At 36.3% G+C, this 144,179-nt stretch overlaps 2 protein-coding genes and 1 long non-coding RNA gene across 9 annotated transcripts in view; 1 reads left to right on the plus strand and 2 right to left on the minus strand.

Moving 5' to 3' along the window:
* Positions 1–7,185: 7,185 nt before the first annotated feature.
* Positions 7,186–12,917, minus strand: LOC147394229 (uncharacterized). 2 transcript variants are annotated; one of them, XR_015181566.1, is made up of 6 exons: positions 12,620–12,917; positions 12,436–12,529; positions 11,105–11,188; positions 9,335–9,471; positions 8,567–8,614; positions 7,186–7,541 (listed from the first exon to the last, which is right to left on the minus strand). It is a non-coding gene; the product is annotated as an uncharacterized LOC147394229 (long non-coding RNA). The 2 variants fall into 2 exon arrangements; XR_015181565.1 differs by lacking the exon at positions 7,186–7,541 and having other exon boundaries at positions 7,709–8,614; positions 12,620–12,916.
* Positions 12,918–29,675: 16,758 nt separating this feature from the next.
* Positions 29,676–111,933, plus strand: LOC147394230 (DEAD/DEAH box RNA helicase family protein). 6 transcript variants are annotated; one of them, XM_086454431.1, is made up of 20 exons: positions 29,676–29,810; positions 29,911–29,985; positions 31,964–32,068; positions 35,426–35,508; positions 35,988–36,123; positions 50,643–51,194; positions 51,296–51,408; positions 54,106–54,340; positions 59,785–59,948; positions 62,346–62,427; positions 65,339–65,428; positions 85,893–86,126; positions 92,421–92,492; positions 92,847–92,996; positions 93,076–93,219; positions 99,997–100,155; positions 101,725–101,808; positions 108,948–109,520; positions 110,884–110,994; positions 111,873–111,933. In XM_086454431.1, the coding sequence occupies exons 3-19, from the start codon at positions 32,030–32,032 to the stop codon at positions 110,974–110,976; spliced, it is 3,003 nt and encodes a 1,000-aa protein (XP_086310557.1). In that variant the 5' UTR covers positions 29,676–29,810; positions 29,911–29,985; positions 31,964–32,029; the 3' UTR covers positions 110,977–110,994; positions 111,873–111,933. The 6 variants fall into 6 exon arrangements, with proteins under 6 accessions (XP_086310557.1, XP_086310555.1, XP_086310558.1 ...); XM_086454429.1 differs by lacking the exon at positions 111,873–111,933 and having other exon boundaries at positions 110,884–111,204; XM_086454432.1 differs by lacking the exon at positions 111,873–111,933 and having other exon boundaries at positions 31,964–32,050; positions 110,884–111,204.
* Positions 111,934–140,916: 28,983 nt separating this feature from the next.
* Positions 140,917–144,179, minus strand: part of LOC147394231 (uncharacterized) — a 4,609-nt gene continuing 1,346 nt past the window's right edge. The window contains exon 2 of the mRNA XM_086453709.1: positions 140,917–142,706. Coding sequence (XP_086309835.1) covers positions 140,921–142,696 — 1,776 coding nt within the window. The 5' untranslated portion in view covers positions 142,697–142,706 and the 3' untranslated portion in view covers positions 140,917–140,920. The remainder of the gene's footprint in view (positions 142,707–144,179) is intronic.

Here is a 144,179-nt window from a genome sequence, read left to right on the forward strand (position 1 = left end):
TTAAGTTCCTTTAAATCTAAGCCCGAGAAACGTGACTTAGTAAGTTTGAGTCTGAGAAACGAGACTCCAACTTTTTGAATCATAGAATGAATAGGCTTTTTGAAGTGCCTACAAACCTAAGTTCGAGTCCGAGAAATGAGACTCCAACTTTTTGAATCATAAAATGAATAGGCTTTTTGAAGTGCCTATGAACCTAAGTTCAAGTCCGAGAAACGAGACTCCAACTTTTTGAATCATAGAATGAATAGTCTTTTTGAAATACCTACAAACCTAAGTTCGAGTCCGAGAAACGAGACTCCAACTTTTGGAATCATAGAATGAATAGGCTTTTTGAAGTGCCTACAAACCTAAGTTCGGTTTCGAGTAACGAGACTCCAACTTTTTGAATCATAGAATGAATAGGCTTTTTGAAGTACCTACAAACTTAAATTCGAGTCCGAGAAACGAGACTCCAACTTTTTAAATCATATAATGAATAGGCTTTTTGAAGTGCCCAAAAACCTAAGTTCGAGTCCGAGAAACGAGACTCCAACATTTTGAATCATAGGCTTTTTGAAGTGCCTACAAACCTTAGTTCGAGTCCGAGAAACAAGACTCCATGTTTAATAGGATTGTTTAAGTTCCTCTAAACCTTAGTCAGAGTCCAAGAAACAAGACTCCAGCTTTGTTTGAATCATATTGAATTAACAAGATTGTTTAAGTTATTTAGCCCGAGAAGCGTGACTACAATAGGTTCGAGTCCGATAAATGAGACTCAAACTTTTTCGAACTCTAAAAAGAATTTTAAATAGGATTTAACGAAGTTCTTTCATTGTTATGACTCCAATTACTTCATTGTTCAACCTTGCCATGATTGCTTTCGTTGCATAAGCACATTTCAATTTTGAATCATTATTGTCAGTGAGAGAAGATCTCTAGGACCTGACACATTTTTACTCAATTTCACACAACATCATACCATTTCACACAGTGCACTTTTGCATTAGTCAAGGAGAATTTTCTAAAATTCAATGATCTGACACTATTAGTGAGAGCTCACGCTCGAGGACCTGACAATATTATTTCAGAGAGAGTTTTACCCTCAAGGATCCAAACACCTCGACGAATTGCTAAATCAGACTGCAAAATGAACTTTCACTAGCTGTGGCATTCAGATATTGCACTATCTACCAAAATAGATTTGCTATCTAGTTTGCTTCAACCCTCTGCCAAAGAGAGGCATCTGTAGACACCCCATTTTTGCATCCGCCTGATTAATCAACTTGTCAACCCGATCGCAACGATTCCCAATGATGGATGTTATTTCCATTGCTTTATTTTGTTACCAGAAATGTTTCAGAAATCCGGATGAGGTATCTCGAACTACAAAACATTAAAAATCACGCTACGCTAGGAAAATACGATCCCAGAAACATAGAAATCATCATCTTGCAAACAAAAAAAAAGCTTCACGATAAAAATCACTAAAAATTGACTAAATTATCAAAATACCCCTAACATCAAAACAACCCTAGAGCCTACATTACGCTTAGGAAAACTCTTTCGAACACATAAAATAATAAATTGGAATCAAATAAATTATTTCACCAATTTTCACAAAATTTGACAAAATTACGAAAATGCCCCTCATAAAGTTCACAACCACTTCACACAAAAAATTTCATAAATGACACAAACTAATATGTCCATTGAATTCCTTTCGAAAAATCGATTCTAAAACATCCTAAAACATTAAAAAACCGACTTAAAATGTGAAAAGTCCTCTCCGGGGGCAAAACGGTAATTTCATAATTTTCATAATTAAAAATTTTGAAATTAATAAATAAAAAATTAAATAATTAAAGTGAAACATTAATGAAACTAATTTAAAATTTTGAACTAAAAAAATCGATCAATCGGGCTCTCATGAAAAATTGTTGAGAGTTCGTGAGATATTTCTTTAAGGACCCCTCCATTCGGGGGTCCAAAGAATTAAAGATAAATAAAGGGGGATTTTCCAAAAATTTAAAGTCAATCAAGCAAGACTAAAGTCAAGGTATTAAAGTCAATCAAGTAAGACTGAAGTCAAAATTAAAGTCAATTAAGCAAGACTGAAGTCAAGATATTAAAAGTCAATCAATTAAGACTAAAGTCAAAATATTAAAAGTCAATCAAATAAGACCATAAGTCAAAACCCTAATAGAGTTCTAATTAAATAATAACTCTATTTAATAGAGTTCTAACTAAAATACAACTCTACCTAAAATAATTCTAATTAAAACACAACTCTACATAAAATAATTCTAATTAAAAGAACTCTAATTAAATACTAACTCTATCTAAATCAACCCCTAAAAAAATCTATAAATAGAGGTCCTCACACCCTATTTTCGGATCAGATCATAAATCCTAAGAGAAGTAGGTCTAAAAGCCCCCTAGCCTCCCACAAACCCTAGTTTTGGAGCCCCAACTCCTTACCTAACATCCCTTCTTTGATTTTAGCCTAAAAAAATACCTAAAAGCCCTTCAAAAATATCCCAAAATCGATATCAAAATTCGAAGAATCCAGATCTAAGGAAGAGATACCTTGCCTCGGAGATCCGAAATCAGATCCGGAGACAGAACGAAGTAAGGAGAACGGTACAAGGAGCAGTTTTATTGAATCTGAGGGAATAGAACCGTTGCGTTCAAAAGTAAAGCCTCTTTTATTTTATTTTATTTTTTTTCCTTTCTTTTTCAATCTAGGTTTTTGTTAGCAATGTAGACTTATTTGGGTTAAGTAGAGACCGGCATTGGCTGGGCGGGGTTGGTGCCTAACACCTTCCAACCTCGTAATGTAATCCCCGGATTCAATTTTTCTTCGTAGATTAGTATATTTGCCTTTTAGAGTCAAAATTTGGTTCCTAGACCATAATAACTAGGTGGCGACTCCCAAACCTCAAAGGTCAAAAGTGGATCCACGTACCCCGCGGATCGAGAGCGCTTTCAGTAGTGAAAGTCAAGAAGAGAGAATTGGTAGTGAGAGTTGGTGAGAATTTTTTAGTGAGAATTGGAAAAAGAGAATTGGTAGTGAAAGTTGGTGAGAATTTTTAGTGGGAGTTGGAAAGAGAGAATTAGTAGTGAGAGTTGGGAACCATTTTTGGGAAGAGGCGGGTTTTTATAAATGTTGGGAGGGTATTTTAGGGGTATAATAGGGTGAAGTGTGGAAGAGTAGATAATGGCATATATTTTAAAGGTGGGGGATGAAATTAGGAGTTCAGAGAGAGGTAATTATGTAATGGAGGTAAAAGGGTTTACTTTTGATCCAAATGGTTCGGATCTTACCCAAACCATTTGGGTGAAGTGTTTGCTAAGATGAGATGATGAGTGTTTAAGAGGGTAGTTGATTGATTGAGTGGTGTTTGGTTTAAGAGAATGGAGGGTGTAAGAGGGTAGTTGGGAGGGTGAGAAAGAGGGTGACATGTGACAAGATGTGTGGAGGTTAGAGGTTCATATTTAATTGATGGGAGAGATTGAGTGTTTAGATTTGAGATGGTAAATTAGGGAGAGGTATGATGATGGTATTTAATTTGAAAGAATAGGGGTTAGGAAATTATGAGGGTAGGTTAGGGAAGGGTGTGGGTTGGGGGTATTTGATTTGAGAGAATGGAGTTATGAGTGTAGATTAGGGGAGGTGATCGGTTTGCTATGATTTTTTTAGAGAAAAGGTGATGGGTTGATGTGTGGGTAGCTGAGGTTTAAAGAAAATTCATGGGGGTAGGTCGTTGGATGAGGGACGTGCGCTGGGGTGCTGACATATGTCATAATTGATTATCAAGATGGTGATTAGTTGATGTGGGTAGTGGTTTGTGGGTTAGGATTATGGGTTGGATGTGAATTGGATATGGATAAGGGTTTGTGGGCTTTTTAGTGTATTGGGCTTGGGTTATGGAATGGTTTTGAATTATTAGATTGGGTAAGGTTTGTTTTGGATTGTATTTTTTAGGGTGGGTATATTTTAGGTTTTAGGTGGTGTGGGATTGGATTTAGGTTAGGAGATAAGGTGATAAATGTATTTTATGAGTGTTGAGGGTTTATGAGCCTTAAACGGGCTTATGATTTTTTGGGATTCGGAGCGGAGAGATGATTGGTAAGGAAGGTGGAGATGGTCCTAAGTCTCATTTTACATTTTTTATCGTTTTATGAATTTTTGGAATTATTGGATTGATCGAAACGCCACATGTTGGCAAATTAGGCTTTTTGGGCCCGTCGGTAAATTTTATTGAGAATTCGTCATTTTCGATTTTGGGAGTGGAGCGACGAATATTGGGAAAGCATAAAGTAGGTCGAGTCCTTTTGGTGGGCCCCCTAAACCATTAAGAGGTCTTAGGGGCCTTGGTTTGATCATAATGTCACTTTTTAATGACTTGGGCCCTTAAGATCCGTTAACCCATTTATTTGGAAAATCGGTATTTTTGGACCCTTTCAAGTAGGGGCCCGTTCAAATTTGGGTGTCTACAGCTGCCCTTCTTTACAGGAATTACGGGCAAAGAACTGCAAAGAATAGACTAAACCCCTATTTGTATGGGACAAAATACTTTGTCGAAATACGACTTCGAATTATCGTTTGAATTAATGACTTTTGTAGAAAATGGCTACTCAAGCACGGGGTCTGATAGAGTTTTGCCTTATTAATTCCTTAATCTTGACGGCGCAGAGTTCGTGTGAGATTTCAGATTTGATAAAAGTTTGATGAGTTTTGAAATTTGGATATTTTTTATCGTGTTTTAACAAATCGGAGTTGAGTGCAACTCGAAAGAATTTTTGAAATTCTTTTGATTTTTTTTTTTTTTTTTTTTTAATCCACTCTTCATTGCCCTTTTTTTATTTTTATTTTTTTGATCTTACTCTATTTCGACCATAAGTTAGCCCTCTCAATTCATGCATTGTCCCTTGTAATGATGTCTTTGATCTTTTCAATGGTGCAAGCAATATGGTTGTTAACAGTTGCGGCAAATCCAAGAGAGAGTTTTGTTGTTGGGTCACAAGTTAGTCTTCTCAATTCATTTATTGTCACTTGTAATGGTGTCTTTGATCTTTTCAATGGTGCAAGCAATATGGTTATTAACAGTTACCACAGATCCAAGAGAGAATTTTGTTGTTAGAGTCGAATCAACCAAGATCTGAAGGCAGGAGGGCTACATAGTCTGAGTTGTCCCCATTTAGAGTCACATTCATTGCAACAATATCAACAGGAGCATAGACTACGAACAAGTATGTTGCATCGGTGCTACTCTTTTGCAATATAAACATACTTTTTCGCACTTCTTAATTCCTTATCACACCAATATCTCTAGCTGACATATCACTAGCCATAACACTTGCAAGGCGTTTGCTCTGTTGATCTAAGGTAGCAACCCACGCTTTGCTCCAAATCCAAGGTCAGAGTTAACCAGTGTTCTATATATACTGTGAATTGCTTTATCATCCACTTCTACATATTCGACCCATATGACTTTGGAGTAACCGTTTGGCATTTCTTGGATTAAACAGCCTGATGGCCTTCTTTGACATCTCAACACTATGTGAAAAAAGCTCATATTTGACGATCACAGCCCGTTAAATTTTGAGAAATTTGACGGACCATCCCGTCAAATATGCCTGTCAAATATTTTCTTGTAGAATTTTTTTTTTGACGGCCCAGCCCTGAACTATCAAATTATTGGAGAATGAGCTTTAAAAAAAATAAAAAACAAAAATCCATAGAGTATGGCTGTCAAATATGGAGGTTTAACAAACAATAGGACGGTCCTCTAATTCACCAATCACAATAAATGAAATAGTAATAAAAAAAATCAGAAAAATATATAAAACAAAACAAAAATCATAAAACAAGTTCCAAATTAAATTAAACTCAAAATTCATATTATATATTAAAATTTCATTACTAAACAAGCTCTAATTGAAGCAATTGGGCACTTACAAATGAAATTGAGTCACATAATTACTTAGAAATAAATCACGATCAGAAGCAAATGGTTGTGATACCTTTGATTTCTTCTAGCTCTCTCCGCTCTTTCATCCTCTTATTTTCATAAGGTTTGGATTTCCCCTACATTGCCACTGTTCTAGTCTCCCACATTTTCAATATCACAAGACTCTTTAAAAGTCTCAACATCTTCACAAACAGTCGTTTGTCTTCTTCCCGTTGCCTTTTCCTTGCTGCCACATACATCCGCTTCTTTTTTCTTCTTTTTTTTTTTCCTTTTTTCCTCTTCTTTCTTTTTTCACTGCAACTCCAACTGTTTAATTTTTTCTTGCTCGAGTCTTGCTCATTCCATTTTTGTCACCTCTTTCTTCATTTTGATATCATTATTCTTCTCTTCAATACATTTTGTAGCCTTAGCAGCCTCCAAGACTTTCACTTTAACATCTATTTTCCCTATTAGACACGACAAGAAGTGACAAAGCAAAAATATCATACTAACATTAAGGCTTTATCATTTCATTCTATAATGACGGGCCGGGCCAAATTTTGATCTATTGACAACTTTTATACAAAGTAATTACAAATCATTCAATAAACTGTTTATGCTCCTACAACTACAATTTGTGATTCAAAAATAACAATACCCATATGTTGAAGTTTCAGGCGATATATAAAACAACAAAAAAGTCTAACCTGAAAAAGGAGATTTAGAATATATGCTGTATTGGTGATTATAAAATTTTACCTCATCATCTCGCTCAATTATGATCAGACTTATATAAAAAAATAAACGAGTCGTGATAATCTGACCACCCCACATAGCACTCTCAATCAACTCTCCTGATGTAACTAATCTGGGAATTATAGATCTAAATGCCTTGAGATACACATTTTTTTGTATCTCGAGGCATCACGTCAGGAGAGTCGATTGAGTGTGCGACATTAGATAGTCAAATTATCACGATTCAAAATAAATAAAAGGGAGCTTCTATTTGCACCCGCAACTTTTACTTATTCATTTATCTTTAATTTTAAAAATATCTTGCTAAGGCCACAAATTCTATTTTCTGGTTTAGTGAATCCAACACTCCATACCCATTTTGGGAATTTGGTTTATGGGATGTAGAACCCATCTCTTGCCTTCCTATGATTTTAGATTGACTCAAAGATCGTAATGAACGAAAAGGCCCAGAACAAGTACAAAAAATTATGGGGTTGGAAAAATTACCTTAAGACCTAGAACCTAAAAGAAGAAAGCCTCGGGTGATTGTGACTGATAAAGCCCACCATGGCCTACAACTCCATAATGAGTCTGTATCGTTAAACCTAAGAAGATACAAACAGTAACAAGATGAGTAGCAAAAAAATCAACTATGGTGTTGTAGAGCATAAAGAAACAATACGTCCACAATTGAATTGATTCCCACTCCGGTATCTAAACTTCGCGGCTTCATTGACAATCTACAGAGTAGAAATTATATCAACAAGATGCAAAAATATGTGGGCATGAGAAAATTTAGTTTCAGAGAGCATGCCTGATCAAAAGTTGGAAAATATAATCTGCAAACTGAATTTCAGCAATAGCTTGATTCCCCTATCATGTTAAATAAAACTCAAAACTTAAAACCAATACAAGAAAGAAATAAAAATGTAGTATGAAAGTTTTATAGAAAAATCTAATATAACATATAAGCAACATGCACAAACACACCATTGCCGCAAAACTGATACCAAATCCAACAATACCCTACATACAGAGAGAAGTCAATTTGTAATTTATCAAATGCATCAACCAAAAGATAAACACATTACCACAAAATTATAAAAATAAAAAGAAAGAAAAGTTAATATAGCATGAGAAATAGCCAAGTTCATATTCCCACATAAATATTGAATTTATCCAAATAAATGGATAAGTTCCAAGTTTTTGGTAACACTTATGGTGTCTTTGAGTTATTGATAATGATACCATTACAAGTCACCTTTCAAGCTATATATTTTATCTAATCGTCTTCTCATAGCCAAGATTCAAAGTGTCGTCTTGAGGCAATGTCTCTGTTAGGAGAAAAACCAAGACTGTCTCGAAAAAGATACTTTGAGACAATACAAAACTTCAAAGCATGACTAGAATTACTGCAAAAGTGCACTTCTTTCAACAACTAAAGCTAATGCGGTCATACAATACCTGTTCGCAAAGAAGTGTATTAACAACCCTATTTTTACCAAATCGATCGGTCAACCATGTTTTTAATGCACATCAAAATCTTATAAAGTATATAAAATAATGGAATCATATAAAGTGTATAAAATAATAGATGGAATCAAACGCACAACTTGTGAATCATATAAATTGTGAATAGTTGCACCTCTTCCTAAACTTCCTTATTTTCTAAAACACCCTTATTGGAGGGATTGCTGGGATCAAATGCACAACTTCACAGTTTTGGTGTCGTATGGGAACCCAATTAGGCTATGGGCTCAATGGTCTTAGGGTAAGGCCAATGGTCATATGGGCCATATGTAGGTTTCATTCAAAATAATGCTAGCTAAGCATGTTTCATAAAAAAAATGCATAGAGGGAAAACAGGCATTAAAGGTTAACACTGGAGGGGTATGTACCTTTGTTCTTTGAGGTAAACTTAACCAAAAATCCAAGTTTGGAATAACCTGAAACGCAAGAAAAGAGAGCAAAATATGTAAATACTTTCCTATAACTATTAAACTTCACAATACAACCGATGAAAACAAGAAAGTAATAAATTTGCCATCTACGGAGACCATAACAAAGAGCAACCAAATTCTTATTTAAATTGTTTAACATAGGAATAAATTATAGAAAGAAAAAAAAATCTAGGACGGACATAGCCAGAAAAGAAGACTATTGACGAGATGAGATGTTGAGATGGCAGAATGTGTGGGTTCCTTTGGGCTTGTCGCAACAGATGCCACATATAAAAGGAAACCCACCAACCCTGAGAAGAGTTCTGCAGTGTAGCTCCACAAAATCTCTCCCTTAAGCATATCCCATGCTACAAAGCAAAATCTTAACCTAGAATAAATGCACAAGTTACATGTTTATCTGATCAATTACCTTCGAAAATAGGCATAAAGAATAGCAACACCATAAAAATAAAAGAACCTATTATAAATAACAATACACGTTGGGTACTCTGGGTTGACTCTGTGTCTCACCTTTTGAATTAATATGGCCAATAGAAAATGCAGCTAAAACTTGCTTGATTGTAGGATCACACACAAAATCAAGGATTGGCAATTTTTTGCGATTAAGAAAATTCAAAATGAATCCAATGGAAGAATATTTCTGAACACCCACCGCCCCCAAACACATGCATGCCCACACCCAAGAGAGAGAAAAAGACATATTACCTTTTATTTTAACCGAGGTGCATAAGGAGCAAGGCAAGGAGATATAGTGTGATTAGGTAATTGATTTATTAATTCAACTGTCATCTGAAGGCATGCATTTAGCATCTTCTTTTCTAACTTGACAAGCTGGGTAGCAACTGATTCATGACATAAATAGGAAATATCTCGTTAAGACTCAATACTAAAGTAGACATCATAGTCATCGAAGGAAAAAAAGAAAAGAAATGTGACAAAAGAACCACAAGTTGAGACCCTCTCACAAGTCGACCACATTCATAGGACCTAAGCTTTTGAAACTTCCTATATTGAAGACAATCTCATCCAAAGAAAGGAGTAAAGATAAATTAGGGATACTTGTGATATGCTAGCATTTTGTTGAGATGATATCATACAACATTAAATAACTAAGTTCATCCATAAAATAGAAATATTACCACAAAAAGAAAATAAGAACTTGAGAACAAACTTGTATCACTCACTCTTGAGATTGCTCAACTAAGTGTGCTTGTGTGATCCAAAATTTCATATAGTTAAATTCTATAAGGATTCAACTCCAAGCTCACGAAAGTGAAGACAATATCTTCATTTGGTAAAGAAATGTAACAAAAGAACCACAATATGTTCATATAATTTCCAAAATAATTCTACTATGCATGCAATAAATTCTGATAATGATCTTTTATTTCGGAAAAGAATTAAATCAACAATCGTGGGTTGAGATTATAAAAGTCCTTTAAGAAAAGGTGCAATTAAAAATAAATCTACTGAGGAAAAGCCTTGCTATCATGACTCAAAACAACACTCAACCTTTGATTGTCCTCAAGTGTATAACATATGCATCTTGAGAAAAAGCATATATAGATTTTTGCATACTAAATTGCTACTTCAAGTGTTATTTCAAGTTTAGCATTTTTCATACAGGAAATGCTAGCCTCAATTGACATTTGAGGCATGATATGAAAAACATGGATATTCCTAGCATTTCTTAAAACAAATTTCTAGGAAATTAGTACAAATCCTTAGAAAATCTCTAATCTTAACTCCCATTAATGCTCTGCCTCAAGCCTCCAACAATAAATAAGGTTGAAAGACTAATGATAAACATTAGCCTCAAGCCTCTTTAGAAGATTTCTGTCAAATGAATTACTTAGATGGAAGGATATTCCTTAGGATGCCCCTAATGAAACAAATACCTAGGATAATTATCAATCCCTAAGAAAGCTCTGCTTTTACTCCCATCTCAGTTGTATATATGTTGTTGTGCATCAAATTCTTTTGTAAAAGAATTTCTATTTCAATTGTTTTTTTAGTATATATTTGGCTATTCTTCCAAATAGGTCCATATATTTGCAAAATGCACCATACCCAATATGACTATAGCTGCTCTAATTCCTCCCTAGATTTCCCACAAAATACCTACTTTTTTTCCCAACAATAATAATTCAAAGATTAAAATGTAAACAATAGACCTATGCCTGGTCTGGATTTTCAGCTTAGTAGATATGAACAAATCACTGATGGTTCTCAAAAGAAAATTCAAAAGTTCTAAAGCAGGACTTGGTAATTGTAATATTCATCAAATAAGAAAAAATAGGAATTCCATTTCTACCAACCAAATTAGAAACTAAAGGATAATAAATGTAAAAAACAAATAAACTCAATTTTCCTAAGAATTCACACAATAAAAACTTCAATTTCAACAAATAAACAAACCCCATAAAAATGCATATTCAACCAAAAATAATGAAAATCAATTTGAGGGGAGCAAACCTGCTTGTTGTAATCAAAGTAGAGGGCTTGTTGGGGATCAATCTTCTCATCCTTCTTGAACAAATGACAGATAACAAAGGTGCACTGCACAAGGTGGAGGAAAGAATCAAATAAGTTCGAGTAATTAACAGGGCACACCACCTAGTATTTTAAAATCTAAGGGGTGAATTGAGATGTTTTACTACGTAAAGTCTTAAGGCGTAAGCCCAATGCGTTTTGGAGAGCCTTTCACTGAAGTGAGTCTCAAGGTGTAAGCCTCCAACACCTTTGAAAACATTGCTTGGACATGAATAAGAATAAGTAGAACACTAATAAAAAATAAAAAATAAAAAATAAAAAAAGATATGAAAATTGATAAAACTATCCAGAAAGTAGAAGATATATGTACATAAAAACTTGCTTGAGCATGTAAAGATCTTTTCAAAAGTTGCTAGCAGATAGGATGTTGATGAGCAAGTTTATATTTATAGAACCAAACACTGATTATACTTTTTGTTTGTTCAAACAAACTTGCTAACAGAGAAGATGTTGATGAGCAAGTTTATATTGATGGAACCAAACGTTGATTATACTTTTTGTTCATAAAGAAAGACTTGTTAAACAAATTATCTCATGACTTAGATGATTCAAACATACTAACATTTACAAGTGTAGGTTTAGCACATGCGAGAAATGGGAAATCTCAGCATTTAGGAGTTGTTTTGTAGTTGCAAATTCTATTGATGCATTGTAATCTACTTTGGTAATCAAGATTGCCCATGGCTTGGAATACTCCATCTTATATTTCAAGCGAGCGTAGTACAAGCTATGTCCATATTGAAAATTGCTAAATTTGTATTTTCTTAAATAATTAATTGTGATTAAATGTCTGGTTCATGGGAGCAAATAGTATCAATAGAAGTCTAGTTCTAGCTAATTGGATGTTTAAGATTTAATTAAGCCGTCAAGGTGAAAATATTCAACAAAATTGGACAAGGTACACACAGTCTGCACATTCTACCCATTAACTTACATTGATTGGGATTCCTCTAGTAAGTTATTTCACAATTAGATGCTCTAGGCACTCTAATTTCCTAAATATGTCAAACTAAAATTACATATCTGAGAAAACTTGGGCTCACATCTGTCATCTAGTGTAAGGGAATTCCTATTAAAAGCCTCCCCCTATCATATAATCTGAGTTGAGAGAATAACTGGGCACTTCAGAACAACATTTTTCCTTGTGAAAAACACAGTACCAATACATGTTATGAATTAGATGATGATGATCGATTGATGAGATGAACTGGATATAAATTAGAAAACATATCTAGGGTTTAAGGGAATTATACCTCATTCGACAAAGCACCAAATAAAGCTCAAAGTTATGAAATCTTCAATTTGAGTTCTAAGAACTTCAAAGACCCTTCAAACTCCATTTTCAACCTAAAGAGATTGTGAGAGAGATGTGAGATCGATGCATAGAGACCATTAAAACTCTACCATTTTCAACTTTGAGAGAGAGAGAGATATTACCAGTGAAACAATCAAGAGATGTGAGATCGAGATATTGCAAGATCGCAAGAGATCAGGAGATTGATTTGAGATCGAAAGATTACGAGATCGCAAGGGATCAGAAGATTGTGAGATCGCAAGAGATCGTGACAGATGTGAGATCGCAAGAGATCGCGATAGATGTGAGATTGGGCCATCATGGGAGATCAAGAGATGTGAGATCTCCAAAGTTTGAGAGATGTCAGATGGAGATTGAGAAGAGAGTAGACAAAGCAAATGAGAGACTATATACTATTGTTCTTTCTCCCTCTTCTATTTTGTTAAAACAGACTTCATTTTTTTTAATAAAAAAAAATTCTAATTGGACGGGTTGAAGCACACAAATTAAACTTTCCAAAATTCTTCGGCTTATGCTACACGACTTTTTTCATCAAGTTTTAAGTTTTTCACATAGTACAATATCGGGCTAGGACGCAAATGATACAAGAAAACATCGACCACCACCCAAATTTCCTCGGCATGTTGTTTACAATACCTTACAAAGAAACTCTTTCGAGTCGGAACCAGAGGTAAAAAAAACTTGAATTCTATTGTCATCACTTGAAGGGCTCCATCTACTATGCCTAGTGAGTCATGATGCTTTGGATGCTGAGGTGGTGACGAGCCAGGCTACCCAGATTCGTGCTTTGGAAGAACACCTTGACTCATTTTTCATTTCTTACAATGATGCTTGATCGACTGCGTTGTATTCCCATTTTTTGTATTTCTTTTCATTATCTGAATATATACAAAATGTTGAAAGATTAATGCGAAGAAAATATGTTTTGTACTTACTTGACCTCAGGTATCTATTGTTCTTGGAAACACGAATTTTTGTTGAATGAGACCTAGATTTGTCGTCATTGGCCAAAATAGTAGTTTTTTGAAATTTAAGGAAATGTCTTTATCAAATGAGTACGATATCTTCAAAGTTCGTAAAATCTTTGGTTGTGACGATTTTGGTACTTTTATCAAATATAGAGGATATAAACGTCAATTGCTCTTTTTGTTCCTTTAGAGTCATCCCTAGTACCCTGGTATTAGAAGACTATTACCTGTTTAGGTATTAGAATTTTGGAAAGATTTCACCGTTCACAGTTTATACTATTGCGGACCAGGAGTTGTTTTTTTTTTTTTTACCCTTATTGCCCTTGATTCCAATTACGATTTTCACCAGACCCGATTTCCACGTTTTTACGCATCGACGTCCTTTTTGGGATTTTTACCATGTTGGTGGCTTTGATCTTGTCATTGTCTGATTCTTTTACTCATAGCGCCCTTTCGAATTTTCACTATGCCCTTTTGTTGGGATGAAACATTGGCTTAGGCTTATGGTAGTGGAAGAGATACAAAATGGTTAAGGTTTGGGTTTATATAGAATGGATTAGACATGGGGTTCGTCTATTTTTACTTTGAAAAGATGATCTATGTCTCCTCCTAACGTCTCTTGAACTTGTTTAAGCTGGAGATTTGGGTCGAGCTTATATCAAATATCCGAGTTTTTGATTTTTTGAATTTTTTTGTATTTTTAGTCGTCACAGTTTATCCTCATGCGGGCCAGGAGTACTTTTGATGCTTTTGACTTGATTTTCTGATTGTCCCTTTTTTTTTTCTTTTTTGTATCGTTTTGTAGTTGTTGACTTGCCCCAGTCTTAAGTTAAGAAATGAATGTGATGGCTAAAAAGGATTGACTAAGGTAGATAGTTTGTTTATGATATTAAGGAGGGCCTTTCGTCATCTCAGGATCAGTTCTTAGGCGTAGTATTTCTTGACAGTGTCAGCATTGATCGGTTACGGGAAGACTTGTCTATCCATCTCCGTAAGAATCAGAGCTCCTCCTGTCATTACCTTTTTCACGATAAATGGCCCTTCATAGTTCTGTCTGAATTTTCCTCTAGTAACTTCTTGGATTGACAAAATCTTCTTCAAAACAAGATCTCCTGGTGAGAAATCTCTAGGCTTGACTTTTTTGTTGTAGGCTTGAGCTATTCGTCGTGATATGTTTATCTATGGAAAATGGCAGCAAGACACTTTTCTTCAATCAGATTCAATTGATCAAATCGAGCTTGAACCCATTCCACTTGATCAAGCTCTACTTCTTTTAAGATCCAGAGTGAGGGAATCACAACCTCTATGGGTAAGACTGCTTCCATTCCATATACCAGTGAGTATGGAGTTGCCCTAGTCGAGGTTATAAACGAGGTTCGATAAGTATAGAATGTAAAAGGTAGCATGTCGTGCCAATTTTTATCTTTAACTGTCATCTTCTCGATAATTTTCTTGATATTCTTGTTGGCTGCCTCGACTGCTCCATTCATCTTAGGTCTGTAAGGCACAGAATTATGATAAGTGATTTGGAAGTCTTCGCACATCTTAATCATGTATTTGTTCTTGAAGTTCTTGGCATTGTCAGTCACTAGTCCGCTAAGAAGCCCATATCTGCAGATAATATTGTTCTTGACAAACTTCAGGACATTATTTTTTGTGATATTGGCGTATGAGGTAGCTTCTACCGAATTGGTAAAATAGTCGATAGCAACGAGAATGAAGCGGTGCCCATTGGCAACTTTTGGCGAGATATGACCGATGACGTCCATGTCCCAAAGTGATAAAGACCAAGGGTGGTCATATTATGTAGTTCTGAAGGTGGAACATTGATCTTGTTAGCGTAGATCTGACATATGGTATTTGCGGATGTGCTGATAGAAGTCACTTTCCATTGTCGACCAATAGTATCCCATCCTTATAATCTTCTTCGCAAGCATGTGACCATTCATATGGGGTCCATAGACTCTACCGTGTACGGTCTCGATTAGTCGTTTTGCTTCGACTTCTACCACGCATCAGAGTAAGACTTCATGATGCGACTTCTTGTATAGAATACCGTTGCTTAAGAAGAATTGCCCTGTTAGCTTCTGAATGGTCCTTCGATCATTTGGCGTTGCATCTGAGGGGAGGGTTCGATCTTCGAGATATGCCTTGATGTCTGAGTACCATGGTTTTTCTTCAGATTCCTCTACTTCGACGGGTAGACAGTAAGTCGGTTCATCTTGAATTCCAATCTCAATGGGGTCGATGACTAAATCTTCTGAAATGTTAATCATAGAAGCGAGCGTAGTTAGTGCATCTGTGAATTGATTCTTAGCTTTTGACATGTATGTGAATGAAATCCTATCAAAGCACGAGCTTAGTTCATCCAGATACTCGTGGTAAGGGACCAGTCTCTATTATCGAGTCTTCCATTCTCCAGCTGTCTAAGCTTGAATTTCCGAAAACATCGATCTCATCTACCTCAAGATCCAGTGTTGCTTTCAACCCTGCTATGCATGCTTCGTATTCAGCATTGTTGTTGGAATATTGGAACTTCAGTTTGATTGTAATTGGCACATGAGACCCGTCTGGTTTAACCAAGACTACCCCTATTCCGTTCTCCTTTTGATTTGTTACTCTGTCAAAATACATTTTCCAACCTGGTTCCTCATTATCGTCCTCAACCTCAGTAAATAGTATGGCTTCATCCGGGAAGTTCGTTTTTAATGGCTTGTAGTCAGGCAACGGGTGCTCGACGAGGTGGTCGGTGATGGCTTGCCCTTTGATGGCCTTTTGAGTGACATAGATGATGTCAAACTCAGATAATAATAACTGCCACTTCGATGTACGACCTGTTAATGTTGATTTCTCGAAAAGATACTTCAGAGGGTCCAATCTGACAATAAGCATAGTTGAGTAACTAAGTAAATAGTGACATAGTCGTTGAGATGCCCAGACTAATGCACAGTAAGTATTCTCAAGTATCGAATATTTTGCTTCGTACTCAGTAACTTCTTGCTGAGATAATAGATAGCATGTTCCTTCCATCCAGATTCATCATGTTGTCCTAGTACACATCCCATTGACATTTCTTGTATTGAGATGTACATCAGTAGAGGTCGCCCGGGAGTAGGAGGGACTAAGACTGGTGGATTGAGCAGGTATTGTTTGATTTTATCGAGTGCTTCCTGACAGTCCTTGTTTCACTTATTTGGGGTGTCTTTTCTGAGTAGCTTGAAAACTGACTCACAAATAGGTGTAAGCTGAGCAATGAAACGGCTAATATACTGTTTTCTCCCTAGAAATGTCCGAACGTCTCTCTCTGAAGCAGGTGCTTTCATCTTGAGGATATACTTGATTTTTGCCGGATCTATCTCAATACCTCTTCTACTGACAGTGAACCTCAATAGCTTGTCCGATGTTGCCCCGAATAAACATTTTGCTGGATTGAGCCTTAAACTGTACTTCATCAGCCTGTCAATCAATTTCTTGAGATTTACCAGATGGTCTTCTTCAATGCCAGATTTAACGATCATGTTGTCTACGTAGACCTTTATTTCCTTATGAATCATATCGTGGAATAATGCGGTCATTGCCCGTTGGTAAGTTGCCCCTATGTTCTTCAACCTGAACGACATGACTTTATAGTGAAACGTGCCCCATGGTGTGATGAATGCTATTTTTTCCTAGTCTTCTTCTGACATTTTTATCTGATTATAGCCTGAGAAGCCATCCATGAATGAGAACATGTCGTGCCCTGCTGTACTATTGACTAGAGTATCGATGTGTGGAAGTGAAAAATCATCCTTAGGACTGGCCTTGTTCAAGTCTCGATAGTCAACACACATACGTACCTTCCCATCTTTCTTAGGTATTAGGACGACGTTAGCCAACCACTCGAGGTATGTAGAAACTGTAAGAAATCCTACTTCGAATTGCTTCATGACCTAATCTTTGACCTTGAGGGTCCATTCTGACTTCAGTTTTCTCAGTTTTTACTTGATCGACTTACTTTCGGAAGTAATTGGTAGCTTGTGTACAACAACATTTGTATCTAACCCCGACATATCTCTATATGACTATACAAAGACGTCCTGATACTTTCGTAAGAGTTCAACCATTTCTGCTTTCTGTTGCGACGTTAATAAGGCTCCAATTTTGACAATTCGTAGATCATCTTCGGTATCAAGATTGATTGAATCTGTATCCTCAATGTTTGACTGAACTCATTTCTTGTGACGTTCTATCAAGTCTTTGATTTCTTTGGGTGGGTACTCCATTTCGTCCTCATACTCTTCTTCGATCCCCATGAGGTCAAAGTCGAGTTCAAGATCGAAATCATACTCGTCCCTTTCTAACTCTGTTTATTTAGATACTCATTTGATTGACATAGATCCCTTAAAAAAAAAATTTTGATTTTTGGAAAATATATATATTTTTTTAATTTTAAAAGCTTTTTGTTTTTTTTTATTTTTGAGAAATATTTGTTTTTTTGTGATTTTCTAGATACCTGAAATAAGAATAACAATCATGCAAATTCATTAATAAATATAGGGAGCCCTCAAAACAGTCTTTACCCGAGGACGAGGGCTCGTTATGATCCTCGGGCAAACTAGATTCGATTAACGGCATTTTTTTAGGCCTCAACAGTCTCGAGGGTTAAAGGGAATTCCCCCCAGTTATTCAGAACTTCGCCTTCTCTGAGGGGGCGAATGAGATGTGCAAGTGATTTGGTTGGTGGTTCGGAGATAACCATGATTTCCAGTTGATTGTTGTCGGGTTGGGACACAGTCCCTCCTAAGTTTGGTGGGATGATGATTGATGCCCAGTTGATGCCAGTGGGAAAAGGTGATTATTTTCCCTTACTCTTAGTTGCTTCCTTGCTCGTAGGTTCTCGAGTTTTTTCTGATAGACTTTCGTCGGAATCCCCATTGAATAAAACATCAATGCCTTCTATGAAGGATGATTGGGACTCAACAACTGAGTTTTCTTGAATGTGCATAGGTTTGAAATTTACCGTTTTTGGCGTTCTTACTGGTTTTGTCGGCAATAGTTCTGATAAGCTGTCGGGTCTGGTTTGAGACTTCGGGTAGCTGACACTGATGTGAGGAACTTTGCCCAGATTCTAGACATTCGGCTCACAGTTTTGTTTTCTCGCTAGTCGAAATACTTTTTTCTTGTCGTTCATTTCTGCTATATTCTTTTTCGTAGGCCTAAACCCCAGACTGAAATAAGAAGTGTGCTTTTTTACTTCGACCGGTGTAACTTTCCCTTTTCCTCCTGGTCCTAACCTTTGTCTGGGTCGGTAACCTGCTCTCTTCAAAACCTGATCAATCATCAAATTTGTTCTTGATAACTCTGCCTTTACCTTTTCCTTCTCTTTTTCCACATGGTTAACAACAGTAAATTGATATGAATGGTAGAGTGCTTTATCTTTTGTCAGCTCAATATCGATGAATGGCACATCCGGGACTGTTCTAGTTGGAATAAGATTCTCTACCAATACTGATATCATATTTTGCCCCATGATGAATTTGACTCTTTGGTGCAATGAAAAAAGTACAGCTCCTGCTATGTGGATCCATGGTCTACCCAATAACAAGTTGAATGTCGTTGGTATCTCCATGACTTCAAACGTTACCTCAAAGGTGCAAGGACCTATGATAATCGGTAGGTCTACCTCTCCCAAAGAATCCCTTCTCGAGCTATCGAAACCTCGAACAACCTTGTTGTTAGGTTTAACGTGTGATCAGTCGGCATTGAGTTTTTGAAAGGTTTCAATAGGACAAACATTGAGGGCTGAGCCATTATCAATCAGTACTCTAGCAACCATCATGCCCTTGCACATGACCATGATGTTTAAGGGTTCCACGTGCCCCCGCCCTTCTGGCACGAATTCATTCTCTATGCACGCCTTCTGGCACGAAATCATTCTCTATGAAGATAATAGGATTAGGGGGCCATGATATGACCTATTGTTTCTTCCAATTGTGTTGGTGACGTGGTTGAAGGTACGTGTGACTTTCTCAAAATTCTCAACAGTACTTCTTGATGTTCTTCTGACTTTTGTAGCTGACCCAAAATACTGATCTGAGCTGGCTGTTTGTTCAATTGGTCCACGACATTATGCTCACTCTTGCAAATAAGCTTAATAAAATCTGCAGCCTCTTTATTTGACACCTTCACCTTATCTTCTTTCTGGTCATTCTCACTCATTTTGTCATTTTCTTTTACCTTTCTCTTCTCTTCATCTATCATCCCTTTTGTTGTTTCTTTAGCATCTTCTCTAGTGTTTACCCCATTTTTTGATAATCTCTAGCATCTTCCTGTCCTTGTCATATGGCCGATATCCGCCACCATTGCTTTCTCTATGGTCTCAACCCCCGTGGTTGTGGTGATAGTGGTCTCGTAACTCCACGAAACTTCCTGGTTGGAGGTATAGGGGAATGGTTTGGCTGAGCGTATGGTCATTGGAGGTGGATCGGGTTTTACATTGAGAATGAGGGGTGGTGGTGATGATTTAGATATACTGGCGGTAGGAGGAGTTATGTGAGAAGTCGATAGAGTGTATGGAATACTAAGCGGTGGGCGTGAAGATGAAGTGTATGGTATATGAAGGAGGGTCGGGTTGATCCTTGAAAAATTGGCAGTATGTAAGGTATAACCAGAGGAGGTCAGGTAGCAGTGTTTTGATGGTTTGGTGATCCGTAAGGTACAACTAAAGGTGACCGGGTAGTAGTATTTTGATAAGTGGGATGGATGGTGAAGTCGGCCAATCTGAGAGGCAATTATGAATTTTGAGATGGATTTGTTGTGTAGTGGTTGACTGTGTTAACCGTTGACATCCTTGATTCCTTTGTTAAGTGGACCTTGATTTTTGTCCCGATAAGCGTTATCAAATCCGAGGGATTGAAGTCGAGTCTCCGTAAACGACATTTACCCTGTGTCCACTCCCCTCTCTATTGTGAGTAGGTAGGGGGTTTTGATTAATGTTCTATTGCTGGGGTGGGTTGGCAGGTCCATCTAAGATGAGAGCCTTCTTATTGATCAAATTCTGTACCTGATGTTTGAGTTGCCAGCATTGATCTGTAGAATGCCCTGGTGCACCCATGTGAAATTCCTAGAACAAATTGGGATTGTACCCTGGCCATTTGGCAGCCTCAGGGTTTGGTGGACATTTTATCAGATATTCACCCCTGAGTAAGATTGGCAGTAATTCTGATAATGTCATAGGTAACCTAGTGAACACTCTATTTAATATGTTAGGTCGAGCCTGCTGGTTCTGCCCATATAGTGGTGCCTGCTGTGCAACTGGTGGAGGATTTGCCCTGAATTGGTTTTGAGGTGCAGGGTTCCATGCTGGCGATGCTGGTGCCTATGAAGTTGATGGTGCTTGTGGTCTTGGTGCTGGTGAAAGGATGAAGAGGTGACTGTTTGGTTGTATGTTGTTAACAACGGATTCCTGTTGTTGCCCATAAACTTGTGAAATCAAAGATCAAACCGGTTCGGATCCCGTCCTCGATCCGATTTGCTACTTGCATCAGATTTTAGAATGTGCCTGTGGTGTGTCTCAGCAGATGAGTATAGAAGGCGTGCCCTAGTGTTGAGATAAACGTGGTATTCATCTCTTACTCGGTCATTGTAGGCCTTACTTGTAAGGCTGACTCTCGCCATCTCTGTGCATACTCTTTCACCGTTTCCTGTTGCTTTCTTGTCATCTTAGCCATGTCATTTCGATCTAGACCAACATCTGTATTGAATCGGTAATTTTGCCAAAACATCTCAGCTAAGTCCTACCAGTTTTTGATGAGCGTGTGGTCCAATCTAGAAAACCATTTAAGCGCTGACCCGTCAAACTCCTCTGAAATAATTGTACCAACAGCCTGTTATCTTCGCCATATTGGCACATAAATCCACAGTATAACTTTAGATGCGATAGAGGACACCCTACTCCGTTATATGTCTCGAACTCCAGACATTTGAACTTGGCCGGTAATTGAGCATTGGGATAGAAACAGAGGTCCTTGAATCGAGTCCCTTTCATCGTGTTGAGGCCTTTAATTCTTCTCATCTCTTCTTGCAGAGACTCGATTTGTTGAGCCAATTTTTCATCAGTCGCACTTTTGGCCTCTGTGGCCCTGTACTCACATTCGTCATCAAGAATGACCACAGGAGGTAATCGATTCTGTGGAATATAGAGCGGGGGGCCCTGGTATTCCGGCACTACGGGAGGCATGGTGGTCTGTGGTCCTTGCGAAGGTTGTTCGGATAAATCCTAATTTGACCTTGATGTAGGCTGTTGTATTGTTTGGGCTTGTATGATGCTGGCATTGGCTAACACGACACTCAGCATCTTTTTTTGCCTCTCAATTATTTTTAATAGTGCTGCTATTTGTGGATCGATACCTGACGTTTTGACCGCTGGGGGCTATACCGATTCGGAAGAACTCATGGTAACGGTGGAAGATCTAAGAAAATACGGAGGTACCTCTGACTGCTTATATTTCTTTCGTTTGGCCACTTGTCGGTATAGAAGATCAAGCGTTACTATCTTATTTATAAAAATGAAAATGCATGATGTTTTATTAAGTCGGGTAAAGTTGTTTATTATGAGTTTTAACGAAAAAGTAATTTCTCGGCACGGAGTCAGCATCAACACGGAGTTGGTGAAGTGTTTTTTAAAAAAAAATTACATCAACGTGGAGCTGGCATCGACATGGAGTCGGCATCAACACGGAGTTGGCATCAGCACGAAGCTGGCATCGACGCGGAGTCAGGAAAATATTTTGAAAATTAATTTCATCAACACGGAGCTGGCATCGACACAGAATATGTAAAATATTGTTGAAAAAGTAATTTCATCAGCACGGAGCTGGCATCGACACGGAGTCGGGAAAATATTTTGACAAGGTAATTTCATCAGCACGGAGCTAGCATCGACACGGAGTTGAGAAAATATTTTGACAAGATAATTTCATCAACACGGAGCTGGTATCAACATGGAGTCGGCATCAACATGGAGTTGGCATCAACACGGAGCTGGCATCGACATGGAGTTGGTAAAATATTTTTGAAAATAGTGTTATCTCAGCACGGAACTGACATCGACAAGGAGTCAAAAAAATATTTTGAAAAAGTAATTTCGTCAGCACGGAGCTGGCATTAACACGAAGTCAGAAGACATTTTAAAAAAGTAGTTTCATCGGCACAAAGTCGGTATCGATACGGAATCGGGAAAATATTTCAAAAAAATAATTTCATCAGCACGGAGCTGGCATCGACACGGAGTCAGCAAAATATTTTGAAAAAGTAATTTCGTCAGCATGGAGCTGGCATCGACACGGAGTCGACAAAAATATTTTGAAAAAGTAATTTCATCGACGTGGAGTTGGCATCGACACGGAGTCGATAGAATATCTTGAAAATGTAATTACATCAGTACGGAGTCGGTAAAATATTTTAAAATTTGAATTATCTCAGCGCGAAGCTGGCATCGATATGGAGTCAGCATCAACATGGAGTTGGCATCAGCACGGAGCTAGCATCGACACGGAGTCGATAAAATATTTTTTGAAAAAGTCGTGTCATCAGCACGGAGCTGGCATCGACACGGAGTCAGAAAAAAATTTTGATTAGGTAATTTCATCAGCACAAAGCTGGTATCGACACGGAGTCGACATCTACACGGAGTTGGCATTAGCACGGAGCTGGCATCGACATGGAGTCGGTAAAATTTTTTTGAAAATAGAATTATCTCAGTATGGAGCTAGCATCGACACGGAGTCGGGAAAACATTTTGGAAAAGTCATTTCATCAGCATGAAGCTGGCATCGACACGGAGTCGGGGACATTTGAAAAGTACCTTCTGAGATAAATCGGTTTGGAATAGCCTATGTTTTTGTTAGCCTCAAATTCAATTCTATGAAATCAACGCCGGCCAGTCAGATCTCCAAGGAAGAGACGGCGCACAATGGCACTCTTAAATCACCTCATTTCCTTGAATAGACGTAATCTATCCCCCTCGTATCAACAGGACAAGATCTTTCTAGTCACCGATTTTGATCAAGGATTGCAATTGGCGCTTTTAAAATCTTTTTTTTGTTGAAAATATTGAATTCACTTGAGTTGATTGAGCGGTTGTTATCTTTGTTAGATCATGGACTTGGTTCAAAATTGGATATGGGTCCGATTTGTAGTGGATCTGGGTCTTAGACCCAGTTGAAATGGATCTGGGTTGTGAAATAGATATGGGCCATGGACCCAGTTGATATGGGTTCGGGTCGTGGACCCAGTTGAGGTGGATCTAGGTCTGGGTCGTGAACCCAGTTGGACTAGATTTGGGTCATAAACCCAGTTGAAAATGGATTTAGGTCGTGGACCCAATGGAAATGGATATGGATTTGGGTTGTGGACCTAGTTGGAAACAATTTGGGTCGTGGAGCCAGGCGTAGTGGATCTAGGTCGTGGACCTAGTTGAAATAGATCTGGGTCGTAGACCCAGTTGGAACGAATCTAGGTCGTGGACCCAATTGAAATGGATCTAGATCGTGGACCCAGTTGGAATGGATCTGGGTCATGGACCCAGTAGTAACGGATCTGGGTCGTGGACCCAATTGAAATGGATCTGGGTCGTGGACCCAGTTGGAATGAATCTGGGTCATGGACCCAGTTAAACTGGATATGGACCTGGGTCATGGACCCAGTTGAAATAGATATGGATCGGTTCACATAATGGGTTTGATTTGGGAAAATTCGTAAACTCTTTTTCCTTTTCTTTTCCTTTTTATTATTTTTATCATTTTTTTTGTGCTTTGTTGAAAACATTGATTTCCAAAAATCCGTTTCACTTAATTTTTTTAAAATTTGGGATTTTTCTAAAAAGGTGCCTTCAATGTTTGATAAATGGTAAGTGGTTTCTTTTAAAAACGGACTGTCGAGTTCATTCTGTGGGGTCGAGTTCATTCTGATCCGTATTAATGGCACGGATGTAATTATCCTTCTGTTATCCGTGTTTTGGGCACAGATGAGACATTCACTATTTCAACCGTGCTTAAAACACGGATAAAGTATTCACTACTTCAACCGTGCTCCCAACACGGATGAAGTATTCACTGCTTCAACCGTGCTCCCAACACGGATGGGGCACATTTTTGTCTATCCGTGTCATGGACACGGACCAGAAAGAAATCCAGTTTCTGAAATTTCACAAAACTGGTTATTTGGTTTACTACTTTCAATGTTCCCTCACTGTTTTTGCTTTTCACTCATTATTATTTTTTTGTACATGTATGATGCAACATACTTCCCCCTCTTACCTAAGGGAAGGAAAATAAGAAAAAAAATAAAAAGCATCCTATGATCTATACAACCATGCCTTTTTGGGCTTACAATATGGGTTTCCAGGCCCGACAACAATTTCAAGTAAGTACAACCTTGCTTGGGGGTCGATGTGGATTTGAAACTTGTGTCCTAGTATTGTCTAATCGGGCACATGCATGCAGCTAGTAGGTGGTTTCACGGCTACCCGATCTTCAAACCTTGATGCATACCGAAGTACACAAATCGTTGGTTGGTGATCGGATTTGATGTGTTCATCCTCGACACTTGAAATAACAATCTTAAGCCGTAGAACTACTAAGCATCGGGGCTAAATTTATTGAGGGTGGCGTGACTTGTGAAGTGGGCTATGCTCACAAGTGCACGTGCAACAAGATTTTTCAATTTTTTTCTCATCAACCCCCTTACAAACATGTAATACAAATAGCGAAAGTAAATAAATATTACAATGTGGACATGTTAAGCAAAATAAAAAGGAACATAGGAAACAACAAATGAACAATGTTAGTAAATAAAAATCTATTTTTTTTTTCAAAATGATCGAGTTGTCACGAGGGATGAACCATATCCCTAGTGGAGTCACCAGCTATAGATACGTGGATTTCGTCATTACGATGACCACATCTACTAAGAATTAGAGTCACCACTATTCATTTTGTAAGTGGGTGTGAATGGTCACTCGATGTACATTTTTTGCACGTAGTGACTCACGGTGGATAAGGGGTAATCAAACCTTGAGATTTGGGATAAGCGGCTTGATTGGAGAAAATGGAAGGTGTTAGGCACCTTTTTTCCCCCGTCAAGTGGCGGTAACCTCAAAGAACTTGGTCATTTTGATAAAAAAAAATGAAAAATAAGGTGCCATGTGTGTGCATTTGTACCCTAAATAAGGGCTTACTTTCGGTTCGATTATATGATCATTCCATTGATGGAAATGATCCTTATAAACTTTTTCCTTGAGGACCATTCACCCAAAGTCCATCTAAAAACAAAATGAAGAGAAGAAGGGGTAATAGAAGAGGGAAGATGTAAAGGGTAGAGAATAAGGGAGGAGGGGGGTATTCTTTGAACCCACCTTTATGCTTCACCCTTTTCTTCTTCTTCTCCTTTAATGTCTTCTTGAGTTGAGTACTTAATGAGTCATGAGAATGTAACTCTTTTTAAATTAGTATGAGAGAGTAGAGAATAGATGAGTAGAGAATTGAGAGTAGAGAGTAGAGAATACAGTGATTTTTGTGAGACTTGGTAAGAGATTTTTTTAGTGAGAGTTGGGAAGAGAGAATTGGTAGTGAGAGTTGGTGAGAATTTTTTAGTGAGAGTTGGGAAGAGAGAATTGGTAGTGAGAGTCGGGAAGAGAGAATTGGTAGTGAGAATTGGTGAGAATTTTTTAGTGAGAGTTGGGAACCATTTTTGGGAAGAAGAGGGGGTTTTTATAGATGTTGGGAGGGTATTTTAGGGGTATAATGGGGTGAAGTGTGGGAAAGTAGAGAATAACATATGTTTTAAAGGTGGGGGTATGAAATTAGGAGTTGGGAAATGGGTAATTATATAATGGAGGTAAACGGGTTATGTTTTGATCCAAATGGTTCGGATCTTACCCAAACCATTTGGGTGAAGTATTTGGTGAGGTGAGATGATGAGTGTTTAAAATGGTGGTTGATTGATTGAGTGGCGTTTGATTTAAGAGATGGAGGGTGGTTGGGAGGGTGAGGGAGATGGTGGCATGTGACAAGATGTGTGGAGGTTAGAGGTTTATATTTAATTGATGGGAGAGATTGAGTATTTGATTTGAAAGAATGGGTGTATGTTTCGGTTGTAGAGATGGGTTTATAGGAAATGATGATGGTAGATTAGGGAGATGTATGATGATAGTGTTTGATTTGAGAGAATAGGGGTTAGGGAATTATGAGGGTAGGTTAGGGAAGGGTGTGGGTTGGGGGTGTTTGATTTGAGAGAATGGAGTTATGAGGGTAGGTTAGGGGAAGGTGATAGGTTTGATTTGATTTTTTTAAAGAAAAGGTGATAGGTTGATGTGTGGGTAGATGAGGTTTAAAGAAAATTAATGGGGGTATGTAGTTGGATGAGGGAGGTGAGATGAGATGATGACATGTGTCATATTTGATTATCAAGATGGTGATTGATTGATGTGGGTAGTGGTTTGTGAGTTAGGATTATGGGTTGGATGTGAATTGGATATGGATAAGGGTTTGTGGGCTTTTTAGTGTATTGGACTTGGGTTATGGAATGGTTTTGGATTATTGGATTAGGTAGGATTTGTTTTAGATTGGATTTTTGAGGGTGGGTACATTTTAGGTTTTAGGTGGTGTGGGATTGGATTTAGGTTAGGGGATAAGGTGATAAATGTATTTTGTGAGTGTTGAGAGTTTATGGGTCTTAGGTAGGCTTATGATTTTTTTGGATTCGGAGCGGAGCGGTAAGGGGTAAGGAAAGTGGAGATGGTCCCAAGTCTCATTTTGGATTTTTTATCATTTTTGGAAATTTTGGAATTATTGGATTGATCGAAACGCCACATGTTGGCAAATTGGGCTTTTTGGGCCCGTTGAAAAATTTTATTGAGAATTTGTCATTTTCAATTTTGGGAGTGGAGCGACGAATATTGGGAAAGCGTAAAGTAGGTCGAGTCCTTTTGGTGGGCCCCTTAAACCATTAAGAGGTCTTAGGGGCCTTGGTTTGATCATAATGTCACTTTTCAATGACTTGGGCCCTTAAGATCCGTTGACTCATTTATTTGGAAAATCGATATTTTTGGGTCCTTTCAAGTAGGGGTCCGCTCAAATTGGGGTGTCTATATTTTTTTTACCATTGCCCTAGCCATTCATTTAGTTTGCTTGTCTGAGTCGTATCTGCCGATGATCGTGTGCATTACCATTCGCGCTTCAAACTCCTGGTGCCTCTTTCCCCTACGGGGTTAGGGAGGTGGTACCCACTTTTTACCTCTCCGATCCCTTTGCTTTTCCTTGGTAGTTGTTGCTATGAACCTTCTGAGTTTCTCATCCTCAATCATATCTTGGATGATATGCCGTAACCTATAATAGTTTTCGGTCAGATGATTTTCTGCTATGTGATATTCACAATACGGCCTCCCCAATTTTCCTCGATAATCCTGAGGTGGCTACACAAAACTCGGGTCATTGTGAATATGCCTCAATATCTCGGATATCTTCTCATTGAGCAGCGTGTACACCTTGCCATCCACATTCATTGGTTCACCCGATGCTTTGGGGGCTTCGGGATTTGTCGTATTGACAATGATAGTCTGCGCTACTTGCCTTCTACTTTTCAGTGATTCCTCTACTAGGATGTATTTTCCACCTTCATGTAAAGGTCTTCAAGTCGTGATGGATCAGATTTGATTAATGATTCATGCAATTGAGTTCTAGGGATAATTGTCTCTATGTAAGCTGCACATGCGGTCGCCTTACCTAGATTTTTCACGCATAGTGTCTTTTTCCGGAAAGGAGTCATGAATGATCGAATACTCTTCCCAACTTCTTGTTGCAGATAGAAGAATGTGTTTACTCCAACCCTCCTTTTCTACAAGTGTACAAATTGTTTGATGAAGAATTCTTTGAGCTTGAAAAACACAATCAATCCTGTAGGCAACCCCTGAAACCATACTTAGCTCCATGCCTTATAGTTACTAGAAAGAGCTTGTAGAGTAATGAATCGTCGTTCTAGTATAGCACCATTTGACTCTTGTAGTGGAGGATATAATCCATATGGTCCTTTGTTCCATCGCATGCTTTGAATTTTGGGGGTAGAATGCCTTCGGAGGGTCGGATCCCATTATTGCTGGTGATAATGGTGTCTTTCTAAGTTTTCGAATTACATTCCGAGCTCGTTGTCCCGGATCTCTTCCTCAAATGATTTTCTTATCTCTCCTTCGTAACATTTCTTCCACCTCTCCCCTTGTCATAAGGTTATAAAGTTTTGAGCTTCCCTATTGCATTTTGATAGCTTACGATTTCACAGTGTGCTCACCCTTAGTTCGCTTTATTGCAGGGGGTGGAGATCCTTGTTTGCTTTCCCCTACCAGATAATCTCCTATTTTAGTCCCCTCACCCAGTCTTTGTTTGAGCTCTTCATTTTCCCTCCTTATTACTGTGATCTCGTCGTTTTGCTCTTCCAGTCCCTGACGCATTTCTTCCATCATCTCCTTTAATAAAAGTTGCAATGCTAGTATTGGGTCTTGCGATGTTGGTGGTGGGTCTATTGGTAAGAGATTTGTCGGCTCTCCACGTTCTTCATGTCTTGTTCTCACCATGTTAGTCGTTTTTCTCCTTGTAATGATTATCATGGATGACACCAAATTGTAGATGCAAAAAACTTGTTCTACCTCATGATTCTCACTAATAAAAGAATTCTCCTTTCCTTATACTCCTGGGTATGCCTGCAATAACACCACTCCGATGCCCAAGTCAAGATTTTTAATATAAGTATTTTTAGAGAGAAAATTGCATATCTTTCAGTATCTTGCACCTATGTATTTATAGAGGTTCACTCTCTTAGATCTTCCTAGATTTTCTCTTTGATTTCTATTTGAATGGTTGCACCTGTTTAGAGTTTTGTCTTGATTTCCGTGGATATAATTATACTCCTTATTTTATGTGATTCGTGACTCTATACTTCAAGTACTTTCCCTTGGAACTTGGTTACAGACGAATTCGACCTTTCTTATCCTTCTCTGTTATTTCAGGCATTCGACTAATATGGCTATGTTGTCCTATAATTTGATCGTTCGGCAAAATTTTCTCGAGATTGTCACGTGTTAGTTTTTTTCGAAAAATATCCTTCACACCCCTGCAAAGTGAAGTAGATGCACCTTTATGTTTTGCCACGTGGATTGAAGAAAGAAATTGCTTCCTCAAGTACATTTTAGTAATGTTTTAAACCACACATGTCACTTGTGTAAGGATGCTCGGATAACATCCCAGTTCCTACCGAGAAGCCACACACCCAACCACTAGTAGTGTGTAGCGAAGAACATGTGACGCTCTTCCGACTTGTACGTCTCTCTCGCTCTTAAGTTTAACTCCCAACTCTACTTTTATCTGTGTACTGTGTTAGTCGGGATAAATCACGAAGCTCTTGTTCTACTATCGCAGATTTCTAGGGCTCCATTTCAAGTTCAGCTGCATTTCTGAATCACCCCCACAGACTCCAGCGTCATTCCGAAGACCGTATCTCTCTTTCTATCTATATTTCTATGTTCCTCTGATACATTAATTAATCATCTTGAATACGGAGTTGATACTAGGGTTCTGCTTGAAATTCCTTTGGACTAGGGTTTGTTTATTTACAAACAATTTGGAAGATTGTTTTATTATCTAGATTTCTGCACGATTAATATTCCTCCTCATATTCTTATGATTTGAATCACTTTTTTTCTTCAATTTAGCAATCACTTTTTGAATCGTTAATTGCGTTATTTATTCCCCTCTCATCTTAGTTTCTGGTTAGGGAGGTTGATAATTGTGGGGTATGAATAGAATGGAAATTGTGTTTAATGTTTTTTTAAATAAAATTTGAATCAAGATTGTGTCGGTTTGATTTATTAGCAATGATTAATGATGTATTCTTTGGTGTTATTCTCACTTCCATCCCACACATTAGCTTGTGCCCCCTTTTATGAGTTATATCTTTCATATGGATGCATGTGAACATTTGCAAATTTGATAAAATGCTTTTCCAAATATAGGTATGACATATCCTCAGGGGGTTGGCTTAATGGTAAAACTGGTGACCATAGTAGCCAAATTCTGCGACTTACGGACAAAGTTGCGACTAAATTGTGAAGTTTTTCCTGCACCAATTTAACCACTATTTTAGTCACGATTTCTTCAATAAGTCTTGACTTTTACAATCTTTGCAATTAAATCATGAACATCATATGATTAAATCACGAAAGTTTTGATTAACTCGAGAAAAATGAAAGTTGACCTTGATGAACTAGTAAGAGAAAATGACCTTGGTGAAAATGATTGTGACCATTTTACTGATGTAGTGGTAAATAGTGAGGATGACATTGATTTTGATCGGTTGATGAATCTTATCTTGCGCTCATGATTGTAACATTTTTATATTTTAAATAATATAAACATTGAATGCGTTGTAGACCAATGTTACCTTGTTCGTTGCCTTGCTTGGTTTGAATTCGGGTTCGCGGTATTTGGTTTGCCACTATTGAACAAACCCAGTTCGTAGAGGATATTTAAGTCATTTATGTTAATCTCATAGAAGAAGACTCAAGTCAAGGGAGCATATCATTAGTTTGAAAACAAAGGGGTATCTTTAATATTGACCAAATCATAATAAGGGTTATTTCTAGAATTGACCCAAGTGCGGGGGCATCTCTAAAATCCACCAAAACAAGGGATTTGTTAGGTTCACTTTTTTGACGAACCCACTATGAACCGAACCTTGAACTGGTTCAGTTTTTATGGGTTCGTGGTTTGGCACTATATTAGTGTACTCGGTAACACAGTTGTGGACCTTTCATTATGTGTTGTGGATGCATGGATGATACGAATGTAGGGTTTGGTGATTTATTATGGTAGTTTAGCATGGGGTTTGATTATATAATATGAAAAGGCCACCTATTGGGCAATTACATGGTCCTAACCCTAGCTTGATTTTTCACGGTTTTTTTCTCTGATTTTACTGAATTTTCTCATTGCCAACTTATTCTTGAACCCCGACTCGTTGACCATGCTAGCGACAGGCGGCGTCCGACCGTAAGGAATAGTCCCATCCTAGAAGGGCATGGGGAAACCCTGCATTACCGAGAAAAAGATGTGGGTATGAAATCCCAACCAGCCAACTCTTAGTACTGCATTGTAAAACACTCAGTAGTACTGTGAAGGAGATGGAGAACTTTAGTGGTTATAAGAATTGCATTGTAGTTGATGCATTAACTTGTTACCATACAGAAAAGGCCAAGACTCAAGAAGTACAAGGACAGTCTGTTTGTTGTTCAAACTTTGGGTTTCTGATTTTTTTAGTAGATGCGCTTTTCCCTATTGGCAATACATAGACACTATAATTGCTATATCGTTCTCATCTTTGTGGAATGTAAATTCTCAACTTTTGATTTTATTTATTCTGCTTATTGATTTATTTATTGATGAAGCAAATATTGACAAAACGTAGTTTCTGCAGGTTAGATGCTTCCATTATCTATGCATTTTCTGTTCATTCAGTGAGCTCTATAGACATGCCTTATAAATGGCATATGCAAGCTCAATTGTGCGATCATGTAACTTGGTATATTGACATATATTTTTACTATTTAATTTTCACACATGGTATATATTTTAAGCATTCTTGTTGTTTACCCTGGTTATTTGCTTGGGAATAATAGAGTTAGCCTTGTTTTGGATGTTAACATACATGGAGAAATTTGATGGTGAAGCTGGATCTTACTGTCCAACATGTTCATGGAATGTGTAGGAAAGTTAAGGATGTTGAGATGGATGAGTAGTATGACATGGAAACCAAGAGGAATAAAGAGGGAGGGGGTTGAAATTCCTTGTCTATGATACTAAGAGGAATTTGAGAAGAATCAAGTCAAGTCTCAATCTAAGATCTTAGCAGGAATTTATAATATTAATAAAAAGAGTAAAAAGACAAAATTGCCCTTACATATAAGAAATAAATAAAAAAAGCTATTACTAGAAAACTACTAGATTATTTCCAATAACAAAGCTTCCAGACTTTGTTGTTTTTGTTAGGAAGCTCTAAATGTTGTTTAGAGCTTTTGATAGTTCATGGTTGCCAAAGCTAGTGTTTTTGTTAGTATCCTATGCAACTAGTTAGATTTTCATGCTACTAGTCTTGCCTAGTGAGGAACATTACTTTAGCTAGAGTTTGCCTGTGCTTATGGCATGGTCATCCGCTTCGGTGTTTAGGGGGTAAATGAGGAAATATAATAAAAGTTGTAGGGCTATTGTTGGAAGAAAAGGCTAGAAGAGTAAAGGCAATAAGGTTGGAAGGGTATTATTGGAAAAAGAGAGGAGAGAAGAGAAAAGAGAAAAGAGAAAAGAGAAAAGAGAAAAGAGAAAAGACAACAGAGTTAGAGGGGTTTATTTGAGGATTTTGTTGGGAGGTGGGATTGGGTGTGTTGTATTGCAAGAGATTAATTCCTTTGTACCTGTTTTAGCATGGGTAGGCCCTTTTGGTCAACCTTGCGTTCTTTTATTAATGAAATTCTGCTGAAAAAAAAAGACAATAAAGTTGGAGGGATATTATTGGAAACGGGGTAAAAGAGAAAAGACAATAAAATTGAAGAAGCATTCTTAGAAATGGGAGGCGAGAAAATGGAATAAATTTCTTAAGAAGCGTGCGAGATTGAATCTCAACCACTCTTTATGGGGATAAACATTGGGGGAAGACAACCATTGTGTTTTATTATATAGATTTGGACAAGTTATATTTACCAATAAAATAAAGGTAATTGATATTTTAGTCATTCTTGAACACAAAATCCTCTAATAAAATCTCTTAACATATTTATGGATCTTGGACCAAGGGAACATGTTTACTTTCACCTCATGATAGAGTTATGTAGGTTCTCTTTCTTTCATTCAAAAGTTCTACCATTTCTCCCTTTCCAAATACTTTAGAAAACTACAAACGGTAGCTATTTCCAGAGGATACCGACTATTGCAGTAAATGCTTGCAAGGACCAGCTACTAAAGGAGTATATGAAAGTAAAGGGTCCAATAGACATGGAATAAGGAGACAAAGTGGTGGGTGAACGATCTTACCACTTTTTTGTATGACACAAAAAGCCAACAATGATTTTCTTTAATATGAGGGTCAATAGCTTCATTTTCATCAACACCAACACACCAAAAAAAGAAAAAAGAAAAAATTGTAGATAGAATTTCTGACCCCTAGATAATGGAATCTTCAAAAGTTACATTAATAGGATGCGCTAACATTGAATAAACTATTTAAGTAAGGATGCTCCAGTACACCTCCTTTTGTTTTCTTGATTTTCAAGAAATCTTGACTTCTTGAAGGCTTGGATTCTTGAATCTTGAAACCCTTTTCTTGATTCTTGATTCTTGAAACCATTTCTTGATTATTGATTCTTGAAACCTACAAACCTTTAAGCTTTTTCTCTATCCTACAATAATTGAAATACAATTTTCATTTTACGATTTGGGTTAGGATAGGGTAAACCCAAAAGGTAAGATGAAAATTTTATTTCAATTATTGTAAGATAGAGAAAATGGTTAAAGGTTTATACGTTTCAAGAATCAAGAATCAAGAATTAAGAAAGTGATTTCAAGAATCAAGAAAGGAGTTTCAAGATTCAAGAATCAAGAAAGGAGTTTCAAGATTCAAGAATCCAAGACTTGAAGAAGTTAATAATCAAGAATTCAAGATTTCTTGAAAAATCAAGAAAACAAAAGTTTTTGGGTGGGGTTTTAGAAAGGATTAGACACAAATAAAAAAAGAAGATAGATGATAAGAGGATTAAAGAAAAGAAAAAAAAAATGATATTTACCTTGGAATCATCCCAATTATTTCAATGGCATCAACCATTTTGAATGCACCATTTCAACGAAAATATAAACTTCTTGTTTATTCCATTCATTCTTTGTAAATAAATCCTAATACAATCTATAAATAAAGCAAATCAACCAAGAGTCCTAATAGAACTAAAATATCTAATTTTCGTAACTTTCTCTCTTCTAAATTTTCAACCCTAATAAACTTAAATAAAACACATCCTAAAGTTACCAAACTGTCTCTAAATATTATACTAAAACCATGGGCCAATAAAACATAAAAATAAGGCCCTAGAACAAAAATCTAAATAACAATTAAAATCTACTCTTTAAGATTTGATCTCCCCATCAATTTTCCTCGACTGGGAAGATTTCACCACTGACGAAATAAAATTGTAGTAATTCTCATCATCGGTTGAGTTCCGCGTTAATAATTTTTTAGTCAATATAGAGAATAAATGAATGCACCACCAGTCTCTCAGAATTGATGTCTATTTCCCTCCCACCCTTGAAGCCTATACCTTTTAAAAATCTTATTGGGTTCGTAGTATCGATCCTTTGTAAATCCTTGCTGCTTTTTTACCTTTCTTGTTGGTCACCTTGACCACATTAATATATTATGCATTTATCTATCCAACTCCCCACTCCAATAAAAAAAAAAAAAAAAATTCTGTGCCATAAGAGTTACTTCCAAACTTTTCGGTATCCCATTCAAATTAATGATTTGCCCATAACAGCCAAATCATTAATTTTATTCGTCAAAATTCTGAGCCTATGGTGTCGTATTCTGCAAAATTCCGAGCCTACAGTGTTGTTTGAGGATACAAATATTTTCTCAGTTAACCAGATAATGAAGTTTACAATCTCATAATCCTTGGTAAAATAAAGGTAAGGCAGCGTAATCGGTACTGTTTTCAGTTAACAATTGCCAATACTACAAAGAATCAATCAATTTGAAGTTATAGCGTAATCGGTACTGTTTTCAGTTACCAATGATCTTAGACATTGGCATTTTTGTTTTCCATATGTCATGTGGTCTGTTATACCTTAAGTGAACTATTCTTTTTAAACTTTTATTTCTTTTTTTTGTTTTCCTTTGCAGTGTTTTAATGAGAAGAACTTGAAAAGTGCAATATATTTTGAAGCCAAAAGAGGCTATCAGAATGCTGTTGGTAGAAATATGAGGTAGAATATTAGACGCTTATTTAAGAAATATTTAAGGAGAAGGATGTCGTATTCAATAATCCTCTTCTACAAAAATGTTAATGGCACACCCTTTCGGTGCACTGACCCCATGAAAATTTGGCCCACACCTTTCTGGATGTGCACACCAAAAGTCAGCATGATTGGTGATTTCTAGCCGTTGGCTTTGAGCAATTTTCATCATGAGATAGGCCCATGGGAAAAATCAGGTTTCAATCCCATGATGAAAAATGCTCACATCAGGATGATTTTTGGCAAGTTGATTCAGGGATTGGTGATTCTAGATGATTTCCATGTGGAACTTTCAGAGTTGGGATCTTTGAACATACAATGATTCCATGGTCTTTACATTAGTAACCTAGTTCTTTTTTTGATAGGTTAGTAACCTAGTTCTCTGTTTTTACGGTTAAGCACAGAAGTGAAAAAGTGGTTCATCTTACCTAATTGATTACTTCTCACAGGTTTAGTAATTTTCTCCACTTCAAGATTTCAAAATTTTCTTCTCTATTAAATCACAAATTTGCTGATAAACTGTTGGAGGAAGTGAATGGTTATGGCACATCTAGCATTTCAGATCGGTCAAAGTTGCTTAATAAGGTATGGTTTTATATTTATTGGGAACCAGATGTAGTTTATGTTGCTTTTACTTATTTAAATGCGTCTTCCCATATAAAAGAAGCCCTCTTTATGTTATTTTTTTAATGGTTATTTATGAATTATGTATAATTTGCTCAAGGTAGGCAGACTAAGGAACAACTTCCTATCCTATTTTCCTTGATTTTCACCTGCACATTTTCTGAACTGTATTGTTTGGTTTTACTCATGAAGGGTTTAATGCTAAGTAGTCATGAAGGGTTTTTAGTAGGACTTAAAAATTAAGGTTTGGATTATGGGATAGTATTTGGAAGGCTGAAGTAAACGTGCTGGCCATAAGTCTGGGCAGCAGCTTTTGTGGTTGGTTCGAATGGATCTTAGAGGAAAAACAGAAAATTAGATAGAGAAGTATATGATTGGGTGACTCACCTAACCTTGTATCGTCAACTGGACAACAAGGATCGATGCCAGACGGATAAAATTTTCAGGTTATGCAAATATTTTAAAACCATATCTGATTTTGTAATTTGACCTAACGTTTGATCTGTTTCTGTATTTTCACAGATTTTTTAGCGAACTAAATTTTAACTGATTGAAGGTGTTATATGGCTAGAAGATTGGGTTAGTGGTGAGAGGGCGTTGAAGAAAAACAGAGAATTAAAGAAACAGAAAAAAGAAAGATAAGGATATAACTAGAGTTATCATTGTAGTACTCTAATTCAACTCGAAACATAGATTAGGAACTCCCCAAAACACCTAGGAATAGACTTTTAGACATCTCAATTCAATTGTCTTTTCCCTCTTAATTCCTTTCTAGCTCTTTGCTTTATTTTCTTTCAAGCTATTGCTTATTTACCTATTGAATCCATTGATTCACATGCTTCTGCTACGTCATAAAAGAAAATGGGGAAAGTAGATATAAACACTCTTTCAATAGCAAAAGAAGTGGATCTTGACAAAGTGAAATGGAGGAAAAAGATTCATTTAGCTGGCTTTGATGATGGTGATGAATAAAACATTTTTTGCTAAAAATTGTGAATGTAGAATATACGAAAATAGTTAAATTATATTTTTTTGCTAAATTAGTTAATCATCTAAACCTAATAGTAGAATTCCTAAACTTCTTATAGTGTTGCATGTGATTTAGTGCTTCTTGGATGCGCCGTACTAGGTTGTTTCATCTTCTTCGTGACCGCGTTAGTTTCCAAAATAAGTTTGCAACTGCTTGATTGTTACCATTTTGTAGATTCAACAACGGAGGGACCATGTGGCACGTTAGTTGCGGCCCCACTAATGCAAGCCTCAAGTTCCTAAATATTCCCACTTCCCAATATGAATCCTTATGCTCCAAACAACATGCACAAATGTTAGCTATGCTTAGGGTTTCCTACAAAATGCTATGTCCTTGGACCCTAGCTCAAGTGTCGAGGCAACATGAGCTTCACATGATGCATATCTACATCTGACATAGTTATTGTGCCATATCGGGTCCATTTCTAGCATGCTAACGCACATCGCCCATACTCTGTTACAATGCCATTTGATAGGGACAACTCAGTCTATGTGCATCGAGCAGTCCTTAGTGAGGCACATGCATTCCACGAGGTCTGTGATAGCCAAATCATCTCGTAGGGACCATATGAGGGAAGCACAACTTTGCATTCATGTTGGTGGTATATCGGGGGGCATAATGAGTACACATGTGACATGCCTATCCTTAGTGCCATAAGGGGTTTCATGGTGTTGATTTCCTAGTTCGACACAGTCATGAGGCCCATCTCCATGTGCCCATGAAAACCCAAGACAACCTTATCTAGCATCCCCCCCAAAACTTGGTTTGAATCGCATTGGGCTTTTATTTATTCCGTAAAACTTTGACTAACGAGTTGTCAGTTGCATTTAACTCCTGTCGACAAAGCTTTCATTCTTGGATCTCATTTTCTCATTGGGCTAGTGGGACCTACTATTGCAAGTTTCTTATGTAATTTGCCCATTTTCTTGAGGACTTGCTAGACAGGCCAATGAACATGTCTTCATCACAATTTGCACATCTCAATGATAATCACCTTTAGGCTTGGGATACTTTGCAAGATGTGGCTATTTTGCCTACCAAAATGGATATGTAGAAATCTATGCACATTTGTGATCATACTAGTGGTGCCCCATCTTCCTCAGGAACATTGAAGCAATTTCTAACAAGAGACACTTCACAAGTTTATTGGATTTTCCTCTAGCTGTACCCCACATCCATAGCGGTATTCGAAGTTTGTGAGCTTATTGTAGGGTTGTAAATTGGGCTAGGCCTTTTTCGAGTTGGGCCAGAAACAAAATCCCAAAGCTTGAGCCCATCCCGATACCTATAGAATTTTGGGTTTCAGACTGGGCTTGAGTTTGGGCTTTGTCACAGGTTTGAGCTTTTAGCTTAAAAAATATCTTTACATGATGTAAAGACTTCATCGTAAAACATCTTGTGAACATAATTTCTCAAATTTAAAATCAAATAAAAACTCAAAATTAAAAAGTGATTTTACTAACATAATGTTAAAAATGTACTCAAATAAATAAAACATCTTTATTTAATAAAAAAAATAGATTCTTCATTAATCATTTCTTTACATTTTAAATTCGTAATAGTTAAACAAAAACCAAAATAGTGGGGTGAGGGTTGCATCACAATAAGTTTAGTATCCCAATTAGGTTGGCACCTACTAACTTATTTATCATTTGCACAATTCTACCAAAAAAAGAAAATACAAAAAAATTATATCTTAACAACTAGAAAATTACGTTAATCTTATTTCAATTTTATCCATTTCATTTTCAGTGTCTTCTTCAACTACTAAAGCTTGTATTCTATCTTCCACCACCAATCCCGAAAGAAAATGCAACATTCTACCATTTGTGGTGTCAATCGATTTTAGTGGTCATCCAATACATGCTTACTTCCGCTAAAAGTTGATTTGGAAGCTATAGCAGACAAGGTTTAAAATCTCGTTTCGATTTGGAGTTTCGTTTTTTCAAAAATCGAAACGATTTCGAAGCATTCAGAACATTATATTAATATTTACAATAGTCTTTCACATGAGACCATGGTCAATGAGCATGTTATCACTTAAAAAAGCAGGGGCTTCTAAAATAGTTAACCAAAATATGGTCTTTCCTTAAATGACTTATTCTTTCATAGAAGACCAAGGTCAATAGATTCTTTGTGCATTAAAAAAAAACCCCAAAATCCTCACTAACATACGAGAAGAAGAAGGAAGAAGGAAGAAGGAAGAAGGAAGAAGGAAGAATAACAAGACGACAAATTGGTGATGACATGCCTTGAGCTTCCGATGCCCTTGCCAGCTAGGTCACTATTTCTCTCCATATCTCCCTTGTAGATCTATAGAGTAAGAAAAATCAGGAAAAAAAACACCGAAACCCTATTGTTTCGTTTTGGATGTTGTTTTGTCTCATTTAACAAAAATTCCGAAATGTTTTGTATGTAACATTATGAAACGGAATGAAATTTTAAGCCATGATAGTAGAAAGTACATTAAACCTTGATTCCCTATGCCTTCCACTAGGCCAAAATATTGAAATCTTCATCTCTATCCATGACCAGTTACTCAAAATAGCGATTCAATCCAGAGGAACCGCTCATTCCAATCGGTTGAGGTGTCATTTACCCTTAAGTATTGCTAATGCTTGAGACTTGTTATTGAATGAAGTTGATGTATTTACACTAATTTGTCCTATGCTACTACCAATTTCAATTATATAATATCTAGAAAGTGATTTTAAATAAGATTTTATTTCATTTGACATTTCTAAACTTACATCATTATCTTTATCACTAAGACTGTTAAATAAGTCTTAATGTCCATTTTAGTCTTTTCTTCTACTTAGATTATGTAATACTTAATTAATAAAAAAATCTTTCTCTCAATTTTAACTTGGTATCAGAGCTTTGTTCTCTCTACCTCTATCGAACTCCAACTTCTTTTTCTACTACAAACTCCATCGACTCATTCTTCCTTAAAACAACACCCTACACCTCCCGTCTTCAACTCATATTACACCTACGGGGGTTCTCTGTCATTGCACACCCTAATCACAATATGCGATAGGGAGTTAAAGTTTGTTCAAAGCTTGCAATCAGGCAGTACTCACAGGAACGATGCTGTTTAGGATCTGCGACACCCAAGGTGGCTGTATCTCAGCCCTGCGACACCCAAGGTGACTATAGTTGGGCCTTGCGACACCCAAGGTAGCACCCTCGACGTTTGCTATCACAGCAGGTGAGTTTTTCTTACTTTTTCGACACAATAGGTGGCTGCTTTGCTTTGTGCGACACAGCAGGTGTCTGTCTGAGTCTTATAATCATAGCAGGTGGTTGAGTTTTGAGCAGGCGACACCAGTAGGTGGCTGCTCTGCCCTGTGCGACATAACATGTGGCTGTTTTTTCGATCTTTTTTGAGCAGACGACACCAATAGGTGACTGCTCTACCTTGCGAGGCACAGTAGGTGGCTATTGTTTGATTTTTTGATCACCGTAGTGGTTATATGAGGGTGCTGATAGTGTTTTTGAACACCTACGAAATTTTTTGATTACAGCAGGGCGTTGTTTGGGGTTGTTCTCACATTAGTCTTGCTCCTTGATTCCCTACACTTGCGGTAATGATTACTTGGGTCACCCACAACAGTGGTTAATCAGTCTTTACATCTCTTTCAATCGTGCATTGTCACCTTTAGGGTGTTGCGATCATTTTATCCTAGGGAGTCGTGCCCTCATCTTACTTGAACTCTCTTCAAACCAAAGTACTCGGATTATTTGATGGCCTCTGAGTCATCTTCTTCCTTGATCACTGGTACTAGTAATGGATCGAGTGGTCTTCCTTCTCATTCAACCGACTTTCCAGGTATTCAAATCACTACCGTGAAATTAGATGGTCCTAACTATCTCCTTTGAGCACAATTGGTTGAAATGTTCATTGGTGAAAAATGGAAGATCGATTACCTCACAGGGGCGAACAAACAACCTGTACAGACTGACAGTTCTTACTCCCATTGGTTTGCTAATGATTTTATGGTCTGTTTTTGGCTGGTTACATCTATGCAACCACACATTGCAGTCGGTTTTATGTTTTCCTCGGCAGGAAAACAGATATGGGATTCCATATAGAGCATTTACTCTTAACGTCAAAATAATGTCCGGATTTTTAACTTAGAGCGTGAGATTTTTTGTTTTTCGCAAGGTGACTCTTTTGTTACTATCTATATATCACAGCTATGTGCTTGGTGGGAAGAGTTGACATTTTATTCCTAGTCCTACGCCTAGAAGGACCCTCTTGATGTGACATTGTATGCGTCAATTCTGGATAAGAACGAGGTTTTTCAGCTTCTAGCGGGTCTCCGGGATGAGTTTGGGTATGTGAAAGTTCATTTATTGGGTATGGATCATTTTCCGTCCCTACAGACTGCATATTCTTATGTCTTGGCTGATGAGAGTCGTCGCGCAGCTGTCCTACCTCTTTTTTCAGGGGGTTACTCCGCTATACTTGCTCGCTTACCTTCTCCACAGCCCCCCAGTGAATTTTTGCCTACCCGTCAACAATATAAGTGTGATCATTGTGGAAAGTTGGGTCATGTGAAGGCTCGTTATGCACTTCATGTTCGTTCTAATCAGAACCGTCAACAGTCCCAACGATCTTCAGCTCATGTAGTCTCTCAGCAGACAACTAATTTAGCACCTTCTTTAACTACTACCTCCTCATCGGATTCGGTATCTTTATCCCAAGCCGAGCTTGACAAGTTTGGGAAAATTTTCAATCAGATGGAGACTTCATCTCAGTCGGTTTCTACTTCGCTCACTCAGGTACCATTGCATCTGCACTCAATGTTTCCACCACTTTCTCACCATGGATCATTGATTCTGGTGCCTGAGATAACATGACCATTACTTCCTCATTTTTTAAAACCTATAGTGTTTGTTCTGGTCATCGCAAGGTTTGTCTGGCCAATGGTTCTTTATCTTCTATAGCTGGTCAAGGTCATTTTCCTGTTACATCTTCATTATCCCTAAATAACACACTACATGTTCCTCAACTTACTACTAACCTTATATCTGTTAGTAGTCTTATAAAAAATTTGAACTGCAGTGTAATCTTTTATCCCTCTCATTGTGTCTTTCAAGATTTGGGGTCGAAGAGGACGATTGGAACTGGACGTGAAGTGAATGGATTGTATCTCTTGGATGTACCCGGTTCACCTAGTACCCATTCTGTTTTTCAACTTACTAGTAGTAGGAGCCAGTCTTATAAGGTTCTTGTAATGCGTTGGCACTTACACTTAGGCCATATTTTCTTTGGTTATTTGAAACACATGTTCCCTGCTTTATTTAATAACAACAAGTTGTTTGATTTTTCTTGTGAAACTTGCCAATTAGCTAAACATGTGCATTCCTCTTATCCTGTTAGTATGAATACTACTGCAATTGCTTTATTTGATCTAATTCATTCAGATGTGTGGGGTCCTTCCTCAGTCACATCTACTCTTGGTTTTCGCTATTTTGTCTTATTCATCGATGACCACAGTTGTACTACTTGGGTCTATCTTATGAAACACAAGAGTGAAGTTTGTGGGATCTTCAAGCAATTTCTTGCTATGGTTCATACTCAATTTGGTTGTACAGTGAAGACCTTCCGTTCTGATCATAGAACTGAGTACACCTATAGTGAGGTCTTAAAACTTTGTTTAGAGTCTGGCATTGAGCATCAATTGTCTAATGTTAAGACCCCTCAGTAAAATGGTTGTTCAGAACGAAAAAATCGTCATGTTCTAGAGTTAGCCCGTGCCATCTCTATTGGTATGAACGTGCCAAAATCCTATTGGGCCGATGTAGTTCTTACTGCTGTATACCATATTAATCGAACCCCTTCCTGGGTTCTTCAGCTTACCATCCCTCTTTCTCAGTTCTATCCGGATTGTCCCGTGTTTTTCCTGTCTTCGCGTGTGTTTGGGTGCGTCTGTTTTGTTCAAATTCTTGACCAAACTCGTACTAAATTTGACCCTAAGACCGTAAAAAGTATTTTTTTGGGTTATTCCTCTACACCGAAAGGTTTTTGTTATTATCGTCATTTTTCTCGACGGCGTTTCATTTCTTGGGACGTTTCATTTTTTGAGTATACCCCATACTACAATGGGTCTGTTGGCATTCAATCTGAGTGGTTTCCCTTAGACTCCCCTGATGATCCCCTCCGTGTCCCCTTTCCTCTTCCTTTATCTGTTTTTCCTTTTCCATCCCCTGTCAGTTTGTCACCTCTTTCCTTGTAGGTTTACTCTCGGCGTCCACGTGATACTACCATCACTTCTATGCCAGACCAGCTCGCTTTCTCGCCTCCAGCTCCGTTTCCTTTAGTTCCCTGTGATGATCGTCCTATTGCCATTTGTAAGGGTAAGCGCACTTGTATTTATCCCATTTCTAATTATGTATCTGATTTTTCACTCTCACCCTCCTATTGGAGTTTTCTTGCTTCTGTTTCCGCTAATTTTCTTCCTATTACTGTTGCAGATGCTATTATCCATCCTGAGTAGCGAGCAACTATGATTGATGAGTTGATTGCTCTTGAAAAGACTCAAACTTGGGAAATTGTTCCTCTCCCACCTGGAAGTAAAGCTGTGGGATGTTGCTGGGTTTTCACCCTTAAACATAATCCAGATGGTTTTATTGCTCGTTATAAGGCCCGTCTGGTGGCCAAGGGTTATGCTCAGACTTATGGGATTGATTATCAAGAGACATTTGCTCTGATTGCCAAGATGATCACCATTTGCGTTCTCCTTTCTGTTGCCGCTACCAGAGGGTGGCATCTTTTTCAGTTCGATGTCAAGAATGCATTTTTCAATGGTGATCTTTAGGAAGAAGTCTATATGGTCCAACCTCCTGGTTTTCTTACATCTGTTTCTCCTGCACATGTCTGTCGTCTTTGCCGTTTTCTCTATGGCTTGAAGCAGTCTCCTCGTGCATGGTCTGAATGTTTTACTAAGGCCATGCATTAGTTTGGGTTCCATTAGAGTTCTGCTGATCACATTCTTTTCTTGCGTCACTCCCAAGGCAAAATTGTTGCTCTGATTGTTTATGTGGATGATATTGTTCTTATTGGAGATGATGATGATGGCATTGCCGAGGGAAAAACTTTGGACGTCAATTTGAGATTAAAGACTGTAGAAAAATTGAATTTATTGAGAATTCTTGGATAATCATTACAAATGCCCCAATAGTGGTATTTATAGACCAACTATCCTATTACAAGAATAATCTATAACTTCAAGAATATTCTAGAATAATAAACCAACTATCCTATTGTAGAGCATTACAAGAATATTCTAGAAAGTTAAGAGTAATCAAGAATAATCAAGAAGAATATCCTATTTTCTTGATTCTATGAGATCAGATTTCCGGATTCTTCTACACTCCCCCTCAAGTTGGTGCATAGATGTCAATCATGCCCAACTTGCTTATCAGATGTTCAAAGTTAGGTCTAGCAAGCCCCTTAGTCAAGATGTCGGCTGTTTGCTGACTAGAAGGCACAAACGGCAAGCAAACAGTTCCAGCTTCAATTTTTTCCTTAATGAAATGTCGATCAATCTCAATGTGCTTCGTCCTATCATGCTGGACAGGATTGTGAGCAATACTTATTGCAGCCTTATTGTCGCAGTACAGCTTCAGAGGAAGTTCCACAGTCATCTTGAGTTCTTCGAGGATTCTGTATATCCACAATACCTCACAGATCCCTTGAGCCATTGCTCTAAACTCAGCCTCTGCGCTACTTCTGGCAAAACATTTTGCTTCTTGCTTCGCCAGGTAACCAAGTTTCCCCACAAAAAGGTGCAATACCCTGAAGTAGATCTCCTGTCATTCACTGAACCTGCCCAATCTGCATCAGTAAATACCTCAACACTCCTTTGATTTGTCTTTTTGAAAAACAGACCTTTTCCAGGAGTAGACTTTAAATATCTCAAAATTCGGTAGACCGCCTCGAGGTGTTCTTCATAAGGTGCGTGCATAAATTGACTAACAACACTGACAGAGAAGGCAATATCCGGTCGAGTATGAGATAAATAGATTAGTTTTCCAACCAATCTCTGGTATCTACCAGTATCAACAGGAACACTTCCCTCTTCCCAAAGCTTTACATTGGGATCCATGGGAGTCTCAGCCGGTCTGCAACCACTTAACCCGGTTTCCTTCAAAAGATCAAGAATATACTTTCGTTGAGAGACAACGATTCCTTTCCTTGAACGAGCAACTTCCATGCCAAGGAAATATCTTAGTGCTCCCAAATCCTTGATTTCGAATTCTAAAGCAAGGCTCTTCTTCAATCTCTCTATTTCGATCACATCATCACCTGTGAGAATAATATCATCAACATAAACTATTAGCACAGCAACCTTTCCTTCATGAGAAAACTTGAAAAACAAGGTATGATCAGCTTGTCCTTGAGAATATCCTTGTTTTTTGACAGACTGTGTGAACTTCTCAAACCAAGCCCTTGGAGACTGTTTGAGACCATACAGGGACTTTTTTAGTTTGCATATTCTTGAGCCAAACTTCTCCTCAAAGCCCGGCGGACTATCCATGTACACTTCTTCCTCCAAGTCACCATTGAGGAAGGCATTCTTCACATCTAGTTGTTGCAAGGGCCAGTCCAGATTAGCAGCAATAGATAAAAGTACTCTCACCGTGTTTAATTTTGCAACAGGAGCAAAAGTCTCAGAATAATCAATGCCATATGTCTGGGTGAATCCCTTTGCCACCAACCTAGCCTTGTATCTTTCCACTGAACCATCAGAGTTGTACTTCACAGTGAAGACCCATTTACAACCCACAGTGGTCTTCCCAGCTGGCAATGCCTCAACACTCCAAGTATTGTTCTTCTCAAGAGCTTTCATCTCTTCAAGTACTGCTTCCTTCCACTTTGGAACCTTTAGAGCCTCCTGTACACTATTAGGAATTTCTACACTGGACAATTGAGAGGTAAAAGCAGCAAGAGATGATGACAATTTCGAGTATGATACAAATTTAGACAGTGGATGACTAGTATAAGATCTAACCCCTTTACGAAGAGCTATAGGAATGTCTAAATCAGAAGGCTTAGACTGACTGTTGGAAAGAGAAAGAGAATTACCTGTAACAGACTCAGATTGTTGATTCGTCCTTGGTTCAGAATCATGGCTGTGCTGTAGAGTCAATTCGTCTTTCCTTTTCTTATGATTCTTCTTCAAGTAAACAATCCCTTTCCAAGTTCGGTCACCATCCTTGAATCTATTATCATGTTGTGACATTATAGTAGGTTGTTCCTTATTTTCGGTTTCCAAAATTTGTTGTTCAGAATTCTGATTTTTAAATTGTTTTTCAAATGTAGGTCTAGACTCAGGGGAAACATCACTCATAATAGGAGGATTTTCAAGGAATGAATCTTGGCCATTTACTGTAGGTGCAGAGATACTAGACTCAGATTCTTGCAAGAGAAACACATCATCTGAGAGAAAAACATTGCCCGAGTTAAATGAATCTTCCTTAAAAATCTCCCCCTGAAGATGAATATCCTTAAAATATGGTTGTTTTTCAAAAAATGTAACATCCATTGTGACAAAACATTTTTTCGATATCGGGTCAAAACATTTATAGCCTTTCTGAGTTGGGGAGTAACCAATGAAGACACATTTTATAGCTCTGGGCTCAAGTTTTCCAATTTTTCGATGTTCATGAACAAAAACCGTACAACCAAATATTTTTAGAGGTAGATCAGCAGAAAGTCTAGTAGTTGGAAAACAATTTGTGAAAACTTGGAAAGGAGTTCGAAATTGTAAAACTTTGGAGGGCATTCTGTTTATTAAGTACGCAGCAGTTAAAACAGCCTCTCCCCATAGATACTTGGGAACTTTAGTTGTAAAAAGTAATGCACGAGCCACCTCCAACAGATGTTTATTTTTTCTTTCTGCAACACCATTCTGTTGGGGTGTATCGATGCAAGAACTGTGATGAATTATTCCTTTTTCAAGAAAAAAATTTCCCAAGGTCGTGTTAAAATACTCTTTCCCATTATCACTCCTGAAAACTTGTATGTTAGTTTGAAATTGAGTCTGCACCATATTGTAAAAATTTTTAAAAACGCGTTCGGCCTCTGATTTTTCTTTCAATAAATACACCCAGCAGAGTCGAGTATGATCATCCGTAAATGTGATGAACCATCTCTTGCTAGAAGGTGTACTTATCTTATTAGGACCCCAAACATCACTGTGAATAATAGTGAAAGGTTTTGATGGTTTATATGGTTGTGAAGGAAAAGATGTACGGTGGTGTTTTGCAAATTCACATATTTCACAATGAAACATAGATGGATCTTTATTGCCAAACAACTTAGGAAATAAATGTTTTAAATATTTGAAACTTGGATGACCTAATCTTAAATGCCATAACATAATATTATTATTGGAAACAGAAATAGATTCAAAGCAGGAACTTATTTGTTGAGATTGTCGCCTCGATTCAGATCCATCATCAAGGAAGTAGAGTCCTCCACTCTGTTTAGCACTGCCAATCATCCTCCCCGAGGTCAAATCCTGGAACACACAATGAGTTGGGAAAAAATTAGTTTGACAATTTTGATCACGGGCTAGCTTGCTGACAGACAAAAGATTACAGGAAAGTTTGGGAACGTGAAGAACATCGTGAAGAGTGAGTGATGGAGATACTATAATAGAACCTTTTCCTGCAATGGCTGAAAGAGAGCCATCTGCAATCTTAATTTTCTGATTACCTGCACAAGGATTATACGAAGAAAAAAGATTTGACAACCCTGTCATATGATCGGTTGCACCTGAATCGATGATCCAGGTGCGATCAGGGTTGACACCAATGAGAGCTGTTTTCAGGTAATTACCTTTTTGAGCCAAAGAACAAGTAGGATTTTTCTGAGACTCGAGAATCTTGTACAGTTGGTCTATCTGCTCCTTGGTGAAAGGAAACGAATTTGAAGAAGACTGCTGCTCTTGATCCGAGACACTGGCCTGAAGTGCACGCCCCGCTCCACCAGACTTCTTCTTCCAGTTTTGAGGCTTGCCATGAATTTTCCAACAGGTTTCCCGTGTGTGCCACGGACGTTTGCAGTGATCGCACCACGGCCGTTCAGAACGCTTACCATCCTTCTTCACCTCCTCCTGAAAATCTCGAGTTACAAGGGCAGAACTTTCTACTTCCGAGTTAGTAGTACTAGGAACCGATTTGTTGTTAAGCATCACACTCTGCCGTGCTTCTTCTCTCCGAACATCTGAGAAGGCCTCACGAATTGTTGGCAGAGGAGTTTTCCCTAAAATTCGGCCCCGCACCTCGTCTAATTCTTTGTTAAGTCCTGCTAAGAACATAAATACACGATCATTCTCCTGTCGTTTCATGAACCGGACACTATCATTCGCACACTCCCAGACATCATCATAACAGAGGTCTAACTCCTGCCACAATGTCATCAACTCGTTGTAGTAGGAGGTTACATCTCGGTCACCCTGTTTCGCGTGCCAAAGTTTGGATTTTAAACCAAAAATCTGCGAAGAATTTTTAGATCGGAATACGTATCCCTGACTGCTTCCCAAACATCTTTGGCCGTCGGCAGGAACATGAAGGGCTTGCCAATTGCGGGTTCCATTGAGTTCACTAACCACGCAATAATCAAAGAATTTTCTGATTTCCAGGTCTTGAGAGTCGAATCTACATCGGCAGGTTTTGTCACTTCTCCTGTCAGATATCCAAGCTTCCCCTTGCCTTCCAAAATCAAACGAACGATTTGCGACCATTCCGTGTAGTTTTTTCCATTTAGACGGTGGATATTTAATTGGAACGAATTCGTGGACCCTTCTGAACCACTAAATGAGATGGAGGAGTTCGGGTTCGGACTTGTGGTGCTTTCCCCTGACACCACTGAGTCCTTACTAGTCGCACCGGTTAAAGCCGTCTTCCACGGATTTTGACCCGCCATAGGTAATCCCTAGATCAGAACCTAGTGCTCTGATACCATGTAGAAAAATTGAATTTATTGAGAATTCTTGGATAATCATTACAAATGCCCCAATAGTGGTATTTATAGACCAACTATCCTATTACAAGAATAATCTAGAACTTCAAGAATATTCTAGAATAATAAACCAACTATCCTATTGTAGAACATTACAAGAATATTCTAGAAAGTTAAGAGTAATCAAGAATAATCAAGAAGAATATCCCATTTTCTTGATTCTATGAGATCAGATTTCCGGATTTTTCTACAAGGACCTTGGGCATCTTCGTTATTTTTTGGGTATTGAGGTTGCGCGGTCCCATTCTGGTATATTTATTTCTCAATGTAAGTATGTCCTCGATTTACTAAGTGACTCTGGTCAGTTTGGTTCTCGTCCAGCTGATACTCCTATTGAGCAGAATCACAGGTTGGCTGATTCTGAGAGAGTGTGTGTTGGATGTTGGATATTGGCCAGTATTAGCGTCTTGTAGGAAAATTGATCTACTTGTCTATGACTCGCCCTGACATTACCTATGCTGTTAGTATTGTAAGTCAATTTATGCACTCGCCTTGAATATCTCATCTTACTGCTGTTTGTCACATTCTTAGATATTTTAAGGGATGTCCTGATTGAGGCATTTTGTTCAGTAATATGGTCATTTTTGTGTTGAGGTATGGACAGATGCAGATTATGCTGGTTCAGTGATTAATAGACGATCTACTTCTGGGTACTGTATTAAAGTTGGTGGCAACTTGGTAACTTGGTGAAGTAAGAAGCAAGATGTGGTCTTTCGATCGAGTACTGAGTCTGAATATAGAGCTATGACATTTGGAGTGTGTGAGTTGTTGTGGCTGAAGATCTTACTAGTGGATTTGTGTCTTCCTGTGCCAGTCCCATTCTCATTTTATTGCGATAATAAATCAGCTATTAACATAACAGCAAATCCGATTCAGCATGACAGAACGAAACATATTGAAGTTGATTGCCATTTTATTAGAGAAAAGATTGTTTCTGGACAGATTTGTACTCCTTTTGTACTTACATTTCAACAACTCGCTGATTTTCTTACTAAAGGTGTTAGCAAAACTGCCTTTGAAGGTGTCTTGTTTAAGTTGGGTGTTGTTGATTTCCACGTACTAACTTGAGGGGGAGTGTTAAATAATTCTGTTATTATTAGGTGTCTTATTTAGTATGTCCTTTTTAGTCTTTTTCTCATCATAGACCTTGTAATGCTTTAAAGCCTAATTAGGGCTAATTAATCAATATAATTTTAATCCTCAAATTTGAACTTCTTGCATAGGTAAACTTTAGTATTTCATTAATGTTTCTTGATAAACGCTCTGATTATATGCTTATTGAATGAACTTAATGGATATTTGTTTCTGTTAAGGGTATTGAAGGGGCTTATTTTTTGTATGTATGAATATCAAATGTTTTTTTTTATAATTAAAATAAGAATTGTATGATTGTATTTTGTTTCCTTGTAGGTCTCAGCTTTGCTGGGTTTTAACAATGTAGAAGACTTACTTGAGAACGAAAGAGCACAACGAGAATCTGGTGCAAATGTGATGGATGAGTTTGATTTCTCATTGGCATATATAAGATTTCCATCTATCATTTTTGGTAGTTCGTCACCTATTTTATTGTATGATGAGATAGCATGGCAATCGGAAGGGAGGGACCTTTTATTAGCTCAAAGTTGTCATGGATATCTCCCTAGTTCTATAGGCAGGGAACTAATTGAACGAGAGAGACTGAGTGAAACATGGCCTTCATGGCATCCTCCCGTTGATGTTAAGTCATCCTCATTGAGGGAAGAAAGTTTAAATGTGTTGCCTTTATACCCGCAATCCAAGGATTTGGATACCGAAGAGAAATCAATTTCTAATGCTATTGCAAATGATTCTTGTATCACTTTGGCTCCCAGTTTGCAACAGAATGCGTCATTGATTGAGTTGATTCTTGACAAACCGCTCATCAGTATACCAGGAATAAGTAACATGCATTGTCATAAGCTTGAAAAATGCGGCTTTCATACGGTGAGATATTGTTACATAGCATGAAACAAGCAAAAACTGGTGATATTTTAATCATTGTCAGGGCGACTTGATATTTCATTATTTTGTTTGTTTCCTTGTAGTTGCGGAAATTGCTACACCATTTTCCTCGATCATATGCTGATCTACACAATGCTCAGGGTGAAGTTGAGGATGGACAATATTTGATCTGTATAGGGGAAGTCTTGTCCTCCAGGTATTCTCATTTTTTTTTTTGAATGTGTGACATTTCATATTGGAATTTAAGATAATGGAATTCCTTTTTTTTTTTTCTCTATATATTTGGGTCATTGTTTTGGAATTTGAGATTTTTTATAAACAAAATAGAATTGTAGCAAAAAACGAAACATAGATTAGACGAAAAACTATAGCTCTGGGGAAAAGACAAAGATACAAAGGGCTAATAATGCAGGCCAAAGTTAATAGGCTTTTTGAAGCCACAACGAACAAATGCGTGAAAAAGAGGTCCATGTCCTCAAATCCCTCTAGGTTTAGATTGTTAATTTCTAATGGACTTAACTTTTATTCACATATCCAATTGGTAGAACTCTTATAAGGTGCACCAAGGGGGAGATCTAGGTAAGAAGATGGGAAAGAGGTCGCCTAGCACCCCAAGGACCCCGCAAGATGGAAGAGGTTAGGGGCAAAGCCCACCCCGAATACCTTGCTCTTGAGTAGATTAATTGATAAGCCTGAGACTTTTTTTTAAAATGCAAAGAAAATTTATTAAAAAATGAAAGAAGATACAAGGTGTTCGAGTTGAACAACCAAGAGAAAAAAAAAAAAGAAAGAAAGGGGAAAAAAGATCTCGAAAACCTCTACTGAGACTGATTACTCTACAACTAAATTACAAGTTCTATCCCATCTTACTAGGAAATCCACAAAGAAAATCCCCTGAACACCTTAAAACTTTTCCCCAAAAAAAGCCAAAGGAGACATGATTGAAAGGACAATGTTTTGATCAGGAGCTCTTTCCCTTCAAAAATGTGATTGTTTTGCGCCTTCCATATACTCCAACAGATGGCAAAAGACGTTAAACTTCACAAAATCCGCTTCACTTGGCTAAAGTAGATGCCCCAAGTCGATAAATCGAACAAGGTGAAAAAATGATCCCAAATCTGTTTCGCCACGCGACATTGTAGAAGGAAATGGCTTGGTGATTCTCCATCTTGTTTACGTATGCAACAGAAGTTGGGGAGCACGAGCCCTCTTTTGCTAAGTTGAGCCAACATAGGTAGTGTCTCCAAAGCCGCTAACCAAATGAAAGACAAGATCTTGGAACGGATTTTAGGTCCCAAAATTTCTGAAGTTGGGAAGACCTCATATATGGGAGAACAAGTGAACAAGTACAATGAACACATAGAAAAAAAAACACCTTCATTATTACCAACACAAGCTCTTATCCTTAGTACCAATCTCAACACTAATCGCATTGATGCACCTCAACAAGCTCCCCAACTCCTCCACCTCCCAATCCTTAAAACTCCTAAACGCAAAATCCCAAGCTTCATTTCTACCTCCTCCCAATTTGAAAGAAGAAATCTCTCTCCCTTTCTTTGCAGACAACTCGTAAAGAAAAGGAAATTTTTCCGAGAAAGGAATATCCCCACACCAATAGTCCTCCCCAAACCAAGTACTATTCCCTCTTCCCACCTTGAATCTCATTCTCATCTGAAAGTTGGGCATCACCATGAGGATTCCCTTCCAAAGCCCATACCCATAAAGATCATTCACAATTATATTCACCCACCCAAACTCCTGTACCCAAACTTACTAGCAATAACCTTTTTCTATAACTATCCTCCTCTTTCCTGAACCTCCACAAACCAAGAAGCGCCAAATTCATCTACCCTAACTTCCCCAAGCCAAGACCACCTTGCTTCTTAGTTATACACATATGATGCCAACTCATCATATGAAACTTCCTTAAACCATCCTTGTCATTCAAGTAAAAATCCCAACAAATTTTTTCTAGCTTCTTTTTCACATCAATATGTTTTTAGAGCGGCCCAATTCATATGAAGCCAATAAAGAATTTACACACAAAGTTGGTGTGGCGGTAAAAGCTCTTTATCCCTCTATCTCTTTTGGAGGTTTTATCCTAGATCTATGGCATTACCACACATTTTCTTACGAAATGCTATTTACCTTGAGGGTTTTTCATTATGCTATTTTATGGATTATTGGGATTGTTTAGATTAGCACCTTGCATGAGGTTTATTCGATATTTCCCTTTAGGAAATGTTGAGTTCAATGTTGGTCGAAGATTTATCTCTTACTTTGCCTGTACCATCTTTTCGATTCCTTGCATTATACTATTATAGAGCCTCGGGTTACCCACCGGTGTTAAGGATATGTTCCCACCATTGTGGGTTTCTTTGGCTTAAATTTAGAGGTTTCATTGTATCACTAGCTTGTAGTAAGTAGTTAATTGTTTCTTTTCACAATGCAAGGAGTTGTCGTGTTTTATGCATGACACATGATATTTGGTTCACATTGTCACCTTATTACATACTAACACAATAAACACTTACGAGTTAGAGTTTTGGACTTTCTATCTTCTATATTTTGCCTTTTTCTCTATGGTGCTCATTCTCAGGCCTTGATAGTGAGTTATAGTTAGCCTTTTTGTTGCTTAGTCTGTGTCTGTTGCCCCCACTTTTGTACAATTGGGCAGCCACTTTGGCCTCCTCCTTTTCAATAAATATTTTACTTAAAAAAAAGTAAATACAATGTGAGATGCTCTATCACTTCCTGTCCGTATTTTCTTGTATATTTATTTGTTGGGCCATGGTCCCATTTCCTTTCTTTCAATATAATTTTCATTTTTCCAATAAAAAAGATGATCCATTTGTATATTGAATTTGGTGACATATTTCCATTGTTTACGCAGGGGAATTAGAGCTAGTTCTTCTTTCTCATTCCTTGAGGTTGTCGTGGGTTGTGAAATTGTAAACAATGTGGAAACTTACGGATTCAAGAGTGATGATCATGATATTGTGATTAAAAAGAAAATTTATTTGCATTTGAAGAAGTTCTTTCGTGGTGCTCGTTTTACAAATCAACATTTTCTTAGAAGTCTTCAATCCAAGCACAAAGAGGGGGATTTTGTGTGTGTTAGCGGCAAGGTGGGTTTTTTCCTTTGTTTGGTAAATCCTTCCATTTCTCTTCAATGTGGTTAAAATGATATATCATTATTTTTTTTCCACTCAATTTATCTTGAATGTTTACATATTCATTATGGGAAACATATATTTTTTTTCTTCTGACTTTGGACAATGCAAAATTGATGCTTTAACATTGTCTCAAGATTTACAGTTAGTGTGTGCTTTCTCAGCGTGGCACTATGTTACCTGGTTTGTTGCTTCGCCTAATCTGAATTCAAGATTGCGGTTCATGGCTCGCCACTCTTGAATGAACCTGGTTTGTAAAGGTAATTGGCGGGTGATAGTTAAGTCATTTATGTTAATCCCATAGAAGAAGACTCAGGTTAGGGGGCATATTATCAATTTAAAAACAAAGGGGTATTTGTAATATTGACCAAACCATGGAGGCATTTCTAAAATTCACCAAGATAAGGGGTTCGTCAGGTTCGCTATTTTTGATGAACCTACCATGAACTGGTTCTGTTTGTACCAGTTTGCGGTTTGCTACTATATTAATGAACCTCAGTTACATAGGTGTGGCAAAGGAAGGAAAATCCATGGGTCGACCCCATTGTTTCCACCCTATAGGACATATGTGATCACCCGAAGGACACCTTTGGCATCTAGGGGTCATAGGCCGTACATAGAACCATGTTTAATAAGTGGAATGCATTAGAAGTTTGCTCTTAGGTTCAATGGTAAGACTCAGATAAGGGCAATCACTCATTTTTATGTAGATAGGCTTGCGGACACTTATCTCAATGCTTATGATTGAGTTAAGATGCATCGAAGAAAGAAATCAGTAGCATTGATTGAGTCAACTCTGTTTGATCGAGTTAACTCTGTTTGACCAAGTCAACTTGACCCAAGCTTTGATTGGTCCACAAGACCTGGTCCAACTTCTCTTAGGACTCTTTCTCTTATTGAATTTCTAATTTTTAAGTTGCTTAAGTAGTACTATTTAGTTACTATTTCAATTTTAGAAAATTTCTTTTCCTAGTTAGTTTCTAATTTGTTTTATGTTTACTTTTCTAAAATTCGTTTTTATTCTTTATGTTATAATTAGAAGTCTTTTTAGATATTCAAATTGAGTTCTGATAAGATTAGAAGGTTAGTAATATGTTATAGATAGATTAGGAAGTTACTTTGTAGCATTTTAGAAGGTTTCTAAGTTGTTATGGAGTTATCTATATAAGGAGCTCCAATAAACAAATTCAGGGAGTTAGTTTTTTTTTATGATTAATTAATAAAAGAAAAAGAAGAGACTTCTTTCCTTTATTTGTTTTTTTATTTTTTATTTTGAGCATAAGAACTTGATATTGGTTTTTAATTTTAGGGTTTGCGATTGATTTCCATCAATCTCAAACCTAGATTTTTGCTCGACTTAGAGATTCTTCATTACTCTTAGTTCTTGGGTTTTCACCCTAGAACCAAATTGTTAACAATTCTAGGTTTGTGTGTTCTATCCTACATCACATTCTTAAAACTAGCATTCTTAAGACTAAATAGTCTATTATATGCAATTGTGAAGGGGAAGATATTAATTCAGTGTTCTCAGAGAATTATGAGCCATGCCTAGTGATAGAAAGAAATCGATTTTTGGAAGAATTGAAAGATGTGGTTAATTATTGAGATTGGCCTTGGTGCTTTGATGAGGATTTCAATGTTATCAAGTTTCATTGGATTGGACAGAGGATGCTATCTCAGAAAACTTGCAGGTTTTGGGGAATTTGTTTACTATATTCAATAGTTATTTCAGAGGTTAATCTTTTTGTGATGACAGAAATATAATTTTGAATCTCGATGAATAAATCATATTCTGTTGTATAAGCAAATATCAAAATTTGATAGAAGCATGTTTTGGTCATTTTAATTTTGCCAAAAAACACTATATAGTCTGTAAGTACGTTTAATTTTGTGATCAAATAGAGAATCAATGATTCTCAAAATTCATGTAAGGGATTGATGAATAATGAAATTTTGATAGATATAATTTCTTGATTATTGGGTTGTACCATTCATTCGTATCGAAAAATTGTGTGATAGTAAGTTAAGCCACTAAAATTGACCTTATAGACATATTGATATGCGTTTAATAAAAGGTTGACCAGGTCAAACAAAGAAAGATGTTTGGAAAGAAAAATATCGGAGACATCTTTGTAGTTAAGTTGGGGAAATGGCTTAAGTATAAGGTTAAGTATAAAAAATGATGTCTTGGTTTAACCAAATATGCAAAACATGAGACAGTTTATTATTTACATTTGAGAAACAAAAGATCTAGAGAAATGATCTTTCTTTCAACTTCGTCAAAGAGCAAGACCTGGAACTCAAATTTGAGGCAACATAGAGTAAGAAATCAAGAAAGTAATAAAAGAGAAATTGATTATCTCGCAACAATCATCAATGAAATGTAGTCGATTTGAAGATTGAAGGAAACTAAAGCAGAATTTTATTTAGACTTGGAAGTTCAGAGAAATTTCAGAAGAGGTAAGCGGTTACTATTCCTAATTTTAGTCATAGATTTCTTTGTTTAAAAAATATCCTTGGTTTTATAGGAGTTCTATTATTTTGAAATATATGCTTAATTAATGATTGAAATAATAATTTTGAGAACTTTTTGAAGATTAGAAATCTTAACGCTTTTCGCGGTTCTTTGGGGCATTTGGTTAGAAGGAAATGCTAGAACTTTTCAAGGAAAGACGAAGACTTCTAATTTGTTGATTAGTTCAATTCTCAGGCTCTTATTCTTTTGGTGCAAATTTTTTAAAGAGTTCAGAGGGGTCTTCTTCGAGGAATTCTTGCTACATTGGGGGGACATAAAAGTTTTAATATATAAATGATATTTTAATAGTTGGAAAATTTTCTCCATGCCGTTTTTTTAAAGCTTGCTAGGGGTTCATAAAGGATGATCTAAAGCAATTTGTTCAAGAGTTTCAGGAGGAAAGCAATTTGGATCATTGCTTTAATAGTAAATTATTTATGTTGATTCCAAAGCATCTAGGAATTGAGGACATCTTGGACTTTGCCCCATTAGTTTGATTGGGTCCACATATGACATCATATCCAACTGATTGCATCGAAACTCAAATCGATAATAGATAGTGTTATCAACACAGAACAAGGCATTGTTAGATTTTGGATGATGTGTTGATAGATTATGAATGCATCAATTCAAGGGCTAAAACAAGAACCCTATGGGTGGTGTAAGGTAGATCTATAAAAAAGCTTTTGACTATGTCAATTGTAAATTTTTGGGGTACATGTTGGTGTATGGGATTTGGGTACTAGTGGATTAGATGGATTTTGAAATCTTCCTTTTCCAACTTGGGGAATGGAAGCCCATTTGGGTATTTCAAGACAAAGGGTTGCAGTAGGGTGATCCCTCTCTTCCTTTTATTTTTCCTTTTGGGGCCTATGATCACACACCCCTAATTTATTGACAATGTATTGGTATTTCTTTCCGTGAGACAGATAGGCTTCTTAGTTGTTTCAATGTTGTGTCTAGGTTGAGAGTCAATTTAGTTGGCAACCAAGTTTTAAATTGGCCTGGTTCCTTCTTAAGCCATTGGTCTGGGTTGAGGTGGGTGTGCTCCCAGCTTTTCTAGTGTTTTCAGAGTTCTGTATATGACTCAAAGGTTATGGGATCCTATGATTGAGAAAGATGGTTGGAAGTTGGATTCTTTGAAGGCTAAATTCTTGACTAGAAGGGGGAAGAGGACTCTTATCAAAAGTTTGCTAGCTAGTATCCAATATACTTCCTCTCTTTGTCTTTTATTCCTAGAAATGTGGAATCGTGAAATTAGAGATGTTTGGGGATGTCTTGTGGCATGATAAGAATTATTGAAAATTCCACCTTATGGGTTGGAAGCTAATATGAAATTAGTGATGTTTGGGTTTTCTTGTTGCATGAAAATCACATTGTGGGGTGGAAGCTCATCTGCTCCTTGAAGAAATAAGAAGGTTTAGGCTTTTGAAAGCAGACATTGATGAACTCGACTCTTCCTGACAAGTGGCTATGGCGACTTGGTGTTGAGGGGGAATCTTGTTGAAGAAAGTGATTGAAGCAAAGTATGGATCTAATGAATTGGCGGGGGAATAATTGTGATGTGAGGTCTATGTACGGATGTGGTGTGGAAAATAATTATAAAAGGTCCATATTTCAAGAAAATTGTATATTTTGGGTAGGGTTAGGTGGCATGGTCAGGTTCTGGGAGGGTGGTTGGTGTGTTACGTCATCCCTCAAATACTAAGTTCCAAGTTTATGTTCAATCCAATTTAAGAAATTGTGTCTGGTCCAGAATTTCATGATTTGGGACAAATTAGGTCTGTCTTGGGACTTCAGATTTATGAGGAACTTTATTGACTTGGAGCTTGGGTCTATCTCTAACCTTATTAATTTCTTTTCCTGTGTGAGTATTGATCAATTTGAGGAGGATTGAAGGGTTTGGGATATTACTTGAGATGGTATGTTCTTTGTCAAATCTTTCCACTAAACAATGTTGCCTTCTAATACTGTTTCTTTTCTTTATATTGCTGCATGGAAAGCTTCTTCAAAACTGGCCTTTTTTTATATTTTATTTGGAGCGTTGTTTTGAACTAACTTCTTACCTTGGACCCCATCATTTCCCGAGGTATTTTTGTTGTGAATTGTTGCTTTCTTTGTAAGGATAGCGGGGAATTCATTTTCCACATCCTTATCCATTATAGTTTTTCATCGTTGATTTGGTCTCAATTTATTTCATTGTTCAAAATAAACTGGTGTCTTGCAATATCTATATCATCATTGTTTCAATCGTAGCAATCCTTGGCTTTCCTCTTGGGGGAAGGATTCTTTGGTCCAAAATGTGTTTGTACGTGTCAGTGCGTTACGGGTTTTCTTTTCTTTTAGTTTAAAGCCTTTGAGGAATTTTTTTGGAATGATCTGTTGTTTAGATGGGATCAGGTTTGTTCCGAGGCGAATTAGGGTGTTGCTTTGAGGTTTTGAGGGGATTTAGTTTTGTTAGTTTTTTTCTGTTATGTTTGGTGTGTTTTTTTATTTTATTTTTGTAGGTATGACTACCATCCTCCTTTTCTTTCATTAATAAATCTCTACTGATAAAAATATAATATTAACTCTAATTAGTTTTTGTCATTCTAAAATTTTTGATGTCATCATTAGTGATGAAGCTACTATTAATTTTTTTGGTAGTAACTGTGGATAGTGGAGAACTTTGTGGGAGAGGAAGAAATAATTGTTTCTTACAAATTGCTTACTCTGGAGAAAGAAGAGTGTAGTTTAGGTTTTTTTACTTCTTATGTTTTTTGATCATCATGATTATGGTTCTGTTTAAGGATGTTATGTTGGCATTACTTGATTTGCTCTATTATTCAAGTATCAATTTCTTCCAATGTTTGTAAGTAAAAATCTCTTAACTTTGTAATTATAGGTCAAGACAATGAGTAAGGAATATCACTATGAAATGAGAGAATACAATATCGATGTTGTTGAAGATAAGAAAGATTCATGTGTTCATGGTGAAGGGAGGCCGTATCCTCTATACCCATCTAAAGGAGGCTTGAATTCAAATTTCCTCAAGGAAATAATTTCAAGGTTTGTGCCTTTAAATTTGCTGTTGTATGTACTTTGATTACATCATTCTTTATCTCAAACTTACTGTTCTCCAAGAATGTGTATATCTTTACAAGTATAATAAGAGAAGGTGGAGTAGAAGTGGTTGGACACCAAATCTTGGATCCACAAATGTCCCCACCTTTACATTTAAACTTAATATAATGTGTCATTTTGGTCAAAAATCAAGAAAATTGCAACCCACGACCTATAATTTGGTTGCTTAGTTTTGAAAATTATAAAAATACCCTTTTTACTATGTAATGTTAAAAAACCCTTTAATATAAATTTTAAATTACAAATAAGCCCTTTTGATAAATGTGCGTTTGCACATTCCACCTTCATGTTTTTTTTTTTGATAAGCAGAGATTCATTAATAAAAGCCAGCTCGGCTGAGATGACCAACCAAGTGAGAACCAATACAAAATAGCCTACTCAACAGCAATACGACAAGCACTTTCCCAATTACTGACAACATCCTGCAAGAAAATCCCTCTAAACTCCTTGAACACTTTGGACCAAAAATATACACGACTCAAAATACCAAAGTCGTTTCCTTACAATCCTTCCTTCTTCCAATAACCGTGTGGCTAATGGAGTGTTGCTCTACAACAACCTCTTCGCACCTGAGAAATAGTAACCAAGAGTAGACCACAACACAAAGAGCTCTCTAACCGTTTGATGCATGCAAATGGTTTCTTGTTATAAACTAATAAAACTAGTTGTATCAGTCTTGTTGCATACTGTTTGATATTTCCTTTAACTTTTTCTTTACTATTTTCTTATGACATCCTTTAGTATTATTCAAAAGTTCTCTCTTTAAGTAAGTTCTGCATTAAAATGTTTGGGTCATATTGTGGAATTTTAGGTTTTTTAGGTTCCTATAGCTGTCTGTTTCAACACCTTGGGAACTTTCAACTTTTAGCATTGCTGATGGCCATATTGTTCCTGGTTGTCATGGTTATATAAATTTCTGACAAATCCTTTTGTTAAGTGGCTAAATTCACCAAAGCAGTTTTTTGCATTGAGTCATAAATGAATCCGACGATCCGCTTTTAACTAATTGTTGTTAAAGCCTCAGTTCGCTTGCTTTTTGACCTATTTTAGTGCCTAACCTTGATGCTTCACAGAGTGAACTTGTGATTTTTCTTTTCTTTTTTCTTCTTTTTTCTGATTAAGTATAACTTTTATTAAGAACTAGTGGTCCCTGCACATGCGATGCACGTCTAGTCAGTACAGTCGTCTATTGCCTGTGGTTGCATGTTCAAATATGTGATTCTTTAGCTGACAACTGAAGTGCCTTCACATAAATTGACCTTAAACGTAGAAAGCTAAAACGCTAAATCCAGACAGAATGTACAAAAATGGAAAACATCAGTGTTCACGGATTCTTGTAAGCAACTGAAGCATGCGTCAGACAGCTGCTGTATTATGACGATCAGTGTTACTATGTGCCAGAATGTCAATGAAATGTGTCCTAAACTTCGTTGGATTTTGAGTCTGATGTCCAATATCCTCTATCCATGTAACATTGCTTCAAAAACTTTTCAGCCCAATACTTCCATAGGAAGAGTTTCAGTTTTGAGTGGGGTAGATAAATAGCATATCATACGTTATGCTACAACTTAAAAAATCCAAATCAAACAATGTAATCTGACCAAGACATTTAATCCATAATTATCCACACATGCACATGATGTATGCTTTTGGAAAATGGGGTGCAAAGACACCAAGCAATTAAAATAACTCAGTTTGTGGTGCCTCAGATTGGTCCTTTGCTTACCTTCAACATCATCCTCATCTTCTTCAATCACAAGTTCATTGGGCTGCAAAACAATCACTCAAAAGTTAACTAATTCAATTTCATCAGAGAGAAAAAGGATAGAAGTAAGAAAAAAAGAAGCAGCTGAACCGTCTAAAAAACACCAATCTAGTGTATTGCAAAATTATCATAACAGATAGAGATGAAGTAAAACAGAGAAATAAGAAAGGTAACTTCAGATGCAGAAAATAATGCTACTAACTAGTAATCCTTAGAAAGATGAAGATGAAGAAGAAGCATGACAAAAGTGGTGTATGGGTAACTTGTGTCGGAGTACTGAAACCTACTGATATACTTATTCTTGGACAAGCTTACCGACTCATCACGTCTCAAGGTTTCTTCTCATCCATGCCATCTGTTTTACTCTTAAATTCTGTTTTACTTTTAACTTATTCTTGGTCTCTGCACAAATCACTACTGCTCCTGCTCTGTTCATATATATTTTTTTTCTATAACAAGAGAAAAAAATCGGATTTTATAATGGTTGATCCTATTTTTTATTTCAAATAACTGACGTACTGTATCTTTTTTTTTTTTTTTTTTTGTGACTCATCCAGGGCCTTGCAAGCCTTATCAGTGAATATTGATCCTATTCCTAAACATATCTGTGAGAAGTTCAATCTATTAAGTCTCCATGATGTAAGTTAAATTTATGACTATTAATTAAATTCTCTTGGACATGATCTCCCATAAACATCATTTCTTAATTCATACGCCATGATGCAACTTAAAGTTTAAACTTTTATGGTTCAAAAGGTTTTCATTTGGAATAAATATTGTTCTTATTTCCAAATGATTTACCTAATGTCTTGATGACAGTGTAGTTATTGCTTGCAATGTTTGTCTATTTTAAGGTACTAAACTTTAACTTGGCTTCTCGGTTAAAATTCTGACCCAATTCAAGAAGGTATAGTTCAACATGGAAGAGTTTCTTAAGATTCACCTATTTAGAGAATTATTGCTTATTTCTTTTTATTGATGTCCACATTTTACATATCCCAGAAAATCACACGTTATTGTTTCACAGAATCGTAAAACAATCATTATGGAAACACTTGTAAGTAGTAACCAATTATATCCCAAAAAGCAACCATTTGGAGTAAGATATGCAACCTCCCTAGCATTTTGCATATACTGCACAAGTATACGAAGGATTAAGATTGTTTTTTGATAAGTTCAAATTATATTAGAAAAGACAGGGATGAGAAGGCCCCTAAGATTGCAACTTATCTAAAGAGCGTGGATGACTTCTCTTCCTAAACAATCTCTAAGTTACAAACAAACTCCCACCTTACAAGAGAGTATATGAAAGATTAAGGATTTTGGAAGGATAATCTTTGATTAGTTGTCAAAGGGAATGTCATTTACCAAAATAAATTCAATTATTCGACTTTAAGTTACAAGATTTACTTTCAGCTCCAACTTTAAATTACAAGATCTTCCTTCAGCTCTACCATGACCTGGGCCTACTAATAAAATTGTTGTATAATGTGCAAGGAGATTACACATCCATGTCAAATATGATGCTGAAAAAAAAGTAATAAAAAATTTTCATCATAAAAAGATTGTATTCTTTTGCTAACAAGACTGTAATATACCACTCATGCATACTTCTATTTCATTATGTGTTTCATTAATATTTTTTATTTATTCACTTTTAAAAAATATAAAAGTTGGGTTTTTCTTAATTGTTGCATAACTTAATGCCCTGTTGTATGACATGCAACGACATTACAATTTTTTTTAAAGTACTTTCTTAAACATTGATTGTAAAATTTCTGGGAACTGTACTGTTAATATTGCTTGGGTACTTCTTCTCCCAATGGTTTCTTCCTCAGGTCCACTTGTTTATTTGGACGACCAATGTTGAGGACTAACCTCCTTCAATATGGTTGCAGTAGATGTTACCTATTTTTTTTGCAGTGGATTCTCAGGTATCTGAACTTAATTTAGGATAGAAGAGAAACAACGGGCAATAGTGGTAAAGAAGTCTAATAGGTGGTCAGGATCTTTGACATGAGTTTTATAGGAAGTGTTATGGCCTGCATAAGTGCTATTGGAGGCATTTAAAGTTCATTTTTAGTGGTGTGGTTCTATTCCCCTCTTTTTGTGTCTGACCCTATTTTTTTATGTTTTACTTTATTTCAGTTTTGTATGCCAAGGATGTTAGTCTCAGTTTCAAGCAGGGCATATCATAGAGAATATACATTTCTGGTTTGAATCTAATTTCTGTTGATCTTTCTACCGACAAGTGTAGTGAAGTGGGACATTATGCATATATTTACCCCCCGTCAGAATCTTCTTATGGGTTTTGAAGAGGAGGACGATGAGGGCCAGCTAAAAGATGAGACCCAAAATGTGTTGATGGCCTCGAGGGACAGATGTACCCTCCAGATGATGGTGAAGAAGGTATTGATACGTCCCATGTGAGCATGGTTCGAAGCATTTTGACTGCAGCAAAAGAACTGGAGCAACAAGATTGGCATCACAAGGCTATCTTCTACATATGAGTGAAGTGCGGGAATAACATTTGTTGTGCTATCATAGATGGGGTCAACAATATGAGTGTGATTTCAGAAAAGACCGCTGCACTCTTGAAACTCAAGACAGAGCCCCACCCTCAAATTTTGGTCATTAGGACAGGTTATAGTCACTTAAAACAACCACAAGACTAGTATCCTGTAAGTAGTAGTCAGACTACGAACAAGAAATCTGGACGAAACTGGGAGTTGAATTAATTGGAATTTGCTGTAAAATTTGTTAACATTTATGAGGTAGAGGAGGTTTCCAGAAGGTAGGGGAACATTGGCAATCTGAGCAAACAAAGATTTTGTGCATGTCAATATGCGAATCATGGTTGGGACATGTCACGTATGTTAATGGATTTGTGTGCCAATGCATCTTAGATTATGCCAAACTACTTAAAAAGGGCCTTGCTGTTGTTGCACTGCTTAATGACGACATTGTAGAAGGAACACAAATGAAATGTGTGAATCAGATTAGCATGTGTTACTCTTTTGTATGGTAGAGGGTTATTTTGAAGTCTCACATGCAACTTTGGAGATATGTACGCATGTTTGGGATTTACTGATAGGCTTCACATTGTTTTCTTGAACTCTTCTGAAATTTTATTTGCTTTGTCACCTGAGAACGATAAAAATGGTTGTTTTACCACAAAGAATTGGCAATCATAAGACATTTGTTAAAATTATTTCATTGTATATACTACAAAGTACTAATTAACTTATAGAACTAGAGTTAATTGAGTTATGTTGACGTGTTCAATGGAATAATTATGTAAAGATGCATGTCTTGCGACATTTGAACTTACCTATCCACCAGCTACTTCCAGTACTATTTCTTTGTACATGTATCTTAATTTTGTCTGACAAGTTGTCAAAAATAGAAGTATTTGTTTGTATTGTTTTTCACTTTTTGGATATGTCCATATAACTTCTATATCATCTCCTCTTTGGCTTCCACATTGTTTAATGTCTTTTCCTCTATTTATACACAGATATGATATAATTTATTTTTTTGGTTAGGGCAGGCATACATGGGAATCCACTATCCCAAGGAGTTAAAGGAAGCTGATTTGGCTCGTAAAAGGTTAATATTTGACGAATTTTTCTACCTTCAGGTATTCTTCGATATGCAATTATTAATGTCTTTTTATTCCAAGTGATTCGTATTTATATGGCATAGTTACTATATGTAACATATCTAGTTGCATAAACAGCTATCATGCCTACTCCAGCTAAACAAATAAATACTTGTACATTAATATTTAAAAAGAAGATGAAGATGCTGATTGGATTTGACAAATGTACATCACATGCCTTTTTTTTCCTTTTTATTTCTTGGTACCCCATGAACAATCATTGCGGGGAATAGAAACCTCTACACTGTGCTCTTACTTCAATTCTCTGCCTATACCCCTTAAGTAGGTTCTATGACCATAATAATAGTCAAGCAAAGATCTTTCTGCCTTTGGGAAGAAAAAACTGAAGTGGTAGTGTTTGTGTACCCTCATTTACTATGCGAAGATCGAAGATCAATAGTCTTATGAGGCCTTGATGAATAGACACTGGGAAAAGAGCTCTGTGTTCTCGAATCTTGTTGGGTTCAGGTATCGTTTAGTTATAACAAATATATTAAGACATCAGATTGAGAAGCCATAAGATGCGCTGGAAACCATGTTTTGAGATCTACAACAACTATTCCATGACTTTTGTGCAAATTCTTTATGTTTATGATGTCAAAAATATATTGAAAGTTTTGGTACAATAGAAGTAACCAATTGATTACAATTCACTTATGGATATATAAGGATATAATAACTAAGTATGCAACATTACAAAATAATACATGAAGTGAGGTGTATCTCTATTGGGTCAAAGCTTGCGACTAATCTCTAGATCAAAATTGGCCTGCCCAATTGTGCAGAGTTCTACTTTGTACCAGCGTAGCACGGTACCGGGGTCCCATTAATTTATTGATGAGGGAACCTAACACCGATTGGCCTTTTACATGGGCCAGGCGTTTTCACGTGTGTGGTAACCCGTTGACTCCCATGGAGAAGGTGGGAGTTCGTAATACGCCATTTTTTCCGGCCCAGGTTTCTGTTTGACAATGGGTTCAGTGACCCAACTAAACCTAATGGTGGTCTACCATTCGACGACTATAGTATAGTATGGATCCATGTTTAAACTAGGTGTGAACCTCACATCTAATACCTATCAGGCGTGCATGCAATCTCAAATCTCTCAAGGTACTGATCTCAACCTCTTTACAACCAAGATTTACTAGAAAAAGTATAATCGGTACTTCCCACACTTCGTAAGGATTAACTGTCTCCAAGGTGTCTCATACCACTAGGGAGCAAGTCAAACCCATCAACCTCTTGGGTAATTTCTCGTTTTCAGAAGGGCCAATGGATTATCCACAAGGTAGTTTCACGACCCTTTTTTTGGCTCACCAATGATACTAAAATAATATAAGTGTCTTGTGGGAAATTCCAACAAAATCCGTGAGATGTTAAATCATCGATATAATAATTTGTTTAACTCTAGTTCGTTAAATTAAAAGAAAATCAAAAGCATGAAAAATAGAACATTACAACTTGTTTTATGGATGCCCATAAATTATTCGTCAATTCCAAGGTTGTGCTTCATCTCGAAGTACACACTAAACAACCCATCTTAAATCATAAACAGGTTACTATCCATATCCAAGATTGATCATCCACAATATCACTCCCTAACTCCACCAATGGGTATCCATGAGACAAGTACACACTACAATAAGATTTATCTTGAACAATCATAATCAAAACACAAATCTACGCCCAACTTATTCGAAGAAAGTCGACAAACCATGTATTCAACTGTTGAATAATAGTATTTTATGTCTTTGTTTGTTTTAGTCTTTTCCACTCATTAGACCTTGTAATCACCTTTAAAAGCCTAATTAGGGCTTAATAATAAACCAATCAATTTTTCTCTCAATTCAACTTGGTATCAAAGCCTACCCCTATCGACCCTTCTACTTCCATCGACCCCCTCTTTCTTGCTACAAACTCCATCGTCTCTTTCCTCCCTTACATCCATCTTCAACAACTCTAGTCTTCAGATTCAGACATGACCCCCATGGGGTTTTTTTTTCGCACCATGCGATAGGAGTGTTAGAATACACTGCAACTTAAGGCAACAACAGAGTTGTTATTATTATTTTTTTTGGGTGGCTATTAAGCCAAACAATGGCCATTGGACCATCCACAGAGACCTGTGGCAACATCCCCTTGATTGTTTGACACCTACGTGACCTACGATAACAATAGTGGTGTTGTTTGGGACTTATGACAACAACAATAGTGCTGTTTGAGGCTTGTGACCACAACATTTGTGGTGTTTGGGGCCTGGAACCACAGTAGTGGTGCTGTGTGGGGGCTACTATCATAGCAGATCTACTATTTGGAAGCTGCGATCACAACCACCTTGCGGTTAGAGGGTTGCGACCACAGCCAGCTATTGTTCAGGAATATCTGGGGCACGTGACAACCACTAGACCCTTGTTTGAGTATTATAGTAGCCGCAGAACTACTTTGTGGTGCCCTATGATTGAGTTGATGGCTGTTTAGGTCATCTTCAACAGTGTTTGATCACTTTCCACGCCTCTTATGATTGTGTATTGCTGCCTTCAGGGTGTTGCGATCAGTTTCTTATTTGACTTCTCTGCAATCCAAAGCACATCGATTTTTTTTATGGCCTACGAGACATCTTTTTCCTTGATCACCGGTAACAGTGATGGGTCGGGCAGTCTTCCCTCTCATTCGACCAACTTTCTAGGCATCCAAATCACCACCTTGAAATTAGATGGTGTATTATCTTCTTTGGACTTGATTGGTTGAAATGTTTATTGCTGGAAAAGGAAAGATAGGTTACCTCACAGGGGTGGATAAACAATCCGCACCAACTAATACGAATTACTCCCAATGGTTTGCTAATGACTCAATGGTCCACTCTTGGCTTGTTACATCTATGCAACCATACATTGCGGTTGGTTTTTTGTTTTCTAAGACCGTAAAACAGATATGAGATTTCGCAAAGAGTATCTACTCGCAACGTCAAAACAATGTTTCGGATCTAACTTAGAGCATGAGATTTTCCGCCTCTTGTAACGTGATTCTTCAGTCACCACCTATATATCATAGCTACGTGCTCGAATCGAAGTGTTGACTTTCTATTCATTGGCCTATGCTTTGGAGGATCCTCTTGATGAGGTATATGCGTTGATTCTGGATAAGAATCGAGTTTTTCAATTTCTAGTCGGTTTTCAGGATGAGTTTGAGTATGCGAGAGTTCATTTATTGGGTATGGATTCATTTCCGTTCCTACAGATTGCATATTCTTATGTCTTGGCTTATGAGAGTCATCATACAACTGTTTTACCCTTCTCTTCTGGAGACCATTTTACGATGCTTGCTTGCATACCTTCTCCACAGCCTCCCAGCAGATCTCTGCCTACACGTCAGCGACATAAGTGTGATCCTTGTGAAAAGTTGGATCACGTGAAGGCTTGTTGTTATGCTCAACGTTAACTGTCTCATCGTTCCTCAGGTCATGTAGACTTAATCGACTTTTGATCAAGTTCTCCCTTCAGCTACTACCTCCTCGGAATCGGTATCTACGACCCAAGCCGAGCTTGAAAGGTTCAGGAAATTCTTCAATCAGATGGAGATTTCATCTCAGTCGGTCTCTACTTTCGCTTACTCAGGTACCTTTGTAGCTGCACATAGTATTTCCATCACTTTCTCACCATGGATCATTGATTCTGGTTCCTCAGATAACATGAGTGGTACGTCTTCCCTGTTCCAAACTTATAGTGCTTGTTTTGGTCATCGCAAGGTTTGCCTTGCTAATGGTTCTTTATCTTCTATTGCTGGTTAAGGTCATTATTTTATTACACCTTCTCTAACATTAATTAATACACTGCATGGTCCTCAACTTACTACTAATCTTATCTCTGTTAGTAGTATTATCAAACATGTGAAGTACAGTGTAATCTTTTATCCCTCTCATTATATTTTTCAAGATCTGGAGTCGAAGAGGACGATTAGCACTAGACGTGAAGTGAATGGCTTGTATTTCTTGAATGCACCTGTTTTACCTATCACCCATTCTGTTTCTCAACTTAGTAGTAGTAATCAGTCTAATAAGGCTCTTGTAATGCGTTGACACTTACGCTTAGGCCATGTTTTTTTTGGATATTTGAAACACATGTTTCCTGCTTTATTTAATAATACCAATTCGTTTGATTTTTCTTGTGAAATTTGTCAATTAGCTAAACATGTTCGTTCTAATTATCCTCTTAGTATGACTACTACTGCACTTGCTCTGTTTGACCTAATTCACTCTGATGGTGGGGTTTTTCCCTGTAACATCCACTATTTGTTTTCACTATTTTGTCTTGTTCATCGATGACCGCAGTCATACCACTTGGGTTTATCTTATGAAACACAAGAATGAAGTATATGGGATCTTCAAATAGTTTCTTGCTATGGTTCATACTTAGTTTGGTCGTACTGTCAAGACTTTCCGTTTTGATCATGGTACATAATACACTTATAGTGAGGTTTTGAAACTTTTTTTTAGTGTCGGGCATTGAACATCAAATGTCCAATATTAAGACTCCTTAGTAGAATGGTGGATCAAAAAGGAAAAATCGCCATATTCTGGAGTTAGCCTATGCCCTCTGTATTGGCGTGAATGTGCCACAATCCTGTTGGGCCGATGGAGTTCTTACTACTATTTACTTTATTAATCGGACGCCCGCCCGAGTTCTTCATTTTGCCACTCCCTTCTCTCAGCTCTATCCGGATTGTCTGTTGTTTTCGCTTCCTCTGCGTGTGTTTGGGTATGTTTTGTTCAAATTCTTGACCAAACTCGCACTAAACTTGATCCTATGGACATAAAATGTATTTTTTTGGGTTATTCCTCTACCCATAAAGGTTATTGCTGTTATCACCCCCCCTTTCGCAGGCGTTTCATTTCTCGGGATGTCTCATTCTTTGAGCATACCCCATTCTACACTAAGTTAGTTGGCATTCAGTCTGAGTGGTTTCCTCTAGATTCCTTGATGATGACTTATCTCCTTGTTATTTCCACTTCCTATGCTTGTTCCTCCTCCTCCATTTCCTATCAGTTCGTCACCTTCTCAGTTGCAGGTTTACTCTTGGCAGCCACGCAATACTACCATCACTTCTATGCCAGACTAGCTCTCTTCCTCACCTTTAGCTCTGCTTCCTACAGTCTCTTGTGATGATCGTCTTATTGCCACTCGCAAAGGTAAGCGCACTTGTACTTATCTCATTTCTAATTATGTCTAATTCTGCTCTGTCACCCTCCTATTGGAGTTTTCTTACTTCTATTTTTGTTGTTTCTCTTCCTAATATTGTTGCATATGCTATTGCATATCCTGAGTAGCGAGCAATTATGATTGATGAATTGAATGCGTTTGAAAAAACTCAGACTTGGAATTTGTTTATCTTCCGTTTAGACAGAAGGTTGTGGGATGCCGTTGGGTGTTCACCATTAAGCATAATCCTGATGGTTCTATTGCTCGGTATAAGACCCATCTGGTGGCTAAAGGATATGCTCAAACTTATGACATGGATTACCAGGAGACATTTGCTCCCGTTGCGAAGACGACCACCATCCACATTCTTTTTTATGTTGCTGCTATTTGAGGATGGCCCCTTTTCCAATTAAATGTCTTAATGGTGATCTTCAAGAAATGGTTTATATGGTTCAACCTCTTGTCAAGCCTTGTCCCCCATGATTCCCAAGTTGAATCTAGAGATGTGATATATAACTCATATCATAATAATCAATAGATAGACGTAAATAAGAAATAACTAACTAAATGTCATACCTGATCAATGCCTAACAAAACATATATGTATCCTAAAAAAATAATACACTTGATATATACATAAAACAATAACGACATAATACTGTGTTCGTAGCTACATAAGAAAATGACAACAAAAGACTTAAACCTAACTCTAGTTCAAAACTCATCAGTAGTACCCATGCTCTACTCTTGGAAGCTTGGACTGATAATTTATAAAGCCATTACAGTGAGTCTCTTTGGAAGGATAACTTAAACCAGGTGTGCTTGAAATTTATAATGTCGTATGGGTGCATAACAGGGGAGTTATCTAGTAGGGGAATCTTACAATTCTAAATAACAGCACCTTATATGCAGTTTAAACATTATAGGAATTCGTAAATCATGCATGTTTGATATTCAACACATAATTGAAAATAATTGAACATCAATGTCATAAAACCTAGTAGGAAGTTGAAATACAATTAAAGATTTGAAAAATAATTGTTCATAAGATAACATCAAATAATAGAGTACTATAATAGAGAGTTGAGGATCAAGACTGATGCGAACATCTCAGTCAAAATACGATTATTCCAATACTTCACCAGTATGGAATCCCAATGTTAGTTCCTGATTCTATAGCTAGTCTTTGCCATAATTTGGGTAACTATTTTCCGGCTCAGGTTAGTCGTTGACTAAAGCCTTAAGAAAATGGCCAAATTAAGTAGGTCATTCTTTTTTGACTATTTAAGACTATTAATGATCATTATCTAGCCATCTTCATCTATGCCAATTTAGCATGCATGTGATCCTCGATAATCTCTATCAATCATACAACTATTTACATCTTGTTCTCTATTAAAGATAGAAAAGAAATTCTCAGATTCCTATTATGATGTTGTGTTCTTATACATCCCATAATATATACGAATTTAAACAACACAACTGTTATCCTAGAATAACACATTGTTCTAGAAATATCACAACACGTTATTCTTTATAGGTTTTCATAATCTCTTTAATAAATTACTAAAATACTTAATATAAGCATTTGTTTTCTTTTCAAAATATATTGAAAGTAAAACATACATGTGTTTTAAATACCCAATCCACTCTTAAAGATATAGTCTTATATCTCTTTTCTTTTTATTTCTTTCGTGTTTATACGACCATTAGTTGAAACATTTCTCTTCTTATACAATTTATGATTAAAGCATCTCCCTTATTCTCTCTTTCTGTATCTTATATGGCATATGCCGAAGCATCTCACCAACTGGGTATTTGAAAAACACGACAATCAATTGAGAACTCGTTGTTATATTTTAGTTTAAATAAAATACTTTTCCTACCCAACTTTTTAATTAGAAACATTTCTTTGTAAATCTATAATAAAAAAGATTAAAGTAAATTATCCACTAGTTTAATTCATTCAAAATTATGCATATGTATAAAGTATGAACAAAATATATGAATTGTAAGTAAAAACTACAACTTTTTGTTAAGTACAAAATGTATACAAAACATGTATAAAGTACATATAAAGCAACAAATGTTTTAATCATTCAATCTAACATACATAGTGTAAATATTATACAAAAACATTAATTTTCATAGTTGCTGTATTTTATTTTTAGTTTGTATAAAATATGTATAAAGTACGTATAAAACAACAAATCTTTTGATCATTCAATCTAGTATACATAGTGTAAATATTATACAAAAACAATAACTTTCATAGTTACTGTATTTATTTTTAGCATGTATAAAATACGTGTAAAGTATGTATAAAGCAACAAATGTTTTGATCATTTAATCTATTATACATAGTGTAAATATTATACAAAAATCGCAACTTTCATAGTTGTTGTATTTTATTTTTAGCATGTATAAAATATGTATAATATTTGTAAAATGTAACTACAAGCATGTGATAAACTTTTTTTAAATAAAACAACAACTATTAGTATGCTTTAAATTATAAAAACAGTAGTATAAATATATATAAAATATGTGTGTGTTGTTAAAAATAATTACAAATCAATTTTTGTTTTAAAATTACCAAATTAGAATTATTTAAAAGTACAAAACAAATTCTATTTTACAGCTACAAAATTAGAAATATTTTTCTTAAATTTGACGAAGACTATGATAAAGAATTAAAATGGCCTACATCTTCCTTTTCTTTTATATTTTTTTTTCCTTCTTTCTTTGTGTAGATATGAAACAAAAAATCAGTTAACACAATATTAGATATTATCAAATAATATCTAGATATTACTAAAAAAAATTCTAATTCTTTTAGAACTTTCTAGAAAGTTGAACTTTTTTTCAATTTGACTTAGTCAACATTGATTGGCCAAAGTTTGGCCATGTTGACTTGACTAGAGTCAACAATGGTTGACTCAATCAACCTTAGTTGACTTGGTTTATACTTTTATGGTCTCCGCTGTTCTCTTTATGGCGAGAAGTTGAGTTCTTTTCCGATCATAAGAGTCTTATACATATTTTCCCAAAAAGAGTTGAATATGCGGCAAAGACATTGGATGGAGTATCTAAAAGACTATGATTTTACACTATATTACCGCCTTGGTAAAGTGAACGTAGTAGCGGATGCACTAAGCCGTAGAAAAGAGAGTGTTCTCGCTCAGATGATGTTGAGTGAATGGCACATGTTGGAGTCAATTATAGAGTTTGTATTTGATAGCCCGACGAATGAAGATGGGCAACACAGTAATTTGGCACCATTGAGTCTTCATAATACATTAACACAGAGAATTGTCGAGTCTCAGAATTTGGATGCAGATGTTGTGGAACATTGTTTGAAAGCAGTGGATTCAGAGAATCATAAGTGGAGCATTCGTGCAGATGGTAGTATCTGGTTCCAAAACAGATTGTGGATACCGATAGATGAACAATTAAGGAAATACACATTAGATGAAGTGCATCCATCTCGTTATTCGATTCACCTAGGTGGTACAAAGATGTACATATACTTACGAAAACACTTCTGGTGGCCTGGGATGAAGAAACATATCGCTTAGTATGTGAATCATTGTATAAGTTGTCAGCAAGTCAAAGTTGAATATCAAAGACCAGTAGGCCTTTTTCAACCATTTCCCGTAGCTGAATGGACACGGGAACATGTAACTATGGACTTCGTAACTGGGTTACCAAAGGCTAGTGACGGTCTAGATGTGATCTGGGTGATAGTCAATAGATTGGCAAAATTAGCTCATTTTTTACTGATCAAGATGACGCATACAATTGATAGGTCAAGCGGATTATATATAGCAGAAATCGTAAGACTACATGGAATACCGGTGTCAATAGTTTCAAATCGAGATCCCAGATTCACTTCACAGTTCTGAAAGAGTTTACAGTCATCTCTAGCTATTTAGTTGAAATTCAACACTGCATTCCATCCGCGGACTAATGGACAGTCAGAGAGGGTAATCTAGATTTTGGAAGATATGCTTCGAGCATGTGTATTAGACTTTGGAGGTCAATGGAAGACTCATCTCCTACTAGTTGAGTTTTCATACAACAATAGCTTCCAATCCAGTATAGGTATGGCTCCATTTGAAAGACTTTATGGCAAACCATGTTGATCACCTATATATTAGACAGAAGTCGGGGATATAATTCTCATGGGACTAGAATTGGTTGAAGAGACTACAGAGAAGATCAGAATGGTTAAAGAAATGATAAAGGTAGCTCAGAGTAGAGAGAAGAACTATGCTGATAAACGGTGGAGATCTTTAGAGTTTTAGGTTGGAGATATGGTATTTTTGAAGATCTTACCTAAGAGAGGGATATTTAGGTTCGATTTGAAGGGTAAGCTGAAACCTCGGTATGTAGGATTGTTTAAGATTATAGAACGAGTTGGTCAAGTCGCTTACAGGCTAGTCTTACCTTCTCAGCTAGCTCAAATTCATAATGTGTTTCATGTATCAATGTTGAGAAAGTACGAACCAGATCCTTCACATGTCTTAGATTGAGAATCTTTGTAGTTAGAGGAAGATATATCTTATGAAGAAGGGCCAGTATAAATCATTGATAGAAAAGAGAAAATGTTATGATCAGGTGCCATTCCCTTAGTAAAAGTATTTTGGAGACATCATAATGTGGAAGAATTTATTAGGGAAAAGAAATCAGATATACGGACTCGATATCCAGAATTATTCATCGAATAAGGTATATTCTTAATTTCGAGGATGAAATTTTATTTTTAAGAGGGGAGGTTGTAATGTCCACAAAAAAAAAGGTATTGACCAAGTCAAGTCACGCATGGTAAACCAATATTGATTAAGTCAAATTGACCAAAGTCCAACTTCTTAGAAGATTCTAAAAGAATTATAATTTTTTTTAGCAATATCTAGATATTATTTGATAATATCTAATATTTTGTGTTAGTTGAGTTTTTGTTTCATATTCTACGCAAAGAAAGAAGGAAAAAGGAAAAGAAAAGAAATAAGAGAAAAGAAAGAAGGAAGAGGAAAAAGAAGGAAGATGTAGGTCATTTTAATTCTTTATGATAGTCTTAGTCAAATTTTGAGAAAAATATTTCTAATTTTGTAGTTGTAAAATAAAATTTGTTTTGTAATTTTAAAACATTTATGATTTGATAATTTTTAAGCAAAAATAATTTTGTAATTATTTTTAACTATATACACATTTAATACATACATATATATATAGTACTGTTTTTATGAGTTTCAAACATACTAATAGTTACTGTTTTGTTTAAAAAGAGTTTACTACATGCTTGTAGTTACTTTATATATATATATTATATGTATTTTATATATGTTAAAAATGAAATACAACAACTATGAAAGTTACTGTTTTTGTATAATATTTACACTATGTATACTAGATTGAATGATCAAAACATTTGTTGCTTTATACATACTTTATACGTATATTATATGTATTTTATACATGTTAAAAACAAAATACAACAACTATAGAAGTTGTTGTTTTTACAACTATGAAAGTTGTTTTTGTATAATATTTACACTATGTATACTAGATTAAAAGATCAAAATATTTGTTGTTTTATACATACTTTATACGTATATTATATGTATTTTACACGTGTTAAAAATAAAATACAGCAACAATAAAAGTTGCTGTTTTTGTATAATATTTATACTATGTATGTTAGATTGAATGATCAAAACATTTGTTGTTTTATACGTATTTTATACATATTTTGTACGTATTTTGTACTTATCAAAAAGGAAAATACATCAACTATATAAGTTGCTGTTTTTACATACAATTCATATATTTTGTTCATATTTTATAGATATGCATGATTTTGAATGAATTAAACTAGTGGACAATTTAGTATAATCTTTTTGGTTATACATTTTTAAGAAATGTTTAAAATTAAAAAGTTGGGTAAGAAAAATATTTTATTTAAAATAAAATATGTGAACGAGTTCTCGATTGATTGTCATGCTTTTCAAATACCTAGTTAGTGAGATGCTTCGGTGTATGCCGTATAAGACATGAAAAGAGAGAGTATGGGAGATGTTTCAGTCATAGACTATATAAATCACGAAGGAGAGAAATGTTTTGACTAATGGTAATATAAGACATGAAAGAAAGAAAAATAAAAGAAAGATGAGACTGTATATTTAAGAGTAGATTGGTTTTAAACACGTGTATGTTTTACTTTCAATACATTTTGAAAAGAAAACAAATACCTATATGTAGTATTTTAGTGTTTTATTAAAGAAATTGTGAAAACTTATAAAGAATAACGTGTTGTGACATTTTCGGAACGATGTGTTATTGTAGGATAACAGTTACGTTTTTTGAGTTCTTATATATTATGGGATGCATAAGAACACAACATCACAATAGGAATCTAGGAATTTCTTTTTTATCTTTAATAGAGAACAAAATGTAGATAGTTGTATAATTGATAGAGATTAGGGATTATCGAGGATCACATGCACGCTAAATTGGCATAGATGAAGATAGCTAGTTAATGATCATTAATAGTGTGGAGTAGTCAAGAAAGAATAATTTACTTAATTTGGCCATTTTCTTAAGGCTTTGGTCAACAGTCAACCTGAGCTAGAAAACAGTTACCCAAATTGTTGCAGAGACTGTCTATAAAATCAAGAACTAACGGTGGGGTTCCACACTTGTGAAGTATAGGAATAATCGTATTTTGACTGAGATGTTCACATCTATCGTGACCCTTAACTCTCTATTATTTGATGTTATATTATGAACAATTGTTTTTCAGATCTTTAATTGTATTTCAACTTCTTACTAGATATTATGACATCGGTGTTGAATTACTTGTTGAAAATCAAGCATGCATGATTTACGAATTCCTAAAATGTTTAAAGTACATGTAGGGTGTTATTATTTAGAATTATAAGATTCTTCTACTAGGTAACTCCTCTGTTACTCACCTCTACGACATTACAAATTTCAGGCGTACCTGGTTTAGGTTATCCTTCCAAATAGGCTCACTGTTATGACTTTATAGATGATTAGTTCAAGCTTCAGGAAGTGGAGCATGGGTACTATTGATGAGTTTTGAACTAGAGTTAAGTTTAACTCTTTTGCTGTCATTTTCTTTTGTACCTACGAATACATATTATGTCGTTACTGTTTTATGTTTATGTCAAGTGTACTGATGTTGAGGATACATATATATTTTGGTGGGCAATGATTAGGTATGACATTTAGTTATTTATTATTGTTTACGTCTATATATTGATTATCATGATATGAGTTATATATCATGCTTCTAGATTCAACTTGGGAATCATGGGGATTCGGGTTGAGTTTTTAGGGCGTGACAAGCCTCCTTTGGCCATGTTGTCGTCTTCGCCGTTATTTCTATGGCATGAACCAGTCTCTTTGTGTATGGTCTGAGTGCTTTACTAATGCAATGCTTTAGTTTGGTTTCCATGAAAGTTCTGTTGATCATACCCCTTTCCTACGTCACTCCCAGGGCAAAATTGTTGCTTTGATTGCTTATGTAGATGATATTGTTCTTACTAGAGAAGATGTTGACGACATTGCAGAGGTAAAATCTCACTTAGGACGTCAATTTGAGATTAAGGACCTTGGGCATCTTCGTTATTTTTTGGGCATTGAGGTTGCATGGTTCCATTCTGGTATCTTTATCTCTAAGTGTAGATATGTTCTTGATTTACTCAGTGACTCTGGTCAGCTTGGTTCTCGTCCTGCCATACTCTTATTGAGCATAATCACAGGTTGGCTGATTCTAAGGGGTAGTGTTTGCCGGATATTGGCCAGTATCAGCGTCTTGTGGGAAAGTTGATTTACTTGTTTATGACTCGTCTTGACATTGTCTATGTTGTTAGTGCTGTAAGTCATTTTATGCATTCTCCTTGCACATCTCATCTTACTGCTGTCTACCGTATTCTTAAGGGATATCCTGATCGAGGTATTTTGTTTAGTAATCATGGTCATTTTCACGTTGAGGCACGGATTTATACAAATTATACTGGTTCAGTGATTGATAGACGGTCCACTTCTGTGTACTGTACTAAAGTTGGTTGTAACTTGGTAATTTGGCGTAGTAAGAAGCAGGATGTGATTTCTCGGTCCAGTGCTGAGTCAGAGTATAGAGCTATGGCACTTGGAGTGTGTGAGTTGTTGTGGCTCAAGACCTTACAAGTTGATTTGTATCATCTTGTGACAACCCCCTTCTCACTATATTGTGATAACAAATCAGCTATTGCCATACCAGCAAATCCGGTTTAGCACGATAGAAGAAAATATATCGAAGTTGATAGACATTTCATTAGAAGAAAGATTGTTTCTAAGCAGATTTGTACTCTTTTTGTTCCTACATCTCAGCAACTTGCCGATATTCTTACTAAAGGTGTTCGCAAAAACACCTTTGAAAGTGTCTTATCCAAATTGGTTGTTACCGATATCCACACACCAACTTGAGGGGGAGTGTTGAATAACAATATTTAATGTCTTTGTCCGTTTTAGTCTTTTCCCTTCATTAGACCTTGTAATCACCTTTAAAAGCCTAATTAGGGCTTAATAATAAATCTATCAATTTTTCTCTCAATTCAACTAATTCAAAACTCATGTGTAACTATATGTACATATATAGTAAATGTACATTATACATAGATAATTTGGAAAATGGAAAATGTTTCTTTGTTATAGAACAAAAACGTTTCATAAAAAAATGAGATGTTTTTATGTTACCAAAAACAAATATTTCATAGTAAAAATAAGAGGTATATATATTTTAAAACCTGAAATTTATCATGGAAATTACGAGAGGATTCTATGTTTACTAAACATAAACTTTTCATGCATAAAATGAGATGTTTCTAAGTGGTAAGACGTATGAAGTGTTGTTCCCACGTCCTAGGTTCAAAATCCCTTGAACCCAACTTCATCTAACCACTAATTCTATACCTATAAAAAGTATTTTTCTTTGTTGTAAAATAGAAATAGTTCACTCCAATTATGAGAGGCATTTAGTAGGATTTCCATCGATGTTCTTTCATAGAATAATTATTGATCCTAATGTCTAATAAGATAGTGAAAACAGTTCGTAACTTAAAGTAGATAGATTTCATCCTTGAAACATTCCCCCCCATTCATGGTTTCTATCAAGTAAATCATGCATCACTAATTCATGAAAATTATCCTGAGTATGGTAAGTTAATGATGGAACACATTATCATTAAAGCATTTGAATAAATTAGTTTTTGGCAATGTTTGTTATATAATCAGCGATGCATGCATTAAAAAATATGCCGGGTGATCTACCAAGGGTGAGAAGGTACCTACACTTCTCAAATCGTAGACGTAGTTCGCAAAAATCCCATTCTTGGGCCTCAGCTCTGTGCTCCAATTCTGCTTCCTTGAGTTCTTTTTGGGTAGAATACACACAAGAGTCGATTTTATTGTCTTCATTATGGTTTGGATTCTGCTATATCTTTCTCTTACCGCTTAGCTTACCAGAGGGTGTATGAGTCCCTCTTCAAGAATGCTTGAGGGACTCTCCAATGGTGAGTTGATGCTAGAATCTCTTGGTGAAGGGAAAAGTTAATGAAGCAATAGTGTTGGAATAAGAAATAGTTTGAAGAAGATTGAGTAAGGATGAGTATATAGAATGGTTAAAAACTACTTACCTTGAGGACTTCTTCTCAAAATGTCATGCTAGGTGGTATAGATAGTATTCTTCCAAGAAGTTTACTGAATTTTCTTCAAGGAACTTTAAGCATTTTCTAATGGAGGTGCAAAAAGCTTTAGATGAGTCTTATCTCTAATGGAGTCACTATGGGGGTTTTGGAAGATAGTTGGAGTGATAAGAGTTGTCTAGGGATGCATAGGATGTAGGAGGTATTGAAGTATATAAAGAATATTTTTAAAGATGCTCCTAAGTTCTTTTGTATAATATAGTTAAATAGGTGTTAAGGTGGCAATGCAGAGCTACATGGACCTAAGAGAAGAGGGTCAAGTTGTAAGAAATGTTGGTAAATGGTGACATCGATTAAGATGGAATTTAACCATAGGGGGAGTTAAACTAATTAATGTTTGGTTAGTTTACTAAGATTAGTTAGATTTTGACAATGGTTAAGTGGTGGTTGGGGTTAGATTAAGTTATAGATCAACCATGGCCAAGTTAGGATCTAACTAGGGTGCTTCTTGGGAGGTACATAGCTAAAGACATAGTGTCATTAAGTGAAAATCTGATATGATGAGGTGGACACCACCAGAGGATCAAATTTTAGATGGTATGATGTAGTTGGTTGCATGGTAGGTGGGTTGGACACATTGCTATTATGCCTTACATGAAAGACAATATGTAATGATTTGTAGTATTAATGATGTGAACAGGTTGGTTGAGGTGACAAGGGACAGATTTTCTCTAGTATGCAACGTGTAGTAACATATAAAGTTACCCTCAATGGACGAAATTTCAGATCGCTCTTCCGGACGCCTTTTGAGTCCAATTTTGGCGATCCAATAGTTGATTCTCATTGATTTGATGAGATCAATGCAATGCATTGTTCGATCTCATTGATGATGTTTTGATTGATGATTGATCCTTTGAATAGTTTACACACATATCAAGGCAATGGCTCGGGGGTTGGTTTACACAATGTAGTAGTTTATCTTGCTTAATTTTTTGATATCTATCTATCCTAGATATCCGATCAGATCTTAAATCTTTTTATTTTATTTTATACGTATCTCAAGGTAATTCCTTGAGATTCGTTTAACTTCGATTTGGGTGATCTTATAATCTTTCTGAAATAATTTTTTGAGGACTACTTATTGGTGATGCTGATCACCTGATTAATCTCTCGGTCAAGTTTCATTTTTTATTCAACCCTAACACTTATCTTGAGAAATTGAAAGGAAAAACTAAGTAGGCGTTTGGATAGGACTCCTTGGCTACTTCTGACTCTTGCGGGGAGTTAGAAGTCGTTTGGATGCGTTTGGATGAACAACTCCTTCGAAGAGTTACTCCGCGCAAGAACAAGAAATTACTCTTTGTGAAGAAGCCGAGAAAACCTATTTCTCAAAACTCATCTTGCGGGGAGTCAAAATCTAACGGTTTATTTTACCAAAATACCCTTAACTTTATTAATTTTCTATGAAAATATTCCTAATTCATTTGCCCTTAAATCAAACGAAAGAAACATTTATTAATATTAAAAAAAAATTAAAATTTTGAGTATAATGGATTTAAACACATTATATTAATATTAATATTTAAATATTATATTATATTAATATTTATTGTTAAACACATTATATTAATATTTAATATTTAAAATATTATATTATATTATATTAATATTTATTATATTATATTATATTAATATTTATAGTTTAAATGTCCAAAAATAATATAGTTTGAAGGCATATTATGACACTAAAAGACAGTCTGTCAATTTTTTGAGTATAATGTATTTTTATTTAAACACATTATATTAATATTTAATATTAAAAATATTATATTATATTATATTTACAGTTAAAATGTCAAAAACAATATAGTTTGAAGGCATATTATGACACTAAAAGACAGTCTGTCAATTTTTTTTTTAATATTATGTTAATAACAGTATACAATTTTTTTTTTAAAATTTTGAGTATAATGGATTTTAAACATATTATATTAATATTTAATATTTAAAATATTATATTATATTATATTATATTTATTACATTATATTATATTAATATTTTATAGTTAAAATGTCAAAAATAGTATAGTTTGAAGGCATATTATGAACTAAAAGATAAAAAACAGTAACTGGTATAATATAAGGGTATTCTGGTCTTTTTTCTAGAAGTCATGAGAAGTCAGTATGGTTCCCAAACAACTTCCAGCATAAAAGTACTTCTGCCAGTACTTCACAGAGTTGATTACCAAACGCCATTTCTGCACAGAATTACTTTTCCAGTTCCTCCATAGAGTACTTCAGCTCCTGTTCTTTGGAAGAGTAGTTCTGCTCCTGGTATCCAAACAGGCCCTAAGATTCTATGATCATTTCCTTTTGAGACTAATAGTTATATGGCTACTTATTAAATGAAACAACTGAATTATAGACTTTTTCTCGCTTGGATCGACGAGACTTGAAATGTGATTCATGAAAATATTTCAATAACTAAATTGACACTCTGAAAGTGTCTTAGCCTATCTAGATGAGTGTAATTTGGGGTTATCACCTCCTCCCTCCCTAAAGAAGAATCTCATCCTTGAAATCAAAGACATACCTCAATTGGTGAAAAGCTTTGGGTAACAAAGATGTTCCAAATCTTCCATGGGAATGCTAACCATATCCTTAGAGGAAGGCAAGATAGGGCTCTCTGCTCTCAATGTAGAGTTCTCCATTATAGCATTATGAGCAGTAGATGGTCTTGGTTTATGACACTTCTATGGTTGACCAACCAAATCCGAACATTGCTCTTTTGTATGGCCTTTTCTTCATAGTGTTCACATTCGAGTTTATCTTGATCACCTGTACTAGAATTTTCTTTACCACTGGACTTCTGTCCCCACTCTTATTACTCCACTGAAGAGTTGAAAATGAAACTAAGTTAGACCTAGTGGTTGGAACTGGGTCATAACGTTTCTTCTACTATCCTCATTCTGGACATAGGATAACACCAGATTAAGGGATGACATATCATCCATATTGAGAATTTGGACACAAACAACTCAAACTCGGGATTGAGTCTTACAAGGAATTTAAAAATCCTGTTCTGTTCCACCAACTTCTTATACTACTCTTCATCACCAAGATATAGAGGCTGGAACATATGATAATGGTTTAATTCTTCCCACATAGTCCTAAGGGAAGCTAAAGGCCCAGTCAAGGAACTCTCCCTAATGAAGATGAGAAATCTCTTGTCGTAACTGATAAACTCTTGAAATATTCCTTTGTTAAGACTAGGTATAGGCTATTGAATCCCAAATATCCTGAGTCGTGCGAAGAAACAAGAAACCACGACTATTATGTGGTTGCATGGAATGTAGTAACCAAGACATTACAATGTGTTTTTCAGTCTCCGACTTCCGTTACGTATGCTGAACGTGGGATATGCTTTGATCACAAAAACTTACTTTAGAATAACACACTATTAATGTATATGCATTAAAAAAATTGAATGGAGTCTAGAGTTGTTGATTCTTACTGTTAAAAATAAAAAATAAAAATACACTGATCACAGTCCCCGATGAATAAAAAAAACACCTTCACATCAATCGAGCATCTAGAAAACAATCAAGATGTGCTCTACATTTTTTGAAAATATCAACAAAAGCCAGAAAAATGGCTTCGTCAACCCTAGGTTGAAAATCCTACTAGGTTTTGTTTTGAGCTACTTACGTTAACAATACAGATCAAACTTGCTACAACTTAAACTTATGTTCTGGTATTTTTTTGATTACTTAATTTTGATTTATTTTGCGCATTGAAACCAAGTGGAAAATCTCAATCTGATGGATTAGGTTCAGAGAAAAAAGTGAGAAAAATGGAGAGGAATAGAGATGATGAAGTTATGATCATGTCTCTTAAACATATCTTATTTATTCTAATATGTAATTGGGGTGACAAAAATACCCTAGATAATGATGAAATGACTGAAAATACATAATAAGAATACAAGGACTATTCTACACTTCCAACAAGATCCTCCCGTGCAAAGTTCAAAATCTAATCCCATGCATTACCCTGGTCAGGAGAAAAATCGTGACTATTTGAAGTGGGAAAATTCTGGGGATCAATGTTTAGTTCTGGTCCCTTTTGAAACCAAGACTTCTCGGCCAACATTTTGAGACGGTACTAAACGTTAAACCTTACTCCCAACTCCCTAGTGATTTAAGTAGCTTATTGTAAAAATCAATACTGATGGGGCATTAACTCTCCAAATACAAATATTTCATATCATGATTGTATACCCTTTTGATTTGGTAAAAGGATTGCTCCAAAAAGCAAGTAGCTTGCACCTGTAGGTAGATCTGGCACTAAGGCACACTGTTGCTTGATGTCATGCGCATGTATATGCTCCACGACATGTTAAATCTCATAATGATTAACTCTAAGGTGGAACAATCTATTGTGAGTTCTGCCAACTAGCAACCCTTTCATGATTTTTAAATCATTCTCGTCTATTGGAAAAGGTGGTGTTTTTCCCCATTCTAGTGAATGGAATGGGATTTTTGTCTTGAAATAGTTGGGTGAAGGCATTGATGACGATGATGGTATTCTAATGGAGGACATAGCATGCTGAAATTGTTGCCACTTTTGAGAAGAGGTAATAACCAAGGAGACTTTTAGAATGATATGAGCGTTCATGACTCATTTAAAGGTGTTTTCACAAGGCCTTTGCAAGAATACATCTTCAGGAGATACTTCCAGAGTTGGTTACTAGTGATTTAAGTGCTTAAGTCTGAGTAGGGCCGTAGGGGATTAAGGGAGTTACTTCTGAGTCATGTTGCAGGCATATGTTGCTAGTTCATGTTACCGTGTGTTAATCTTTTATGCCATTAGTTGTGACATTCTTGTAATTTATAATTAGTTTTATGGGAGGAGGCTGTTTCACACCATGTACTTTAGCTTCCTCCCTTCTCATTCTTTGTTCCTTTATCTCTTCTCCATCTTTTTTTTTTTCCTAAATGGTATTTGTATTCTATTCATTAATGGTATTCTTGTACAGTTTCTATTGGACTAAGTAATCCTATAATAAGAGAGGGAATTGTTCCAGACAACTTGTCCTACTTTCTGTATTCTTTTTTCCCTCGTTCTTTTCTTCCTGTAATTGTCTCTCATGATCTAATCTATTCAAACAGATGATGTGTAGGCAATAACCTTGGTAATTGTGATCTCCTTGAAAATTAACTGTAGTGATAGAAATACGTCATCTAAGAAATGATATTATATTTCTATCGAAAGATTTATCAATTTCAAATTGAATGCCTGTGGGAAGTCTCAAATAATTTTGACGGCTAATAGCCCTTTATCATTACTTTTCAAGCTTTAAACTAGATTAAACAAATACTCTGTGAACTGTGTCAGTATTATGAGGAATATTCCTATCTTCTACCTCAGTTTTCAGCATATATACTCCTAATTTTAGTTGTGTTGTACGATTCTTCTTAATTTTTTCATGAATTTGTGTTACAAGTTCTCAATTCTTGACTATTTATTATCTTTCAGTTGGGGAAACTGTTTCAAATGCTTGAACCGCTTGGTACACAAATAGAAAGAGATGGATTGTTGGATAATTACCGAAAACACGAACAAAATGATGTTCTCATTGAGGAATGGTCCAGTCTCACCAAGGAACTGTTAAAGGCTCTTTCATATTCCCTTACTCAAAGTCAGTTAAATGCAGTTTCACAAATTATTTTTGATCTAAAGAGGCTGGTCCCTATGAACCGGCTTTTGCAGGTGATGTATGCACTTAGTACTTTTCTATTAGTTATATTTCCTATGATGGAGCAAATATACAACAACCTTGCTTCTTGATAGATCATACCTCCACGTTCATTTTGTGCTTCTAATTTTAGTTTGAAATGAATTTTGGACTTGCAGTGTTGGTTAATTTTACTTGGAGTGTTTGTTAGTTTTGATAGTAAGTGCTGTGTGGGTTGTATGTAATTGAAAGGTAACTATTATTCAGAGAATCTGCTCATTTATATAAGTAAGGATCAGCAATTTCTGAAGAGCCATTTTGGTTGAGTTTGACATACAGAGAAACTTATTAAGATTTTTACTAGTTGGGCTTGTTTTGAACCTCCACATTGGACATGTGACACATGGCCTCAAAGTTGTTTTCTTGGTGTTTTTTTTTTTTTTCCGGATGGGAAAAGCTGGACTTGAACCCATGACCTCAAAGTTGTTTTGCAATGTGTCAAACCAACAGAATTATGGGCGTAAAGCCCTATTCTTCTAAAATTCCACTTAATGAATCCCAAGTAAACAGCAATGGATTAAGACAATCTTTGCTTCCATTCATGCTTCTTGTGATAGATCAATTCAATTTGTTCCTAGGGAGGAAACATTATTGGAAAACCCAGAGAGATGGGGAACATAGAGGATTTTTAGGATGAGAGATTGAAAGTAGATAAAGAGCTTGATTGGTTTAGTGTTCCATATGTGCTTTGTTACAATTTAATCGTGATCACTACCTTTAGGCATGACATTGATACTATCACATCTTGAATTCACGGGTCTGTGCTTGTAGATGATGTTAACACAATCCAAATCACCAGAAAATAAAGTCATCTCAGGTTTAAAGGGGTAGAGATTCAATGGGAAGCCCATTACATAAGATTACCACGGCTCATCCCCAGTAGAAATGGAAATTTCGTTGTTGGAGTACACAGTCATAGACCTTTTTCAAACCCCCAAGGGCTATAAATTCCCACTCACTCATTCTTGCCTTGGGTTGAAAGGACCACTGTTTAAATATTGCTCTGTTTCTACCAAAACATAAGATAGTATTTCGAGTTAGGGGACAAAACAATCAAGTTTGTATCGTTGTGTGTATCTGTTTCGATAAGTATCACGCGGTGTTTGTCTCGCGATACAAACCAGTATAATTAGATGTTATTCCATCATTGCCAATTGCCAATGAGGCCATGCATGGTGTATGCCTGCCCCATGCCTAGGTCATGACTAGGCCATACCTAGGACAGCTCAGGTTGTGCTTTGGCAGCCATTGAACCATGCCCAAGCAGTCCCAAGCTGTGGTGAAGTTCTACCCATTCCATTTAAAACATTTTTTTCGGAAGTCCAAGTTAAAACATATTTTAATCCCTTAAAACGCATTTTTCTAATTTCATATATTCATTAAAAATATTTTTAGAAAGAAAAACGAAAACCGAATTTTTCTAACTGTTTGACAATGTTTTGGTTGACAAAAGGAATGAAATGGGATGAGATTGTGAACCTTATGCTAGATGTATTATTGAGTGTAACACTTGTTCCACTGCTAGCCAAGAACTACCATAGATCCTTTAAGGAAGCAAAGGAAACTGGGTTTCTGGTAAATTTTTTTTCTTCCTGTGCTCAGTCTTTTTTCTTGTGGCAAGATATATAGTCTCCCAAGATGCTCTTAGGAAAATTCCAAACCCATGATATGGATACTGTGGGATCTAACTTGTTTATGTGGGGAATAAAGAAGTTCACTACTGATATATCTTCTCAATCGTTACACTATTTGGGATCAACTTTTTAATTTTCCTTCTTTTTGGATTCTGATGGTTTCCATTTTTTTCCTTTTGGGCGCCCAAGATGTTCTTGAAAAAAGTTCCAAATCAATAATGCGGATCCTGTGTGATCTAACTATTTATGAGGGGAGTGGAGAATTTTACTGACATACCTTCTCAGTAAAGAAGCAGTATGGGATCGACTTGTTAAATACCACTGCTTTCTGAGTTTAGATGGTTTCCTTTGGATTGCTTATCCCTGGTCTTCTTAGTTTAGTCCCCTATTTCTTAACGGAAATGTCTATAGACTCCAAAGTGGCTCTTAGAAAAATCCAAATCCATAATATGGATATTGTGAGATCTAAATTATTTGTAAGGGGAATAGATGAGATTACCTAGCAGTGATATGCCTTCTCAGTTAATAGGAAGTATGAGATTTGACTTTTTTCCGGCAATACTGGGGAGGGGAGTTGATTAATTTCGATTCATCGATACAAAAAGGGCGGGTAGGGAGGTCAGAAGTATATAGGGGATTCTTTGATGGCCAACATACATTCAAAGGGGAAAAGTCCTTCAAATAATCCTACTTTTTGACTTCTGACTATTTCCATCTTTGTTGGGAGTTGGATGATATTTGGGGTTTGTGGGTTCTACTGTGGTGTGTTACAGGGGAATTTAATGTGATTTGGCTTTCTTATGAAACATGTTTTTTTAAAGATGTTTTCTTATAAATGGGGGTAGCATTCGGCAGACAGCGTTGGGAGACAAAATTAGTCCTATATGGCTTAAAAGTTTCGGATTGGGCTGATTTTTTGTGAAGATGATCTCTTTGGTGAGGAGATCATCCTAGGAAAAAATCAGCCCAATCTGAAACTTCTAACCCTATCAAAAGTGGTTTACAATTGTGAACACTCGATTTTTACCGTTGACTTGTAAATCACTTCTGATGGGGTTAAAATTTCAGATTTGGCTGATTTTTTGTGAGGATAAATTTTCTACTCAAATTCGAATTTGCAACAGATACAAATGGAAATGAATTGATAAAACATTCCTGTAAACAAATTTCTACCGCTTCGACTTATGGAGTCTTGTATAGAATTTCATATCAAAAGTGATCCAATTTCTACCCATCCTATTATATTACGATCCGATTGGGTACCAGAAAAATAAATGGATTCCGGATTTTGTCTGTTCTCTATGAATGAGATAAAGAAAGAATAATAAGGAAAGGAACCCTATGAGGATGGTCTCTCCTCACCATAGAGATGATCCTAAAAAAAATCAGCCCAATCTGAAACTTGTAAGCCATATAGGACAAATTTTGTCTCCCAACGTTGTCTGCCGAACGCTCCCCTATGTAAAATCAGAAAAATCAAAAGAAAATTGAAAAGGAGAAGAAAAATGCAGAAAAGAAGAATAAGAAGAAGAAAATGTGAGAGGAGAAAAGAGGATTTCGTAGGCAGGAGAGGAGAGAAAAATCTGATTCTCTCCAAGCGACAACCCTCCTATTTAATTGGTAATTGGTTTGGGGTAGAAATGCCGCCACACCACTTGAAACACAACGAGGTGCTGTTAAATGCTCCATAATACGGTCAAACCTGCTGAAATAAAAACTAAACTGCTAAAATAAAAACTTAACTAAATATTTATATCCGCCAACTGTAAACCAGAATGAACGAACGGAGTAGGAATGATATTAGACTGCACCTTCTGTCAAACAAAATGATAATACCTCTATATGTTGCTTCTTCTCATAAATCAGAGGATTAGAGGCATTGCAAATCTCAGCCTGGTTATCATAATAAAGAGGCATAGGAATAGAATCCTCACTGCCCAAGTCTCTAAGAAGAGAATGCTGTCATACCTGCTCAGAAGTTGCTTGAACCATTGATCTTTACTTTGCTTCAGTGGAAGATCTCGCAAAAAGTCGTTCTCTTTTTACATTTCCAGGAGACTAGGTAACCACCAACAAATATACAATAGCCATCATAATATGATCCAGGCCAATCTGAATCATAGTAGTCTTTAACATTAAAGTCACCATGATTTTGATCCAACAATCCTTTCCTTTAGATATTTCAAAATACACATGATTGCATCAAAATGATGATGATAAGACATATGCATGAGCCGACTTACCACACTCATAACAAAAAAATAATATCCACATGCGTGATGGTCGGATATATTAACTTCCCAACAAATCGTTGATATCTAGAGTGTGTCTGAAAAAAAGAGAGTTCACCATGAGAGACGGGCCTTCAATAGTTCAGCTCTCGGAAGTTCTACTCGTGAGAGTTGACAATGATTGTTAATTGCAAAATTCAATGTTTTGATTTCTACGAGAGTTCACCCTTAATTTAAAAATAATAGAAAATAAACCTAACTCTTGAACCAAAAAATACTGGAAGTAAATAAAACGAAATTGAGATAAATTATAAAGACAAGTGCAAAAACAATAAGATTTTTCGTTGGGTAACCAAAAGAAATAACTTTTGATGGGAGAGTGAGTGAGAGATTAGATGTTTTTGAGGATGATTTAGGTGTGGTTTGATATGGGATTTAGGGTCGAGGGTTAATGGAGATATGTAGAAATGGTGATGGAGACATAAACTCTTGAATAGTAGATTTTTATTTTATTTAGTTTCTATTTTAGGATTTTAATTTGATGTTTTTTGGGCTTATTTTGATATTTTATTGGCCCATGGTTTTAGTATAATATTTAGAGTAGTTTAGTAACTTTAGTTTATCTTTTATTTAAGTTTATTAGGGTTGAAAAATTAGAACAAAAGTTATGAAAATTAGGTAATTTATTTGGTATTTTAGGTTGATTAAGACTCTTAGATTTATTTTCTTTATATAGATTGTTTTAGGGTGTTTTTTAATAATGAATATGATGAATAAAAAGAAAGCTTGAGTTTGATCTTCCCAACAATGGGTGTGGTGTGAGGCCATTTTGGAGTGAGTTTAAGATAATATTTTTTTTTTCTAACCTTTATTTTTCTTTTCTATTCTTTTGTTTTTCTTGATTAACTTTTAGTTCCTTGTTAGTATTTTTCTTGATTCTTGAAACCCCATTCTTGATTCTTGAAACCTACAAACCCCAACCCTTATTTCTTCCCCATTTTCTTTAACCTTATTTCATTAATCTTTTTTCTAAATCTTTAACCCTTAATCCTTTCCTTACCCTACAAACCATTAACCCTTTTCATCTATTTACTGAAAATGTCATAATTGCAAAAAAAAAAAAATTATTTTTACCTTTGCATTTACCCTATTTTACCCCAAATTCTTAACCCAATCTCTAATCAGATTTCCTTAAACTCTTTTTTCTATTCTCCCCTCATTGTCCTTAATCAAATGGGTTATTGTGGTCATGGTTTAAAAATTCGTTTCGGTTCGTACGAAACGTTTCGGAATTTTACCTTGGTGAGACGAAACTACAATGAAATCGAAACAATCCATGTTTCAATCATTTTCTTTCAAAATTTTCTGATATGCAGATCTTCAAGAGAGATCTTTGGGGGAGAGAGATCTGATGGAGTGATCTTCGAGAGAAGAAAGTGAGAGATCTGAGTGAAGGAGCTAAGAGATAGAGAAATAAATTTGCGAGAAGATAGAGATTTGCGAGAGAGATCTGGGTGAGGAGATTTCTGAGATAGAGGTACCTGAATGGTGCTAGCGTACATCATTTTTCGTCTCTAGAACCCATTATAAGTTTTGAATGAAATTTCCTTGACTTTGGTCTTTTCCAGAAGGCTGAGTCATTAGATTAGTCCTCTATTTTTTGTAAATATTGGATACACCCCTTTGTTTAAATTGGTGACACGCTTCTTTGACCATGGTCTTTTGAGAATTAAAAAAAAAAATGTTATAAATGATTTGTTTGTTTCAAATGTTTTGGTATAGTTTCGGTTTTTGAAAAAACCGAAACATCGGAACAAAACAAATTTTTAAGCCATGATTGTGGTTGTTATAGAGAAGGGTTTTAACAGGCGACTTATTTGGGTTTTATGAGAGTGAAGATAAGAGAGTTTTTGCAGGTAGATGTGGCCATTATTGTGAGAATCCAAGGTATTTTGACCACGAATGAGGTTGTTCTTAAATACACACACAAATAGATAGATAGAGATTACCAAGTTCTTAACCAAGGTAATGAAATGGTTACTTTGAACCTGTGGAGAGTTTCTTTGGAATCTAAGGCCTTCAGAATAAGTAGTACCAAAAAAGTACGTGGAGTGCGACTTTTGTGATGACGCATAGAGACAAAAGGATGAGTAAAAACTGATGGCTTGGAAATACCAATTGGGCAATTTAAGTAAACTTGAAAACTAGATAGACCTAGGCCCATATGTTTTTTTCCATTCTTTGTTCTGAATCCTCTCTGCCTAACCTAAATGGCTAACTTTGCAGCAGAAACAGGAAGGTTGCAAATTGATCGCGATAATTAAATTCTTTCTTACATAGGGTATCATCTAAAAGGAGTGCTCTTCCACAAATATTTTTTAAATTCATTGTGATAAATTTGCAGGGTGATGTTGGATGCGGAAAAACTGTGGTTGCTTTTTTGGCTTGTATGGAGGTTATTGGCTCAGGCTATCAGGTTAGTTCCTATGTTTTATTTTTTTTGGCTTTTCCTTTTTTATTTTATTTTATATGTTCAATACCTTGTGCATCCGCAATTTCTGGTGTTGATCTTTAAGGTTTAAAACTATGTATGTCAGTTTGGGTTTGAACTATTTTCCCCCTCAGAATTGGTGTTACTGCTACCAGATGACAAATTTTTGAGTCTTCGTCAAGTTTTGGATGAGATTCACTTTTTGGAAATGTTTATATTTATGTATCATCACTGGGTTGCTTTCTTGGAGGGAACCTTCAACACTTTTAATGCAAGAGTTCAAGTGATGGTATTACCATTCATCCTCAAATTTTTATATCTATCTGGTCTCATCTGTAGGCAGCTTTCATGGTTCCAACTGAACTACTTGCAGTCCAGCACTATGAGCACTTGCTTAATCTGCTAGAGAATATTGAGGATCAGTGTAAACCTTCTATTGCTTTATTAACAGGTTCAACCTCAACAAGACAGTCACGGATAATTCGTAAGGTACACATTTTTCTGTTATACTTTTGTCTTTGTCGGTTATAAATATTCTGAGACTCTTATCGTTGCTGTTTGTTGATAGGGTCTTGAAACTGGAGATATCTCCCTTGTCATTGGAACCCACAGCCTAATAGCTGAAAGTGTAGAATTTTCTGCATTACGTATTGCTGTGGTAGACGAGCAACATCGCTTCGGTGTCATGCAAAGGGGAAAGTTTACCAGTAAGGTGACCCCTTTTCTTGTCTAACATGTTAATAACCTCATAAGCCTTGGCACAACTATTTGGATTGGCTTTTGAAATCCTGCTCTTCCATTAAATTCTATTTTAAGTCATGTCTCTCAATAAGACAATCATCTTCAAATATGCTCAGGGTATCTCATAAAATGTTCTTTTCCCCCCTTCCATTGCCCTTTTCGAAACTTTATGTTGCATGTTCTTTCTTATTGTTGTTGTAATTTTTCTTCATTGATTTCCTATGACCCTTAGTAGAGCCTTACTTCAAAATCTCAGTTCAAGGCTTTGTCTCAGACTAGGAAAAAAACAATAGTATTGACTAGGACAATCCGAGACAATCCTGAAACATTTCACCTTGCATGTTCCATATTGTATTTGGTCTTTCTTCGTTACACATGAGCAAATCGTTGCAATTTTTTCCATGTCACGTAACTGAGGTCACATTTCAAAATCTCGTCTTGGGGCCTTGTTTCAGATAGGAGAAAATTGAGACTATCTGTCCGAGGCAATCCTGAAATATTGAATGTTTGTGGATCATTTTTTTATTGACCGGCCTTGACATTCCGATATAGTACTTAACGTAAACCATGACTAAGGCTACCCTAATTTTCGTGAATGTAATTTTTTATGATTGTAACATTTTTTGTCTTTTAATTCATCCTGCTCATCCTATTTCATCAAAAAGTAAAAATACAATGAACTGTAATATTACGTCTAACACCAGAATTATTGGGCTGGATTGAAGTGGGCTTATGTGGAATTCCTTCATTTGAAAACCCTAAAGCTTTCCTTTTCATTGCCTGGGTTCTGGAAAGCATGATCCTGATGAGTTGGAAGACTTGGAAAGCATTATCCATACAAATGTTATTTGAGTTTTCTTAAGTCTTCACTAGTTACCTGTCTAGCATCGGTTACCAAACTATGTTCTACTTCACAAGGAACTTTTGAAATCTTCCATGTTGTGTAGAAAGGAGTCGGCCTAAAAGAACCTCTGTTTTATCTTGAAGGTTCGGTAGAAACAAATTAGCCTTCAAGAACATATAGGGCATGAAATCTTATTTTTGCAGTTGGGTGTGTTGGTCAGCTCATGTCACTATTAATTGTATATATATTACTTTTGCAATTGGTGGTGTTAGTCAGTTTATGCATGCCGCCAATTCAACAACATTGGGATGCTGTGCATTGCAGTATTTAAAAGAGGCCCCAGATAAAGGTTTATGTTATAAACAATCCCAACACTTGAAGGTTATGGGTTTTCTGATATGAAGTGGGCTGGTAGTCATTCTGATAGACAATTTACAACTGGGTATTGTACTTTAGTGGGTGTTAACTTGGACACACGGTGAGGTAAAAAAGACAAAATGTGGTTACCAAATCAATTGCAGGGGCAGAATTCAGTGTCATGGCACATCATGTGAGATGATGTGGGTGAAGTCCCTACTTGTAGGAATAAGTTTTAATACTCCTACCCTGATGATGAGCATTGGGATAATCGGTCTGCTATTTTCATGGCTTGCAATTCAGTATTTCATGAGCGAATTAAATACATTGAAGTTGATTGCCACTAATCAATTTGGTGATGTGTTTACAAAGGTGTTAGGTTGGGGTTCGTTTTTAGTTTTCTATGACTAGCCAGGCGTCAATGATATATATATATTTTTTTGATAAGCAGAAATTCATTGACAGAGGCAAAGGTCGGGCGAGTTGACCGACCAAGCGAAACAAATACAAACTGACTAATCTATACAATGCAACAAACCCCTCCCAATTTCTAACAAGGTCTTAAAACAAAACCCCCCCTGAAGTCTATAAAGACTTTGGACCAAAGAAAATTAAACTCAAAACAGAAAAAATAATAGAATGATGATCGAGACATTTCCCTTAAAAAATTCTGTTGTTGCGCTCCTTCCAAATGCCCCAAAAAATTGCCAAAAAAGGGTTATGCTCCACAATACCCTCTTGACCCCGGAGAAAGAGTTCCCAAGTGTTGCCCAAGATTTGCAAAGAGACCGCATTGAACTTGGCAGGCAAGACAACACCCAAAACAAAGAGAAGAAGTGAGCCTAAACCTCTTATTTGATTTTACAATGCGACAAAATGTGGTCAGCTGATTCGCTGTTGCTATAACATAACACACAACAATTCGCCACACAGAAACCTCGACGCACATCAAGAAGTCCATGGTTTGAATCCTACCAAGTACTGTTGTCTAGCTAAAAAATTCGACCTTGGACAACACTTTTGGCCCCCACATGGCCACCTTCGAGAAAGAGGCATGACCTTCAGAGCACAAAGATCGATAGAAGGAGCTAACCGAAAACAATCCGTCCTTATTCACCTTCCAGATCCGAACGTCCCCTCTCTCGGAGTTGAGAGCTAAAGAGTTCACAGAGCAAACCAACCTCCCAATTGACTCCATCTCCCAATCATTGAAACCCCAATGGAAACCAAAAACCTAAGACCACAAGCCGTCTGAGAAACATTTAAAGCTAGCTATAGGCATCCCCTTTTTAGCTGTGGTTGAATTCATCATTAGAAACTCCTCCATAAGTGGGGTTTTTCCATTCCAAGTATCCTCCCAAAATCTCACCCTATTGCCGCGGCCCAAGATGACCTCATCCTGAGCACAGGAAGCACTTTCATGATCCCTTTCCTAACCCCACACCCATAAGCTTCCCTACTCACCCCACTTTCCCACTCAAACTCGTTAGTCTTGAATTTGGCTGTTATAACTAGACGCCAAAGGCTATCAACCTCAACACCGAATCGCCAAATCCATTTACCTAAGAGAACGACGTTCACCAGCCCAAGCATTTGTATGCCCAACCCCCCTTTTCTCCTTCCCTTGCACACCCATTTCCAACCCACGAGGTGATGCTTACGATTGCCTTCGTTATTGTGCCAAAGAAAGTCTTGAATTAGCTTGTCCAGTCTCAACTCTACCCTATTTGGTAACGAAATTATGGAGAGGAAGTAGACGGGGGTAAGTTGACATTAATGATATGGATGCTCCAGCTTGAGGGTGAGTGTTAAAATATAAGAATAAGTTATTTTTTTATTTGTGCCTTTTTGCACCTCTTTATGTTTTATAATACAATAGAGAAGAATTGTGAAGCCTCATTATGAGAGCTTGACAGATATATATATGGGTCCCGTTCAGCAACAAACATTTTGACAAAATCGTGGATCGTCCATTTTTTGTAAACCATTTTTGATGGGGTTAGAACTTTTGGAATGGGCTGATTTTTGGTGATGATGATCTCCTCACCGTAGAGATCATCCTCACCAAAAATCAGCCCATTCCAAAACATCTAACCCATGTTTTGAAAAATGTTTTGCCAAAATGTTTGTTGCTGAACATTTCCTTATATATATATATATATATATATATATATATATAGATATATTAATAAAAAAATAAATAGACGTAAACACCCTGACATAAAAATAATGGAAGAGAAAAATAATAATAAATAATAACCATTATTTCAAATACTCCCCTTCAAACTAGGACAAATATATCAACTAAGCCCAGCTTGACAAGATGAGAGTTAGTGATAGAAGGACTAACAGACTTCATAAGCATATAGACAAGCTGATCAAAAGAAGATACAAAGATTGTCTGAAGAATACCAGATCGAACTTTCTCCTTGAGATAGTGAACATCAACCTCTATGGTAGACTTGGTCATTTCGTGAAGAACTGAGTCAGAGGCAAGCATGATGGTAGACTTGTTATCACAAAATAAAGTGGAAGAACTATAAATAGGAAATCCCAACTTCATTAGTAAATATCTTAGCCAAATAAGCTCACAAGTGCCAAGGGCCATAACCTGATACTCAGTGTCAGCAGAAGAACAAGAAACTACATTTTATTTCTTAATTTTCCATGAGATCAGGTTGCCACCATGGAAAGTATAGAAATCAGAGCTAGATCTCCTATCTGTAAGAGAACCAACATAATTAGCATCAGTGAAACATGACAAATGTGGCTGTGTAGTAGACGAGTAAAAAAGTCTAAGATTGGGATGATACTTCAAATAGTGAATAATACGATAAATGACATCAAGATGAGAGGTACGCGGAACATGCATGAAATGACTGACTACATTAACCGTAAATGTCAAATCCGGTCTAATGTTAGATAAATCAGATGACCTACGATTCTCTAATAAGAAGAAGAATCAAATAAAAGATCACCAGTGGCATGAAGACGATGATTTTGATCCACAAGGGAAGAGGCAGGACGACAACCAAGTATCCCAGTGTCTTGAAGAAGATCTAATGTGTATTTGCGCTGAGATAACGAAATACTACGGCGAAAATTGACTACTTCTATCCTAAGAAGTACTTGAGGAGACTCTAGTCTTTAGTCTTAAAAGCATGACCCAATAATATCTTAACTTTGCAATCCACTGTACATCATCTCCAATCATCATAATATCATCTACATAAACCAAAACAATGGTGCAACGACCATCCACTCCTCGACGGACAGAAGATTTTGTGGAAGTAAAAGGAAGAACCATCAGAAAAAATAGGCAGTGGATGGGTAAGGTTCAGAACAGAATGTGAGTTAGCAGCCCCAGGACAGCATTACCCTGGAAGTCATGGGGGACTCTGAATCCCTTACGGGGTATGCCAAGGGAAAATTCCCAATTTTCGGAAAGGAAGAGGGGGCCTTTATGCCACCCTTTGTCAAAACTTGGGAGAGAAGGGGTTAGAGCCATTGCCACACTCTTTGAGGACAACGAGAAAAATCTCAACCAGTTGGGAATCACTTCAGGTTGTACCAGGAAAGGAAGTCGTTGGGGGTAGTGCCCATCTTCTCCACTGCCTCCACCAGACGATAGAAGTTCCCTAACATCTGTCCCGAGGACCGGTTTATTTTACTCAACACCTCTCTTGGGAAGGCAGAGAGAGGAAAACTAAGGCCAGCCTTGACTTGGCCGGCATAGACAAAGATCTCCCCCGAACTACAGTCGTTAGGAGTATCAGAGGAAAATGAAGGTGCACCGAAGTAGGAATGTACAAGCTTCGTCGGAATTGGGATGCAGTGACAGCCATGAGAGGACTAAGTACAGAAAAGGGAGAAAAGCAGAAAGAGGAAGAAAGAGATTACCTCGAAGCAAGGAAGTAACTGTTGCAGTAAAGGAGAGTGAGAGAAAGAAAGAAGCCTTCACAAAAAAGCACAGAGATAGATTCGCAAAATTTTAGCACAATAATAGGCAGGAAAAACACCAAGTCCCCTATTTATAAGTAGAGGCGCAGGAGCACATACACTTGAGAAGACAATTTTGGTCCAGTCGAAACTTCGTAGACTGGGGGTAGTGCGAGAAGGCAGAGGGGCACGTGGACGGCTACGGATGAAGAGGAATCCATCTGAGCCATCGGCAAAGATTCGAAGCGACGTTGCATTTAATGTGTTGATTTGGAAATAAGAGGTGCAATTATGAAGAGCCTGAGTAGCCAGTAGGAAAGAAACATTGTGTTTCGAGGAGACGAAGAAACTTGCGCCTCCTCGAGAGGGAGTAGTTGTAAAGGGAAATAATTGCATACTAATCTTAGCCGTACACGTGTCCAAGCCGGCCAGGGGGTACTTAACATAGATCAGTCAATAAGGTGCTGCTCAGCAAGCAGGGCAGGTCAGAGCAGAGATCTCCCTAGTCAGGCTAGTGGGGCAACACAGCATTAAGCAAGGCCTGCCCTGCCAGTCAGGGTAGGCAAGGCCTCGAGAAAATTGCAATACTGTTGCGTGTACGTTAGTTCCGAAAATCCTGAATGCAATCATTATAAATAAGCACGATCATTCCAGGATATCCTGATTAGGCAAACAACCCCTCAGAAGTAGCAGAGATCCCATGATTATAGCTTATATCGCAACCTATAGAGGGGGAAACCCGAGAAAAAGGGATGGGGGGTTAAATAACACAGGAAACACTATTGTGAGGGCCTTGAAGGATTGAGGACTAACCAGTACTGATTACTGTTCCTCTGTCTCTCTAACTTAAGCGTCAAAGTGTCTGTGGCAGGTACCAGATCGTCGAGAGGAGGGAGGCGCTCGGAGTGACTTCAGATCGAGATTAGTGCGGGCTGGGGTCCATCAGAGCTGTACACCGGATTCCGACTGCACAAATGGTGAACAAAATCCTTGGATAAGCAAGCAAAACCTATGGTTTCCCAGTGCGTTCACTCTAGGGAGTTGAAGGGGATGCCATAAAATCCATATAAAGTAGAAGTTAACAAAATTCTTTTTTCCTACCATACAATTTCAATACCAATAAGTAAATATTTCTAGATGACTTGCACCCAAATGTGTAAGTTTGTGGTTCTATTAAGATGGGTTTAATTTTTTTAAGACATTAGAGAGCCTAATCAATTAAAACAAAATTCTTTGCTTTTCACCAAGGCTCTCTTTTCTCCACCCTTCATCTAATGTTATCCAATTTTTTTTATGTTTCCTCTCTATTCATGCAAACTTGTAAACATCTTTCGCATAATCTTGTGTCTTAAACCTATTTTTTAGATCGTCATATGCCTCAAGTTTAGCCTCATAACTTTCTTTTTGTAGTTTTGTATCACTCTTAGCATTTCTTCATGTATATTCTCTAACCTTGTTATTCCGCCATGTTGTTTCCTTGTTTTAGTGACTTTTTCTATTGCGCAAGGAACTGAATTTTACTAAAACTGTTATACCAATTTAAAATTTTATTTTATTTTATTTTATTTTACACAAGTTAAGTATGTGTGGAACTCTTAAATACTGCAGTTGTATTCTTCTTCTGCAAGCTTAAGAATGAATGCTGCCAGCACAGATAGGTCCTCCGAAGATGAAGTCAATATGGCCCCTCATGTTCTCGCTTTGTCTGCGACTCCTATCCCAAGGACACTTGCCTTGGCTTTATATGGTGACATGTCTCTCACCCAAGTATGTAGATCTCTCTCTCTCTTCTACTGTTTTTAAAATCCTACATTTATCCCATTTGGCTTTATATAGGCATTACATAGATTAATTGTGCAATTTGTGGTAAAATGTTTCCTTTTCTTTCTTGGAATTTACGTTCGAGTCATTAACATTCCCTGTATTTGCTTGCAATATATTTCTCCCTTGCTTCTCCTACAGACATGGTCTTGTGGACTTTGGTTGTGACCTATTTGCATGTGTCAAGTTCCTACTTCATTGCCTAATGTACCACTGCCACACAATTATAATGCCATTATTGGTGCCAAATACAGCATGAATGCTTCTCTATTATATTTTTCTCATTTCCTTTTTTATTGTTTGTAAATTTTTAACTCATAATAATTTTGTAGTATTAGAAAATTTCATTATTTTCTTAAAAAATATTAAATTTGGAATGATCTTAATACTAAATAATGATATTTAGGTTTAAAAAGCTATAGATTAATGCATGGTATCAACATGTTAGATGGGGAACCCACAGTCATTCCCTTGGAAAATGAAGATTCGTTCTCCAATTTCCAATATAGCAGTGCAAGTGTTTTTCATAACTTAATCTATATTTTAGCACATTAGTAGATTTAACACCACATATGGTTGATTTCTGGGGCCACATATTCCAGGCTTTCTCTTTAATTTGTCAAGGTGGGGAAATGACTGAATTTATTTGTTTTCAAATTGTAAATTCTACTTAAAAGAAAGAAATGCTTCCATACACCATAGATGACAGAACTATCTACTAAATAAAGACAAGTAGATTTTTAAGAGGGTGAACTCAATGGAAGGAATCATTACCTTTAGGTCCGTTAGGTCAAAGATCACCACCACTCTACAACTAAACAGTATTAGCTATTAGGTTAAAGGTCTAGGGTTCAAATGACAGCATCATCACTCTGCAACATAATATTGTGTAGGGGATGGAAAAAAACAGGAGAGCTGCTATTGGCACCCCAACTTGTACGTATTACACCCCAATTAAAAATAAAGAAAATAAGAGAATGGTTGAGAATGAGTAAAAGCTGTGGTGCCAATAGAAGATCTCTCATTTTTTTTTTTTTTTTCTAGATTTCTTATTTCTTTATTTATTTATTTTTTTGGGTTTAGGATTTTATATGGAGCCTAATCATGGTTTGTTTGAGCAAGTGTTATAATGTTTTGTATTATTGAGATTATAATTTAAGCCAAACCTTTGTAATGTTTGAAGAGTGTGTCTTAATCTTTAATTGGAGTGTGAGAAATAATTCGAGAAATTGGGGTGTAATAAGTAAAAGTTATGGTTCCGATAGCAGCTCTAAAAAGAGGCCCTCTTCTAGAAAACATTTCTGAAAAAAATTAAATTAAATAAATTAGAAGGTGATACACATGTTGAGCCACATTTTAACTTCGACATAGTAGGAAAATGGCCAACTGGAAGCTCCATTAAATACTATAATTTATAGTCTACCATGAAACCCTCAATTGCTAGTAGTTACATATATATTGTTTCTTTTCAAAGAAGACCTGTTTATCATTGTTCTTTGGTGTGCTAAATGATAGATAACTGAGTTACCTGCTGGGAGAATACCAATAGAGACATTCATTTTTGAAGGGAATGACGTCGGATATAAAAATGTGGATCAGGTGATGTTTTCTTTTCTTTTTATAAAGTTTACTAAACTTCTAGATTTTTGATTAATCTTTAAAACAGAGCCAGTCTGGCTTCAACTAGTATTCTATGCTGTTATTTGCCTTCATAAATGTGATCAGAAAATGTGCTCAGAAAAAAATAAAAATAAAAAATCTCAATTGTACGGATTAACCTTTAGTTGTTTTCTCATTCTCCTTTTAATAGGTACAAATATTTATTGAAAGAACAAACAAAATGATATGATAAACCTAAGAGATTGATTTTACCAGCTTAGGATACACTATAGGCACACCCATGGTTTAAAATTTCATTTCATTTCGGAATGTTTCAGCTTTTTGATGTTCCGAGATGAAAAAAATTGGAAATAGAAATAATCAACAATTTCGATGATTTATCTGTGTTTTCAGTGGTTTTTCCAGATATCTAGAGAGAGAGAGACCTGGGTGGTTAGGGCGCCGAAAGCTTGAGGGATGTCGTCGTATTCTTCTTCTTCTTCATCTCATTTGTGCGTGGGTTGCAGGGAAATTGGGGATTTTCTGTTCTGCCCAATACATACCCTTGACCTTGGTCTTTTATAGAAGACTAGGTCTCTTAGGAAAGACCCTCACGTTTTGCTAAATATTTGAGATGCCCCCTGTGTTTTCAAATTGATGACTTGCCCCTTGACCATGGTCTCATGTGAAATACAAGTGTAAATACTAATCGAATGTTTCGGTTTTTGAAAGCACCGAAACACCGTATTGAAACGGGATTTAAACCTTGGGCACACCAAGAAGAATCAACCACCCCCATACTCATATTCCATGTGAATACAAACTCTTCAAAGAAAAGCCCTCCAAATTATAGGAATTGAGGCACACTGAGAAATAAGGGAAATAATTTTTAGGTAGATTTTTTAGACCTATCATCTATTCCTTCAAAACCCTTCGATTCTTTCCTTCCATTGGCCACAATAGACAATGTAGACACCCTATTTTTTACTTGGGTTACTTGTCAATGAGTCATCCTTGAGGTTGGTGTTATTGGTGATGAGCATAGTCACCAAGTCAGGATATTGGTTTAAATAGCAAGGGGAAGCTTTGAAAAATATGGAAAAACGAGAAAGAAACAATTGTTTTTTTTTTTTTTTGATAGATACAGGATTAGTGGTTAGCAAGGTTAAGTTGAGTTCAAGTGGGTTTGAACCTAAGATGTGTGAACGACACTCCACATGTCTTATGAATTTGGCTAAGTAGGAAATTCGGGAAAAATAATGATAAATATAAAATATTTTTATTAAAAATTATGATACATTAGACATATGTTTTCAATGTATTTTTTAGCAGAAAAAAAACACTATTGAATATCTATGCAGGATAAAAATTTTCCACACATAATTATTCATGTTGCTATGCTAAAAAAAAGTATAGCTTTCAACATATCTTTTGAGCAAAATAACACACTATTGGAAAAATTAATAAACCATTATATTAAGACATTACCATCAAATCCCACATTGAACAACATTTATAAACCATATGACAACCAATCATAAGGCCATAGAAATTAACCATAGGCCTACAAAAATATGTTTTATTTATTTATTATTATTATTTTTATTTTTATTAGTTTTCTTTAAATATATTTAAAACGTAATAAATGAGTTTAAAACATAAAGACACATTTTTCTGGGGGAAAAAGTTGAACTTTTTGTTGTTGTAATCTTAAGAGGTACAAAAGGTATTTTAAATGAGACTTTTTAAAAACTAAGAAACTTTTTTTGTGACTGATTATGAGTTATGTTCCATTTGTCTTTCTTATGTTGTAAGGGCCTTCTTTGGAAGTTTTACAGCATCGAAAAATATTATTCATTTTTAGAGCCCGTGTGTTTTCAAATGTACATATATTTCATCAAAATCATGAACTTTCAGCAAAATCCTTAATTTTGGCCAAAATGCCCTTGAAGGTTTAATACTTCTTATTGGGAAAATCTATTTATGATTGAAAATAGTGAATCTCAATATTTGAAATACAATTTCTAGCTCGAAAAATTTACCAAATTCAATCAGTAAAAATCCCAACCAGTTCACGCCCTAAAATGCTTTTTTGAATAACTCTGGTGTACTCTAATCAGTAGCCTGTAAACCATCTGTTGCCACCGATTGACAGCACTGTTCAGATGGACCCGATCTGTTCCAACTTCTCATTTGACTTCTATATGTACTTTGATTGTGATGCCAAAATAGGAAAATTCCAGGAAAATAACTGGACCACTCTTGAACTTTCCTTCTGAAGCCCTTACTCTCTTTTCCCTTGACCTTTTGGACCAAGGACTTCTGAATTTTTCGAAGATGCAATTCGTGGGATGTCTACTTTCATGCTGCATTCTATGTATAATATGTGGTTTCAGTGTTGGTTAATGTTCTCCATTTTTGGTCAATCTGATCAAAAGTTCACCACCTTGGATTCCATGACTGAAATGTTTCCCGTACATATCTTGAAATCAGTCTAATTGGTTGAGGGTGGCATCCAATCTTCAATCTTGATTTCTAACTCATGCTTTTATGTTGCACTAGTCTAATATACCTTTTGAACATTCTTAAAAACATTTGGCTTGTCATCTAAAGCCCTTCGTTTCATAACCTATATACATCTTATTTGTATTCACAATATATATATGAAGAAAGGAATCTTTTTTGTTGATTCCTTTTCTATGTTTCATATTATGTTTATGTTCGTGATAGGCTAATTTTATTAATGTAAACTCATGGGTAGTAGTAGAGGGCAACATCAGTTGGGTGGAAAAGGGTTCCTAGACTGTAAAACTAAGTGAGACTTTTCATCCGTAAAACTGACGACCTTTAAAACATATCCACATACCAATTTTCCCTAACACCTGTACCCACTCTGGGGTGCTCCTATCACAACGAAGTGTACGAACCATTGTTTTCATATCTAGAAAAGGAAAGGAATCTCCATGGCACTTGGCTTCTTGCAAAAGAAAATAAGGTAAACCAACTGTCTAAAACATCCATAGTTGATCAAGTCATGATCTAGATAATCCCAAATTTAGAAATGAAAGCACCTAAAATTATCCTAGCCAAATGAAAATGGAGAAAGTGGTCTATATTTCCCCACTTGCCTTATAAGATCCAAAATAATCTTTTTATGGTGTCTCAGGAGGTCCCCAATTATCCTTTCGCCGCAAATAGTAGTCAAAATAATGAAGCTGCCTTGAAAGGGACTTCAGAGCTCCAAACACAGACGATGTGAGCTCATATTTGAATTAGAATTGAATGTTGTGTGAAATGATCAACTAAAAAATGTATCGTCTCAACTATGATAGCACCACCTTCTATCTATCCTCAATGGAGTCGGAAAATACAGCATTATTACCACAACGAAAAAAGTTGAAGCAATATCAATTCCTAATCGTAAATAATTGTTGAGACCCAATACATTGGGACAAGGAATATTGAACATGAAATTCATTCAAAATGGCCATTCTGTAGCACCGGTCCTCTCAAAGAGTGTAAGTTGTTCATCTACCCACCTTGAAGCATAAGCCTTACAAAATTACAATAATCTTTAAAAATACCTTTCAAAACATTGGAACCATAATTAATACGAACCTAATGCATGATATTTATGATTCACATTTTTAATATGTGATTAAAGGTTCGATAAGCTAACTCTAGATTTTGTTGGTTTGGGATATAGATTTGATGATGATGGTTAAGAAGAATAATTTTGTTGGATTAGAGATATTTAAAGAGACATGAACTTCTTTATATGAATGAACAACAAAGTACACAAGTAACTTGTAGGCGATGTTGGACTCAATCCACAGCATACTAAAAATTCCAAGACCACCCTACTCAACTTAATATAATGATTAAACAAGATTTAATTCCCTCTTCACCTGACCGATGGAGTCATCATCTCCTGTAATGATGGTGTCATCTACATACACAAGTATGAGGGGATGACCCTCTTATCGTGAATGAACAAAAAATATGATCAACATGGTAACATCTGAAAAATCAGTACTGAGTGCATATTTTTGGATCACTCGAACAAAGAACGAAGGGATTACTTGAGGCCATAGATAGTTTTCTTCAGAGGAAGATCCATTCAAACCTCCACTGCAAGGTGATCATGATACATTATTCAAATCAAGCTGAGGGAGAGGCCATCCCTGATTGGTTGCAATGGAGATGAGAACTCTGGTTGAGTTAAGTTTGTCAAGTGGAGCAAAAGTCTGTATAATCAACCCAGTAAGTTTGTGTGTAGCCTTTTGCCACAAAGCACGCTTATAGGGGTCAATAGACCCACATGTATGATGTTTAACAATGCAAGATCATATATACCATTTTTCTCAAGGGCATCAAATTCTTGACCCATAAATGCTCTACATTTCGGTTGTTGCAATGCCTAGAGTACCCAACAAACACACATTTTATGGAGATCATCTTGCTTAGTTTAGTGGGAACTCGTGTTTTGTAAAAAGCATGTGCAAGCAAACACTTTAGGACGAATCGAAAACGGAGATGTATCTAGCATAACAGGTAGTAAGGGTGACTTTCCATCCAAAACTTGAAATTTCATTCGATTGATGAGTGAACAACTTGTAAGAAGAGCCACAAACCAATATAAATGAGGGACACTCATGCCTCATAAGAGCGATGAACCACTTCCAAAAGATGGCAATTATGGGGTTCGGCTTTCCCAATCTACCTTAGAGTACAGATGTGAGAAATGGATGATCAATGCCATGCTATTAGAGATAACTGACAAAATTATGCGAAACATACTCCCCTACCAACCACCTTCTCCCTGCCCCCTCCCCAAAAAAAGAAAAAATATCGGCACAAATGACAAGAATGTTCCATTTGCACAGCCTTGATCCTAGCTTGATTTTTTTTCCCAATTGTTTCTTTAATTTATCAAATGTTCCCCTTGACAAATCAAGTTAGCTTTGCCATTTGGCATGCATGATTAGGAGATGGAAGCTGTCCCTTTTTTAAGAGATGGGAGGCCTTCATTCTCACACCAGGTACTAAAGATTCTCTTCGTTTTCACGTTCTATAAAATGTAATTAGTAGGGAAGAATGTCTTTGTAAGACTAATGAAAAATACATGTGGTTAGATGTGAGATGTGCAGCATGAATACCATCAGATAAGTACATGGATGAGGATAAGGTACATCCGCCATATGCAAGATGCACAGAAGTACAAGTAGCGGTTGATGATGTAGGGGAGAAAAAAAGATGGTTACCTATCATGTGATCTAAAGCTCGTCAATTGATGATCCATGAGGTAGATGAAAAAAAGGAGGCGGCATGCAATCGACAGCTCGGGGACACAATAACTGAGAAGGCAGCATGAATACATGCTGGAGGGCCGCTAGGAGGATAGCCGTGAAGCTTGTAATATGTGTCACGTGTGTAACAAGTCCTATTAAAGTTAGTGCACAACAAGCGGCCAGGTGCTCCAAACCTGTGACCATCTCCACGACCATGACTTAGTGCCTAGTAGGCCTAAGAGAGTTCGTAAAAACATTACATAATCATGAAAAACGGCCTGTTGTAAAGACTATGAGCCCATTTGGATATACTCTAAAGAGCAACTTTCTTTACTTTTGAAAGTTAAAAAGCAAAATATAAGTTCGGATTTATTTAAAAAAACTACTTTTAAAAAGTAAAAAATCCTAACTTTTTAAAAAAGCAAAATCAAAGTACTTTCTAATTTTTAAAAGTTATTTTCGCCCTAGATATTTTCTACTTTCTATCCAAATGGGGCCATATGACAATAAAAGTCTCTTCTACATTGTGAATAATGGAATAATAGCAACAAAAATGAAAAAAGAAGGCAGAGAAAAGGTAGCTGAAATCTGAGTATGGAGTTATGAAAACTTATCACAGTCTTATAAGGAGGTCAAAGATATTCTAATGTTCATTGCATATACATTGACTTAGGATCAAAACTCTTATAATGACCCATAGAAGCTCAATTCTTCCCATCGACTCTTCAGGCTGTCAATACTGAGCAAAAGTCTAAGTTTGTTGGAGGTAGAGAGTTATCTTCCTATGAAGTTGGTTGATGCGTATCTTTGTCACCATACATTTCTCTTAGGGATGTCCGTAGCGTAGATAACTAAAAGTTAGATCTCATTCCACTGAGTTTAGGACCCATCACCATAGCAATGGGTTTCTTAGAGTTGGGAGACTCAATATCAGGTTTTTCGATCTTCCCTGTGAAGTAGTCAAGATTCTTTTGGCCACTAACATATATCTGGGTAGATAGGAACCAAGCAAGACATACTGGTGGTTTGGAGACATTGAAGACCCCTTGAGAAGTTTTGGATTGCATTAGGCTTTCAAAGAAAGAGAAAACACAACCTCAAAAACAAGAATCAAGCACTTGGAGTGTATGAGTAGAGTACCAAACAGAAGCAAACAAAGATTTGTATCTGCAACAAAACTAATCAAATATGGTTGCGTGTAGCAACAAAAGATAAAAAAGAGCACCGAAGTGGTTATCTGTGATAGCAGAGCAACTCAATGAAGCATAAATCAAACAGTAGTGAACAGTAATACTTGAAAAAAAAATAGATTGATTAAATAGAGAAAAGTGTTTAAGCTGCGGTGCCACCGGCCAGAGTAATGACAGGAGCTTATACCTTGATCAAATGATCAAATGCTCTGATACATTGATAAGAAAAATAGTTGTCAACTTGTATGTACTATAGGAGACCTGAGTTCCTATATATAGAGGCGCAACTAAGTAGATAATAAGCCGACGACATATTAAAATACCAAAAACTACCCTAGATAAAATAATTTAATGACTAAACATGATTCTAACTATTATATTCAGCAATGTGGATGATAAAAGTTTCGATGCTTTCAGTAACAAAAGATGTGGCTTTGGAAAAAATAGAATAGATGAAAAAGATTCATTCAGCTGACCCCAAACCACTGGGGGAGAAGTTTAGTTTACCCTAAAGAAATGGAGCTTTACATGATTTACAAGTTTAGTTAAATTATGATTCAGTTTAATGGTAGTAGTAGTCAACAGAGGAAGAAATCCTTTCTTCATGGATGTGTATAATTTTTTTGATCATTAATAGTCCAGATTTTCTATGTAGCAGATGATGCGGGATGAATTACTAGTAGGAGGAAAAGTGTATATTGTGTATCCGGTCATTGAAGCATCTGAACAGCTACCTCATCTTCGTGCTGCCTCCGCAGATCTTGAATACATATCTCGAGATTTTGAGGGTTATCAGTGTGGGCTTTTACATGGAAGAATGAAGAGTGATGAGAAAGAAGAAGCTTTGCGGCGGTTTAGATCTGGAGAAACACACATACTACTTTCAACTCAAGTGATTGAGATTGGAGTCGACGTTCCCGATGCATCCATGATGGTTGTCATGAATGCTGAGAGATTTGGAATTGCTCAACTTCACCAACTGAGAGGCCGAGTTGGACGTGGAGTGAGGAAGTCCAAATGTATTTTTATAGTATCTACTTCTAGTGGTCTAAATCGATTGAAGGTGTTGGAGAAGTCATCTGATGGTTTTTACCTAGCAAATGTAGACCTCCTACTTCGTGGGCCTGGTGACTTGCTTGGTAAGAAACAGTCTGGACACATTCCCGAGTTTCCTATAGCAAGATTGGAGATTGATGGAAATATTTTAGAAGAAGCACATCTTGCTGCATTGGTAAGTGTTTTTACTATGATATCGCTTTGAATTTTGACAAATCAATTTGTTTCCTTATCTTTACTATTGTAATGAGAGAAAGTGTGGTAGAAGTGGTTTGGCACCAAAATTTGGATTTCGAAAATGTCCCCACCTTAACATTTCAACTTAATATATAATCAGGGTCGTTTTGGTCAAAACATAAGAAAATTGCAAACGCCCCAAAATTGAGTGGTCATAACTGCCCTCACTTTTATTTTCAGACTTAATATATTTAGGGTCATTTTTGTCAAAAACCAAGAAAATTGCAATCCCACCGTCCCACGTCTCTAAAATCATGTTGATTAGTTTTCAAAATGATAAAAATATCATTTTTACTATGTAATCTTCAAAATCACTCTTCAATCAATATTTTAAATCACAAATAAGCCCTTCAGGTACATGCATGAGCGTCTGCACATGCCACATTCTAGTAATAAGAATCAATTTCGAAGTGTCCCCAGTTTTCTCTTGCAAGCTTTAATTTGGATTTATTTACTGACTTCAAATTTAACATTAGCGTAAACTGTAGTAGATGTGAATTTATTAAAATCTGGAATTAAAGGCCATTTGTCCTTCAAAGTTAATTTCTTTTTGCAGCACTTGTCCATATTAATTTTTTAAGAACATCCACAGATATGTTTGATGAAGCCCAAGTTGGGTGGGTGCTGTATAATATGTTCTCCTATTTTGTGAATTTATTATTTTGCTTCTACGTTATCTTATTTTAACATATTAAATTATATGTTCATATAAGCATGCAATGGAATCATCCATATTGTACCTACGTAGATATATTAGTATTTTAGAAGATTATTATGCTGATTATGATTTGTTAGGTATCAATATTATCGCTATTTTAACGTATTCCAAGCATATTTTATATTCATATAAGCCTGCAACACAATCATCCATATTTTACTTAGTTGGATATATTATTAAAAATAAAAAAAAAATTTAATAACACATGAATGTAGTCTTTTATAGCTTCTTCATTTATGCAAAGTACTTTGCCTATTAAGGTGAATATAGTTAAATTAACATTATTAATTTTATTTTCATAGATAATATTGTTGTTCTTCATTTACCAGGTTCTTAAATACTTGCATGTATATATAAGAAGAACGTTGTCGATCTTCAATGTACATCTCATATGGTCTATTTTATATTATTTCCTACAATTTTGATGAAGGTTTTTTTCTCATTATTCCCATCAATTCGGCAATACTCTATCACTGATGAAATATTTCATAATCTTTTCATTTCCAAAACCAACCGAATTGACACTGAAATCAAAATTTAATACATTTATTGTAACTACGATCATGTTATTGCCAATGTGCAGGAGATTCTGAGTACTTCTCATAATTTGGAGCGTTTCCCGAATCTCAAAGCTGAACTTAGTATGCGTCAGCCCCTCTGCCTTCTAGGTGATTGATCTGTGGTCGTAAAAAGGGTAAGTAGAATCCTGGAATCCATTATAAATATGGTTTGTTTGGTTGAATAATAATGGTGTTGGCGGCATTTTTGTTCAATTTTCCCAATCCTGTTAGATACTAATTACTCTTGACAGCTTTTACAACTGCCACATCCCGTGTAAAAATGTTGTTTATGGACTCATAATCCATATATACCTGTAATGTAAAACCATCAACTTCCTGTCAAATGTAGAAGTGTTTCTGCATGATATTTGTGCATGGTTCCACACACACACTCTTGGGTTACATACCGCTCCCGGTTTTAGTGTGAATAATTGAGATACCTGATGGTTTCAAACTGACAACATGCCTCCATGACCTTGGTCATCTTTTATAGATAAGTGAAAAATGATATAAATGCCTTCATTTTCAACCTGCAGTTGAAACCCTATTGACACGGGCAGAGCCAGGATTTTGTTCATGTGGGGGCAATCAACAGCAGAAATTTTTTTGTGGGGACAACTAAAGAGTGAAAAAAATTGTGGGGGCAATTAAGATTGGAAAAAAAAAAAAAAAATTTATGGGGGGAATAGTGGCAGATTTTTTATCCGTCGCTAAAATCTGTCGCAATAGCTCATTAATTCATAGACTTTGAAAATTCTTCCGCAGGGGGGCAACTACCCCCACAGCCCCCACTCTAAATCTGCCCCTGCCTATTGGGGTAGAAGAACGAAAGCATTTGGGTGAACCAAACAATTTTTTACTTGATTTAGTGAGCTAAACCATTTTATTATATTTTTTTTATTGTTTATATTTAGAATTTGGACTATTATACTAATTTAATTGTATTTAAATTAGAATTTTTTAACATTATAATTTTACTTAAAACTTGTATACTTGAATTATATATTTGCACAAGGGAACCATGCTAGCGAACCGATATAGGGAATGAAGGCAGAAACAAATTCTCTCTACCTTACCTACAAACTGGGTTCATTTTAGAGTGGAGAACCATGAACCCGAATTCAAACTGAGCAAATTGATGAATAAGGTAGCATAGCATCTAACACCTAAGCATGCCTGGATTTCCTGTAAACAAAACCTAATCTAATTGAAATCTCAAAATAAATCCTTTGTAAAATCAAAATTTGCATCTAAAAGTTATAAGGGAAGGTTTCCTACATGATTCATGGCTTCTATGATGAAATGGCTTCAAGAATGGTTACCAATGATGTTGTCGTTCCAAATCCGAAATTTGCTTCAATCTCACTATGATCTCTTCAACTCGATATGGAGATGTTGACGGGATGAAGCTTTTCTCTTTCTTTTTCATGGATTCTTGATTTTGTTTTGAAGTGATGGAATTGTTATTTGAAGGTCTAGGGTTTGGGGTTTGGAAAAGGGTCATGAAAATAAGAAAATCTGAAAATTTCTCTCATATGTAGGTATTTATATAATATCAAGGACGTAAAGGTTTTTTACATATTGATTTTCTTTTCACGCTCAAGAGCTTAAATGACGTAAATTCACTCTTTTTTGAGTAATTTTTTGTGATGGATCTAATGACGTGCTTGGATTTTTTCAGAATCAATTCTTTATAAAAATCCCATGTCACATGGATACCTCCCCTCTTCCCTCAGTTTGACAATTGGCCAGTACCACATATCCTTCCCATCTTCACAGAGATCTTCTTCATGATTTTAAGAACTTTTTATTATCGGTTTCAGAATTTTCTTGCAGGGTTGTGTGTTCATATCGCTTCTCATTGGGATAACTACTCCCGAGTGTTTTATCAAGTGTGGAAATATCCACAGAGAGGCCCCACAACCAATTGACCTACAAGTACCACCCATGAATTCATTCCACAATTTACTATATAATATGTCCTTGTTTCTTTGTCTGTACTTCATTTTTTGTGTGCTTATATTATAAATTATATTTTTTTGATGTTTTAACTGAATTGGCATGGTCCAACTGTTTCTAAAACTCTTCTATCAAAATCTTTCTATATAATCGGTCTTAAATTCAACAAAAATTCCTCGAGATGCATATAATATCCCAGCAAGACACATAATGGATATTCAAGATATTACACATGCTTTGTTGATACTAGACCAAACTTTTTCACTAGGTATCGTGCATGGCTAGATTGAAAAATAAAAATCTCTTTCTTAATTTGTTTTACTTGGAGACCTAGAAATAAATTTAATTATCTTCCAATGCTTATCGAAAATTCATTTTTCATTTATTCAGCAAAAGAATGAGCCAAAGAATCTGATGTGGAATAAAAAAAACAATGCCATCCACATATACCTAAGCAATCAACACATAACCCTTTATGTTTGAAATGAATAATGTCTTGTCTACACTTTCTCTAGAGAACTTAGTTGGCGAGAAAGTTAGAAAGTCTCTTATACCAGGCTTTAGGACCTTGTTTTTTTTTTATAAATATAAACTATATTATATTAGAGAAGAAAAAGGAGGCTGAGGTAACCCCCTAACAACCAGAACAAATACAACAATTAGAACAAGAAAAAGAGAGCAAAAATACACTCTTAACAGGAATCTACGAGTTACAAATGGTGTCCCAATTAAAAACAAAATCTTGAAATCCCACTCCCTCAAAGTCTTTACTCAACTTTGACCAGAAGAATAGAAGACCCAAAATCTCTAAGATCACTGAGTGAGGCGAGCTCTCCTTGTTATGGAATACCCTGTTGTTGCGTTCTCTCCAAAGACCCCAAGCAATGGCGGAATGTAGGATAGTCCAGAGATGTCTCTTCCTAGAAGAGAAGATATTGAAACTCCAACCCTCTAGAAGTTCAAAGAGAGAAGACGGAAGGACCCAATCCACTTGAAAATGAGATAAGAAAAACATCCAAATAACCCGAGAAAAAGGAGAATGAATAAGAATATGGTTGACAGACTCCCCATCCTCAGAACAAAGATAGCAAAAATTTTTGAGTAATCCACTCCCGATAGATCAAATTATCCAAGGTAAGGATTCTACCCAAAGACGCAAGTCAAAGAAAGAAGGACACCTTAGATGGAACTAGAGCAGACCAAATAACAGAAGGAGAGAAAGAAACCTCACCCGACGGCAGCAAACAATAATAGAAAGACTTGACAGAAAATTTCTTATCCTTAGCCTTGAACCATTCTCTTTTGTCCTGTTCATTTTCTCTAAGTTGGATAGAATTAAGAAGATCTAGAAGAGATGTAACCTCCGTCAATTCCCAATCATTGAAATTCCTCCTAAATCCCAGATCCCAAGAGTTCCTGTTCCCACCTCGAATCAGACATTGCCTTACTGTGTTAAATTTTTTCAAAGAGCAAGCGTACAAGGATGGAAATTGAGTAGACAGAAGTGAAGTTCCACACCATAAATCCTCCCAAAATCTAACCTTGTCCCCCATCCCAACTTTGAATCTAATATCTCTTTCGAACTTATCAACACCCTTCATAATGCCTCTCCACACACTGCACCCGTAGCTCTCTCTAGCCTCCTTACTATACCAACCAAACCTCTTCTCACCATATTTAGCCTGAACCACTTTTCTCCACAAGTTATCTCTCTCTTCCCCGAACCTCCAAAGCCACTTGTCTAGAAGTGCTTTATTGGTTAATCTTAGCCCTCTAATCCCCAACCCTTCATTCTTCTTAGGAGTATAGACCATCTTCCAATTCACCAAATGATACTTTCTGTCACCATTATTATCATTTCACAGAAAATTCTTCATGAGTCTTTCAATCTTAACTTCTACTGATTGAGGCAAAGAAAAAAGTGATAGGAAATAAATCGAAATACTCATTAGAGTACTTTTAATCAACATAACCTTACCCCCTTTTGAGAGATATTTTGCCTTCCACGTACTCAATTTTTTTTTCATTTTCTCGATAACTCCCTCCCAAATGTTTTTACTACAATATGGAGCCCCTAAAGGTAAACCTAAATAGGAGGAAGGAAGCGTATCACTACTACACCCCAAAGTAACACCTAAAACTGGAAGATTCGACCTTGTTTCAACTCATAAGAGAGTTTTCTATCAGCGATAAACATGTCTAGGGAAATGTGGATCTTCAAACCTTTTTGGTTGTTTCACATGCACTTTTTCTTGAAGAATACCACTTTTTCTTGAAGAATACCACTCAAGAAGGCACTTTTCACATCCATCTGATATATAGAATGAATCTTAGATGACAGGCTATTATTAGAAGAATTTTAATTGACTCAATCGTAACAACTAGAACAAAGTTTTCATCAAGATCAATTCCTTTGATATGAGTATAATTTTGAGCCACTAACCTTGCCTTATTCCTTACAATGGTACCATTTTCATCACATCTACTCTTGAACATCCATTTGGTACCAATGGCATTAGTATCCTTAGGTCTAGGAGTCCCCTCTCACGATGGACATTCGTTCTTCTTTGTTGGGGAACCATTTTTAAGAGTTCTTATTTGATCTCGTCCCCACTGTAGAGAGAAAGGATTGAGAATCCAATCTAACAAGAAGTAAGGTGGTCCGATTCACTTTGAAATTTTCTTCTTTAACTTTTTAGATTCGAGACAAAATTAAGAGTTTCACCTTAATTGAATCTAAAATAGAGTTTAGATTCAATTAAAAGGTTTGCTAATGGTGAAAGATCGGAATTAATGGTTGAAAACTAAGATTAATGGTGAAAAACCAGAATTGATAATTGGAAAACAAGATTAACAGTGAAAAATCAGAATTAATGGATGAAAACTAAGATTAAAGGTGAAAAATCAGAACTAATGGATTTGCTAAAGATCTAAATTGAAAAAGATATAAATTTGTTGTTACCTCTTGATTCAAAATAAATCCAGTAAGTTTGAATCAAAATTTTCCTTTATTTCTCCTTAGAAATCTTTACAATTAGAATTCTTACAACTTTCGAGAGTTTTCAGAAGAAAATCTCTCCTCAATCTTGGATCTCCTACTTTCTTGCTCTGGAAGTTTCTCTCTAATCTAATTCTCTCCTCTCTAATTTCTAGTCTTCTCAAATGGAGACACACCCCCAATTTATAGATCACAGAGGATGGTCTTACAAAGAAAAATAAGAAAAGTTCATAACAGAATTATGTAACAGAAAATTGTGATCGCTATTTTGGCGTCATGCTACATTCGAGACAAAATGGATCGGATCACCTTACATTGCAAGCTGTGATCGTTATATAGTGATCAAAGGTCATTTTTTGACTCTCATGCTTCAAATTCCTTCAAATTGCTGACCACTTTCATTCTTCAATTCTTTCAACCTTCAAATCTTACATTAATAGGCTTTGCTCATAAGTCCTTAATCATCCAAAAAATGTCTGATTCCTAGAAAAAAGACCTGAACTGTGGCCCCAACTTGATATATAACAATCAAGTCCCCTTGATGCTTGCTTGCCAGAGAGTACCTCAAAAGCCAGCATTAGTCGAAAAATCCTAATAAGTGCTACGTGCATTCAAATCTTAAATTCTTAATGAATTTTATAATCTTCACGTGTGCAAAATCAACGATGAAGTGACAAAAAGTCCACTTAAACGTGAAATGAGTATCTCGAGAAAAAGTTGAGATAAAAGGAACCAAACAACACAAAAGCCGTCAATTGGCCAATTGCGATTTTTGGAAAAATGTTTGAGATAGATAAATGGGTCCCGTTCAGCAACAAACATTTTGACAAACATTTTGGCAAAACATTTTTCAAAACATGGGTTAGAGGTTTTGGAATGGGCTGATTTTTGGTGAGGATGATCTCTACGGTGAGGAGATCATCATCACCAAAAATCAGTCCATTCCAAAACTTCTAACCCCATCAAAAATGGTTTACAAAAAATGGACGTCAACGATTTTTCAACTTGTAAACCAGGGCTAGAAGTTTTGGAATGGGCTGATTTTTGGTGAGGATGATCTCCTCACCGTAGAGATCATCCTCACCAAAAATCAGCCCATTCCAAAACCTCTAACCCATGTTTTGAAAAATGTTTCGCCAAAATGTTTGTCAAAATGTTTGTTGCTGAACATTTCCCTAGATAAATAGAGACCACGAAAGAGCAAGAGAACGTCGACAAGTGAGAAAGAATTCAAGAACAAGCCTGATAACGTTTGTGCTGTCCAAGGCAACCACCTAAGAGGCCAAGAAATTCTGCAGAAACCACACCAAAGGAGGTTGTGCCAAATCAAATCTGCTCAACTTTTTTTCCGTTGCTTTCTTTGTCGTTTTTTTTTTTAGTTTTTGTTGCCCGTGTTTGAATGTATCTGTGGTAAAATAATAGAGGAGAAAAATAGAACACAATAGAGAAAATAAACGATATCAGTAAGGGTGACCATTGTTAAATGAAAAAGAATAAAACTAGGGTACTAAAATGGAACCCTAGAACCAAAAATAGAACTTGCAACAAAAATAAAAAAGCAAAGGAAGTACAAAACAAAATGAAACAATCCCAAAAAATAGTGGAAAAATGAGAAAAAGAAGATAGAGAAACACCCTTGGAAAAACGATCTCAATCGTTATAAGTGGAAAAGTTTCACTCCTGAAAGTGATTTTGTGATTACTATCTAGTGATCATGAGTGTATACCACCAAGCAATCGAAGAGGAGATCATCAATATATATTAGCCATTCAATGAGATCAGGGGATAAATTTCTTCGGATTGCAGCCATCCATGATTCATCAAGGTGCCATCGCAGACCAAGTAAGAAAGATACCAATTTGTTTTTTGAGGGGTGAAATGGATAAAGAGAAATTTCTCGAAATTCAATACGTTCATTGTTGGGAGTTTGCTCAATGGGCTGTATGGGTGAAAAAATTATTTCTCCGTGAGAAGATGAAGGAGAGGTTTAAAGAACTCGGGCTATTAGCAGCTATTGAAATTTTACTGAATGAAATTTATCCCCACTAGAAATAATCTAGTTGTCTAGTTGTTATTTTAGTTTTAGTTATTAATTTAATCTTAGTTATTATTCCACTAAGGGTCTCACAAAGTCTCTGATATAAATCGAGGAGCTCGAATAGAATTACTAGCTACAAGTTAGTCCTGATAAGAGGAAGGGACCAAAGCTATGATTATTGAGATGGATGCTTTGTGGGAGCTAGTTACTCTCCCATCTAGGGAGCGGATCGTTGGTTGTAAATGGGACTTCATTGTGAAATATCTCGTCGATGGCACTATTGATTAGTATAAGGCCCGTTTATTTGCTAAAGCTTTTACAAAGACTCTAAAAAATGATTTTAGTACCACATTGGCTCCTGTTGCCAAACTCTATACTGTTCGACTTCTTATCTCTTTAGCTACGTGTAACTCTTGGCTACTTCACCAACTTGATGTGAAGAACACCTTTTTAAATGGTGATTTGATTAAAGTTATTCATATGGACCCTCTTCTTGAATTTTGTCTTTAAGGAGAGTATTCTGAGAAGGTATTCCACCTTCTTAAATCCTTGTATGGCCTGAAGTAGTTCCTGCGAGCTTGGTTTTAACGGTTTTCTAAGGTTATTTTATCTATGGAGTTTTCCAGATGCCACTTAGATCATACTTGCTTTGTTCATCGAGGAGTAGATGGTTGTTGTACCATTGTCTTGGTTTATGTTGATGATATTATTGTGACTGAAGATGATGCACAGTAGATTGACAAAGTTAAGGTACTATTGGGTTATGTTTTTGAGGTTAAGGACTTGGGTCCACTCAAGGACTTCTTAGGGATAGAAGTGGCTCGTTCTCGTCGTCATATTTCATTATCTCAGCGTAAATACATGTTTGATCTTTTTAGGACACTAAGATGCTTGGTTGTCGTCTTACTTCCTCCCCTATGGATCAGAATCATTGTCCTCATGTTGACTCTAGTAATTTTTTATCGGATCCTTCTTTTTATCAAAGAGTTATAAGTCGTCTGATTTATCTAACACTAGAATGAACTTGTCCTTATACTCTTGAGTAGAACGGGGTGACGAAGCGTAAAAATCGTCACCACATGAATATTGTCCGCTGCTTTCTTAACGGGATGCATGATCTTAAGGCATATTGGAATATAATAGTCCTTACTACAACTTTTCTTATTAATTGCATTTTGAGTCGCACCTTAGAGGGACAAGTGCCTCTTCATGTCCTTCAACATGGTAGTCTTTTCTTCCCCATTACACCTCGAGTTTTTGGGTGTACATGCTTTGTTCAAAACAAGATTCCCCATCGCACAAAACTTGATGACAAAGTTATTTGATGCCTTTTCTTGGGTTACTCCTCTATGTCAAAGGGATATCAGTGTTATGATCCCGTTTCTCACCGTGTCATACATTATCTTAATGTTACTTTCTTTGAAAATGTTCTATACTTTTATCCCACATCTATTTTGCAGGACTTTCCTGCTTTGCAAGAACTGTCTCTTATAATGTTGTGTCTCCAGTTTTTCCTCCATCTTTGCCATTATTTCCAATAATCCCAATAAGCCTCTCATGATTGTCCCGACAAAATAATGGAACCCAAGTAGACATACATTTGTATCAGTGGGAAATGAGTTCACTCTCACTATAAAGGATGCAACGAGACTGGCAAGGCTCCCAATATGCAAAGAGTTGGCCTATATTTTGAAGAAGCACTTGGATGATGTGGGATCAAGAAAAATGCTTAGAATAAGGCGATTGGCAGAGGACTCCAAAATTGCCCACCGAATGTTGTACCTGAAGAATTGGAGATAGAAATATAGTGGATACTACTATGAAGAGACACATTTCGTAGCATTCACAGAGGATTAACAACTCAACCGTCTTCAATGTGTTAACAAGGGTGTTTGTTAAAAAAGATGTGTGTCTTGCCACTTGCTAGTGTCATAGATCTATCAAGGCTTGGACAACTACCACAAGGACATCATGACAAGGGACACCGAGAGGGTAGTAGGAGAGAAAATCAAGCTAAAGTTGGAGAATGTATACAGATCGTTCTAGGTGCTACAATTATGGGCATATCAGAGGTTCGAATCAATTGCACCTGAAAAGCTTCTGTCGATAGACCATACAACCATATATAGGGGGTGTTACTACGGTAATGAGAAGCCTATGATGAAAGATACGAGATTCTATATGGATTAGATATGTAAACAATCAAGAATTACATGGAGATTTTACAAGGCTAATGAATACTGGGTTCTACTACTTGGCTATACACATATAGAATGACCAGTCCGAGCTACTTGATCAGAATGTTGATGTACCCATTGAAGGTATAGAAGAAAGAGCTAGATCTCATGAGTCTACTGGTAGCATATAATCCACACGAAGTGCCACGTCAATTCGGATACGACTAGGATGTATTGTTCCAATGGTAATATGAGAAAAATAACTCAGTGGAAGCAGCCATGTGCAACCATCTCCCAACTAACAAAGGATATTAAACGAATCAAAATGGTTGCGCTTATACCAATTCAAATCCCAACAATTTAGCATGGTCAGAGTAGGTAAAAGAAGGAAGATATGCCTCAGTGAAAATCTACAAGATAAGGCTTTTGATGTGGAAGTGTTTGGAAAAGCAAGAAAAACTATAATTTACATAAATCCATTGGACGCAAAACTCATAAAGATAGCAAAAAAAGAGAAACCAGCCAGAGAACAAGCTTTAAACAAGAAAGGAAAAGGTAGATTAAAAGAATAAAAGATTGAGAAAGAAACCAAACACAGAAAAAAATAGTATGGATGCAACAATAAAACTAGAAAGAAAATCACTGCAACAAAAAAAGATGAGAAAAGAGAAAACTCCTACACAAAAATAATCACCAATGTCACCAACAATGCAAGAGAGGAGAACAAAAAGAAGACAAGAAGAACAATGACTCATTGATGAGGTCACAAATGAATGTATCAATTTAATAAGAATAAAAATAGGTAACAAGAATCCTATATTTAGTTAAAAAGAAAAACCTCAATTTTGAATTGGTTAAGGCTAATAATGCTCTAACTTCATGTTACTTGTGAAACCAAACTAGACAAGAATCCCACAATTCTAGTTGGTGTATATTATGAATAGGTTGATCAGAAGGGAAAAATCAATGTCCCATGGTTACAATAAATTGAATAATTGGTTGAATTCCCTCTTCTTTGAATAAAGAAAATGAAAAATTAGAGAACAAATGAGGCATTTATTCTATACAAAGAAGAAAAAGAGAATTTAATGAGAATTCGATTATTGTGTCAACACCATAGGCTTTGGGGGGGTATATTCAAATAAGGCTTAAACAAGAAAATAGTATAAATAATGCAAACTAACTCACACACACAAGTTGCAATATTGAGAATTTGTTAAAAGAATAAGTAAAGGAAATACATAAGATTCTAAATATAGTTAAGTTAAGTAAAATAAAGTTCCAAAATTGTATTTTAATAACTTTCAAAGTATTCAATTTTTGAGATGTTCTAGAGAATGAATGAATTATTTCAATGACAAGAAAGTGAAACATCAAAAGAATGCCATGAAAGTGAACAAGAGGCATACTAATTGTCCTCGAAAAAAGATAAAGAACAACTAGAAGGAGTAGAAAAAGAACAAAGTAAGCATTTTCTGAGGAAGAAATATGTGATAGTGAAGAAGAGTCTGATAAAGGCAGAGGCCAAGATCAAGAAGTTGTGGTAATATCAAAAGGAGGCGAGAATGAAGAAAATGGTAAGTATAAATGAATATTATGTAAAATATACATTCAAGAGTTCTACTAACATAATGCTTTTTACATAATCATAGACTACAGAACAAGAAAACAAAGAAGATAACACAACACTTCGAACACAAATGATCATTGTATAAGAAAGATGTTTGAACTTAATATTTATTACCTTAACTTGGGAGGTAAGTAAGGTCGAACCATTGGGAAAAGGTGGTGGAATCATGCAAAGATGATGAAATTTCAAACCAAAGATAGAAGACTATTTGATATTTTAAAAGTCAGAAATGAAAATAAAACTACCTATAAATTAAATAAATAGAAGAAAAATTATGCTCAAAACAATGGAGAAAAATACCATTAAAGAGAGGTTCCACCTAAAGCAAACTATTCAACTAGACTCAGTTCCTATTCCCTTTTTAGTTCAATCAAGGTGTTAGGGCCTTGGATTGAAAGATTTAGCAATGAAAGCTTAATTGGAAATTCTAAGGTAAACTATTACTTTCTTTTATTCATCATCAACATCAACATCAAAACTTTATCCCAAAAAAATATAAATAAAAAGTACCCATTTTCAAATTTCAGAGAAATCAACTCTTAAAAATTAAAATATAAATAAATTATATGGGCCTATCTAAAACACCATTTTTTGCTCCAAAATCAAGATCTTTGCAATTTTTGGGGGGCCAAAAATAATATTCTTTTGCATGCTAAACAGTGACCAAACCTACCTTAAGTTTTAATTATTACTTTATAGATGAATTTTCAAACACAATGTAAATCCCACAATGGACTCCTTTAAACCCTTAGGAATACTAAACCCACTAAATCGCTCTTCTTTCTTATCAAACATATGTTATTAAATCTACCTAACCCAGTTCATCATACTAAAGTGTGAAGCTCTTACCACCAAATATCTAAAAAAATGAAATATCTTGATCTTATTTAAGTATGATTAGCATATAAGGTGTAGGAGTTCACTAAAGCCTTGATCGATTGGATTTGGACAAGTCTTGAAGTGAACTTATAGCATTAAAACTTAATAAAGAGAAAATGAACTAAATTATAACATAAAATAACCTTGCTCTAGGATTCTCCACTCTCCAATAGAGGGAGAATTAGCCTAATGTTATTACAAGTAAATAAGAAAGATAAATGGACAGAAATAAGTCTTCATTCATTGAATAAAAGTAAGTTACACTCTCTCACTTAATTACGGAAATTTGGAAATGAAAACCTAAGTTAAAAATGGAAAATTAATGAAAAAATGTCAAGGGCCAAAAGTTAAAAGGAGAAGAGACCCTAAGACTCCAAGACTTCCATCCTCATTAGGTAAAAGGGCATATTTATAGAAAAGATGAGGTTGTAGAATAATCCTTTTCGAGATGTTATCACAATTCAATCCAATTTCACATGCAAAGGAGTTTGAAACAAAATTAGGATAGTCCATCATTGTTCCACTGCGTTGTGATATGGGCTCACTTGTTGCTATTAGGCTGGCTCTTTTAGGGATGGTATTTTGCTAGACTTCTTGTTTTGGCCTCTTATTTGCAATGCAAAGTCGATTGATGATTTTGGGTTTATTCTTGAAGGTATGATCTCTGACCTGCACAGTAAACACGTGCATAATCAATTTCTTGATAAATATAATTATTTCATGTAATTATGCTTATTTAACACAGTAGAACATGAATCACAATATTTCGAGGCATAATATGATTATTTACTTAATATGATAAACTAAAGACTTAAATTGAGACAAATGTCTGGGAAATGTGTGAATAAATCGGTGTTTTAAGACATTGATCAACAAACAAAGGTGGAATTTGAATCAGAAACATCCTTGGTTTAATGCCATTGATTGAAAAAGCAATGAGGAAAGGGGACTAAAAAGACTCACAACTTATGGTGGCCACCATTTCATCTCAAGAAGACTTCATCAACTAAGAGTCCCAAAAGATTAGCTATGTAGGTATTATAATAAATGCATGATTATGAAAGATGGAGATCCAATATGCTTCCTAATCTAACACATAAAAACTTTGAAATTTTTTTTTCTGAATTAAGACTTATTACAATCACAACAACGATTGAAACAAGAAGTGTGTCCCCATTTCGATGGGAGTTATAAGCTCATATTCCCTTAAGCATCACAATAGGTCCGAGATGCATATCAGGAGAAGAGAATCCAACTAACACCAGCCTAATCAATAAGAACTGAAGAGATAAGTAAATGGTTCATGGCTTAAGTTATACATTTTGTTACCTGTCTTATGTTGTTCTAACTTTGGGTTACTCTTATAGTGGAAATATTGTCTGGGATGGATCTTTTGATTAAAACAATAGAAGTATCATATCAGAATGAATCCTAGTCGGGTGTCAATAACGCTACATTAGTGTCCCCTCAAGTTCAAACTATGGTAAAAATGTCTTCAACTTTTCCTAGTAAAATGGTGATAACAACTTATAGCCATTCATTGGTACAAATCTCAGAAATAGAGAACCAAACTATAAGTCCTTTCTATCTTTACCAACATGACCTTTTTTATGTAAAAGAGGTGTAACAAAATTTAATTACAAGGATTGTGTTTTCTGTTTGATGAGAATAATGAACACATTCCTGACAATTTTCTACACTACTTAGCTTTATCATCCATTCGCTACTCTTCTCAAATCATATCCATGAAGCCTTAAGAAATTTTGCTTGAGATTTTAAAAAACTGATCAATAAGGGTATGTTCAAAGATTTCCAAACCTTCAACCTCGGTAAAGTTGCATATTTTGGGCAAAAATCATTCATTAATATCGACAATAGGCTTATGAAGAAAATTACGAAGCAATGCCCATGGTTCTTCACTACTTTTCAATAAGAGTTGAAAGTGCCTACAGACTTGTTGAAGTATTCGCCAAACGTGCAAAAAAAGCTCATGTATCTTCAATTAGAGAAATTTGTGAAGCTTTACTCCAAGATCTTTCGAAAGTAACATCTGTCTGAGGCTAAGGTCAAATCTTTATATCGAAAGGCTCAGAAGATTGGTGCTTATGGATTATGAAGCGACATTAGGCTATGTGATACTGAGCTACCAAACGACATCCCTTGGGACAAAGAGGGAATGTGAAGAGAACATGGCTCGATTTGGTGTACTTCAAGGCTCATTAGCATATCTAACTAAGAAGAAAAAAAGGGTGTAGATGATAATAGACCAAGAATTAGGATATCTTCATGTTGAAGAGAACAATGCCACCCAAACACTCTCAAAAGCTTAAGCAACAATGATGGATCTTTATGAACATATGTAATGATTGTGTTTCAAGGCTGATCATGTTAAAGATGAGATCGAATGCCTGAATAATCAACTTAACAAGATAGATGAAGAAGTACCAGACTGTGGTTTCAAAATGAACTCACTAGTAACAAAAGTAATTTCCACGAAAAGAGAAATAAAACAAATTTAAAAGGAAATGACCGATGAAAAAGAGTCAGTTGAGGAGGGTACGCATCAGATTAAGGCCATGATTGAAAATGAACAAAATCTCAAGAATATGGTAAAACCAATAAATTATTGGTTGTGAGATTTCATTACTTTAGGATTTTCCTTTTAATTGAATATACTTGTAGGATGTACTCTCTATATCTCTCCCAATTTTGTAACTTGAAAATTTCTTTCTATTCAGGCACATGAAAATGGTCCAATATTGTAGTTATTTATGTTATTTCTTGCAAGCATAAATGACATCTTCTAGTATTTCAAAAGGATTGGATCATTATTAATTTAAACATAATTATTATAATAATCAAACATTGCATCACACATAAATGGAACCATCAATCTACTTAACACAAGCATGACATCTCAAGTAAATGGAATCATTGATCAATTATATGAAAGGAAAAATTTTCTCGTTTTCTTATATCAAAAGACATACAAGAAAATGAACATTAACAAAAATGCCTTAGTAATATTAGCAATAAAATCTCTTTAGCCACTTCTCATTAATTGACTCATGCATTTGATTGTTGTGACAATCGTGTATTCTGTAATAACCAAATTGGAAAACTTATATAATGATATAAGGATTTGGTTTGAAGTTTGGTGCAAATTTTGTCTTAGTAGAATCTACACGAATATAATTAGCAACATTAAGAACATAATACCCATATTTCGAAGAGTCTTACTTTGTGATGTCTGAAGGAAATATTAATCGATAGTTCGATGCGTACTTTGATATTTTTTATCTAAAAAACTAAGATCAATTGTGCACAAGTCAGTGTATTTGATAGACCCACTTTGTAGATTTGTAGTACTTGTCATTCTTGATGTGGCATATTGAAACTCAATAGGCGAGATTAATTTGATCCCATAAACTAGGGAAAATGACATTTGTCTTGTAATTGTTCGAGCCGAAGTACGATAAGACCAAAATCCATTAACCATATGTAGATGCTAGTCATGTTGACTCACGTTTATTAGTTTCCAAACTATTATCAGCACGATCTTATTCTTGACCTCAACTTACCCATTCCCAACTGGGTTGTATGTAGTTGACTGAGAATGAAATACGCCAATTAGCTCAAATGTACCTTGGCTTCACCTTGGAATTGTGAACCATGATCTGTAACAATGGTTTGTGGAAAACCTAATCTAGCAACAATGTTCTCAATAATAAAATTGACAACTACCTTAGAAGACACTCATTGTAAAGGAATGACCTCAACCCTCTTAGTGAAGTACTTGGTGGCAATCAAAATTCGTATGTGATTTTTACTTGAATGAGGTGAGATTTTTACAGTCAAATCAGGATCTTACATTTGAAAGGACTTATAAGCATGTATTACGTAGAGTTTATAAGGGTATAATTTGAAAATGCTTGAATTAATCTTACAAACTTTACATCTTTGAACAAAAGTTATGCATTATTTGTGTGTATTTAACTTAATAATATCTGATGCCTAAAATCTTGAATACAAGTCGGTTGCCACTTTGATATTCACCATAAACTCTTGTGTGTATCTGTTATACCTCATAATGGGCCCATCCAAAATTCAAGCCACAATACAAATATTCTTATTGAAAATTAGACATTAGTTTAGTTGTTCAAAGCCTTATGATTCTAAGAGTGAAAATTTGAAGTTTGGAAAAGCTAAAAATTGAGAGAATTCGAAAAAAAAAACTATTGAAAACAGACATGGAGTCCCAAACATCAAGAAAAATGATTCTACTGAATAACGATTTCTAGTTGTTGTCCATATAACGCCCAGGGCAGATAGCGACTTCTGATTGCTATACTACAAATAATGATTGAGAGTTTGGTTTGGTTTGTTGAATTGCATCGGGTTGAGCAATTCAGGTTTGTGGTCATTTTGTAATTTTTCCTCCCTCTATAATTATATAAATAGATGGAGAACCTCTGATTTTGGGAAGTCTTCTCCAATTCTAGAGATTTTTTTTTCCAGTCCTCTAAGGAGACTTCGAGAAAAAGCTTCAAGGAGATCTCTAGATCTATTCTCTAGAGTTTTAGAGGAGTTTAGATAGAAAAAAAAAAGAGTCCAGATCTTGGAATTTTCTAGATCTTGAGAGAACTTCTTTCGAATTATTATACAATTATTGTAAGATTGGAGTATTTTGATCAAAAGAAGCAATATATGAAATTTGTTCAGATTTGAGAAACTTGTTCAAGCTAAGGAAGTAAAAAAAAATTTGTGATGGATTCACTGAGTTTTTATCTCATGTCTTTGTTTTTTTTATGTTAAGAGTGTTATCTAACACAATGGTGTTGGGTAGGCCATATTTGTAACTGATGTTCCGTTTCAAGAATCTAATAACCTACCCTTTTGTAACATTTGTGTAAGACATGACTTCTACTCACTTAGTGAAGTAGTCGATAGCGATTAAGATAAATCTGTGACCATTCGATACTTTAGGATTTATCGGACAATTGACATTTATGCCCCTAAGTAAGAAATGCCATGGTAATGTCATGTTGTCGAATTCATTTGGTAGTGCATTGATCTTATTGGCACATATTTGACATAAGTAGCATTTCTTGATGTGTTAGAAACAGTCACTTTCCATTGTGGACCAGTAATAGTCCATTCTCATTATCTTCCTTTCTAACATGTGCCCATTTATGTGAGGACTGCAAATCCTTCTGTGGATAACTTATATGAGACATTTAGCTTCATCTCCTCTTACACACCGAAGAAGGACCTTGTAGTGTGATTGCTTATAGAGATTCCCGTTGCTTAAGAATAGTTTTCATGTTAATCGCTAAATTATTCTCTTTTCAACTTCTATAACTTCTGGTGGGTAGGTTATATTTCCTTAATAAGTTTGATGTCGAAGAACCATGGAGTTTCTATTTGTACATCCTCAATCTCAATTGGTAAGCAGTAAGTTGACTCATCTTGAATCCCTATTTCCAAGGGATCGATAGTTGTTTCTTTAGTGATTATGATAATAAAGGTCAGCAAACTGATTTTTGACCCTTAGCATGTAATTAAAAGTGATTTGAGAAAAATTAATACTTAATTCTTCGATATACTCATGGTATGATACCAATCTCTGTTCTCGTGTCTGTCATTCACCGGTAGTTTGGTGAACAACTAGAATGGAGTCTCCAAATACATCGATCTCATTGACTTCCATCTCTACTGCTGCTTTGAGACCCATTATGCATGCCTCATATTTTGCTTGATTATTTGAGTACTAGAAACATAACATGACTGCTATGGGCACATACGATCCATCAAGTTTTACTAAAATAGTCTTGATCCCATTACCCTTCCGATTGGCTACACTATCAAAGTATAATTTCCAACCTAGTTTGTCTTCATCTTCATCTTTTTCCATAAAAAAATGGTTTCATTCGGAAAGTTAGTCTTCAATGGTTCGTAGTTTAAAAAAGGGTGTTTTGCTAAATGGTCTATGACAGCCTGCCTGTTGATTGTCTTCTGTGTGACATACTCGATATTGAACTCTGATAGTAATAGTTGCCACTTAGAGGTACGACCAGTGAGTAACGGTTTCTCAAACAAGTATTTCAATGGATCCATCCTAATAATAAGTTGTACTTTATAATTTAGCAAATAGTAGCATAATATTTGAGATACCCAAACTAAGGCACAACATGTCTTCTTAAGCAGATAATATCTTATCTCGTAATTTATAAACTTTTTGTTGAGATAGTATATGATCCTTTTTTTGCGGCACATCTCACCATGCTGAACCAATACACATTTGATAGATGTTTTGAGTATTGGGGTAAGGGGACCTAAGATTAGAAGATTCAACAAATACTTCTTAATTTGGTCGAATGCCTCTTGATAGTCATTGTTCCATTTTAAAGATTTATCTTTCCTTAAGAGTTTGAAAACAAGTTCACAAATTGATGTGAGTTGTGTGATAAACCTACTGATGTACTGAATCTTTCCCAAGAAACCTTGTACTTTTGCTTTTGTCTCTAGTGTTGGTATTTCAATGATTTTTTTTGCTTTAGTTGGATTTATTTCAATACCTCTCCGGCTTATAATGAAACCTAGTAACTTTCTTAACGTTGCCCCAAATACACACTTTGAAGAATTAAGCCTTAAGTTGAATTTTCTTAGATGGTCGAATATTGTGCTTAGGTTGAGGAGGTAATCTTTTTTTCAAATTAGACTTAGTAATCATATCGTGAAAGAGAGCGGTCATGACTCGCTGATAGGTTGCCCTGATATTTTTGATATCGAAAGACATAATCGTGTAGTAAAAAGTACCCTAAGTCATAATGAATACAATTTTCTCTTGATTTTCTTCTGTCATCCTGATTTGTTTGTAACCAAAGAAACCATCCATAAATGATAACATGCCATGTCCTATTATGTTATCAACGAATGTGTTGATATGCGAAAGTAGAAAGTCATACTTTGGACTAACTTTGTTCAAGTCTCAATAATCTACACACATCCTTACTTTTTCATCTTTCTTTGGTACTAGTACTATGCTTGCAAGCCATTTTGGATAAGTTGATACTGCTAAAAATCTTATTTGAATCTGCTTTGTCACCTTGTATTTGACTTTGAGAGTTTACTTTGATTTCAATATTTTGAGTTCCTACTTTATTGATCTTGCATTGGGAAGAATGGGTAGACGGTGTTCCACAAGATCAGTGTCGAGCCCCGGCATATCCTGATGGGATCATGTGAACACATCTTGGTACTATCAAAGTTATTCAATTATTTTTATCTTTTGGGTTGTGGTTAGAAAGTATCTGATTTTGACTATTTTTGGGTCATTTTCGGATCCAAAATTTTCTGTGTCTATTTCCTCAATATTTGCTTGACGTTATTCCTCATAACATTCTACAAGCCTTTTTAGTTCTTTTGGCATGTCAACCTCTTGTGCATCAAACTCTTCCTCAATCTCCATGAGATCGAAGTTGGGTTCAAGGTGGCTATCATTTAATCCCATATTTCCTAGCTCAGACAACTTTGCAAGCTTTTGTTTTTCTAAATTTTTTTGAAATTTTATTAATAAAAGTGGACCTTATAAACAAACACCCTCCAAGGATGAAGGTCCATTAGGATCCTCGGGGAGGGGGGGGGGTATGTACAAAATTAATAATATTTTTTTAAGCCATAGTAGCCTCAAAGGTAATTGGGACGATGTCCCAGTTGCGAAGAACATTCATTTCTTTCGCAAGATAAACTATTGAAGGGGAGGGAACCTTCCTCGACTCAGTTGTGATGATCATAATAGAATCGTAATGGTCATCTAATGGTGATACATCTCCCAAAGGTAAGGTTACTATAGAATCTCAATGAATACTAGGTGTGAATAAAAAACCGTCATTCCTGACGTCATCCATTTTTACGGGCTCTTTTTGCCTGAAATCCTCCCTAACTAAGATATTGATCTCGTCTTCAAGGGACAGCTCATGTTCAGGGAGTACTTATGGCTCTTTCTGACCTTTTTTGTGGTAGTAATTGTACTTGATGGTCATCAGTTGCACACCATCACTTATCATTGTATAAGCTGGCAAGGAGAAAGTCTCCCTGAAAGCTCCTTCGATCCGCAGGTGTAGACACCCCATTATTGCATCTACCTAATTAGACAATTCGTCACCCGATTTTGGTGGATTCCTAATGATGAATATAAAAGAACTTGAAAGCTTGTGAGTACTGCTTGTTTCTTTCTGTTTCTAATATTTTCATTCCCTTTACTCGTCACGATTCAACATAGAAAGTCACGCACGTTTAGGATCGCTACATCTTACACCCGACTTAGCAAGCACGTACGCATAGGTTCGCTACACAATTCGATAACCTAGAGACCTCGCTACGCTAGAAAAATATGAATTTGAGACTTAGAAATAATCATATAGGGACTGAAAGAAATCTCACGCTAAAATCCCTAAAAGTCTGTAAAAATCACAAAAATGGCAAAAATATCCTTAATAAATTTTAGATCTTTGAAAAATCTCGAAAGTATCTCCATTGCACTCAGAATGTGATTTTAAATCTAACGGGACCCAAATCGATGAAAACAGATAAATTTATAAAAATTTGTAAAAAATCATCAAAATGACGAAAATACCCCTCATATACCTCGGACCTCCGAAAATTCTCGAAAGTACCTCCATTGCATTCAGAATGTGATTTCGAGTCTAACGAGACCCAAATCGATGAAAACAGTGAAGTTCGAGAAAAATCTGTAAAAATCGTCAAAAGATTAAAATACCCCTCAATATCCAACTCTACAATTTAGAGATCCCGATCCTTAGGACAATGTAAATCAAAATCCAATCTAAACTAAAAATAAAATTCAAATTAAAAATTAAATAATTCAAATTAAAAATCTAAATAATTAAAATTAAAATCAAACAATTAAAATTAAAATCGAATAATTAAACCCAATAAAAAAACTTTTCAAATTAAAGACAATAATAATAAAAAAATTAATTAATCAACCCGTTCAAAATTTAAATTAAAAATTAAATTCATCAAATTGAAAATCACCCAACCAATTAAAATGTAAAAATAAAATTAAAATCAAACGATCAACCAATCAAAAATTAAAATCAAATCAATCAACAACCAAATTTAATATCAAAATTCTAGTTAAATTCTAATTGAAATTCAAAATTTAAAATCAAATACAAATTCAAATGTAATTTAAAATATCAAATTAAATTTCAAATCAAAATGTCGACTAAAATAAAAAAAAAATTGAAATCAACCAATCGGAAGTAAAATCAATTCATTAACCAATCACAACTCAACAGTAGTAAATTACCGTAGTACGAGTAGTATGGGATTCCCCTCTCTCATTCTTTTAAATAAAAGAAAATTCAAAAATAAAAAATAAAAAAACCTACGTTTTTTTCTCTTCTTCTTCTCCAACACACGTCCTCTTCTTCTTCTTCTTCTTCTTCTCTAACACTTCTTCTCCAACCGTCCCATCTCCTTGATAACCACCCATGACCTCTCCCATCTCTCCCTTCTCCAACTGCTATTCACTCCCACGTTGGATAACAACCACGTCCTTCATCTCCCTCTCTCAAAATCTACATAAAGGCTTGTTGTCCGAAGCCAAAGTAGGAAGAGAAGAAAACGTTTTTAGCAATAATCATTAAAAAAAAAAAACCAACAGCATCAAAGGTCCCTCTTCTTTGTTCTTCAACCCACAGCCATTCCAACCTTCGTTTAGCAGCCCCTACAACAGCCCCAAAAGTCCACCTTATCATCTCCATTAGCAGCCCCCACTTACCTTGAAGTTTTAGCATCATTATCGCCTCCATTAGCAGCCCTGATCACCTTCAATTTCAACACCGTTATCACCATCTTCAACAGCTCAAACCATCGTCATTAATAGCCCCAATCACCTCCCTCATCCCTTTGATCTCTCCCACTTCATATCCTTCACTACATTGCTGCCTTAGCCGCACTCCCTCTCCTCTTGAACGCCCCAGACACAACAATTCAGCCACCCTCTCCTCATTAGTTTTCTACCATTAAAACAAACCACATGCTATTTTTTATGCCATTTAAACCAGCACATAGACTCACCATTTTAGCCCTTTATTAACCTCTCATTATCTCCTTTATTCTTTCATCAAATCGGCATCACAGCCATCCTCATCAACATCCCAGCCCTCTCTCACTCTCTGCTGCATTCCCCATTTGCTTCAACAGCCCTCCCAACCTCTCTATCAGTCTCTTCACTTCCTCTTTTCCATAAAAAAAAAGGCTTGCAACCATCATCTTCCCTACAAAAACAACAACTAATTGAGGAGGAGTAAGTGTTGATTAGGAATCTTTTGAATTAAAAAAAAAAAAAAAAACAGCAATGCTCCATCCATAACAGCCACACCAGCCCACCCCCCCCCCCCCCCTCTCTCTCTCTCTCTCTCTATTTTTGTTTCTTGTGTACCCGCAAGAGCAAGTACTCTCGAGTCTCCGAATTGGACTTGAAGGAAACCATTTGATATTGCTTCATGCTATAAGTAAGTTTTTTTAATGTCTTTTTTATATTTTGCTTTTTTTTTGTATAATGTTTCTATGTTTCTCTTATTTATTTATCTTCGCATATTCATCGAGTTAAAATATAAATATATATATATATATATATATATTTATATATTTAGATACGTTTCTATATTTTTTTTTCTTTCAAAATTTTTATTTTTTTGTTTATTTTCACATATCAATAGGATATGAGAATATGTATGTTGATAGATTAGGAGAATTATTTTTGCCTTTGTTTGTTTATTTTTATTTTTATTTTTATTTATTTATTTATTTATTTCATTCTCGATCGCATTTTTAATGAATTTGAATTAATTCACTGATTTTCGAGGTATGCGTGGTGCCATGACAATCTTTACAATTCTAAACTATTAATGGATCGATTCATCCATTTCTCGATTAATTGAATTAACTCGCTTATATCAAGTTGGTGGATCGGCTCATTGGGTGTTCATATTGTCAAGTTGATTCATCGATTTTTTTTAGCCAAGTTGCAAATATTGGAATTGATCAACTCATGAATTTTTTATGCATGATAAATTAAGAAATCGATTTTTTTCAAGAAAAATCAATGAGTCAACTCGCTGATTTCATGTGCATTGGAAACCGAAATTTCCTATGAAATTGAACAACGAGTTGGCCCACTGATTTTAGGACACGTGGCAACTCAAAATTTGTGAGTTAACCCACTGATTTTAGGACACATGGCAACTCAAAATTTGTGAGTTAACCCATTGATTTTAAGACACGTGGCAACTCAAAATTTGTGAGTTAACCCACTGATTTTAGGACACGTGGCAATTCAAAAATCGTATTTCTTTGATTAATAATTTATGAGTTAACCCACTGATTTTATTCACGTGGTAATTTAAAAATCGAATCTTTTTTATCAATAAATGTGTGAGTTAACTCACTAATTTCGATGCACGTGACAATTAAGAAAATTTTCTTCAATTAAAATTATCGAGTTGAATCACTGAGTTTGTGTACATTGAAATCTAAAGCTAAATTTTCCCATGAAATGGACGCATAAGTTGATTCACTGATTTTTTGTATGCATTGAATATTTCAAATTGAGATTTCCTATACAATTAGGCATGTGAGTTAACTCATTGATTTTAATACACGTGACATTTTAAAAATCAAGATTTAAAGTTTATGGATTCAAAAACTCAATAATTTAATGCACGTAACGGTTCAAAAATCGAATCTCTTTGATAAAATATCGTCAATGAGTCAATTCACTAATCTTATATACACGATATTGAAAATTGATTTCATATTGTTCAAAATATGATCGAATTGATCCATTAATTTTTGGTGTCATGCATGCCTCATTAAATCATGTAATTATTTTAACAGTAGGATTTGTTTAGTAAATCCAATGCAATTTGATGATGATTGGACCCTAGTTTGACTTTTAATCTTTGAATATTGACCATAGGATATTTTTGGATTGTAGTAGAGACTGATCATCTTGATCAGGCGGGTTCGGTGTCTAACATCTTCCGAAATCCGTAACCTGACCCCTTACCCATATCTCTGATCCACGGACCGACCCATATCCATTTGGAGTTAATTTTGGTTCCTAGACCTAAACTGGGTGGCGACTCCCTATTCTTTTAAAAACTCCCGAGATACGTAGATCGGACCCCTTAATCCGCTACTTAGCGGACGACCCGGGGTCGAAGCGATTTCAGTAGGGTGCGTTGATCCACTTTTGACCAAAAGGTTTGGGAGTCGCCACCTAGTTATTACGGTCTAGGAATCGAATATAGACTCGAAACAAATAAAAACGACTAATCTACTAAAGAAAAACTGAGACCGGGGATCACATTATGGGGTTGGAAGGTGTTAGGCACCAACTCCGCCCGGCCAATGCCGGTCTCTACTTATTCCAAATAAGACTACATTGCTAACAAAAAACCTAGATAGAAAAGAAAATAAAAGAAATTTTACCTTCGAACGCAACGATTCTATTCCCTCAGATCTGATAAAACTGCTACTTGTATCATACTCCTTACTTCGTTCTGTCTTCGGATCTGATTTCTAATCTCCGAGGCAAGGTATCTCTTTCTTAGATCTGAATTCTTCAAATTTTTTATAGATTTTGGGGTGTTTTTTAAGGGCTTCGGGGTATTTTTCAAGGGTTTCAGGATGTTGTTCAAGTTAAAATCGAAGTATGGGTGTTAGGTAAGGAGTTGGGACTTCAAAATTAGGGTTTATGGGAGGCTATGGAAGCTTTTTGACCTACTTCTCTTAAGGTTTATTATTTGATACGAAAATAGGGTGTGAGGATGTCACGCCCCGAAATCCCAACACGAATCCCTATGATTCATCGTTAGAATCTCGAGGTGTGAGGTAATCAATCACACAATCTGACAGAACATTCATAAATAATAATACTTATGAAAGAAAATATACGCAGCGGAATAAACATTTAACTAACATCTATACGAGAGTCTAGAGTAAACAGAAGAAATCGACAAACACTGATATAAGTCAAGATCTTTAATCTCATAATTCATCAGGTTACAAAAATTTCTAAACTACCATGTTTCTTATCTACAACCAAAAACCGCTAAGATCCTCTACTAGTCCTCAAAGACATGGCGGCGGCAAGACATCAATCTGATCCTCCTCAAAGAACGGTTCTTCAAAAGTTGAATAATCTGAAAGGGGAAGGATAGGGTGAGTAACAGGGGAATGTTACTCAGCAGGATGAACGCCGTTCTAACAACGAGTCATACATGCACGAGTAATCAGTTGAACAGTTAAATAATGTAAGTTTTTCATAATGTAACATACGATAAATGTCTAAGCATATTCAATAAACAGTTAAATAATTTCAACCTATCATTTCTATCATTTAAAGTAACATATGCATCTTTTAAATGAAAACATCTATCAATCATTACAAAATAAGAAAAAGATACATAATAAGAACACGGCGGTGTAATCGATAAGAGAGCAGAGGAACACGCCGATATAACCGCCTCGGCTATGGCAATACGATATTCCAAACTTAACCTCCGATGTGGAATCCCATCGTTATAATCTGATTTTGTGGCCGGTCTAGCATACCACGGTTGGATGACCATTTATCCGGCTCAGACTGGCCGTTGACCAAGAACCCAATACTGAGTTCAACTAACGGTGAGGTCGACCGTTTGACGACTACAGACTAATAGTGATCACTAACTAGCCCAGGAGACCCCTCGCGTCGAAGCCTATCAAGAGGCAATGCATGTGAACCCCGCCTATCTCTACACTATACAGAGACCGCCTTTACACACAACGTTCCCCAGAAAATAAGTAGGAGAAATTCCCGGATTTCATAAGCTGTAATATGCTCTAAGGTATCCCATACTACCGAAGAGCATATGACATCTAGTGTTATCCTAGATTGACTCGCCGCTTCCGGATACACAGCAACGCGTCACTCTTTATGGGTTTTCTACAAACCTTTACTGGTAAACAAAATAATTTATTTTGTATATAATATATCATTTCTTTTTAATCGAAAATACAAACAAAGTCTGGTAGTGCCTTCCAGTGACAGTTATCTGTCATTTCCATCCATCAACCATCTCATCCCTCTATCTATCTATCACGTTTTACGTGGCATGGCCACTACGTAGAACTGGAGGCACTGTCCCATCAATCAGTCGAGAACATACGTTCTCTCTATCCATCCATCAATTAAATCGATCAATCTATCATCTAATTTCCTACATATCTATTAAAGTAATTTTACTTTTAAAGTAATTCGAAATCCATAAAGCATCAACCAATTCCATTCGATGGTTTTGGTTGAGTCGAGAGACTCGAAAACAAAGATAAAACCATAAGACATAAAAGTTGAAAATCTATGAAAATTTAACTAAGTGTTGAAAAAATGATTTTTCAAAGTCGAACTTGAAAACAATTATTTATTTATTTATTAAAGAACTTAAAGTAATACTTAATTGTTTTTAATGAAATAAATGTAGGAAATGGGTATACATAGTATATGGAAGCAACACAAAACAAATTAGAACCAAACTCAACATTCGGATACTTTTCCGAATTGCTGATTTTTCGTTATTTTTCGTTGAAACTCAACCAAAATCGATTCAAATATTATACTAACTATAAAATGCTTATGTTACATCAAATGAACTAAAACCAATCATAAATAAGCATGCAAACATGATTTAAATTGTTCAAATATGTATAAACTTAATGAAATAATCGATTTATCAACAATCATATGGATTTTCTATGAAATTATCGCATAACTAGAAGGTAGAAGGGAAGGCAACCTACTTCAAGCTATTTTCAACGGTTGAATGGACTTTAAAATCGCCTCCGGCCAATCTCTAAAATTTTCTTCCGGCGAAAATCGGATTTCTTTGCGTCCACGCGTAACCCTCGGCGAGAGGAACAACTTTCCTTCTTGCGCCTAAGCTCGGATCGTTCTCGTTTAGTGTAGATCTGAGTTTCAAATATTGAAGGAAAAGGGTTGAGATTTGTTTGGAGAGAAGAATAAGAAAAATCTGATTTTTCTAATAGAATTTAGATATTTATATCACTTAAGTTGGGACATACTTGTCATTTTGGGAATTGTTTTTCCCGAATGCCGAATTGGACAAACTTATACTCTATTTCGGATGATTTTTCGACACGAATCTAATGGTATGATCGGTTTCCTTAAATTACGTCTCTAAGGTGTCGTTTACCTATTAGAAAAATATCTAATGCGAAACTCGAGGATTGGATAACTTTTAAATCAATGCACAGATCTAAAATTCTTTCCTCGAGATACATTTTAGGATTTCAGGTCATTACATCCTCCTCCCCTTAATAAGAATTTCGTCCTCGAAATTAAACATACCTCAATCGAAGAATAATTCTGGAAATTGAGCACGCATCTCCGTTTCTTTCTCCCAAGTCGCTTCCTCGACATTGTGATGTCTCCAAAGCACCTTAACCAACGGAATAGCTCGTGACCTCAACATTTTCTCTTTACGGTAAAGAATCTGCACTGGCCCCTCTTCATACGATATGTCTTCCTCTAGATTCAAGGACTGCCAGTCAATGACGTGGGATGGGTCCGGTTCATACTTTCTCAACATCGATATATGAAATACGTTATGAACCCTTTCTAACTGAGCAGGTAAAGCCAACTTGTATGCAACCGTGCCAACTCTGTCTATGATCTCAAACGGTCCTACATACCTCGGCTTTAGTTTACCCTTAATCCCAAACCTACTGATTCCTCTTCTAGGAGAAACCTTCAAGAATACAAAATCACCGATCACGAACTCTAATGGTCGTCGACGATGATCTGCATAACTTTTCTGCCTGCTCTGTGCTACCCGCAACCTTTCTCGAACTGTCTTAATCTTCTCAGTAGTCTCCAAGACGATGTCGGGGCCCAACAGAATACTATCTCCGACTTCTGCCCAACAATTTGGCGATCTGCATGGTCTGCCATATAACGCTTCAAACGGTGCCATGCCTATACTAGATTGGTAACTATTGTTATAGGCAAATTCAGCTATTGCCAAGTGATTCTTCCAGTTACCTCCAAAATCTAGTACACAAGCCCTCAACATGTCTTCCAATATCTGGATAACACGTTCTGACTGCCCATCAGTCTGTGGGTGGAATGCTGTACTCATCTTCAGCTTCGTACCAAATGCAACTTGAAAACTCTGCCAGAATTGAGATGTAAAGCGTGGATCCCTATCAGATACAATAGAAACTGGGACTCCATGTAACTTCACAATCTCTGATACATAAATCCTGCTCAGCTTATCCACAGTGTAAGTCATCTTGATAGGTAGAAAATGAGCAGACTTAGTAAGTCTATCTACCACCACCCATACAGCATCAATCCCATCACTGGCCTTCGGCAACCCACTAACAAAATCCATAGTTACGTGCTCCCATTTCCATTCCGGAATAGGAAGTGGTTGCAATAACCCTGCAGGTCTCCTATGCTCAGCCTTTACTTGCTGACATATCATACAACGACTCACATACTGGGCAATGTGCTTTTTCATTCCTGGCCACCAAAAATTTCTTTTCATGTCCTGATACATCTTGGTACTCCCTGGATGAATAGAAAAATGCGACTTATGGGCTTCATCCATTATGTCATTTCTCAATAAAACGTCACGAGGAACCCAAAGTCTACTCTTGAACCGTATACTACCATCATCATGAATTCTCCAACTCTGCTCACTAAGGTCCTCAGCTTTCTCCTGGTACCCTTCCAATTCCGCATCAATCTTCTGCGCTTCAATAACCCTTTCAACAATCTGGGGTTGTACTCTCATGTGAGCCACATAGGATTTCTGCTCATCTGTTTCTGAGGGAATGTTGAATGCATAATCGGTTGCAGTTTCTAGCATTTTCCATTCCTCAATCTTTATGTGAGCAAACACCCCATCTTTCTTACGACTCAACGCATCTGCTACTACATTAGCCTTACCAGGATGGTAATGCAATGTAAAGTCGTAGTCTTTCAGATATTCCATCCATCGCCTCTGCCTCATATTCAATTCCTTCTGCGAGAATAAATACTTGAGACTCTTGTGATCTGAATATACTTCGAAGGTCTCCCCATACAAATAGTGTCTCCAAACCTTGAGTGCGTGCACTATAGCCGCCAACTCTAAATCATGGGTCGGATAGTTCTTCTCGTGGATCTTCAACTGTCTCGATGCGTAAGCAATTACCTGACCAACCTGCATTAATACACACCCAAGTCCCGTATGAGAAGCATCAGCATAAATGATATATTTCTCTCCTGGCTTAGGGACTATCAAAACGGGTGCCGTGGTTAGTCGAGTCTTCAACTCCTGGAATGCTGTTTCGCAACTATCGGTCCATTCAAACTTGACCCCTTTCTGAGTTAACTTCGTTAATGACGAAGCTATCTTCGAGAAGCCTTCTACAAACCTACGGTAGTATCCCGCAAGTCCAAGAAAACTCCTGATCTCAGTAACTGTAGTAGGCCTCTGCCAGTTCATAACCGCTTCAATCTTCGACGGGTCCACCGATATCCCATTCTTGGAAACCACATGACCCAAGAACTTCACTTCATCTAACCAGAATTCGCACTTGGAGAATTTAGCATACAACTTCTCCTGGCGCAATCTGTGAAGTGTGACATTCAAATGATCCTCATGCTCAAATTCTGTCTTCGAATAGATCAAGATATCGTCAATGAAGACGATAATGAAGACATTCAAGAAATCCCAAAACACTCGCTGCATGAGATCCATAAACACCGCAGGTGCATTAGTCAAACCGAACGGCATTACTAGGTACTCAAAGTGCCCTAACCGAGTTCGGAATGCTGTCTTCGAAACATCCTCCTCTTTGATCCTCAACTGGTGGTATCCCGATCTTAGATCAATTTTTGAGAAGTACTTGGCACCTCTTAGTTGATCAAACAGATCATCAATCCTGGGGAGCGGATACTTGTTCTTTATCGTCACTTGGTTCAGTTTTCGATAGTCAATGCATAATCTCATTGACCCATCCTTCTTCTTTACGAACAAAACTGGAGCACCCCAAGGCGAGCTGCTCGGACGAATGAAACCCAAACCTGTCAACTCTTCCAATTGACTTTTTAGCTCCTTCATTTCTGCTGGGGCCATTCGATAAGGTGGAATCGATATGGGTCTAGTTCCTGGAATCAGTTCGATTGAGAAGTCAATCTTCCTGATTGGGGGTAACCCAGGTAACTCTGCAGGAAAGACATCGGAATAGTCGCATACTATTCGGATTGCTTCCACCTTTAGTGACTCTTCATTCACTCACTAACGGTAGTATTCATGCTATACAAACTATCCCAATCAGCCCCATTCCTAGATGGTTCTATCACTCGGATTACACGATTCCGAATTCCCTTAAACTTGAATTTGAACTCTGGCTGTCCCGGCACACCAAACTTAACTGTCTTGGCATAACAATCTATAACCGCATGGTATGCAGCTAACCAGTCCATGCCTAAGATGATGTCGAAATCTCGAAGTTCTAAGACTATCAAGTTCAGTTCAAATGAACTATCTCCTATCTTTAGAATGCACGAGTTACACACTCGATGTGGCATTGTTTTGTTTCCCAGGGGAGTCATTAACGAAAGTGTCCTATTGGTGTCTGTTGTAGAAAGTTCTAACTTTTCTACCATGCTAGAAGATACAAATGAATGTGTGGAACCTGAATCCATCAATACATGTGCTAAACAGTTATATAACATAATTATACCTTCCACCACATCCTCGGAAGCTGTAGCATCGGCCTGTGTCATAGCATAGACCCTAGCCTGAGTCATCGAATCACGGGTCTGCTGGGGGATTTTGGGGCACTGTCTCCTCAGATGTCCCAACTCTCCACACTCATAACATCTAACCGGCTCTCTACTAGCCTGACCCGTAGGTGCCCTCTGCGACGGTAGTGGAGGTCTAGCAGTCTGAACTTGAGGCCTCGAAGTCTGTCCCTGGCCTCTAGTCATCTGACTCTGCGAACGAGTAGCCTGACCCCTACCCTGCACTGGTGCTACTGTCCTCTGTGGAAACTGGCCTGTAGATACTGGGGGTCGGAAACTACTCTGACTCTGTGGTTGGCTGGTCCACTGCTGCCCTGAACTACTGGGCCTGTAAATCATCTGTCTCTTGGCTGGTGGGGGTACCGTCCTCATCCCAACACTCTGCTCGTGAATGACCTCATCTGCCCGCTCTAGCCTTTGGGCTCTTGTGACCACTTCGGAGTAGCTAGTAATCTCGAAAGCTGCCATCCTACTCCTGAAAGTGACTTTCAACCCTCTAACAAACTTCTCTGCTTTCATCTGGTTGGTGGAAATCAGCTCGGGAGCATAACGAGCCAATTGGGTAAAGCGGGACTCATACTGGTCCACGGACATGTTACCCTGTGTCAACCTATCAAACTCCATCCTCTTTCTGTCCCGGGAGCTAGCGGGAACATACTTTTCTAAGAACATTTTCTGAAAGATCGTCCAGTTGTTTTGAATCTCTGGTTGGTTGTCTTTCACCGAAGTCCACCAATGTGCTGCACCCCTCTGAAGCATAAAAGAGGCACACAAGACTTTTTGGGTATCTGAACACTCCATAGTGCACAAGTATTTGTCGGACTCTTCCAACCATTCTTCCGCCATTGCGGGGTCCGCAACTCCATCAAAGCTGGGTGGCCTCATACTCCTATACTCTCTCAAAAGAGCACCCGCAAGACCCTGATATGGTGGTCGCACCAACTGCACATGTCTCGGTACCTGTGCTGGTGGAGGTGGGGGTATACCCTGATCAGGTGTGGAGTCAGGGGTGTGCTCCGGAGCAACCTCAGGTATATGTGCACCTGACTGGTTCTGGCCCCCTATCATCCCAGTCAACTGTCTCATCAAGACTGCCTGATCTTCTATCATTTTCATCTGCCTTTCTTGTATTCTTTCCTGGTTCTGAGACATCGCAGTTATGGCTTGCATCATCAATTCCATCTCTGTTGGTTGTCTAGCCTCAGATGTCCCTGCATCTGTGGGTTGGGACCTCTTGCCTGGCCTACCTCTGCCTGCCATCTAATCAAATCTGCAATTGAACAATCTTTATAATTTCTCCAAATCCAAAAGACATTTCATCAAACTTTAGGCAGAGTACTAATTACACATCAAACATTTATGCATTCAAACATATTCCATTTAATACTACTTAGTCCATTAATTCATCAAATAACTATTGTCTCATACTTCATATCCTTAAGGAATTTCCTATTATTCCTAATCTTATCTCCAATCTAGACTCTAACAGACTTCTAGACACAGAAGAGCTCTCGTCCCATCCGGAACTAATATTGAGCTCTGATACCACGCTGTCACGCCCCGAAATCCCAACACGAATCCCTATGATTCATCGGTTAGAATCTCGAGGTGTGAGGTAATCAATCACACAATCTGACAGAACATTCATAAATAATAATACTTATGAAAGAAAATATACGCAGCGGAATAAACATTTAACTAACATCTATACGAGAGTCTAGAGTAAACAGAAGAAATCGACAAACACTGATATAAGTCAAGATCTTTAATCTCATAATTCATCAGGTTACAAAAATTTCTAAACTACCATGTTTCTTATCTACAACCAAAAACCGCTAAGATCCTCTACTAGTCCTCAAAGACATGGCGGCGGCAAGACATCAATCTGATCCTCCTCAAAGAACGGTTCTTCAAAAGTTGAATAATCTGAAAGGGGAAGGATAGGGTGAGTAACAGGGGAATGTTACTCAGCAGGATGAACGCCGTTCTAACAACGAGTCATACATGCACGAGTAATCAGTTGAACAGTTAAATAATGTAAGTTTTTCATAATGTAACATACGATAAATGTCTAAGCATATTCAATAAACAGTTAAATAATTTCAACCTATCATTTCTATCATTTAAAGTAACATATGCATCTTTTAAATGAAAACATCTATCAATCATTACAAAATAAGAAAAAGATACATAATAAGAACACGGCGGTGTAATCGATAAGAGAGCAGAGGAACACGCCGATATAACCGCCTCGGCTATGGCAATACGATATTCCAAACTTAACCTCCGATGTGGAATCCCATCGTTATAATCTGATTTTGTGGCCGGTCTAGCATACCACGGTTGGATGACCATTTATCCGGCTCAGACTGGCCGTTGACCAAGAACCCAATACTGAGTTCAACTAACGGTGAGGTCGACCGTTTGACGACTACAGACTAATAGTGATCACTAACTAGCCCAGGAGACCCCTCGCGTCGAAGCCTATCAAGAGGCAATGCATGTGAACCCCGCCTATCTCTACACTATACAGAGACCGCCTTTACACACAACGTTCCCCAGAAAATAAGTAGGAGAAATTCCCGGATTTCATAAGCTGTAATATGCTCTAAGGTATCCCATACTACCGAAGAGCATATGACATCTAGTGTTATCCTAGATTGACTCGCCGCTTCCGGATACACAGCAACGCGTCACTCTTTATGGGTTTTCTACAAACCTTTACTGGTAAACAAAATAATTT

The sequence above is a fragment of the Akebia trifoliata genome, chromosome 9 (genome assembly GCF_017979445.1).
Source record: "Akebia trifoliata isolate Shusen 1 chromosome 9, ASM1797944v1, whole genome shotgun sequence".
Taxonomy (NCBI): Eukaryota; Viridiplantae; Streptophyta; class Magnoliopsida; order Ranunculales; family Lardizabalaceae; genus Akebia; species Akebia trifoliata.

Bases quoted from the DNA above. Each gene is read 5' to 3' on its own strand.
- LOC147394230 (XM_086454431.1), top strand. From the start codon at position 32,030: ATGGCATATGCAAGCTCAATTGTGCGATCATGTAACTTG. The intron at 51,195-51,295 runs GTGAGATATTGT...GTTTCCTTGTAG, and splicing joins AAAAATGCGGCTTTCATACG to TTGCGGAAATTGCTACACCA. The intron at 92,997-93,075 runs GTACACATTTTT...GTTTGTTGATAG, and splicing joins AGTCACGGATAATTCGTAAG to GGTCTTGAAACTGGAGATAT.